The sequence below is a fragment of the Globicephala melas genome, chromosome 3 (assembly GCF_963455315.2).
Source record: "Globicephala melas chromosome 3, mGloMel1.2, whole genome shotgun sequence".
NCBI lineage: Eukaryota > Metazoa > Chordata > Mammalia > Artiodactyla > Delphinidae > Globicephala > Globicephala melas.
Genome location: NC_083316.1, coordinates 161124303 through 161257962, shown reverse-complemented (window position 1 = coordinate 161257962; position 133660 = coordinate 161124303). Strand labels below are relative to the sequence as shown.

General features: G+C 40.7%; 3 protein-coding genes and 5 pseudogenes across 3 annotated transcripts; 2 read left to right on the top strand and 6 right to left on the bottom strand.

Moving 5' to 3' along the window:
- The first annotated feature begins 2531 nt into the window (after positions 1 to 2531).
- On the top strand, positions 2532 to 2624 carry LOC115865562 (U6 spliceosomal RNA; annotated as a pseudogene).
- A 16927-nt stretch (positions 2625 to 19551) lies between these two features.
- On the bottom strand, positions 19552 to 31690 carry LOC115865313 (zinc finger protein 709-like; annotated as a pseudogene).
- A 6244-nt stretch (positions 31691 to 37934) lies between these two features.
- LOC115865314 (zinc finger protein 791-like) lies at positions 37935 to 52319 on the bottom strand. Its single transcript, XM_070045308.1, is given in 7 exon segments — positions 37935 to 38208; positions 38211 to 38273; positions 38276 to 38307; positions 38309 to 39613; positions 39998 to 40058; positions 40260 to 40386; positions 52198 to 52319. Coding segments are annotated over 7 exon segments (1803 nt in total). The 5' UTR covers positions 52273 to 52319; the 3' UTR covers positions 37935 to 38068.
- Positions 52320 to 62938: 10619 nt separating this feature from the next.
- Positions 62939 to 70198, bottom strand: LOC132597044 (interleukin-1 receptor-associated kinase 1 pseudogene; annotated as a pseudogene).
- Positions 70087 to 111121, bottom strand: LOC115865317 (zinc finger protein 709-like). The gene is made up of 5 exons (XM_030879980.2): positions 111060 to 111121; positions 86120 to 86170; positions 76032 to 76158; positions 75595 to 75655; positions 70087 to 75208 (listed from the first exon to the last, which is right to left on the bottom strand). The coding sequence occupies exons 2-5, from the start codon at positions 86120 to 86122 to the stop codon at positions 74152 to 74154; spliced, it is 1248 nt and encodes a 415-aa protein (XP_030735840.1). The 5' UTR covers positions 86123 to 86170; positions 111060 to 111121; the 3' UTR covers positions 70087 to 74151.
- Positions 91734 to 93232, top strand: LOC115865537 (ETS domain-containing protein Elk-4 pseudogene; annotated as a pseudogene).
- On the bottom strand, positions 107179 to 118947 carry LOC115865316 (zinc finger protein 709-like). Its single transcript, XM_030879979.2, has 4 exons — positions 118788 to 118947; positions 111326 to 111452; positions 111060 to 111120; positions 107179 to 110383 (listed from the first exon to the last, which is right to left on the bottom strand). The coding sequence occupies exons 1-4, from the start codon at positions 118788 to 118790 to the stop codon at positions 108907 to 108909; spliced, it is 1668 nt and encodes a 555-aa protein (XP_030735839.1). The 5' UTR covers positions 118791 to 118947; the 3' UTR covers positions 107179 to 108906.
- A 930-nt stretch (positions 118948 to 119877) lies between these two features.
- On the bottom strand, positions 119878 to 128986 carry LOC115865538 (ETS domain-containing protein Elk-4-like; annotated as a pseudogene).
- Between the last annotated feature and the right edge of the window lie 4674 nt (positions 128987 to 133660).

Genomic DNA, 133660 nt, shown 5'->3' with positions numbered 1-133660 from the left:
GATCAGCACCCACCTCCCTAAACAACTATGGTCACTGAGTCTCTAATCTGTTACTTGGAGAACTGAGCCCATCCTACGTGGTAACACCAAGAGACAACATTTGAGAGCTTGCTTCTGGTTTCCTCCACACCAAATTTAATTCAATACTAAACAAGACTAATACAAAATATTTAATGATCCTCATGTAAAAAAATTTTTTTAAATTATTGGGTAATGTTAAAGTAGACTGAAGTAAGTAAATGATGGCATGTGTTCTTAGAAAGAATTCAGCGTCGCCCAGATGTCATCTCTCCCAAATGATACATTTATTAAGTTTTGCAAATACCTAAAACAGTTTTTAGGACTCGATAAAAGCTACTCCTCCAAACCTAATACAAAGAAGGAATGTCCAAAAATGGACAAAGTCTTCTATGGAAAAACATGGCAGTCTACCTAACACACCTCTATGGTAATTCAGAGGATACAAGTATTAGCAGAAAGAAAAACAAACAGAACAAAGGAAAGGAAAAGTGTCTTCCATAGACCAGCATTTAATATGGAAAGTTGTTCAAGGACAGAATAGGAGAGTAGTGGCAAATATCATGAACACTTGACTACATAAGGGACAAACTATTATCCAGTTGGAAAAATGCAGCATATTTCCCTTCATTCCATAGACAATGGCCTCCTCATTGTAGACTTAAATGTGAAAGATAAAACTAGGCCACTTTTAGAAGTCAGAGGTAAATGTTTTATTGATAGAAGAATAGAAAGAGTATCTCATATAAGCAAAAGAATGATCTATAAAGACAAAGACAAATTCAAATGTATTAAAATTAAAGTAGTTAAAAGATACATAGGGCTTCCCTGGTGGCGCAGTGGTTTAGAGTCCGCCTGCCAATGCAGGGGACACGGGTTCGTGCCCCGGTCCGGAAATATCCCACATGCCATGGAGCGGCTGGGCCTGTGAGCCATGGCTGCTGAGCCTGTGCGTCCGGAGCCTGTGCTCCACAACGGGAGAGGCCACAACAGTGAGAGGCCCGCGTACCGCAAAAAAAAAAAAAAAAAAAATTACATGAAAAGGAAAATATCTGCAATGCACACAGATATAAAAATAGAAAAGGGCTACTTTGTAGAGTTAAAATGAACAGAGACAATTTTAAAATGGAAAAAGAAGCAAAACATATTTAACAGATATGAAAAGGACAATATATGAAAAAATGTCTATCACCTTGGCAACTGGGTAATAGGACACTAATATGTCCAGTAAATCCCATTTCACAGTGATTAGAACAAAACTTAGTCAATTTAATAATCTCAAGTGTTGGACTTCCCTGGTGGTGCAGTGGTTAAGAATCTGCCTGCCAGTGCAGGGGAACAGGTTCAATCCCTGGTCTGGGAAAATCCCACATACCACGGAGCAACTAAGCCTGTGCTCCACAACTACTGAGCCTGCATGCCACAACTACTGAAGCCTGCGTGCCCTAGAGCCCATGCTCCACAAGAGAAGCCACTGCAATGAGAAGCCTGCGCACTGCAACGAAGAGTAGCCCCCACTTGCCACAACTAGAGAAAGCCCGCGCGCAGCAACGAAGACCCAAAGCAGCCAAGAAAAAAGAAAGAAGAAGAAAAAGAAAATCCCAAGTGTTGAAGACCATTGGGGGAAAAATCATTAAATTATGCACAAATGGAGGAATGGAATGGCCAAGTGATATACTCCATTGCTATTTCCTGTGAATATGAACTTGATCACTATTTACAGCCCAGCAATTCCCAACAATGTCCACAGAATTTATTGCATAGTTGCACTTGGAGAGATATACAAGGGTGGCATACACTAATATCAACAGATCTGAAGGTTTTATCAATAAAACAGTAAAGCAAAGAGTACTGCAAAAAGTGCAGCATGTTACCTATTCTGTAACTGTTATGGTCTCCTGCAAAGACAGATGAAGCCTCGCCCGAGATTTAGTTCAGATGTCTGCACTGATGATAACACATACACATGTAAAGAGCATGAAAGGGGTTTCTTACTTCTATAATGGAAGTGTTTGGGAAAAGGAAAGGAAGCCTCTGAAGAAGGTGAAAAATGCCTTGAGACATCAAGGAAAGAAGGAAAGGAGCCTGGCCTGGGTTTTTTATTGAGCTTAGGGGATGGTATAGGGTGAGAATTCAAGTACACGAGCAAGGCCTTCTGTGGATTCAATCACTTGCCAGAATCAAAGGAAGGGAGACTGAGGTTTTCTTATCACCATGTACAGATGTGGGCACAAGTAGATGAAAGAAAGAGGAAGTAAGGTTTAAAGTTGTTAGCAGTCAAACATCAAAAAAAGGAGTCAGAGACTTCTTATCTATGGTCTGGTATCTAAGGAGCTTGGAAGTCAGCTTCTGGTACCTTCTAGTCCTCAGAAGAAAAAAAGCCAAGAAACTTAAAAGCAACAACTCTTCCACCAGAGAACTGAGGTCACAGGGTAAACTGCTGTCTCCAAATTAGAAATAGAAACAAAAAAGTACACCCAGACACCTGAAACTAAAACAACATTGTAAATCAACTGTACTCCAATAAAAATTTTTAAATAAAATTGGAACAATACAGAGAAGATCATCAGGATGACATGCAAATTAATGAAGTGTTCCATATTTTTATAAAAATACTGAATCACTATGCTGTACACCTGAAACTAATATAATACTGTAAATCAACTGTAAAAATAAACAAATAAAAATAAATAAATAAATAAAAATATACCCAGAATAGTTTCTTCTTTTTAACAAGCCTGTCCTGAAAACAACCCATTTCACAAGCGTGCAACTAACTGGGATTTTGCTAGAGCCTAACAGACCTGTGGCTGTAGGGAAATAGCCAACGTGAGTCTCTTTTAGCATTTTCTGCTCTCAAAGGTGGGGGCACCTCTGAGGATAATAGTGTTTTTTTCCCCTCCTAACAACAAATATGTGGTGTCCCAATGCCACTTCTCCAACTCTCTGTCACCAAATAGATGTCCAACAGTGCAATTCAATTCTAACACTAACTCACATATGTTACACTCTATAGATTTAAGCGCTCAGTACTAGACAATGCCTCTACTTCAGATGCCAGACACAAATGGTGTGCTTTGGTTACCAACGTTTCTATTCAGCCGTCTACAAATCATAGATTTCCTTGACACACCATCAGGTTCCATAATTTACTTAAAACAAAAGACACTCTATCACCCTTATTACTCAAGTCATTCCAAGGACTTCAAAAGTTTTTGCTAGGAATGCGGGACAAAGACCAAACATCTTTCTCATTGTATCACAGAAAGTCAAACCCAGAGATACAGGATCACTAAAAGATTGAGATCAAATCAGTGTCCTAGAGAATGCTTCCCCTCTGCCCACATCTACTTCTACATCAACTGGCCTCTTGTTTAATATAAATGGACTGTACAGAAAGACCTAGATCCTTTCCGGTAACATCAAGAAGAAGGCAAGGATGTCCCCTCTCACCATTCCTTTATCAATCTTATACTGGAATTTTTAGCTAATGCAATCAGACAGGAAAAGTAAATAAAAAGGATAAAAAATGAGAAGAAATAAAACTGCCTTGGCTGGCATATGACAAGACTGTCTTTGGAGAAAACCTCAAAGAATTCCAAGAGCAAAAAAAAAAAAAGACCTTGAACTACTAAGAGAGTAGAGGAAGGTTGAAGATTAAAACGTTAACATGCACAAATCAAGTGCTTTCCTACAGATCCACACATAATACTGAACTCAACTTTGACGAAGGACCAAAGGCAATATTTAATTTAGAAAAAATTTAGTCTTTTCAACAAATAATGCTGGAAAAATTGGATATCCACATGCAGAACGAAGAAATGAATCTAGACAGAGATTTAAAACCTTTCATAAAAATTAACCCAGGGCTTCCCTGGTGGCGCAGTGGTTGAGAGTCCGCCTGCCGATGCAGGGGACACGGGTTCGTGCCCCGGTCTGGGAAGATCCCATATGCCGCGGAGCGGCTGGGCCCGTGAGCCATGGCCGCTGAGCCTGCACGTCCGGAGCCTGTGCTCCGTAACGGGAGAGGCCACAGCAGTGAGAGGCCCGCACACCCTCCCCCAAAAAAAAAATAATAATTAACCCAAAATGGGTCAGAGTAGTTAGTGTAAAATGTAAAACTACAACATTCCAAAAAGATAACATATGAGAAAATCTAGGTGACCTTCGTTTTGGTGATTAATTTTTAGATACAAAAGCAAATGCAAGATCCAAAAGATAAAAAATAACTTTGACTTCATTAAAACGAGAAACCCCTGCTCAGTGAAACACAGTGCTAAGAGAATGAAAACACAAGCCACAGACCGGCAGAAAATCCTTGAAAATCATCTATATGATAAAGCGCTGGTATCCATAACATCCAAAGGACTCTTAAAACTGAACAAAAAGAAAACAACCTAATTAAAAATGAGCAAAAGATCTGAACACACATTTTATTGATGATATACAGATGGTAAATAAGCACATGAAAAAATTCTTAATATATTACCAGGAAACTGAAAATAAAAGAATGAGATATCACCCGACACTTCCTACAATGGCTAAAATTACAAACCTTCAGAACACCAAATAATGGCAAAGATGAAGAACTGGTGGTAATGGAAAATGGAAAGCTGGTGGAGTTTTGATGTGGGTTTTGTGAAGCCATTAGTGGAAAATTAAACCTCTCAGGAAACAGAAATTAAAGAGTTGGTGGTGCTTTTGAGGATAAGCTTGATTGGAAGATCAAAGAATGTGGAAATATTTAAAGGAGCAAAAAATCTGAAATTATTTAACATATATTGGAAAAGAACACTCTTCTCTTTTCAACACCAAAAGCCGTCCTTTGATGAGATCAATTTAATAAAAGTGATATCTAGTCAACATAACAGAGAAAGGAGGGAAGACAGAAATTACTCATATCAGAAATGAAAGAAGGGGGAAATGAACATGAAAAAGGACTTGACACCATCCAATATCCATTTAGGATGACAAACTAATAATAGAGGGGAACTCTCTCTTTTTGAGAAAGAACATTTACATGACACCTGGAGCTAACATCATACTTAGTGGTGGGAAACTAGATGCTTTACTGGTAAGACAGGAATGGAACAGAGCAAGAAGATCCCTCTTACCACTCCTATTCAACACTGTACTACAAACAACACACACACTCACACACACACACACACAAAGAAAAAAATAAAAACAAAACACACTGTACTAGAAGCCCTAGTCAATGCAGTAAGAAAAGAAAAGGAAATAAAAGATATACAGATTGGGAAGCAAGAAATAAAACTGTCTTTGTTCTATATGACATGATTGTCTATGTAAAAGATCTGAAAGAATCTACAACAGAGATTACTCTTGGAATTAATAAGAGCAGAGCAAGGTTGAAGGATACCAAAGGAAATAAGGTATCAAGCCATGAAAACACATGGAGGAACCCAAAAGGGACTTCCCTGGTGGTCCAGTGGTTAAGACTCCGTGCTCCCAATGCAGGGGGCATGGGTTCGATCCCTGGTCGGGGAAGTATGATTCCCCATGCCGTGCAGCCGAATTAAAAAAAAAAAAAAAGTATACTGCTAAGTGAAAGAAGCTAATCTCACAAAGCTACACACTGTATGATTCCAAGTATGTGACAATCTGGAAAAGACAAAACTATGAGCCAAGAAAAAAATCTCTGATTGTGAAGGATTTGAGGGTTCAAGGGAAGAATGAATGAATAGGTTGGGCATATAGGATTTTTAGGGAAATGAAACTACGCTATAGGATACAGAAATGAAATGAAGGATATATGTCATTAAACATTTGCCAGGATCTATAGATCTTTTAACACAAGGAGTCAATGCTACTGTAAACTGTACACTTTAATGTATTGACATTCACTGAACAATTTTAACAAATGTTCCACACACAAGATTTAAAAATAGTGTAAACCGTGTGGATGCAGAGTGGTTATGTGGGAACTCTCTGTACTCTCTATTTTTCTTTTTCTGTAAGCCTAAAATTGCTCCAAAAGAAAACTGAAGTGAATTAGAAAAAAAAAAAAGTTGAAGACAGACTCATTGCAATTCACCCCTGATGACTGATGACCAAAACGGGACACCTTTCATACAACTGATTTGAACTTATTTCAATAAGCCAGTATGGTGCTCCATGAGCCTGAGACCTGTTAACGGAAGTGAAACTTCAACTGAATGTCATGTTGGAGAGCAGCACTGTATTTTCTGAGAAGTGCCACGGTTACTACCAGTCATGTCTGGGACTCCAACATGGATAAGAGTGTCCTGGTGAGTCCCTATATTGTGGACCTAGTATATGTACAGATGAGAATAACCCTGAATTCTATTTTGGGTATCTCTAAATCAAGAGATCCCAACATTTCTTTTAATACAAAGGGGCAATTCTTGGACATCGTCCAAAAGGCTGTGAATACCTGTAGATGGGGCCAATTTTTGGCCAGTATCAAGATGACTCTCTGATGTTTGGTTAGCTGTGTGGTTTGGTCATTTATCAGGGATATCACAAGGGATGAAGAGCAGCAACTCTCCACTGAGCTCATCATGCACAAATGCATATTGTCATCCTTAATGTCTATGCACACCCCAGAGCTATACATTCAGTTAATACCAAGAAACTCCCGAGGGAAGTCTCCATCTGGGGGAGTAGTGACCTCTTCCAAGACCACAGCATCCTTTAATGCACTGAAGAGAGAACAGGCCACCCTCCTGCAGGAGGCATAAACCAGGACAGGTTTTGCTCCATCATTGCACACAGTGGTGCTGGTAGGCATGCCAACCCGATGGGGTGCTAGTTCTAGGGTCAAAGGCACAATGGGCAGCTCAGCAGAGGGTCACAAGCTCAGTGCTTATGAGACCCTTTCTTTTCTTTTTTTTTTCTTTTTGGCTGCGTTGGTTCTTCATTGCTGTGCGCAGGCTTTCTCTGGTTGCAGCGAGCGGGGGCTACTCTTCGTTGTGGTGCACGGGCTTCTCATTGTGCTGGCTTCTCTTGTTGGGAGCACGGGCTCTAGGCGCACGGGCTTCAGTAGTTGTGGCTCGCGGGCTCTAGAGCGCACGCTCAGTAGTTTGGCACACGGGCTTAGTTACTCTGCGGCATGTGGGATCTTCCCAGGCCAGGGCTTGAACCTGTGTCCCTTGCATTGGCAGGCAGATTCTTAACCACTGCGCCACCAGGGAAGCCCCGAGACCCTTTATTTTCAAGAGAGCTTAGTGTGTGACAGTCACTGCAGCTCTAATGGCAAACAGTGTGAGGCACAGGGCAGTTTCTTGCATCAGAAGCCTATGGACAATTTAAGGCCATTGTGGGTAACTCTAGGAGGTATGAAAGGTCACTGAAAACTCTACAGTGAAGGAGGCTAAGAGGACTCTAACACAAGTTAGTGTTATGTATGGCTGTTGTACGGCAATTTAAACACAGTCTAGAGCCTTCTGTGGTAGGGGTGACCTCAAGGTGGGCAAATTTCCAAGCAATAGCAAATATGGGCTCAAGTAAAATTAGTAAACAAGGAAAACGTTGCCTCCCAACACCAAAAGGACCCAGCAGATCTTGTGGGTACTGAAAAAGACTATATAACCATTTCTTCACAGTGTCAGAGAGGGAGCAGCCATCTGATTATCAAAGAATTTTCAGGAACTTGACCAAGGCATGAGGGTCTTATCTTATGCATGGGTCAATGGCCCATCCATCTCATATGAGCTCCCATTCCAATACTAGTTCTGAATGAGTGTGAAACGAATATCCTCAGAGGAGGACGTCATTAGTGTGATGTCATACCTGTGCTCCTGGAGCAAAGTGCACGCAGTGCAGATCCTACCTGCAGAGGCTGTGAAATGGCAAGGACGCTGAGGTTCCCTGAGGATAACCAGGTGAAGATGTATCATGTCTCTTCCTCCATGACATATAATTTAAGTAACCCAAGCTTAAATCAGTTAAAGCTAATTCCTTTGCTTTGTCACAGTGAGGTTATGGTGTCGTCCCTAATAACTCAGAGGGTCAGGATCTTTGTTGCAGTAGAGGGAGAAGCAGCTGCAGCAGAGGTGCTGCCGATGAGCCCTCTGGTATTTGGAGAGTATACTCAGTCCACCAACTACTGGCTCCCTTCCTTCTCTTCTCTTTCTTTCTCTTTGAAATAACTGCTCTTTAAGAAGTAACCCCTAGGCTCACCTCATTCACGGGGTATAATAGTATTCATAACACCCTAATGTAACAGGAGCTATTTGCTCTCTTGCCTTGTTACAAAAGTCCTTTTACACACACACACACACACACACACACACAATTTGTGTGTATGTGTGCGTGTGTATGTATATGTATATACATATATACATATATATATACATATATATATATATATATATATATATTCCCCCCTACCCTTTGCCGAGTCAGTCAGCTTGCGGTATCTTAGCTTCCCGACCAGGGGCTGAACCTGGGCCACAGCGGTCGTGAAAGCACCGAGTCCTAACCACTGGACCACCAGAGAATTCTCAGGCCTTCTATATTTTATTAACTGACCTGATTAAGCTGTACTAACTTCACAGAATGCACTAAAGTATTTTACTTTGTCCTCCTAAACTTCATCCCCTATAGCATGATAATCATTAACCAAACCCTAATTCCTAAGAATAACAGCACTTTTGACTAGCTGTTTTCCAGGGCTAGACGGTATCTACAGATAAGGGTGACTTAGGAGCTGGGACCTCCTGCCTCCTGGGAAAATGCCACAAGAAGATGAAAAACTGCCCTCTCACTTCTCCTCCTAGCATAAAAGAAACCTAAATTCTTTTCTGAATTAAGATGGTTCTTTAGGAAGTTAGTCCACCTTCTCGGTTTGCTGACTTTCAGAATAAAGTCACTACTTCTTGCCCCAACACCTCACGTCTCATTTTATTGGCCTGTCATGCAGCTGTAAGCGGGTAAGTTAGGGGAACCTCAGGGAAAAAGAACCCTGGCTTTCTTGACATAAGAGAAGCCATTTCTGGCCTAAGCCATTTTATGATCTAAGCCTGGCCACAATGCTTGCCCTTGAACAGGTCTCAGTAATCAATGAGCTTAAGGAACAAAGGAATGAAAGAACAGAGAAAAAGTAGTCAAACAATAGTGCAGTGATACAGCAGAGTCCTAGTTCCTCCTCAAGGGATATAGATATATATACAAAATAATATATCTTTGAGTTCTGCAGGAACGAAGGCCCCCAGCCGGGTGGAGGACAGAATGATGATGTTGACCCTCTTGACTTCATAAACCAAAGCTTGGACTCTGTCGACCTTTGCCCCAATTTTATGCTGAATTCTCCTCTGCTAAATCCCCTTCATGAATATGCATGTACCCTTAGCTTAAAACTTCCCCAATTTTGTTGTTCAGGGTGACAATGCTTTGGGAAATATCCCCAGTGTTCTCCTTACTTGCTGCAAGTAATAATAAATCCTTCCTTCTCCCGATCTTTGGCTTGGTTGTGTCTATTGGCTCAACACCCACCAAGAGGTGAACCCAGTTTTTGGGTAACACAGTGAGCAGTATGAGCTTGAACTTGGTAACACTAAACCCCTCCTAAAGTTGGGGAGACACCAGCCTCAGACACATCTTCACTCCAAACACATAGATGGGTTACACCCAAGACATCCACCCAGAAACACTGTAAGGAGGGCCCCATTCCCATACTCCTGCTCCCAAAGGACAAAGAATTACAGAAACTGCCAATTCAGAATCCTCTGTATAGAGAACCCAGCGTTGCTGGGATCAACAGTGCCACATAGGGCAGGAAAGCGCACAGGAGGAGACCCCAACAAATAGCAGCTCATGGAGCAGGAGCTTCCAGGCTTTCTTATCAGCCTGCCCAGGTAAGAAGCGCTAGGGGAAAAGGGAGGGGTGAGGCTTAAGTTTTCAGTAGTCAAACATCAAATATGTGGATCCCCACCACCCCACCCAAGAACAAACAGAAGAAAAATGTGCATTCACATGACTTGGTTTTATATAAAGAAACAATAGCAGGACGATGGAAGTAATCAAAACTGGTTCTTTGCACAGAAGTGGAGTGGGATATGTGGGCAGGGAGTTGCCTTAAGTTAGTTTCCTATCTTAGGGATTTTTTTAACCTTCCCATGAATTATTTATTTAAAAGAAGGAGAAAAAAATTTATACGCCATATTTTGCTATGCTTAATAATTATTTTATATTAACTTTTACATTTAAAAATTAATTTAATTTTAACTTTTCTACATAGGAAACCACTCCAAGACTTAATCTTTTAAACAGTAAGGTGTATAAGACTGCAGACTGTAAATAATTTACAAATCCCTTTCTAACGAAAAGGACTAGGGGCCTTACAGTTTGTCCTTCCACTATATTTCACACTGGTGATGTTTTCAGGAACGAATGGCATACTCTAATACACTAGGACTTGCAAAGTAAGAGCTGAAGTAAACTAAGAATTTCAAATATTTACAGAGGCTTTGAGGATTTTCCTCATATCGATGAAAATAGAAATTCAATTGTTTTTTTCCTCACATTCATTAAAATAGGAACTCATTTACCTTAGGAATAGTATAATAGCCTTTTAAATGTCAAATTTCTCTAGGAACAGGCACATACACTGATCTAAAAATGAAAAAAGCACCTGAGAACTTAAATATGCCCATCTCATATCTTGAGTTTCTCTTGCCTAAATGGAATAAAAATCCTATTTGGCTCCACAATTTTCTTGCCTTACATCGTATCTCTCGATCAACTTACATTTTAAAATCCCAAGTGCTGGTGCAAACTAGAGTTAAAGGGCTGCAATATTTTGGATAAAAGAATCCAAATACTGAAATCAAAACAGATAAGCAGGCTGCTTCCCTCAAATTCAGAAGAAAACCCCATTTTCAGAAAGTTGAACATATTCCAGACTTGGTGTCTAAACACTCCAGGTTGAGATGGAACCCCTAGAGTGGGTCAGTCCCTGGTGAAGGAGGGTAGGGACAGGTTAGCAGCCACACGAATCATCTCTGGGAGCTCTACATGTCCTCTCCTCTCCTGTAAGCATGGAAGCACTCCCTCCTCCAGGCTTCTCTTGTCACAAGTCAGGAAACTCTCAGGCTGATTCAGTTTAAGGCTCTGACCCAAAGGAACTCCCCAATTCATAAACCTTCTGTCCATGAGACAGAACACCTGATCTTCACAGACTCTCAGTGTGTACAAATTACACTAACTGCACGTACACTGTGGATGCAAAACTCAAACACTCTGTCTAAAAGTGTCTAGGCCTACGGAACTACAACTACAACCTAAAAAAGTCATCATCCCCACCCCCACGTGCAGGTGCACTGCCAGCTTTGCAAAGCTCTGCATCTTCTCTCACTATAAAGTTTCCTTCTGTGGTGGATGCGAACAGGGAGGACACCTGAAAGGGTAAGGCTTCCCAGGAAGAACCAACTAGATTTTGCAGTACTTCCCTTTCCAACCTCAAGGGGGCCTTAGTGAGGCTCACTTACCACAGGCCTCTACTCTCCCTGGACTTGCTTTGGATCCCTGAGATTTTAAATGACACAAAGCCAGTTTTTGAACAATACAGCAGAATAATTTAAATCCAGTGTTTATGTGGGAAGGAGGAAAGAAAATGGTAAGGCACTTTAGTAGTTCAAGCAGAAAACCCCAAATATCTATTCCATCCAGAATAAAAGATGTCAGTTAATTATTATTTCCATGGCAAGAAATTCATTTGTAAATAATTAACTACACTTGAACACTTTTGGTCTAAGCCCTGCAATTTCATTTGAAAATATCCAAAAGTAAACACAGACCTCAGAAACTTACTACACACGTTCAGGGAAAGAAAGAGTGGAACCAAAACTCTTAACAAATGTAATGTAATACAAGAATATTTTATCTTCTCTCAGAGTCACCTCTTTCTTGCCTGTTTGGAACTATTTTATACTGTCCTTATAGCTCTATTGATTAAATACGTTTTTCCTTTATTGAAAAATGCAGACTAAGTCAGTAAATCTCTTTAAAGTTACAAATCCAGGGAGAGGCAGTGCTGACAGTTTCCACAAAAATAAACTCCACCCAAAAGCCTTCCCATAGGATGTATGTGTCCTGTAAGGATTCTGGGGGAGAGGCACAAGGTTTTCATAAAATGAACATGGTTCCGTGTGGTTATTCGTCTTTCTTCACATGTAAAACATCCACAGATAAAAAAAATAAATCTTTAAGGGCCATCCATGGCTCTGTGGGAAAAGGATAAACAGTTAAAATATTCGGTCGCTTTGAAATGCACCACAGAGGACAAATAGTTGATAGTGATGCTGTGAATCGGAAAAGCGAAGCTGGCTTTGGGAATGGGAGGAGGTATTTATTGCCAGAGCTAGGCTGGGGAAACAAGAACTGTGAATTTGAAACCCTGCTCTAAAAACCACAACACTCGTAAAACTCAGAAGAAAACGAGTCCCGCTAACGTGAAAGGAGAGACTGTGGACTCCATAGAGCACAGCTCCTCCCACGCACGATCCCCGGAGACCCAATCACAGCTGTTCCCTGATGACCCTCCCTGTGGTCACCGCACAGTCTCGGGGAGACGACAAACTGCGGGCGCAGAGCTGCCCAGAGAGGCTCCGGGGTCAGGGCCCAAGTCGCCGCGCGCAGTGACGGGACAGGACGCCCGGGGTTCCGGCTGTCGGCCCCGCCCCCACGCTGCCAGACCGAGGGGACTGAGGTCCGAGCGGAGACACACGCGGCTCGGGTCCGCATACCCCAGAGTTGACCTCGGTCAGACCCGGGTCCTGCCAGGGCCGGTTCCGACCAGACCCTGCACCGCATCTCCACATCGCTGGGCAGCGCACTTACCATTTCTAGGTTTCCCCGAGTCCCTCCTATGACTCCCACGACCGCTGCAAAGCACAGCGTGAGGGACACTGCGGCAAAGCCACAGAGACGATTAGGGGCGAGTAGGGATGTCTGCGCCAATGCAGTGCATGTCCCCACCCACTTTCCCCAGCGGGGTTCTTGATTGGACAGTTTGAGAGGCCTCGCCCCCCACGCTTGAGTGACAGCGGGGCAGGAAGATGCATGTCTGCGGAACCAGACTCTGCGGGTGGGCGGCGACCTGATCCGGCAAAGGATGTCTGCATTTAAACGGAACTTCTTTCCGGCTTCTGGCGGCCTGTGTTGTTTTCGCCCAGTTCTTCATGAACGCGGAGGTACAGGGAAATGCTGATTAAATTCCCAAATGAATAAAGTAAGTACAGGACTGGAAGATGGCCCATATCAGGCGACACTGAAACAATAGGGTCTTACGTCCTATATGGGTCAGGGTCTTGGCTTAAGTCTGTCAGACCATTCTAGATTGTGACCCTTGTTTAGAAACAAAGACACTTAAGGTGACCCCGCCATCTGTAATAGTCTGGCTCCATTTTAATATTTGTCCTTTGACAGGATTGAGCCTTCCATCCATCCCTGCGTCTTCCCCACTCATATAAAATTATGAAACAACTTGCCAATTTCTTACAAAGATTATAGCTGGCATTATAATAGGTATTACATTGAATCTTCAGATCATTTTGTGAAGTAGTGCCAGTTCAGCAGTGTTAACTCTTCTGAACCATGAAATTGGAATGTTTCCTATTTACACTTGTCTTAATTCCTTTTCATCATGTTTTGTAGTTTGAAAAGTACTCATTTTATACTTTAGGTTTAGCTTGTTCTTTTTCTAGTTTTTGAGGTGTAAATTTAGGTTGTTAATTTGATAGCTTTCTTTCTTAATATAGGTGTTTATAAGTTTCCCTTTTACTATACCTTATGCTGTATACAAGTCTCCTTGTATTTATCTCCCCTGCTGTGTTTGGGTATCCCTAGAAACTCAATGTTAAATAGTCTGTGTCTTAAAACTCTGTTTTAATCCACTCCTTTTATACTGAGCCCTGTTGATACGGTAGGAAGGTACTGGTGTGGGAAAATGTTCTCTTATGATTGAACCTGTAATGTTTTGGCAGGACAGAATCCCTGGGCTATGAGCCTCGGAACAGGTTCTTAGTATTCATTCCTTCCCTTTTGACACAGAGAAAACCTGAAGGGTCAGGGAGCTGTCTGACTGCTCTGCCCCATTTCAGATAAGGTTTTTGGCAAGTTAATTTTCTTTGAGAGCCTGAGTTACAGGGAACAGAATGCTTTGTATGCTTATCAAAATTGTTTTCCTGATTCGTGCATGAAGCATGAGGCAGTGTTTTTCCATCGTTCATGAGGAGAACCTGGTTGGGCTCCTGTAGGAAAAATTCATAAATTTGGGGGGTTCCCTGAGACTGGACTCCCTAAATGTTTTAAATCTCAAGGTAGTCCAATCTGTGTCTCCAGCAAATTCAAGTTACCAGTTTAAATGTTCCTAGAGGTTACTAGCTCCAGTTGCTTCACCTCCAGGTAACTGACAGTTCTATTTATCTGTCTCTGATTTGGGGAGCATTGATTGCCATGTACTCAAATCTTTCATGAATCTAAGAACAGGTGTTGCCTTTCAGGTTGTTTAGTTTTTCTTTCTTGTTGTGAAGATAACAATGATCTCTCAGAGCTCTTTACATATCCGAGCAGAAACCATCCATTCAGTTGTGCTGTTCTGTATTTTTCCTTTATAAGACTGTTTATCATTTCACTTATTCATTCCTCTGCTAGTGACCATGTAGGTGGTTTCAAAGTTTTTCTTCTGTGATCATACTTGGATCTCTGTATTTGAATTTCTTTCCTCATGTTCTAAAATATCTTACCCTGAATACATGTTTGTCACCCTAAAGACATTTTCCATGCGTTACCTTCTGTTTTATCATTGCCCTTTGGGGACAGAATTAACACCTTACCCAAAATGGGATCAGATGTCAACACCGATGTTCTCAAGTGCATCAAAAGAAAGATGCTGGACTTCCCTGGTGGCGCAGTGGTTAAGAATCCACCTGCCAATGCAGAGGACATGGGTTCAAGCCCTGGTCCAGGAAGATCCCACATGTCACGGAGCAACTAAGCCCATGTGCTACAACAACTGAGACTGCGCTCTAGAGCCTGTGAGCCACAACTACAGAGCCTGTGAGCCACAACTACTGAGCCTGCATGCCACAACTACTGAAGCCCACACACCTAGAGCCCGTGCTCCGCAACAAGAGAAGCCACTGCAAGGAGCAGCCCGCTCACCTCAAAGAAGACTAGCCCCGTTTGCTGCAACTAGAGAAAGCCTGTGCGCCGCAATGAAGACCCAATGCAGCCAAAAATAAATAAATTTATTTAAAAAAATAGAAAGATGCTTATTACTCAAAGGTACTTTCTAAGGAGAGTCGGGCAAGGGTAAGCTACTTCAGGTGCCTTGTGTAAAGAATGGCTTGGCTATTTAATGTGTGTATAAGTGGAGGCTGCAGGTTTTCAAGTTTTGACCCTCCCACCTGCTGACACAAAAAGAAAAGGAGCAGGTGTCACCCTTCCTAACTTAGTTATGCACTGTAGGCCAGACAGGTGAGCAGATACCCGAAGCCCTTAAGAGTCAGATATCAAAAATGAGGTCAGTTCTTTCACTCCTTAAGTTTACAGACTGAATGCTGCCACATCTCATTGAAATGAATTTGAATATTAATTGAAAAGCCATGTGACACAAGCAACATAATTAAGATGATGAAGCTTCGAAACAACATTGGAATCCTGTCATCCCCGGGTATTTTGAGGGATCCAGGAAAGTATGTCAGTATGGTTCTGGAAATCTGTTCAAATATTTCAATAACGTTGTTGTTGTTTATTTTAATTTGCTGTCTCATTTGTGTTACTGGTGGCACTTTGCCAGTGTATTCCACCCACATGCAGCAAGCAGCCCTCCTAGGGGAACAGAACTCTCCCTCCCTGGCTCATAAATAGTGCAAAGCCAAGTGGTCATCAGCTACCACGTCCACTAGAGAGTTGTTCTTCATGGAAAACACCTGAGGCATTAGCTGACTACTACATGTATTTTGAAAGTTTTTGACATTTCTTGATTGGCATTAATGATATGTTTGTTGAATGACATTATGTGTGCCCAGGTCAGTGCCAGGGGCTCCAACGACGATGAGTCTGTGATTGTAAACTGTAGGAAAAGAGCACATTTGTGTTGGATGGGCCAGAGGGGTTTGAAGGAGGGTGCCCCAAATGAAATACTGACATGTAGGTTACCCAGTCTGTGGATGATGTTAGGAGGAAGAACTGGGAGTGGGATATACATGTGGTGGCCAGGATCTACTATGACAATAAACCAAAGACCTGTAGGAGTGACCAGAAATGTCACTGACAGAATGTCTAGTATAGAAAGGCTCTACTCATAAGATAACAGTAAGCCTGATGACCAGAACAAAGTAACTGGCCCCAAAGGCTGTGGATTAAATCTGAATAATGCCCTGAACAGCAGGAAGACCTATGTATAGAAGAAAGCAAGCTTTAAGTAAGCCATTAGAACATCCTATGAGGGTTGTAGACTGGGGTCCTGAGACTGCCAGTGAACGCCTTTTTCAACAGCCTGGTTTTTCAGAATTGAGTGGATATCAATAATTTCTACTGTGTGTCGGTGAGTGATTGCATTTTGGTTTCAGAAGGGTTATGTGTGATAGGATAAGTAATTTTTGTATATAAGTATCTACCAAGTTTAGAGCATAGCAAGTAGCCAGTAGAGGGGGTGAAGGGCCCTACAAAGTCTGTTTGCCATCAGCTGTAGGGACCCCTTCCTTGGTCAGGAAACTATGTCTATTGAGTTTATTACCAATGGTGTGTTTGTTCACATCAGATGCCTTGGTCAGTCACTAAGGCAGCCATGGCAGAGAAGGGATGTCCCATGAATATTGCCTAACATTGAGGTTAGAGGCCTCTAAGTGGTTACGGATTGCGGGGACTCACAGGACCAAGGTTAATACCATCAGATCCCAGGTGAGAGTGTGCCCAGAAGTCAATTTATCGCTCTGAACACAGCCTCTGCAGACTGAGGTTTAATATATGCACAGAGTAAGGACTGTCATTGATTTGGACTTGGATATTGTGAGGCGTTACTCTCAGACTTCTTAATGCCAAAGGGGGTAACTTTGGATAAGGAGCTGTGATTGGTGCTTGAGGCACCTAGATCATTGGCAGTGGCCAAAGGATCTGTAACAATGTACAGATGAGTTCCATTCTTGGCTGGGGAATTCTCTATTGCTAGCACGATTGCCTGGAATTTGACTAATCCATCTAATGCTTGGGTCCAATCTCTCATCTCAGATGGCCTCTTTGATTTAGGGACAGAACACAGCATCTCTGCAGTGGACCCCATCAGGTGTGGTGGCAGCACACTGTATATAAAGTATGTGGACTCCCTGGTCTCTCCTGGGATCCCAAGTGACTCCTCAGTGGCCATGTGTCCAGAAAGAAGTGACCTACTCTAGAACAAAAGACATTAACTGGGGGGGAACACAGTTCCTTCAGCAAGTGGGATGTGACAGAGGGGCCAATTTTTGCTTTATGCTGCAAGTACCAATGTCTTTTTAACGAGGAAGACTCTGGTTTGCAAAACTGAGGGGTCCTACATTCATGACCCAAGGCAAAATGGGAAATTGGCTGTGGAGGCTCAACTCTGGCCATGGGAGGGCCTCCATTTACAGAACAACTCTGTCAGCTGCCAGCAGAGCTGTTCTAATTGTGTGCAGTTAACAGCTGAGAATAGTTTCTGGTACAAGAATGCCTTGGATAACTTGTGTCCACCATGGGTGGTTTAGAGACACCTGGATGCATAAACAGAGGCTGCTAAAGCCTTTATGGTAAATGGGTGTGGGGAGGGAGACAATAATGGAGTAACTGTTACGTAGACAAATTCCAGAGTGTATGATTCCCCATTCAAACTCAGTAAAAACTGAAGTACTGTGTGAACAAGCAAGCAAACATATTTTACAAATATGAGACAGCCAGGATTACTGTGGCCGATGGAATGTGCCCATAACATAGGTTCTGCCAACTGTTTCTATTACCCTCTCAACTCACAGTCACTGGTGTTGCCTCAGGAAATTTTCCAGAGTGGGATATACATGGATTTCTAAAGATGTTTCCACATAAGCAGGCACAGAGTAGGCTTGAGAGCTGGAAATAGTCTACAGATGGTGATGGGAGGAAATGATGTGATTTATACAAACGAGGATGTCTCCAGGTAGATCCCACTTGGGATACACCATTAGGTTTCAGAACCACAGTATTCCTGATATGAGGAAGGAGCTTATTCTCACATGGAAACAATGGGTCAAGGCAGACACTACCCAGTGCAGCAGAGAAACAAACCCCCATGTTGACCTCTTTGGCTGCACCCTTCTGAATGTCATGGTGAATCAGGAAAACATACTCACTGACATTATTAATGGCATAAGGTGTTTCCTATACAAATTAGACATTATAAAGATATAAGCTACAGAAGGTGGTAATCAGACAATACTCCCAATGATGAAACATGAATTACTTTCCAAGTGGACATGAGGCCTTACAGAAAAATTCAAACTCTGATGGATTTTGATGTGGAACTAGTCAAGACATCAGGGGAAAACTAGACGTCTAATAAAATGGAAATCAAATATTTGTTGGTGGTGTTGGAGATACTCTTAACTACAGGGACACAGAATCTGGGAAATAAGCTGCAAGACATTGTCCTCAAACCTCCTATTCATCTGTCTCTTTCCCAGTGTGGTGGCTCCAAAATCTGAATAATACCCTCTTTGCATCTGCCTTTCAATCCAACTCAGGTAATGCAACTGAGGACTTCTAACACAGAGTCACAAAGGAGATGAATTCTGGTAAATCTAGCTCCTAACATTACTCACAGGCAATGTTAGCTCCAACTCTATAGATTTTTTGTCCTATCACAAGTCTCTCTTCTTTTTTTTAAATTTAATTTTAGTTTTATTTGTTTATTTTTGGCTTGGTTGGGTCTTCGTTGCTGCGCACAGGCTTTCTCTAGTTGCAGCAAGCAGGGGCTACTCTTCGTTGTGGTGCGTGGGCTTCTCATTGTGGTGGCTTCTCTTGTTGCAGAGCATGGGCTCTAGGTGTGCGGGCTTCAGTAGTTGCAGCACATGGGCCCAGTAGTTGTGACTCACGGGCTCTAGCACGCAGGCTTAGTAGCACACAGGCTTAGTTGCTACACAGCATATGGGATCTTCCCGGACCAGGGATTGAACCCATGTCCCCTGCATTGGCAGGCGGATTCTCAACCACTGTGCCACTAGGGAAGCCCCCTCCCCTTATTTTCAGTATTTATTTATTCATTTGGCTGTGCTGGGTCTTAGTTGCAGCACATGGGACCTAGTTCCCTGACCAGGGATTGAACCTGGGCCCTCTTCATTGGGAGCACAGAGTCTTAACCACTGGACCACCAGGGAAGTCTCATAAGTCTCTCTTCTTAATTCAAATTCTATTCACCAACTACCAGTCAGAAGGAAAGACGAAAAGCAAAGAGGAAAATCATAATTTACGTAAAAGTATACTCTTTGACAACCTTTCCATACATAAAAATTTATTCCAAGCCTTTAATAGAATGGGAAACTGAAAAAGGCTCCTATACCCACCACCCCCCAAAAAGGATCTTTCTCAGTAAAAAAGGTGCAATATATATAATAGATTAGGGGTATACAGGAACTGCGACCCAAGGCCAGTAGAAAAATCCCAACAAATACCAAACTGCCATTTTCAATGACCCTTTAACAGAGAATGAACAGAATATTATAAAAATTTAAGCCTACCTGCATATTAGAAATACATTTTAATTCATCCATGGATCCAACAGACTTCAAAACAGAAAGAGAAAAAAACCATCTGATTAAACTCAAAATCACTACCTTTGAACCTTATGTACTACTGTTGAAAGACAACTTACAGAACTCACATTAATATTTATTTTTGAAATTCGTAGAGATCCTATGTCCAAGGATACACTTTAAGAAAGATCCTTGCTAAACACAGCATATTTAAAAACTTTTAAAACAACTCTTTCATACTGAAGGTTTTCTGGAACATTAGGCATGGATTACTTTCCATCAAGTTATCTCATGTTACATTTATACCTCTTCATAGGAGTTTTCACGTCTAAGGATGTGGGCCAACTGAAGTGTTTCCCAAGCTGTTTACAAACAAGAGGTTTTATCTAGTGAACCTTTTCATGCCTTCGTAAATTACTGTGATAAAGGAAGGCTTTCCCACATTCTTCACATTTATATGGTTTCTCTCCAGTGTGCAGTCTCATGTGCCGTCGAATGCTTGACAGAGAAATGTAGGCTTTCCCACATTCCTGACATTGATAGGGTTTCTCTCCAGTGTGAGTTCTTTCATGCACTTGAACATAGGTGGAACTGAACGTTTTCCCACATATTTTACATTCATAGGGGTTTTCTCCAATGTGGGTTCTTGCATGATTTTGAAGAGAACTGTGAGTACTAAATGCTTTAGAACATGTTTTACACACATACCGTTTCTCTCTAGTGTGAGTCTTTTCATGTCTTTGAGAAGAACTGGTAACAAACAATGCTTTCCCATATTCCTTACATTCATAGGGTTTTTCTCCAGTGTGATTTCTTTCATGATTTTGTAAACCTTTTTGAGAACTAAAACTTAAACCACATTGTTTACATTGATAGGGTTTCTCTCCAGTGTGACTCCATTCATGGATTTTAAGAGAACTGGGATTAATGAACACTTTCTCACATTCTTTACATTTATAAGGTCCATCTCTAGTGTGTGTTATCATGTGATATTGGAAGGTTTTGTACCATGTATAGGTTTTCCCACATATTTTACACTCATAGGGTTTTTCTCCAGTATGGGTTCTTTCATGCATTTGGAAACCTTTTTGAGAACTAAAACTTTTACCACATTGTTTACATTGATAGGGTTTCTCCCCAGTGTGACTCTTCTCATGTATTTTTAGAGAACTAGGATTAAGGAATACTTTCTAACACTCTTCACATTTATAAGGTCCATCTCTAGGATGTGTTATCATGTGATATTGGAAGGTTTTGTGCCAGGTGTAGGCTTTCCCACATTCCTTACACTCATAGGGCTTTTCACCAGTGTGGGTTCTTGCATGATTTCGAAGAGAAGTGGCACTACTCAATGCTTTAGAACATGTTTTACACACATACGGTTTCTCTCCAGTGTGATGCCATTTGTGTATTCGGAAGGAACTGAAATAACTGAAGCCTTTACCACACTGCTTACATTCATAGGGTTTCTCTCCTCCGTGACTCCTTTCATGTGCTCGAAAGGTTTGTTTACATCGAAAGGCTTTTCCACACTGTTTATACTGGTAAGGTTTCTCTCCAGTGTGACTCCTTTCATGGGTTGGAAGAGAACTGTGGTATCTGTAGGCTTTCTCACAGTGTTTACATTGATACGGTTTCTCTCCTGTGTGAATTCTTTCATGTGTTTGAATGCTTTCATGACAACTAAAGGCTTTTCCACACTGTTTACATTCATAGGGTTTCTCTCCAGTGTGAGTTCTTCCATGTACTCGTAAGGAACAGTAATAACTGAAGGCTTTGCCACATTGTTTACATTGATAGGGTTTCTCCCCAGTGTGACTCCTTTCATGTATTTTAAGAGAACTGGGATTAACAAATACCTTCTCACATTCTTTACATTTATAAGGTCCATCTCCACTGTGTGTTATCATGTGTTTTTGAAAGGTTATGAGCCATGTGAAGGCTTTCCCACATGCCTTACACTTATAGGGTTTTTCTCCAGTATGAGTTCTTTCATGTTTTCGAAGACAACTGAGAGTACTCAATGCTTTAGAACATATTTTACATTCATACAGTTTCTCTCCAGTGTGACTTCTTTTGTGCATTAGGAAGGAAGTGAAATGATTAAAGGCTTTACCACAGTGCTTACATTTATATAGCTTGTCACCGTATTTTTGAAACTTTCCCGGTTCACGTTCAATGTGACATTTCATGTGTCTAGTAAGGGATGAACGATCCATGAAGACTTTTCCACATGCACTGCACTCACATGGTTTTAGTCCAGTAGTTTTCTTCTTCAGACTGAGAGATGGAATAAGGCTGAAGTGTTCTCCACAGGAACTATTGTCTTTACATTCAAAGAGTCTCTCTACCATAGGACTTCTGGGAAAAATGAAAAGCACATTTCTAATGATTTCTTTATTGATCTTATATTTCTTGTATTTATTATGATTTATAGGAATAGTATAGGTTTTCCACCTTGTGTGAATTGTTAGAAATTGAATATACTGAATGTACTGCAATGGGACTTCACCCTTCCTACTATTAAAAGTGATATTCAAATATAGGGTTTATTTATAATATTTGCAAGTGATCTATTTTGCAAACACCTAACATTTATGTCACATTTAAGAAAATGTTTTTGGTAGAAATTTTCTAAGAAGAACTAAATTTGAAGAAGGGGCTATTTGTTTTGTTTGCTTGTTTTAAAAATTTCATAATTTACCAGGATTCTCACTTGAGACAATGCTTTGTATTGCGAGTGTGACTTACCTTAGGTTTCCCCCCTGGTTTTTGTACTGATCTCCAATGTCATGATATTCCCATGTTTTTCCTAAAAGGCAGACCCAGAAAAATTATTCCAAAATATTAGAAATTAATAAGAATTATTTGATTCTATATCCATTGTTTAGGGTGACCAAGCCCAGCTGATATCCCAATATCCTCCCTTCCCCAATTCCACATCTTAGAACAATGTCAAGTAGCACAAAGCATTTGTTCTCTAACTGACTAGGTGAAAGAACGTCACCATCCTTACCTACTGAGGCCAGGTTCCAGAAGATTTCCTGCATCACATCTCTGTAGAGTTTCTTTTGTGAAGGATCCAGCAAAGCCCACTCCTCCAGGGTGAAGTGCACAACCACATCCTCAATAGCCAATGAGTCCTAAAACACCCAAAATATGTGTACAGTAAGATGCATGAGACTGACAGCACTAGGCATCTATATTCCATTTATAGTAAGGTTACTTATGAACCTGTTGTTTCCAAAGAGTTATTCTATGACTTGATCATGAGAAAAACTTATTCTCTCCATGCTTCCTCATAAATTTAATGGCATCATGAACATACGGAAATTATTTACACATTATTTCTGTGATCACATGATAACTTATACCTCATTAATGGTAGAGCCCAGAGATTGCTGGGAAACAACAGAAATGCTATACAAGTGAAACAAATATCATTTTAAAGACATTGATTTCGTGTGACAAAATTCTTTCATCTTCTCCCTTATTTTTTTTTTACATCTTTATTAGAGTATAATTGCTTTACAATGGTGTGTTAGTTTCTGCTTTATAACAAAGTGAATCAGTTATATATATATATGTTCCCATATCTCTTCCCTCTTGTGTCTCCTTCCCTCCCACCCTCCTTATCCCACCCCTCCAGGCAGTCACAAAGCACCGAGCTGATCTCCCTGTGCTATGCGGCTGCTTCCCACTAGCTATCTACCTTACATTTAGTAGTGTATATATGTCCATGCCTCTCTCTTGCTTTGTCACAGCTTACCCTTCCCCCTCCCCATATCCTCAAGTCCTTTCTCTAGTAGGTCTGTGTCTTTATTCCTGTCTTACCCCTAGGTTCTTCATGACATATTTTTTCCTTAAATTCCATATATATGTGTTAGCATACGGTATTTGTCTTTCTCTTTCTGACTTACTTCACTCTGTATGACAGACTCTAGGTCTATCCACATCATTACAAATAGCTCAATTTCGTTTCTTTTTATGGCTGAGTAATATTCCATTGTATATATATGCCACATCTTCTTTATCCATTCATCTGATGATGGACACTTAGGTTGTTTCCATCTCCAGGCTATTGTAAATAGAGCTGCAATGAGCATTTTGGTACATGACTCTTTTTGAATTATGGTTTTCTCAGGGTATATGCCCAGTAGTGGGATTGCTGGGTCGTATGGTAGCTCTATTTGTAGTTTTTTAAGGAACCTCCATACTGCTCTCCATAGTGGCTGTACCAATTCACATTCTCACCAGCAGTGCAAGAGGGTTCCCTTTTCTCCACACCCTCTCCAGCATTTATTGTTTCTAGATTTTTTGATGATGGCCATTCTGACTGGTGTGAGATGATATCTCATTGTAGTTTTGAGTTGCATTTCTCTAATGAATAATGATGTTGAGCATTCTTTCATGTGTTTGTTGGCAGTCTGTATATCTTCTTTGGAGAAATGTCTATATAGGTCTTCTGCCCATTTTTGGATTGGGTTGTTTGTTTTTTTGTTATTGAGCTGCATGAGCTGCTTATAAATTTTGGAGATTAATCCTTTGTCAGTTGCTTCATTTGCAAATATTTTCTCCCATTCTGAGGGTTGTCTTTTGTTCTTGTTTATGGTTTCCTTTGCTGTACAAAAGCTTTGAAGTTTCATTAGGTCCCATTTGTTTATTTTTGTTTTTATTTCCATTTCTCTAGGAGGTGGGTCAAAAAGGATCTTGCTGTGATTTATGTCATAGAGTGTTCTGCCTATGTTTTCCTCTAAGAGTTTGATAGTTTGTGGCCTTAAATTTAGGTCTTTAATCCATGTTGAGCTTATTTTTGTGTATGGTGTTAGGGAGTGATCTAATCTCATACTCATCTTCTCCCTTATTATCCACCATTTATAGCACTCCATGAGGTAGAGGGTCAAATCTGCATGAGTTTTCAATGAATGAGTCTCCTGAGGAGAACTGGAAGCTTTTCCTCCTAGTCCTATCACCAAACATGAGAGTCCAGGGGGCCTGTAGAAATCAAACTTTTACCAAAGCCCAGCTGGCCCCACTGTTCCAAAGTCTTCCAGCCCTTTAGAAGTAATTAGATGCACCTGACTGAATGTAAATCTTCTTGTGGGGAAGCACTGCTTTTAAGTTGTGTAATAATGATCACAGACTGTGTTCTTCCCTTCTCTCTATGTATAATTTCATGCAGCTAGAAAGTTATTCTAAACTTAGAGCTCAGACCTGAGGAAAAAGGAATAACAACTTAGACCACAAAATCCCTCCACTCATGTGCCTCAGGGATTGTTCCAGCCAAACTGTAGAATACATACGGAGATAATAGCCAGAATAGCTCCTTCTGATCAAACCCTGTTCCCTTGAGGAAAAGGTTAAGAGCTACAGATTGCGAGTGAGTTCACTTAAGTTCCTATGGGTTGATGGTGAATTTGTCCATGATTATAAAATATGTAAAGGTTTCATCGGTGGTTTCCTCCAAAACAACATAAGGTCTCCATTATGCAGTTGCAGGACCTAATGTTTCCTGAGCAGCCACGCTAGCTGCTGCCTGGCCAACTTACGTTCTGGAATTTATGAACCTAAAAGTTGTGATTTTCAATCTTACTAGAAGAGAATGAAAACATTTGAAAGTCTTCCTAGAGCCATGAGACAAATGCCTTCAAAAGACAAACTGGTGTCTCTGGAACTGGGAAAGAGAAAATAAAGACGTTTTAAAATATGCCACAAATATTCTGTTCTTAAGCGCTGTACTGAAAAAAAATGTTTCACCAGAGTGTAATGCAAAGACAAAAGGAACAAAACAGATAGAACACACTATCCATAAATCCTAGCATAACTTTTTCTAACAGAAGATTAAAAACACATATAATGAAAATAACTGAAGGAAAAGAGAGACAGAAAGAAACAGAAGATGTAAGTAACAATCACTGAGATTTTTCTAAAATTAATGATAGACAACAACTGTAGATCCATGAATCTCAGTGAACACTAAACATGAAAACACCTAAAAAGAAGACTAAAGTATATCATACTCTAACTAGAGAAAAATCAAATGCAAAAAGAACATATTTTAAGAAGCCAGAGGGGGAAACAGACCTCAGGTATAGAGAAATTAGAATTAAACTGGACACCTTTTCAGAAAACAAACAAGCAAGAACAGAGTGGATTGAAATGCTTAAAGTTCTGAAATTAAAACCACTCTAAGAATACTACATCAAGGATAATTATCCTTAAAAAACAAGGAAGAACTGAGGACTTTCTGAGACAAAAATTGAGGGAATTTGTCATTACTACATCTACTTTGAAACAAGTGTTCAAAATTCATAAGAAAGAATACAAATGATGAAGGTGGATTAGGAGGGGAATAAATAAACATCGTTAATATTATCATATATAACAGATAAGACTTTGTGTAAAATAATATTAACAACAATGACACTGGTAATGAAAGCCTTGTGGATAAGTAAGGTAAACAGGTGGGAATTGAGAATAGTGTGGTATGAGATACCTGTACAACCAATGAAGAGATAGTATTACTTGACAGAAGATGTAGGCTAATTCTAAATATATACTGAAAACTCAAGGGCAACCACCAAAAATATTTTTTTTAAATGTGTAACTGATAGGCTAAGAGAGGATTAAAATGAACAATCAGGTAAAATGCTCAGTTAAAGCCAGAGAAGGTAGAAAAAAGGGGGAAGGCAAATGAAAGAAAGAACAAAGGCAACAAATAGAAACAGGAGAATGTACAGTAGATATTAATCCAACTGTATTAATCACCATTTCAATCATCAATGGTCTCAATACAAGTGAAAGACAAATACAGTAATATCAGATTTTAAAAACTGTAATTATATGTTGTCTGCAAAAAACCCATTTTAAATATGGAGACACAGGTAGATGAAAGGTAAAGGGACGGAGAAAAATGCACTATGCCAAAACTAATTTTAAAAAAAGGCTGGCATTGGTATATGAATTTCAGATAATGGAGATTTCAGCCCAAGGAAAACTCAGCGATAAAAAGGGGCTTTACATAGGGACAAAAAGGTCCATTCTCCAAGAAGGTATAACAATCCTTCATGTGTACATACATAGCAACAAAAGGGCAAAGTACTTAAGGAAAGACGTGAAGAATGCAGGGAAGAATACATGAATCCATTATTATAATTGTACATGAACACCCCCTTATCACAAGCTATAAATTTCAGCAGGCAGAAAATCAGGAAGGACAGAGTTGAACTGAACAAGCACCATGAAACAACTCAACTTAACTGTAACCTATGGAATGCTTTATGCAACAAGGGCAGAATACACATTCTTCTCAACTTTACATGGAACATTCACTAAGACAGAACACATTCGGGGATATGTAACATACCTTAACAAATCTGAAAGAAGAAAAATCATACAAACTATGCTCTTAGACCTCAAAGGCAATTAATCTAGATATCAATAACAGCAAGAGTTGGAGAACCTCTCAATGCCTGGAGATTCAACAACACCCTTAGAAATAATACAGAAGATCAAAGAAGTCTCAAGAAATATAAAATTTATTTTGAACTAAATGAAATGAAAACATAATGTGTCAAAGGATGTGGGATGCAGCAGAAGAAGTGCCTAGAGGGAAATTTATGCCATAAAATAAATACACTGGAAAAACACCAAGATGTGTAAACAATAACGTAAAAGCATGTACCTTAGGAAACGATAAAAAGAAGAGCATATGAAATGCAAAGTAAACAGAATAAAAGAAATAATAAAAATTAGAAAAAAGGTAACTGTGGGATATCGATGGAGAAAAAAAATTTTAACTCTTGTTCTTTTTTTAAAAAAAATATTTATTTATTTATTTGGCTGCACCCAGTCTTAGTTGCGGTTCATGGGGTCTTCATTGCAGCATACAGACTCTTAGCTGCAGCATGCATGTGGGATCTAGTTCCCTGACCAGGGATGGAACCCAGGCCTCGTGCATTGGGAGCGAGAAGCCTTAACCACTGGACCACCAGGGAAGTCCCTAACTCTAGTTCTTTACCAAGATTAATGACATTAATAAATATCTAGTCAAGATAACTAAGAAAATAGGGAAGAGAAAAAGTACAAATATCAGAAAGGGACAGAGGGTGAAATGAAAATGAAAAAGAATTTGATAAAATCCAACATCCATTTATGAAAACAAACTGCTAACAGAGGGAACTTTCACTTCCTGAGAATGAACATCTTCATGAATCCTGTAGCTAAATCTATAACATTTGTTTGTATAACATGATTATCCCTGTGAAACATCTGAAAGAATAAACAATGAAAGAGATAGCTCCTGGAATCAATAAGAGACTGAGATTGAGGGTTAATCAGTTGCTTTCCTATAGACCCACACAAATGCATTCAACTGAACTTGGAGAAAGATGGCAAGGAAATTCAAATGAAAAGGGAATCTTTTAAACAAATAGCACTGGAAATAACGGATATCCACGTAAAACACATGCACACACACAGACATACAACAATGAATGTAGACACAGGCCTTACACATTTCACAAAAAATAACTCAAAACACATCATAGATCTCAATGTGAAATGCAAAAGTAATAAACTCCTAGAAAATAATACAGAAGGAAATGTAGGTGACTCTGGGCTTAGTGATGAATTTTGAAATATAACACCAAATGCAAGGTCTGTAAAAGAAAAAGGTATAATTTCACTTCACTGAAATGAAAACGTTCCTGCTCTGAGAAAGAAAAGTGTTAAGAAAATGAAAAGACAAGTCAGAGAGTAGGAGAAAATCTTTGCAAAACATTTATCTGATAAATGACTGGTATCCAACAGATGCAAAGAACTCTTAAAGCTCAACAGTAAGAAGAAAAACAACCTAATTAAAAATGGGCAAAAGATCTGAACAAACAGCTTCCCAAAGAAGATACACCAAAAAGAAATATGCTACATGAAAACATACTCCACATCAAATGTCAATGGGAAATTGAGTAAACAACAACGAGGTATCACGACACACTTATAAATGGTTATAATTCAAAATACTCAGAACGGCAAATATTGGTGAAGATGGGAAGATAATCCTCAGTCATTGCTGAGGTGGAAGGAAATTGGTACCCTAACAATGAAAGACAGGAGCTTTCTTTCAAAAAATATACTCTTATTATGTATAGTAAGATTCAGCAATTACACTCCTTGCTATTTGTCCAAATGAATTGAAATCTTATGTTCACAGAAAACCTGTATACAAAAATCTGTAGAGGTTTTATTCATAATTGGCAAGAGTTAGAGTTAAGCAAGATATACTTCAAGAGTCTAATAAATAAATGATCAGTGCAATGAAATACTCTTTGGTGATAAAAAGAAATGAGGTATCAAGCTTTGAAAATACATGGAGGAAGCTTAAAAGTATATTGCTAAGTGAAAGAAGCCAATCTAACAAGGTTATATACTGTACGGTGCCAAGTATACGAGGTTCTGGAAAAAACAAAAGCATGAGACCATAAAAATATCTTTGGCTGTGAAGATTTTTGGCTTTTGTTTTAAAGGAATTGAGGATTAGAGAAAGAGACGAATCAACAGGCTGAGCACAGAGTATTTTTACGTAAGTAAAATTACACTACATATGCATAAATGATGGACACATATTGTGTATTTGTCAAATCCATACATTACATAACACAATACAAAAGGTCCACACTAATACAACCTGTGCACTTTTAATGCATCAGTATTGGTTCAGCAATTCTAACAAATGTAGCAGTCCTACAAGATTTAAAAAACAGTGAATACTGTACGGATGGAGAAGGGTTATGTGAGAACTCTCTATAATTTCTGTTCAATTCTTCTCTAAACCTAAAACCGATCTAAAAACGCTTAAGTCTACACCAAAAGAAGAAGAAGACAATGACAGATCTGTACAGCTCACCCCTGAGGACTTTCTGATTTTTCCTTAGGTGTGGTGAACCATGGGTGTGCTTATCTACCAAGGCTGTCCCAATTGAGGGATGAAGGGCAGCAACTCTCCACCGAGTTCCAATACACCCTGACAATACCTCAGGGTGTACTGTCATCCTTAGTCTATGCACTTCCCCAGACCTGTGCATTCAGTTAATCCCAAGCAACTACCCAGGGAAACAAGGTGTTGGAGACAATGGCTCCTCCACCACCACAGCATGTTTCAAAGGACTGTAGAAAGAAATGTCATCTCTCCACCGGGAGGCATAAGCCAGAGGGCCAAGGTTTAGCTCCATTATATAACAAGTAGGTGTGAGTAGTCAGTCTGAGCTGACTGGGATGCTCTTTCCAGTACCAAAGCCATAACAGGCACCTCAGTGGAGCCCTCTATTTTTAAGAGATCCCAGTACGTGGAGACAATTACAGCTTTAATGGCATATTAAGATGGGACCTGGGCAGTGCCTTGCATCAGAAGCCTATGGACAACTTAAGGCCCTCCTCCAGAGAGCCTCCCATCACTGCCAGCGGGGTTAGAGGCCTCCTCATGACACTGATTGCTTTATAGAATTTAAGGAACTCACTTATGTTGGGTTTGAACTAATCTCTTTGCTGTGCCAAACTGAGACAGTGGGTGTTGTCCATCATAACCCAGAGGGTAAGGAGCCTTGTTGTAATAGATGAAGGGGTAACATTCTCTTAAAAGTTATTTAAAAAGTTTTGGTGAGCCTTCTGGAACCTCACCACCTACTAGCTGCTTTTCCCTGTCTCTTTTCTTTCACTTTCTTTGAAGTAATTGCTCTCTAAGTAGTGACTGTCTTTTGGGCTCACCTCATTCACAGGGTATAATCATCCTCCTACTCCCCCAGTCCTTCCCTCAACACTAATGTCTGGGCAAACCCAGCTTCAGTCACACCTTCACTCTAAACACAGATAGGTTCCAGCTCAGACATCAACCCAGGACCACTGGAAGGAGGGACCCATTCTCATATTCCTGCTCCCAAGGTACAAGGGATTAACAGAAACTGCCAACTCGGAGTTCTAAGTGAATACAACCCAGGCTTGGTGGGGTCAACAATGCAATACAGGGCAGCACAGCACACAGGAGGAGACCCCAGCAAACAGCAGCTCACAGGGCAGGAGCCTCCAGGCTTTCTTACCAGCCCGTCCAGGTAAGAAGCACTAGGGGAAAAGGGAGGGGTGAGGCTTAACTTTCAGTAGTCAAACATCAAATACGCGGATCCCAAGTAATCATTCCAAGAACAAAAACTGTAAGGAAAACAGGCATTCGCACTGGATTGTTTGTGTATAAAGAAACGCTAAAAGGATGATGAAGTAGTAATCAAAACTAGTTATCTGAGGGTGGCTGGAGTTAACAGTGGAAGAGTGTAGGAGGATATGCGGGCAGGGAGTCCTGAGATACTTCCCTCCCTTAGGAGTTTTCTACAAAGGAAACTACTGCAAGATCTGATCCTTTAAACAGTAATGGATATAAACTTGTAATCCATAAAAAATGAAAACCTCCTTTCAAACTAAAAGGACAAGGGACATTATAGTTGGTCCCTCCACTATAGTAAACAGAATGGTCCCTTAATGACCCTCCCCGTGGTCAACGCACAATCTGGAAGAGACACGGGGCTGCGGGTGCAGAGTTGCCCAGAGAGGCTCCGGGGTCGGGCTGAAGACGCCACCCGCATGGACCGGGTCCCGGCTGCCGGCTCAGCCCCCACGTTGCAAATCGGAGGGGACTGAGGTCCGCGCGGCGCTCCCGGTGGATTCGTGTCCGCAGACTCCGGAGTTGACCGCGAAGAGGCCGGTTCCGGACGCTTCCGACCACTCCCTCCGCCCCGTCTCCGCTCCCCGGGGCAGCACACTCACCATTGCGAGGTTTCCTAGGTCTTCCTGCGTCCTTCCCTCGACTGCAACCACCAGAGCAGGTCAGAGCGGAACAGAAGAGACGGAAGCTCTACCAGAGACCCTGAAGGGTAAGCCGCCAGCCCAACGCGGTGGGAAGAACCGACGTCCACGCCGGTGCGCCGCGTCGCCCCGCCCACCCGCCTCACCGGCCTCCTGATTGGACAGGTCCCAGTACCCCACCCCCTCATGCCTGAGTGACAGCCTGGGAGAGGAAGCCTGAGTCAGCGGAACCACTTTCCGCGGTTGGGATGGGACCTGTCCCGGCCTGGCACTTTTGGTTTGTGACAGAAATTTTTCCTGCCCCGGGATTGTCTCTGCTGTCTTTCGCAGCTCCTCGTGCACTGGGATTCCTGACTCAATTTTAAGACGGAGCTAGTACAGATAAGAGGATGGCTCAGGCCTGCCCTGCCTGGAACAAGGTTTTATGTCCTCCAGGGCTCAAGGGCTTGGTGTAAGGCTGGCTGTATGGCCATTCATGGAGCTGTGCTTCTTGTTAAGAAACGCAGACATTTAAATGTGAACTCATTATCTGTAGTAAAGGGCCGGCTCCATTTTCATCTTTGGTCCTTGACAGCGCTGAACCTTCCACCCATCCCTGCCCCATCCCCACTCATTAAGTACTTAAGGTACCTAATCCCAGCGCACTTGGCTCTGGTAGGAGGTCTGAATCAGTCAGCTGGGTGCCAGGACAAATCTCAGTCAAACCACAGGCTGTGAGGTGTGTGCATTAACTTCTCAGGCGTACATTTTACACTGGAAGGAAATTTATTTTAGATCAGTGTTCCCTGTGTGCCTAGAAAACCTTGAAATGTCAACAGCTATAATATATATATATAAGGCAATTGTATTCCTATTTCCACTGACAGAAGAAAAACTATAAATTGTACTTAAAATTGGAATGCACCTAGAAACTCTTCCTGCCCCCATCTTTATTGAAATATAACTGACTAATAAAATTGCATCTAAAGATTAAAACATAATGATTCTGATACTTACACTGTATTGTATAATAGATATTTGCTGCGAAAGTGGATCTTAAGCATACTCACCATGCAAACAAAAATAAAGGTGACTAACTGAGGTGATGGATGTGTTTAACCTGGAAAGTCTTATATTCCCAAGAGATTGAAATGCAAACTGCTTTACATTGCAAAATACTTCATGCATTGATTTCTTTGAACAGCTTTATGGAGACATAATGCACATACTTTAGAAGGCATCTATTAAGTGTACATTTTAATGGTTTCCGTATATTTGCAGATACACACAATTATCACAATTTTTGAGGATTTTTGTTACTTCAAAAAGAAACTCTTCTGCCCTTTAGCTATCACTGCTAATCTTCTTAGCCTCCTATTCCAATCCCCCAGCCTAGAAAACCACTACTCTACTTTCTATTTCCATATTCTGCTCTTTCATATTAAAAGAATTATATATGGCCTTTTGAAGGACTTCATTCACTCAGCATAATTTCTTCAAGAGACAACTATGTGTGAATATTGCCTTCGTTTTATGTCAGAATAATATTCTACTGATTGGATAAAACATGTTGTGTTTATCTATTCACCTGTTAATTGACATTTGGATGTTTCTCCCTTTTGGTCACTATGAATCACATTACTACAAAATTCATATATAAGTTTTGATCAAATATGTGTTTTCATTTTCTTGAGCATGTACCTAGGTGGGATTGATGGGTCATATGATAATTCTAGGTTTAATATTTAAGGATCTCCCAGACCTTTATCCAGAGCAGCTTCGCCATTTTATCTTCATTCCACCCCATATGAGAGTTCAAATTTCTCCATGTATCCTCGATAAAACTTATTGCCTCACTTTTTAATTTTAGCCATCCTAATTGTTGTCAAGTGGAATCTCACTGTGGTTTTGATTTGCATGTCCTTGATGACTAATGATATCCAGAATCTTTTCATATGCCCTTGAACATTTGTGTAGTTTACTTGGAAAAATGTGTATTCAGATCCTTTGTCATATTTAAATTGAATTATTTGATTTTTATAAATTGTTATGTCTAGATATTTTCATTACAAGTTCCTTTTCAGATATAAGATTGGCAAAATTTTCTTCCACTCTGTGGGTTGTGTTTTCACTCTCTTGCCCTAAAAATTTTACTTATATTTGTAGTAATATACACATACCATAAAATGTACATGTTCACCACTTTTAAGTGTATAGTTCAGTACTATGTAATACACTGCCATTGTGAAACCAATCTCCAGACAATTTTCATCTTCCACAAACATGTTGAGATAAACAAATAGACTGCCAGTTATTTCTCCAGCAAAATATGGGTTTATCCAGGACGAGCAAAGAATTGTAATTTGGGATCTGCAACCTTGGCATGCGAGATCCCTGGAGCAAGGAGACGACTCTTTTAAAGCAGGGAAAAGGATGTTGGGAGGGCTATCATAAACAAAGAATGATCTGAGCAACTGAGGGTTCAAAGTACAGTGGCTTTTCATTGGCTGAGTTATGACAGTTTCTCACTGGCCAAGATCTTGAGGCAAGAAGAGAAAGCCCTCCTTCTTTCTGTTGGGCTCAGCTATCCTCATAGGGTGTGATAGCTTCCCTTCTGGTCTCCTATTTAATTTAGGTTTCTGTTTATTAATTTTTTACATCCGTAAGACAACAAGTCCTCATTCTCCCATTGCCCAGCCCCTGGCAAAAACTATTCTACTTTTTGTCTCTAGGAATTCAACAACTCTAGGTACCTCATACCAATGAAACCACACAGTGCCATTTCAACAGTGTTAAACATTCTGATCCAAGAAATTAGGATGTTTTCACATTTATCTTACATTCATTTATTTATGTTGACCATGCTTTGTAGTTTTCTGAGTATTCATTTTGTATTCCTTTTGCTAAATTTATTCCTAATTATTTTATTCCTTTTCATCTTATTAGAAGTGCATGTCTTAGCTTCATTATATCATTCCAAGTGTATAGAAATACACTAAAAATAATTATTATATTTTGATCTTGTATATTATCACTCTGCTGAACTCAATAATGAGCTCTAATACTTTAAAAAAATTCTTTAGTCTTTTCTGAATAGACGATATCTCATCTGGAAATGGAAATAGTTTTTCATCTTCCTAACCAATCTTTAAGCATTTTATTGCCTTTTCTTGTATAATAGTTTTGGCTAAAATCTCTAGTACATTCTCAAATAGAAGTGACAAGACCAGATATCCTTGTTTTGTTCCATATCTTCAGATGAAAGCATCCAATCTTTCATCATTAAAAATATTAGCTTTGGGTTTTCCACAGATGTTCATTATGAGGGTAAGAAATTTCTTTCTATTCTGAGTGTTTTAATCATGGTGTATATCATAGGTGTATATCACTACAACCTTCCCTTTTACTACTCCTTATGCTGCATACAACTGTCCTTGTATATTTCTCTCCTGGTTTTTACTTAATACTAAACACCATGGAAAATATTAAATTTCTTCTGCTCTTTAATAAAAATTGAAGTTGTTACTTTTATTTTCTAGGTTTCCAGAATATGTGCTGGAAGTCTAAGCATATGGAAATGAAACCTGTGAATAGCAAAATGTGCTGTGGGCTTTGTGGATCATCGAAACGAGAGGCGTCCTGCTTAAAGGAAAAAACATTAAAAATTTCCCATATCTCCTTTTATACTCAATTATGATATTACATGAAATGACACAAATCACCAAAACTTATAGGCCTCACTTGAGTCATAAAGGAGATATTAAAAATATTACATAGTATACTAAACAGTAAATTTATATATTATAACTGAGGTACTGCTTGGTACCTCAGGAAATACATCAGTGTTTAGATAAAAAGTAGGAAATGCAAAAGCTGTTCCAAAGGACCAGGAGCTGGCCTGTATTCTTTGTAAGGCCAAGTCTTTTCCTGTTGAAAAGAAAAATGTCACACACCTCCTTCATCAAGGCACTCAGTGGCCATGAAGGACAAAGACATTTATATGGATATTTTGTAACACTATCTCTAAAAATGGTAAAAGATAAAACTCCAAATCATAAAAATGACCAGTACTTTCCTTTTCTTCCTAATGTGACTGACTGGAATGTCTTATGAAAAAACTTTCACTCTAATTCTCATTTTTACCTTCTAGAAAACAACAATTATGATCACCAATGAGAGAAAAGTTTACCTCCTCACACCATTCAATACAGAAAAACATCTTGCTTGGTTAAATAGCAATCATATCCTCTAACAAGAGTCAAAATCCTATAAGAAGTCCATTTCAGCATCCTGTTGCTATTATACTTCACAGCCCTTTGCGGTCTGTGTTCATTCTTATTAAAATTCATTATACTCCCCCCTTTTTTTTTTTTTTTGGTGGTACGTGGGCCTCTCACTGCTGTGGCCTCTCCCGTTGCAGAGCACAGGTTCCGGACACGCAGGCTTAGCGGCCATGGCTCACAGGCCCAGACGCTCCACGGCATGTGGGATCTTCCCGGACCGGGGCACGAACCCGTGTCCCCTGCATTGGCAGGCGGACTCTCAACCATTGCGCCACCAGGGAAGCCCCCTCTACTCCCCTCTTTGACTACAGGTGTGATCCTATGGGTCAGTGGCAGAGGGCACTGAAAAATTTTTACATTTTTGGTATTAAGAGTGAATGAGAAATGAATTTCAAATCAAAAATTTTAACTACAAAAAAGTAAAATTTTTCTGAGAAAAAAATACTTGAACATGATAATACTAATGCAAAAATATAATGATTAAATGAAGAAAAATGCAAATTTATCTGAATATCCATAATTATAATGGGTATTTTAAAATATATTCTGAGAAAAGATAAACCACAGTATTTGTTAGCATACGAAAGCTTAGGAAAGAGTTGATAAAATATCTATCCGAAACAACTACAGAATCATTTCTTTCACCAAAAAATGAACATACTTTTAATCATGTACAATCAAACATAACTGAAAACAAAGAGGGATTATATTCAGCTACAAGTAACAGAAAACACCCATATTTTTCTTGATATGAGGAAGGGGCTTATTCTCATATAGAAGGAGTGGGGTCAAGGCAGCCACTGCACAATGCAGCAAACTCCCATGTCATTGTTCATTGCTGCACCATTGTGAATGTCATGGTGAATCAGGAAAACATACTCACCAGCAATGTTAACAGCATAAGGTGTTTCCTACACAAGTTAGACATGATGAAGCTATAATCTACAGAAGAGGGTAATCAAACAATACTCCAAACCATGAAATTCTGAATTATTTTCCAAGTGGACACAGAAGGCTTCACAGAAAAATTCAAACTATAACAGATTTTGATGTAGAATTGTGAAGACATCAGAGGAAAACTACACTTCTGATAATAGAAATCAAACAGTTGTTGGTGGTTTTGAGGATACTCTTGAATACAAAGGCACAGAATCTGGAAAATAGGATGAAAGGTGGTGTCCTCAAACCTCCTAGGTATCTGTCTCTCTCCCAGCGTGGTGGCTCCAAAATCTGAAGTATGCCTTCTTCTCATCTGCCTTTAAATTGTACACAGGTGATGCTATTGGTTAATTCTAACATTGAACCACAAAGGGGATAGATTGTGGAAAATCTAGGTCCTAATATTACTCACAGGCAGGATATCTCCAACTCTAGATTTTTTTATCCTATCACAAGTCTCTCTTCTTCAAAGTCTATTCACCAAATACCAGTCAGAAGGAATGAAGAAGCAAATGGAAAAACATAATTTACGTGAATGTACACCCTTTGACAACCTTGCCATACAGAAAAAATTATTCCAAGTGTTTAACAGTATGGAAAATGGAAAAAGGCTCCTATACTCACCACCACCCAGAAAAGATCTTCCTGTAAGAAAGGTACAGTATATATAACAGATTAAGGATATCCAAGAACTGCCACCCAAGGCCAGTAGGAAAATCTCAACAAATACCAAGCCTAATTGTCTATTAGAACTACACCTTATGGGGTATATGTATACGTATAGCTGATTCACTTTGTTATAAAGCGGAAACTAACACACCATTGTAAAGCAATTATACTCCAATAAAGATGTTAAAAAAAAAAACAAACTACACTTTAATCACCCATAGGTCCAACAGACTTAAAAATGGAAAAAGAAAATATCATTACCTGATTAAAGGAAAAATCACTACCTTGTAACCTTATGAATTATTATTAAAAGATGACTTCCAGAATTACCTCACCTAAATATTCATTTCTGAGGGTAACTTGTACAAATCCAACATCAAGAAAGGCACGTTCATAAAGATCCTTAGTAAACACATATATTCATAAATTTTTATAACAAGTCTTTTATATTGAAAATTTTCTGAAACATTATTCTTGGATTACTTTCCAACAAGTTACCTCATGTTACTGACATTTATATTTGTTTCTCATGGGAGTTTTCACATATAAGTATGTGGGCCCACTGAAGTCTTTCCTAGGCTCTTTAAAAACTATATTTTTTATCTAGTGAACCCTTTCATGCTTTTGCAAAGTAGAGAGATCAGAAAAGGTTTTCCCATATTCTTCATATTTACATGGTTTCTCTGTAGTATGCATGCGTCTCTGAATGCCTAAGACAGAAATGTAGGCTTTCCCACATTCCTACGTTCATAAGGCTTCTCTCCAGGGTGAGTTCTTTCATGCACTTGAACATTAGTGGAAGCGAAGTTTTCCCACATATTTTACAGTCATAGGGTTTTTCTAGTATGAGTTCTTTCATGTTTTTGAAGAGAACTGGAAAAACGAAATGCTTTAGAACATATTTTACACACACACGGTTTCTCACCAGTGTGAGTCCTTTCATGTGTTTGAAGAAAACTGGGAATAATAAATGCTTTCCCACATTCTACACATTTATATGGTTTCTCTCCAGTGTGCAGGCTCATGTGTCTTTGAATGCCTGAGAGAGATATGTAGGCTTTCCCACATTCCTTACATTTATAGGGTCTCTCTCCAGTGTGAATTCTTTCATGCACTTGAACATAGGTGGAACTGAAGGTTTTCCCACATATTTTACATTCATAGGGTTTTTCTCCAGTATGGGTTTTCTCATGTTTTCGAAGATATCTGGGAATACTAAATGCTTTAGAACATGTTTTACACATATATGGTTTCTCTCCAGTGTGAGTCCTTTTGTGTATGTGAAGAGAACTGGGATTATTGAATGCTTTCCCACATTCTTCACATTTATATTTCTCGCCAGTGTGCAGTCTCATGTGCCTTCGAATGCCTGAGGGACAAACGAAGGCTTTCCCACATTCCTGACATTGATAGGGTTTCTGTCCAGTGTGAGCTCTTTCATGCACTTGAACGTAAGTGGAAGCAAAGGATTTCCCACATATTTTACATTCATAGGGTTTTTCTCCAGTATGGGTTCTTTCATGTTCTCGAAGGTATCTGGGAATACTAAATGCTTTACAACACGTTTTACACACATATGGTTTCTCTCCACTGTGACTCCTTTCATGTATTTGAAGAGAACTGGGGTTAATCAATGCTTCCTCACATGCCTTACATTCACAGGGTTTTTCTCCAGTGTGATCTCTTCCATGTTTTTGGAAACCTTTTTGAGAACGTAAACCTTTACCCCATTGCTTACATTCATAGGCCTTCTCTCCAGAGTGAATTCTTTCATGTGTTTGGAAACCTTGATGATTACTGAAACTTTTTCCACATTGCTGGAATTCATACAGTTTCTCTCCTGTGTGAGTTCTTTTGTGCCTCTGTAAGGAACTGTAATATTTGTAAACTTTCCCACATTCCTTACATTTATATGTATTATACAGTCCCTGATCATATTTTTTAAAATCTTGAGGTTTGTGTTCAATGTGACATTTCATGTGCCTATTAAGAGATGAATGATGCATGAAGACTTGTCCACATACACTGCATTCACATGGTTTTAATCCAGGAGTTTTCTTGTTCTGATCAAGAGGTGGAATAAGGCTGAAATTTCCTCCACATGGATTACGGTCTTTACGCTCAGAGAATCTCACTACCGTATGATTTCTGAAAATGTGAGAAGCACATTATTAATGATTTATTAATCATTTTATATGTATTGCATTTATTACAATTGATAGGAATAGTGTGGTTTTCTAATTTGTGTGAATTGTTAGGAATTGAATATACTGAATGCTCCGCAATGGACTGCACCCTTTCTATTGAAAAGTAATATTCAAATACAGGGTTTATTAATATTGCTTGCAAGTGAATTATTTTGCAAATACTGGACATTTATATAACATTTAAGAAAATATTTTTGAAAGAAACTTTCTAAGAATAATTAAATTAGAAGAAAGGGCTATTTGTTTCGTTTGCACATTTTTAAAATTTCGTAATATACCAGGATTCTCACGCGAGTCAAAGCTTTCTATTGTCAGTGTGACTTACCTTGGTTTTCCCCCCTGGTTTTTGTACTGCTCTTCAATGTCATCATCATCCCATTTTGTTCCTAAAATGCAGACCCAGTAAAATGATTCCAAAGATTGGAAATTAAAGAAATATTATTTGACTCTATGTACATTGTTAGCTGTGACCATGCCTGGTTTATATACCAACATCCTCCCTTCTCACATTACACAACTTAGAACATCAATGAGCAAGAAGCATTTGATCTCTACCTGAGTAATTGATGGAAAGTCCCCATCCTTACCTACTGAGGCCAGATTCCTAAAGGTTTCCTGCATCACATCTCTGTAGAGTTTCTTCTGTGTAGGATTCAGTAGAGCCCACTCCTCCAGGGTGAAGTTCACAGCCACATCCTCACAGGTCACTGAGTCCTAAAACATCCCAAGTATGTGTACAGTAGGATGAGTGACAGCACTGGACACCTATATTCCATTTATGGGAAGGTTATGTATGATTCTGTCCTTTACAAACATTTACTCACCCTCTGTCCATACCTTCTTCCTCATTAATTTATCAGTACCATAAAGACATGAAAATTATTTACACATTTTTACTGTGATCACATTACATTTTATTTCTCTCTAATGGCAGGGCTCAGAGAATACTGGGAAATGACAGAAATGCTATACAAATGAAACCAATATTATCATTTTAAGACCATCAATTCCTCATGAGAAAAATTATTTCATTTCCTTCCTTATTACCCACCAATTCCAGCACTCCAAGAGACAAGGGGTCAAATCTGTGTGAGGTTTCAATGCATAAACCACTTGAACCAGCTTGAATAACTACAAGCTTTTTCTTCTCTTCCCATTACCAGGCATGAGAGTCCAGGAGGCCTCTGGCATGTAACATTTAAAAAGGTCCAGCTAGTTACAGATCCTACAGTCCTCTAGGACATTAAAAGTGACAAGATACAACTGGCTGAATGAAAATATTCTTGGGGAGAAGCACTGCTTTTGCCCTGTGTCATATGTATTACAGATTCAGTACCTCCTTTGTCTCTCTGTCCAATTTAATGGACTAGAAAGTTATTTGGAACAGAATTCAGACATGACAAAGAAGGCATGACAACTTAAACCACAAAATCCCTACACTCCTGCACCTCAGGGCAGCTTCCTGCCAATTCTGGGAACACACAGGCATACACACTGAGATAATAATGTCAGAAGAGCCCATGTGGCACACCATGACAGTCGATCCTCATCCCTGCTGACATTAAAAAACAATTTAAGGAGAGGAGAACAAGATGGAGGAGTGGAGGGACATGGAACTCACCTCCTCCCGCCAGTACATCTACATGTGGAACAAATTTTTTAGAATACCTATTTAAAGCTTGCAGAAGATCTCATATAACCAAAGCTGCAAGAAAGATCCCCACATAACTGGGTAGGATGAAGGGAGAAGAGAGAAGAGGAACTGAGATGAGACCTGTGCCCCTGGGAGGGAGCTGTAAAAAAGGAAAGGTCCCCTAAGCCAGGGAACCTTCTTCACCAGCTGGGAGGTCCACCAGGATAGATAGGGAGCTTCAAAGGCTGAAAAGGAGAGTGTGGCAGCTGGCCTGTAGCCTGGCAGGGTAGAGAGAGATCCGAACTGAAGGTCCTGGTAACATGCCCACACTTCTCAGCCCAAGACATGTGCCTGCTGGTGTGTGCAATGACTGGGTGCAGAAACGTGGCTTCAACGGACAGACCCAGGGAGAGAACTCAGTTTGCCTGCACAGAGACAGCCCACAGGGCCTGGACTGTGGCCTGGGTCGCAACTGAGGGCATGAGCAGGACGGAGAGTAGGTCTGCCATAGGAGCCCCATTGTCAACACGGGCAGGAGGGGTACAGGTCTGCCACAGCAGCCTCATTGTCAGCATGCTCATAGGAGGGATCTAGCTGCAGTGGGTTCTTTGATCTTTGTGGGCCTGCACAAGCAGAGGCAGGGCTGAAATCTGAGCCCATTGCAGGCAGTCCTACTGCGGGTGCTGGGATGCAGCTCCAGTGGGTTCTTGTTCCAACAGATTTTGGGACCGGGACTGCTTGTGCTTGCCTGAGAGCCACCTGAGCCAACTATCTGCTGGCTCAAGGGGACATGACTCTGTGGGTTTAAACACTGGTGGCCCTGTGGGCACACATACACGCCTAAGGAATCTCTAACCTGATTACCAGAGCCCCCAAGGGAAGGTGGCCATCAAGGGCAGTGCCAGTAGCAGTGATCTTTGTGGGTACGCACACCAGGTGGCAAGTAGCATCACAGAATCACACACCCCACAGACATCTCCTGGGTCTGAAGATGAAGCAGCTCCTCTCCCAGTGGGAGGCCTCCAGTGTCACCTACCTCACACCACAGCTTAGAACCGGATCTAGGAGCTTCTATTCCAACAACTAGAGAGCTCCGGATCTAGGAGCTTCTATTCCAACAACAACAACCACAGTAGATAACTGTTTCTCCTAAACTGACAGAGTCAGAGAAATATAAGAAAAATGAAATAGCAGAGGAACTACTCCCAATTAAAAGAACAAGAGAAATCCCCTTAAAGAACAAACAATGAAACAGACCTCTCCAGTCTACCAAACCCCAAGTTCAAAAAGGAGGTAATAAAAATGCTGAAGGTATTAAGAAAGGCTACCAATAAAAATGTGGATCACTGCAACAAGGAACTGGAAACTATGAAGATGAGCCAATCAACATTAGACAACTCCATTGCCAATATGAATACTGAGTTAAACATAATAAATAGCAAACTTAATAATGCAGAACAATGAACAAGTGACCTGGAAGAAAGAATAATGGAAATCACCCAATCAGAACAGCAGACAGAAAAACAAGTGAAAAATATGAAAGTAACATATCAGATGTATGGAACAATATAAAGCATGCCAATTTACGCATAATAGAATCCAAGAAGGAGAAGAAAGAGAAAAGGGGATTGAAAAAGTATTGAATAAATTATGGCTGAAAACATCCGAAACCTAAAGAAGGAAACAGAGATCCAGGTACAGGAAGCACAGAGGGTTCCAAACAAGATGAACCCAAACAGACCTGCTCTAAGATATATCATAATTAAAATGGGAAGAAGTAAAGATAAAGAGAGGATTCTAAAGGCAACAAGAGAAAACCAAAGAGTCAATCACAAGGGAATCCACATAAGGCTATCAGCTGATTTCTCTACAGAAGCTTTGCAGGGCAGAAGGAGGGGCAAGATACACTAAAAGTCCTGAAAGGGAAAAACCTGCAACCTAGGATACTCCACCCAGCAAGATTATCATTTAAACTAGAAGGAGAGATATAGAATTTCTCAGAAAAGCAAAAACTAAAAGAATACAGCAGTACTAAGCCTATCTTACAAGAAATATAGAAAGGTCCCCTCTAAATGGAAAAGCAAGAATCTATATGAATGGGAAAATCAAAATAGTAAAGGTAAATATATAAGAAGACTGAAGATCACTTAAATAAACCAGTACATAGATTAAAAAAGAATCAAAAGAATACTGTGAAAGCAATTATAACTATAAGGAACAGCAAAAGGGTGATAAACATGAAGATGTAAAATAAGACATCAAAATCACAAAATGTGTGGGAGGGGAGTAAGAATGTAGATCTTTTACAATTTGTTTGAGCTTATATGACTACCAGTCTAAAGCAAGTACATAAAGGTTAACAAACTTGAAAATCAGGCTAACCACAAACCAAAAACATACAATAGATTCACAAAACCCAAAATGAAAGAAACTCAAGCATAATACAAAGAAAACCATCAAACTACAAAGGGAAAAACAAAAAGAAGAAAGGAACAAATAAGAAATATAAAATCAACTGGAAAACAAGGTTTTAAATGTCAATAAATACATACTTATCAATAACTACCTCATGTGTCAATGGAATAAATGCTCCGATCAAAAGACAGAGTGGTAAATTGGACAATAAAACAAGAACTTTCAATATGCTGCCTACAAGAGACCCGATTTATGGCAAAAGAAACATAAACATTGAAAGTAAGGGAATGGAAAAAGATATTTCATACAAATGGAAATTACAAGAAAGTAGGGGTAGCAATACTCAGATCAGACAAAATAGACTTTAAAACAAAGGCAATAAAGAAAGACAAAGGACACTAGATAATGATAAAAGGATCAATACAAGAAGAGGGTATTGCACTCATTAACATACATGCACCCAATATAGGAGCATCTAAATACATAAAACAAATATGAGGAGACATAAAAGGAGAAATTGATGGGAATACAGTAATAGTAGGAGAGTTTAACACCCCAGCGGCATCAATGGACAGATCTTCCAGACAGAAAATCAGTAAGGCAACAGAGATTCTGAATGACACAATAGTTAGACTTAATAGCTATATATAGGACACTACATCCAAAGAAACCAGAATACACATTCTTTTCAAGCGCACATGGAACATTCTCTAGGATAAACCACATAGTAGAACAAAAAACAAGGCTCAACAAATTTAAGAGGACAGAAATTATTTCAAGCATCTTTTCTGACCACAACAGCATGAAACCAAAAATGAAGCACAGAAAGAAAAACGAGAAAAAAATGATTACATGGAGACATGTAACAACATGTCCCTAAAAAAACCAATGGGTCAACAATGAAATCCAAGAGGAAATTAAAGAATACCTCAAGAAAAATGAAAATGAAAACACAGCCGTACATAATCTATGAGATGCAGCAAAAGCAAGTTCTGTGAGGGAATTTCATAGTGATACAGGGCTTCTTTAAATAAAAACAACAAATCCCCAATAAATAACCTAAACTACCATTACAAAGATTAGAAAAAGAACAAACAAAACTTAAAGTCACAGAAAAAGGAAAATAATAAAGATCAGAGAGGAAGTAAATAGAGATTTTTTAAAAAAATAGAAAAGATCAATAAAACTGAGACCTGGTTTTTTGAAAAGATAAAAAAAAAAAGTCAACAAACCTCTAGCCAAGCTCACCAAAAAGAAAAGAGAGAGGACCCAAAGAAACAAAATGAGAAATGAAAGGGGAAAAACAACAACCAATACCACAGCAATACAAAAAAATCATAAGAGAATACTATAAACAAGTATATGCCCACAAAATGGACAACCTAGAAGAAATGTACAAGTTCCTAGAAATATACAGCCTACCCAAATTGAGTCAAGAAGAAAGAGATAATTTGAACAGACCAAGCACTAGGAGTTAAATGGAAACTGTGCGAATCCCCTGGTGGTCCAGTGGTTAGGGCTCAACACTTTCACTGCTGTGGCCTGGGTTCAACTAAGATCCCACGAGCCATGTGGTGCGGCCAAAAATAAATAAATTAATTTAAGTTTAAAAAATTGAAGCTGCAATATAAAAACAGAAACAAAAAACTCCCTGCAAACAGAAGTCCAGGACCAAAGAGCTTCCCTGGGGAATTCTACCAAACATACAAAGAAGAACTTATACTGATCCTTATCAAACTATTCCAAAAGACTGAAGAGGCGGGTACACTCCCAAAGTCATTCTATGAAGCAACCGTCACCCTGATGCCAAAACCAAAGACACTACATAAACAAGAAAATTACTGGCCAATACCTTTGATGAATACAGATGCAAAAATTCTCAACAAAATGTGATCAAATCAAATCCAACTATACACAAAAAGGACCATACAACATGATCAAGTTGGATTCATCCCAGGCTCACAAGGATGGTTCAACACACACAAATCAATCAATGTGATACATGACATCAACAAAAGAAAAGACAAAAACCACATGATCATCTCAACAGGTGAAGACAAAGTATCTGATAAAATTTAACACACATTCATGATAAAAACTCTCACCAAAGTGGCTATAGAAAGGACATATCTCAACATAATAAAAGCCATTTTTGGCAAACCCACAGCCAACATAACACTCAATGGTGAAAAGCTGAAAGCATTCCCAGTAAATTCTGGAATGAGACAAGGATGCCCACTTCCACTACTTCTACTCAACAGAGTATTGGAAGTCCTAGCCACAGGAATCACAGAAGAAAAAGAAATGAAATCCAAATCAGAAGGGAAAAGGTAAAATTGTCATTATATGAAGATGACATGATACTCTATATAAAAACCCTAAAGACTCCACAAAAAAACTACTAGAACTGACAAATGAATTCAGCAAGGCAGCAGAATATGAGATAAACATACAGAAATCTGTTGCATTTCTTTACACCAAAAAAGAAATATAAAAAAGAGAAAGTAAAAAGACAATCCCATTTAAAATCACATCAGGGACTTCCCTGGTGGTGCAGTGGTTAAGAATCCGTCTGCCAACGCAGGGCACACATGTTCAAACTCTGGTCCAGGAAAATCCCACATGCTGCAGAGCAACTAAGCCTGTGTGCCACAGCTACTGAGTCTGCACTCTAGAGCCTGCAAGCCACAACTACTGAGCCCACATGCCACAACTACTAAAGCCCACGTGCATAGAGTCTGGGCTCCACAACAAGAGAAGCCACCGCAATGAGAAGCCCACGCATTGCAACGAAGAGTAGCCCTCACTCGCCACAACTAGAGAAATCCTGCGCAGCAATGAAGACCCAATGCAGCCAAAAATAAATAAATAATAAATAAATAAATTTATTAAAAAAAAATTACATCAGGACTTCCTTGGTGGTGCTGTGGTTAAGAATCTACCTGCCAATGCAGGGGACACGGGTTCGATCCCTGGCCTGGGAAGACCTCACATGCCACAGAGCAACTAAGTCCGTGCACCAGAACTACTAAATCTGCACTCTAGAGCCTACAAGCCACAACTACTGAAGCCCGCTTGCCACAAATACTGAAGCCCGCTTGCCTAGAGCCTGTGCTCCGCAACAAGAGAAGCCACCGCAATGAGAAGTCCATGCACTGCAACGAAGAGTAGCCCCTGCTCACCGCAACTAGAGAAAGCCCATGCACAGCAACAAAGACCCAATGCAGCCAAAAATTAATTAATTAATTAATTTAAAAAAATAAAATAAAATCACATCAAAAAATGAAATACCTAGCAATATGCCTAACCAAGGAGGTGAAAGACTTGTATGCTGAGAACTATAAAATATTGATAAAGGAAACCAAAGATGATTCAAGGAAATGGAAAGATATTCTATGTTCTAGGATTGAAAGAATTATATTGTTAAAATGGCCACACTACCCAAAGCAATCTACAGATTTAATGCAATCCCCATCAAATTACTCATGACATTTTTCAAAGAACTAGAACAAATAATCCTAAAATTTATATGGAACTGTAAAAGACCCAGAATTGTCAAAGCAATTCTGAGGAAAAAGAACAAAGTTGGAGGAATAACCCTCCCAGCCTTCGGACAATACTACAAAGCTACAGTAATTAAAACAGTGTGGTACTGAACAAAAACAGACATAGAGATCAATGCAACAGAATAGAGAGCCCAGAAATAAACCCACACACCTATGATCAATTAATCTTTGACAAAGGAGGCAAGAATAAACAATGGAGAAAAGATATTCTCCTCAGCAAGTGGTGTTGGGAAAACAGGACAGCCGCATGTAAATCAATGAAGTTAGAACATTCCCACATACTATACACAAAAATAAACTCAAAATGGCTTAAAGACTTAAATATAACACCTAATACCGTAAAACCCCTAGAAGAAAATATAGGCAAAACATTCTTTTGCATAAATTGTAGCAGTGTTTTCTCAGGTCAACCTACCGAGGCAATAGAAATAAAAGCAAAAATAAACAAATGGGACCTAATCAAACTTATGAGCTTTTGCACAGCAAAGGAAACCATACACAAAACAAGATGACAACCTATGGACTGGGAGAAAATATTTGCAAAGGATGTGAGTGACAAGGGCTTAATTTCTAAAATATACAAACAGGGCTTCCCTGGTGGTGCAATGGTTAAGAATCTGCCTGACAATGCAGGGGACACAGGTTCGAGCCCTGGTCCAGGAAGATCCCACATGCCATGGAGCAATTAAGTCTGTGGGCCACAACTACTGAGCCTGCGCTCTAGAGCCGGCAAGCCACAATTACTGAGCCCGTGTGCCACAACTACTGAAGCCCATGCACGTAGAGCCCGTGCTCTGCAACAAAGAGAAGCCACCGCAATAAGCCCGCACTCTGCAATGAAGAGTAGCCCCCACTCACCGCAACTAGAAAAAAGCCCACGCACAGCAACGAAGACCCAACGCAGCCATAAATTAATTAATTAATTAATTATTTTTTAAAAAGGGACCTAAATAGACATTCCTCCAAAGAAGACACACAGATGACCAATAGGCACATGAAAAGATGCTCAACATCACAAATTATTAGTGAAATGCAAATCAAAACTACATTGAGGTAACACCTCACACCAGTCAGAATGGGCATCATCAGTCTACAAATAATAAATGCTGGAAAAGATGTGGAGAAAAGGGAACCCTCCTACACTGTTTGTAGGAATGTAAATTGGTACACTATGCAGGTTCCTTAAAAAACTAAAAAGAGTTACCATATGATCCAGCAATCCCACTCCTGGGCTTTTATCAAGAAAAGAGGAAAGCTCTAATTTGAAAAGATACATGCATCCCAATGTTCACAGCGGCACAATTTACAATAGCCAAGACATGGAAACAACCTATGTGTCCATCAACAAATGAACGGATTCCAAAGATGTGGTTTATATATGCAATGTATTATTACTTGGCCATAAAAAAGAAGCAAATAATGCCATTTGCAGCAACATGGATGGACCTAGGGATTATTAGACTAAGTAAATCAGACATTGATAGACAAATATATGATATCTCCTATATGTGGAATCTAAAAAAGAGTACAAATGAACTTATTTACAAAACAGACAGGCTCACAGACATAGAAAACAAACTTATGGTTACCAAAAGGGAAGGGGGGAAAAGGGATAAATGGGGAGTATGGGATTAACACATGCAGTTTACTACATATTAAATAGATAAACAACAAGGATTTGCATATAGTATAAGGAATTTATAAATTGAAAAAAAAAATTTAAGAGCTGCAGATTGTAAGGGAGCTCACTGAAGTCCATGATGTTTTCATGGTGGATATTCCCATGATTATAAAATAAATAAATCTGTTCACAGTGTTTTCCTCCCAAAGAACATAAAATCACCATCCTCTAATCAGAAGGAAGTCCTCTGTGACCAGCCACTGTAGAGGTGTCCTTCCTTCCTCTGCCATTGTCAAGCTCCTCTAGGAAGAAAAGGAGCATGCAGTTTAACCCCTAAGCATAAGAATCCCTTAGCTGAAGACAGCACACACTGCCAGTAGGCTATAAAAGGGTATATTCCTCCATAATTGAGGTCTCTGGCGAGTGTAAGGCAGGCCTCTCAAGCAGGCGTGAAATAGCTTGAGAGAGCAAGGAAACGTGTGTGGACTTTTTTATTTTGGTTTTGTGGTGGGATAAAGTGAGACTTTATACACAAGGGCAGAGCATGTGTGGATTCAATCTTTTCCTAAGCCAAAGGTAGGAGCAAAGCCTTTCTCACTGCCTTGGATACATGTGGGTCACAAGGGGAAGAAGGAGGGATGAGGCTCTAAAGCTGTCCACAGCCAACTGTCAAAAAATTGGAGTCAGGGCTTCCTTGGTGGCACAGTGGTTGAGAATCTGCCTGCTAATGCAGGGGACACGGGTTCGAGCCCTGGTCTGGGAGGATCCCACATGCCGCGGAGCAACTAGGGCCGTGAGCCACAACTACTGAGCCTGCGCGTCTGGAGCCTGTGCTCCAGAGGAGAGGAGAGGTCGCGACAGTGAGAGGCCCGTGCACCGCGATGAAGAGTGGTCCCCACTTGCCACAATTAGAGAAAGCCCTCGCACAGAAACGAAGGCCCAACACAGACAAAAATAAATTAATTAATTAATAAACTCCTACCCCCAACATCTTCTTTAAAAAAAAATTGGAGTCAGAAGCTTCTACTTCCGGCTCTAGCATTTAATAACTTAGAAGCTATCATTCCCAACCTCGCAAGAAAAAAGCAAAATAACTTGAAATAAACTTCTCTTCTTAGTTTCTTCACAGCATTTAGGTCACAGGGCAACCCACGATCTTTAAAATTGGGAAAGAGAAAATAAATACAACATTATAAATATTCCCCAAATATTCTGTTCTTACCACGGCCTGTCAAAAAATTCTATTTCAGCAGAGTTTAATGGAAACACAAAAAAGACAGAACAATATCTATGAACCCTAACATAAACTGTCTTAAATAGAAGATTTATAACCATCATGGGATTACGAAAGGAAAAGAACAGAAGAAATTAGTGTAGTAACAATCATTGAGATTTTCCTAAAGTTAATGATACACGACACACTGTAGATCCAGGAAGCTCAGAGGACACTAAACACATAAACAATAAAAATGCACAACCAAGTAGCCCGTATTCAAACTACACAAAAACCAAAGACAACGTGAATATATATGGAAAGAAGCCAGAGGGGAAAACACCTTAGTTATACAGAAACAAAGATTAGAATTAAATCAGACTTCTTTTCAGAAACCACGCAAGAAACAAGAGTGGAGTGAAATATTTAACGTTTTGAAACAAAAAACAACTCTCCTAGAATTTTGTGTCAAGCGAAATTATCTTCCAAGAATAAAGGAGGAATAAAGACTTTCTCAGAAAAAAATTGAGACTTTGTCTTAATAGACCTACTTTGAAAGAAACATTCAGAAACTCATCAGAAAGAATGTAAATGATGAAGATGCAGGATTAGAAAAACAATATATGAAGGTAAAATATCTACTGTAATTCTTATAATTAATATGGCAGATAACCACTTTGTTTCAAATATGAACAAGAATGTATTTGGCAATTATAAACTTATGGATAAGTGAAATAAATGAGAGCCATGTGACAAGGGACCAGAGATGGGGGAAATGGGAATAACTTCATATGAGGTACCTGCATGCCCAATGAAGTGGTATCGTGGCACTTGACAAATGTGGCTTAGTTGTAAATGTATACTGAAAACTCAAGGGCAAGCACTAAAAAAGTGAAAAAATATGTGTAATTGATATACTAACAGAGGATTAAGAAAAACAATCAGGTAAAATGCTCAGTTAAAGCCAGAGACGGCAGAAAAAGTGGGAAGACAAAAAGAAACAAAGTACAAGGGTAACAAATAAAAACAATAAAAGGTGTGGTAGGTATTAATCCAACTGTATTAGCCACCACTTTAATCAAGGTCCCAATACAACTGAAAGACAAATACAGTAATGACAGATTTTTAAAATCACACTTAATCGTATGTTGTCCACAAGAAATCCACTTTAAACCTAAAGACACAGACAGACGAATGTTAAAAGGATGAAGAAAAATGTCCTATGACAAAGCCAGAGAGGGGCAAGGCTGACAGATCAACCAGGAAATCTTCCAAAGAGGACCACCACTGGCAGGATTTCGGATAGGATGTCTGTGCCCAGGAAAGATCCTGAGGGAGAGGCATGAGGATTCAAACAGTAGTTCCACGTAGTTATTCATGGCTGTCCTCTCATGTCAAATATCCACAACGAATATAAATCTATAAAAAGGAGTCATCCATGACTCTGTGGGGGAAAAAATTAAAACAAAAAAAAATTGGGTCTGCTTGAAATGCACCACGAAAGACAAATAGTTGATAATGATGCTGTGAATCGAAGAGGAGAAGCTGGAGTTTTAGAATTCGGGAAGGAATCTGGAAATTGAGGCATTTATTGCCACTCTAGGAAGCGCTAGGCTAGAGGGACAGGGTCGTGGATTTGAGACCCTGCTCCCCAACCATTTGGAAAACTCAGGAGAAAACGGGTCCCGCCCTGGGGAGAAAGGAGGGACCACACAGCTCCTCATACACAGGTACCCCGGGGACCGAGTCAGTATTGTTCCCTGATGATCCTCCTCGTGGTCACTGCACACCCTGGGGAAGACGCGGGCTGCGGGCGCGGAGCTGCCCAGAGAGGCTAGGAGGCGGGGCCGAAGTCGTGGCGCGCAGTGACGGGACAGGACGCCCGGGGTCCCGACTGCAGGCCCCGCCCCCACGCTGCGAGCCGGAGGGAATGAGGTCCCAGTGGCTGTCCAAGTGGACACGGGTTCGCAGACTCCGGAGTTGAACGCAGGGAGGCCCGGGTACCGCCTCGGCCTGTTCCCGCCGGTTCCTACCAATTTCTCCGCTCCGTCTCCACACGCCGGGGAGGCACACTCACCATATCCAGCTTTTCTGGGTCTCCCCGAGTCCCTCCGACGCCTCCCACGACCACCGCAGAAACGACTGGGACCATTAAGGGCGGGGAACGCCAGATATCGTCCCTGGGACATCGGAGTCCGTGGCGACTTTCTTGCGGGTGCTGTGCGTCGCCCCGCCCACCTCCACCAGCGGCCCCCCTGATTGGACAGTTCGAAAGTCCCGCCACTTCGTGCCTGAGTGACTGCAGAGCAGGAGGGCTGGGCTCCGCCCAAACATCGTCTCCTCTAGGTGGTAACCTCACCAGCCAGCTCCATTTGCATTTAAACAGAAAGTTTTCCTGGCCTGAGGCTGCCTATGGTGTTTTCACCCAGCTTTTTGTGAAAGTGTGGGCTCAGATGTGCGCCGGGAATTCCCGATTCAGTCTCAGGTTGGAGAAATACAGAGCAAGAGGATGGCCCAGGCCAGGTCTGCTTGTAACAAATGGGCCATCTGTCCTCTGCAGGTCAAGAGCTTGGCGTAAGGCTGCGGCGAACCACTCATGGAACTATGACCCTTATTTAGAATGTCAACCATAAGGACCACCAATTATAAAGAGGCAAAATGGCAGTCTATTGAGGGATCTTAGAATTGCAATTCAAGGGGTCACAGATTCTGGAGAGACCCAGAATGGCGTCCGACCCGAGGAAAATGGGTAAAAGTTTTTCTAGGAAAAAGGTGGTTGTTCATTCAGGCTTAAAAACTTCTTTACCAAGAATTTGGATTGGAGGGTAAAATTCGTCTATACATACCATTGGGTTACGGAACACATCTCATCCGTTTCTAGGGAAAGGTATGTTTTCTTTAGTCCAGAATAAGTCCAGTTATCATCATCATTATTTGGCAACTCAGCAATTATTCAGCCATTTTATTTAGAGAGCTCAGCAAAATTCCAACGCGGGAAGAAAGATGGGGGTCCTTTGGTCACATCTCACTCGTTCCTGACACAGTTCTTTTCATAAGAAACACACTTAAGTGTGACCTCACTGTCTGTAACAGAGGCTGGTCCATTTTAGTCTTTGATCTTCACGAGCACTGAGATTTCCCTCATCCCTTTTCCGCCCCCACTCTTTTGGTACTTAAGGTAAAGAATCCCAGAACACTTGGCCCTGGTGAGAAATTTGAAGCCCGCAGTCCTAGGTGGGTGCAAGGACTCTGCTCAGTCTAACCATAGGGTGTGAGATGTGTTCATTAAGTTCTCATGTCTGCATTTACACTGAAAGGAAATTTATTTTACATCAGTTTTTGCTTCAAACCCTAGTGAACTTTGAAATGTAAACGACTATGACATCCCTAAGGCAATTGATTCCTATTATTTCTGTTACAAGAAAAACAATAAATCATCCTGTAAACTTGGGATTCATCTGGAAACTCTTCCCCCACAGCTTTCTTGCAGTATCATTGACTAACAAAATTGTCTATCCTTCTGTTACTACCACATCTTGATTACCTTTGTTTAGTACAAAGTTTTGAAATCAAGAAATGTTAATCCTACAATTTTTTTTTCTTTTTCAAGAATGGTGTGGCTATTCTGGTTTCCTTACAATTCCCTATAAATTTATGAAAGAGATTGCCAATCAAATTACTGTTCAGATTATGATTATTGAATCTTAGATCATTTTGCAGAGAAGGGCCATTTCAACAATGTTAAGTCTTCTGATCCATGAAACTGGGATGTTTTCCCATTTGTTTATACATTAATTAATTTCTTTCAAACATGTTTGTAGTTTTCGGAGTATTTGTTTTATACTTCCTTTGTTATATTTATTCTGTTTTATTGCCTTTGATTCTATTGTAAATACATTTCTTTTCTGAATTTCATTATCAGAATGTTCATTGCAACTGTATAAAAATGCAGTTGTTTTTATTTTGATCTTGTATCATACAACCTTGTTAAATTCAATTACTAGTTCCTATAGTTTTTTTTAGCAGACCCTAGAGTTTATTATATATAAGATACCTGACTGGAAGTAGAGACAGTTTTACATCTTCCTAACCAATATGCACGCATTTTAATCCTTTTCTTGCCTAATGAGTTCTTGGCTAAAATCTCCAATAAACTGTCAAACAGAAGTGACAAGAGTAGACATCTTTTGTTAGTTATGGCTGGGGATAAGCATTCACTGTTTCACCATTAAATATAATATTAGCTGTGGGTTTTCCATAGATGCTCAATATGAGGTTAGGACATTTCCTTCTATTTTATTTATTTTTTTATTTTTGGCCGTGTTGGGTCTTCATTGCTGTGCGAGGGCTTTCTCCAGTTGCCGTGAGCAGGGGCTACTCTTCGTTGCAGTGCACCGGCTTCTCATTGCCGTGGCTTCTCTTGTTGTGGAGCACGGGCTCTAGGCACCCGGGCTTCAGTAGTTATGGTATGTGGGCTCAGTAGTTGTGGCTCGCAGGCTTTAGAGCACAGGCTCAGTAGTTGTGGTGCACGGGCTTAGCTGCTCTGCAGCATGTGGGATCTTCCCGGACCAGGGCTCGAACATGTGTCCCCTGCGTTGGCAGGCAGATTCTTAACCACTGCGCCACCAGGGAAGCCCTCCTATTTTTGTTGAGTGTTTTAATCATGAAGGGGTATTATTTCTTTTGTCAATTATTTCTTTGAATCTATTTAGAAGACCTTGCATCTATTGACCTCACTCATTACATTAATGATTTTGAGATGTTAATCCAAACTTTCATCCCAGGAACAAATCCCACTTGGTCATGATGTATAATTCTTTTTATCTGTGGCTGTATTGAGTTTGTTAGTATTTGTTGGGTGTTTTTCCATCCATATTCACAAAAGAAATAGGTGTGTCTTTTTTTTTTTTTTTTTTTGGTACTTCACGTGTTGGCTTTGGTATTAGAGTAGTTCTGGCCTCACAAAATGAGTGTGAAGTATTGTCTTCATTCTATTATTTACAAGACTTTGTGAAAATCAGTAATAAACCTGTCACCCAGGGGAGAAACCCGACGGTCCCTAACCCACCATGCCTAAATTGTCTCTATAAACAAGTATACCTGTCTTAGGCAAGGAGGCAAGGAAGCCAACCTCCCCACCCTCCCATTCTAATAAAAACCTCCCTCCTGGCAAACTTGCAGAAAACCAGAACTAACTGTATCTACTAGTTGTGTTTACATGACAGCAAAAAGAGGGCTTAACCATAAGAATCCAGGATAATCTGACTGAACTTCAAAAGTGGGACAAAGGTCACTCTACAGCCGATTGCCATCTCATCGTAATAATAAAATCTCCACCCCTCACCCCCCTGCCATATTGGTTCTACCTGCTTCTGACCCAGACCCAGAAGGGCCACCACACAGCAGCAGAAAAGAGAACTGAATTGCATTCCAGGAAACCTCCATCCATTTCCATGAGTCAGGATGACAAAAGACACTCGTCCCCTGTAACCTCCTTCACCATTTTCTATAAAAATCTTATCCCTGCTTGTAATCAGAGAGAAGGTGTCTTTGGAGCATTAGCTCCCCTTCTCTTTCTCTGGCCATTGAAGAAAAGCCTGTCGTCCTTGCACCAAACTCAGTTTCCTTATTGGCAGCTCAAACCTGAGCAGGAAAGAACTCCCTGACCCAGCCAGGGGGTCTTTGGTTCAGCTAGGGGCCAGGAGGGGAGTCTCCAGTCTAATTCAGTAACAAATCTTCTTTAAAATTTTTGGAGAACTTTGTGTAGAAGCCATCTATGCAAAGGTAGAGTCTAGGTTTATTTTACGGGTGGATTTTGTTTACTAACTCAACCACTTCACTTTTTATAGTTCTATTCTGATTTTCTGGGTTTTTTTTCTTTTTCCGTTGTTTTTTTCTTTTTACTAATATGTATTTTTTAAACTTATTATTGAAATATAGCTGATTTACACTGTTGTGTTGGTTTCTGCTGTACAGCAAAGTGATTCAGTTATACATATACATTCTTTTTTATATTCTTTTCCTTTATGATTTATCACACGATATTGAATCTAGTTCCCTGTGCTATACAGTAGGACCTTATTGTTTATCCATTCTATATATAATAGTTTGCATCTGCTAATTCTCTACTAATATGTTTTGTTTTCTAGTCTATTTTGCCTGGTATTTATATAATCTCTCCAGTTTTCATGTTGGTGTACCTATCATACGCTTTCACTTTCAATCTGTTGGTATCTTTGCATCTAACGTGTGCTTCCTCTCAGGTAGAAGGTAGTTGGGTCCCTGGGCTGAGCAGCTGGGAATGTGTCAAGCAGAGTAGATTGGAGCTTTGTTTTCCTTAGACACACCAAGGACAAAGTTAATGGCAGGAGCTGAGCTCTGCTGGAGTAACGAGATAAGAGGACCACATCTATCAATCCTGAGGTCAAGGAAACCTCCCTATCTGCACATGTGCAGGAAGGCTCCTTGGAGGTCAAAAAGGGAGGGGGCACCACCCCACAAAAAGTGTGGACATACTCCTGAAGTCCTCTGTGTTGGAATCCATTTTGGCAAAAAGTTGCACATGCATATTGGGGAGAGCTCTAGGACAGGTCAAGTGTGGAAAACAAATGAGATAACTGGCCAAACGTAAACAAAGATCCAGAAGAACTGCCCTGTATAAATGATGTAACCACCTCTTTACTGTGCTCCTCATTAGGGAGGACCCCACACCCTTCTCTCCAGGTGTGTATTTCTGCCTTGCTTCTGTCTTAAACAAACTGTTTCTCTGTGTGCTCTCCCACATGATATGCTGTGTCTCTGATAATAAACTCTGTACCTGTTTTTACAGTTTTTGCCTCTTTGAGAAATCCATTTTTCAAATGGGGCAAGAGCCAGGGGAACTTTGCTTCTAGCCTGGTGGTCTAGCAGCTAGGATTCCTGGTTTTTCATCCAGGCTACCCAGGTTCAATTCCTGGGCAGGGAACTAAAACCTAGCTTCAAGACCACTTGCTGTTGTCTCTCTGAGATCACCTCTACACAGAATATAAATTTAGATCATCGTTTGTTTGTTTAATCTGGGGCGACAATCTCTTCCTCCTGTTTGGATCATGTAATCCATTCACATTTAGTATTTTTGACATAGTTGCAATTATACCTGCCATTTTACTTTTTGTTTTCTACAATTCTCATGTTGTTTTTAGTTCTTAGTCCTCCTTTACAAGTTTCTTTTGCATTAAGTGAATATTTTCAAGTGTAACACTTTCATTTTCAAATGACTTCTCCATTATATATTTAAAAACATTTCAGAGGTTGCCGTTTTAACATAGATGTATTAAATTACTAAAATGAGACTCAGATTTATACTAGCTTAATTCCAGTGATACATGGAAACGTTACTCATATAAAGCTCTATTCCCTTTTGCCATTTTTGTGTTACTATTGTTATGCAGATTACGTCAACTTATGAAATAACCCCCAAAGTATTTTCTTACACTTATCTACCATCTGTAGTCATCTCCTTAGCCCAGTACAGCTTTACTCCCACCTTTGTGCTCTTTAATGGCAAATGCACTCACTACACAGATATTCTCTGTATGTTGCGCATTAGACTGTTACCATTACAGTTACTAGACTGTGTGTTACTACACACAGTCCAGTAACACATTACATACATAGGATTTATACAGTTCCTTTGACATCAGTTGAAAGAAGAAAAGAGAAAATATGTATTGATTCTGCCTTTTCTGGTTACAGAATTACCTGTATGAGTGTTTTTGTTTCTTTATGTTGATATGAATTACCTTCTGGAGTCCCTTGCTTACAGCCTGAAGAACTCCTCCAGTAATTCCTGTGGGGCAATTGACAGTCAATATATTCTTTGAGCTTTTGTTGATCTGAAAAATGAAGGGCAGCCTTCATTTTTTTCAGAAGGCAGTTTTGGTGAATATAGGATTGTTGGTTGACAGGTTTTTTTCCTAGTGCGCTTTGAATGTTTCCCCCTGCCTCTGGCCTCCCTGTTTTTTGCTGAGACATCACCTGGTTTTACTGGGGTCTCCTTGTAAGAGTTGGGTCATTTTTCAATTGCTCTTTATTCCCACCATCTGGTTCCTACCTTCCTATTTCTTTGCATGTCTCATATTTTGTTGTAAACTAGACATTTTAGGTAATATATTGCAGCAACTCTGGGTTCTGGACCCATTCCTTCTGGGGATTATTATGGTTATGTGCCTATTTATTTGTTCAGTGACTGCCTGGATTATTTTAATGCAGCCCGTTCCCACTGTACTGAGAAGCCAGAGCTGGTGTATTGAATTAAGAATATGCAGATTATGACCTGCTGAATAACGGGTACATCCTGTTCTTGACCTTAAAAATAGAAGTTATTTTACCAGTAAAAATGAGTTTATGCAGAAACAGCAAAGGATTGTGACTCTGGACAAGCAAGCTATAACAAAAGCCATAGTCAAGACCAACAAAGAAAGGAGAGGAATGTTGTTTTATTGAGATAAAGGAGGAAGGTGGGAGGAGCTTTTTTTTTTTTTTTTTTGGCTGTGCCGCACAGCATGCAGGATCCCAGTTCCCTGACCAGGGATCAAACCTGCACCCCCTGCATTGGAAGCACAGAGTCTTAACCACTGGACCACCAGGGAAGTCGGGAGAAGTTGCTTTGATGGAAAGTCCACTGGAGAAAAGTGAGAGTTCAGGGTGATGACAGTTTCTCATTGGCTGAGCTGCTGGGCAACTCAATTTTTTGTAGGAAATGCAATGTACATTCTTCTCTTTGTGACCTATAAAGGATGACTCTTTCCTGATGAAGATTCTACTGTTGAGGTGTGTAAATGACAATTCCTCCTACAACTGATGTGGAGAGGTACTGGGCTACAGGTCCCCATCATAGGCTCCCAACTCCATTTTAGTGAGGTTCTCTTTTATAAATTCTCATAACCATCCACATGGGGTGGGCAGGTATCTCCCTCAGCAAATGAGTTCCCACTTTGGGTAAGTGAAACCCATGGGGTTGTTTTGATTGAAGGTGCAGTTTCAATAAACCCAGAGAAAGCAAGTACAGCCAGGAGATCTATTACTTACACATCCCAGAAGTTGGGGGCTGAGGGGGGCGGTTACAATGACCCTGGGAAAAGGGCAGTCCTCAGTCCCAGGTCAGGAGCAAGCAGGAGAGAGAGTAGGCACCTACCAATTATAAGACGGATGGCGCTGTCAAGTAAAAAAACAGTGCACAACCTAAAAGTTGACAAATATGTTTTTTTAATTAATTAATTAATTATATTTTTGGCTGCGTTGGGTCTTCGTTGCTGCGCACAGGCTTTCTCTAGTTGTGGCGAGTGGGGGTTACTCTTCGTTGCAGTACGTGGGCTTCTCATTGTGGTGGCTTCTCTTGTTGTGGAGCATGGGCTCTAGGCGCATGGGCTTCAGTAGTTGTGGCTTGCGGGCTCTAGAGCACAGGCTCCGTAGTTGTGGCGAACGGGCTTAGTTGCTCCGTGGCATGTGGGATCTTCCCAGACCAGTGTTCGAACCTATGTCCCCTGCATTGGCAGGCGGATTCTTAACCACTGCACCACCAGGGAAGCCCGAGAAATATGTTTTATTTGGCAGAACTTCTGAGGACTCAAGCCCTGGAGACAGCCTCTCAGATAACTCTGAGGGACGGCTCTGAAGAGGTTAGGGAGGAGACAGAATACATAGGAATTTTTACAATAAAAACCAGGTAGTTGGAACATGAAAATCAGGTAGTCTGGTTAATTAAAGAAAACCAGATATCTCAGGTTAACGAATTTAGCACTTTTCCATGTACAGGAAGATGCAATAATCTGGGCTCACTGAAATCGTTCCTTTGATATGCACCTTAACTTACTATCCTTGATGGTCCTTACTATCTAGGACCAGTATCCTGCTCTTCTCCATCCTGAATCCCCTCAGGGAGCACCCTTGGGGGTGGCAGCAGCACTTGCTGGCTAGATGGCCCCAACATCCTTTGTTTACTGATACGGCAGATAACAGTCTTCATCCACAGTGCAAAGGTCACTAACTTTTCACAAGCATAACTCTTAAGTGGTTTTATTGTTTGTTTTTGTTGTCGTTTGCTTGTTTTTGGCCACGCCTGGCAGCACGTGGGATCTTACTTTCACAACCAGGAATGGAACCTGCGCCCCCTGCATTGGAAGCACGGAGTCTCAGCCACTGGACCGCCAGGGAAGTTCCCCTAAGTGGTTATTTTAATAAATGTCCTGAGAAAACCTTAGCAGGAACTAAGAGTGGAATCCCAAACTCAAGTCTTTATCTAAGTGTCCAGATTCTGGGTGTGAGCAGGGTTATCATACTGTAAAATGCCTAGGCAGTGACTAGGAAAGACAAAAGCAGTTTTTTGAAAAGTGGTTTTTCTCACCACACCCCAGACATAGTGAAACCTCTAACACAGGTCCTCAGATTGGGCGCAGCTTTGGGTAAACCCGCTATATCCTGGGATGACAGGACCATTGGTGAGGCTCTCTTGCTCTTTCACAGACCTCACCCAGTGGTGAAATTAAATCAATCTGTGGCTGATGGCTTGACTGTTTTCACCGACACGGAGCAGAGAGGGGGAGGAGAGCAGGAAAGGGCATAATTTACTCTCCAATTTATTCAATGCAATTATGGTTCCTTTGTAGAAATATCTCCCAAAATCAGTACGTGATATTTGTTTAACCCTTGGAATCCTCCTCTCAGCACTCTAAGTTCCCAACTCTACTCAGAAAACTAGGCAGTGTACAGGTAGGCTACTTTCATTAAATACAGAATCTACTCCTAACTGATTTTCACCTCATTTTCCACTTTTTTGCTAGGGTCCTTTGACTTCCACTTTTCATAATCTTTTGCCAGGCACTTTAATTCTTTGGAAAGGTAGTCAGAGCTCACTTCCCACCCACCCACCTACACCCCACCACCCCGTACTCAGGAAAAAAACCTCTGTGCCACTCCTGGAGCTGTTTGGGGGTAATAGGAAGCCTCTCTGAACGACAATCCCATCCTAAGAGCTGAGTGCTCAATGGAGGGGAGACAGCAGCCAGTGGTCCTCTTGGTTGTATCTTCAGGCACCTCAGGAATGACTTATGATACAGCCACCTCACCTGCTGGGAAAAGGGCAATCAACACCCTGTACTGTCAGTGCACACAAAGGCATCACCTCTGTTCCATGTGTAGGGAATAAAAGAATCGTGTCCCAAGTTTGTAAGAAGTCATCCAGCAAGTATTAACCCCCAGCAACAGGCAGTGGGGGCCGGTTTGAAAAGTTGAAGTCTGTTCTTTCTAGGAAAACAGTCCTCTTGAGTGGGAGCTGCGGTAACATTGTGCCATGTTTTCTAGGTCACAGTAGTCTAAAGTGGAATCTTCAGCAACCTAAGCTGAGAGGAGCTAGAGAGGGAGTGAAATAAAATGCGTGTTTTATGGCAAAAAAAAGAAAAAAAAAAAGAAAAATTTAAACAAATTCTTCTCTGCCCTTTGGCTTCCTCTCTCCTCCCACTGTGCATTGTGTATCTGCATTATGCATCAGCTGGACCTCCCCCATCAGCAGGAATGTCTGCTCAACCATAAAGAGTAACATTTTTCTAGCATCAACAAGACAACTCCTTAAAAGATAACATTTCTTCTTGATCTTGTAAGGGGTCACATGACCCACCATGATCCTGCTTAGATCTGGATTATGTAAACTGTCAGTAATATGTCATTTGATGTACAGCCCTCTACCTCAAAAACCTTATATAACTGTGCCTTGATTTCTTTTTTTTTTTTTTTTTTTTCCGAAGTGTAAGCTTTTACTACTCCAGCACAGCTTGGACTTCACCAATGCCTACCTTCGTGGGGCATGTAGTGTGACTCATGATTGCAGACACAGCCTGTGTTACAGCTCTGGGCTACTGTCAAAGACATTCAGTTACACGAACCGTGACTTGCTTCTAAAAATGTGAGTCCCATTTTCATTTTCCTTCCTCTCTGCCTTGCTCCCTACTTCCCGCCTTCTTGGGACTTCTCACTGTCTGGGTAACAAAGCTTGGGCCTAGCCAAACCTGGGGTAGTGAGACCCCTCTGTCACAAGCAGTGCCCGGGCCTGAGGCTGAGCCTGTGGCCTCTGGAGCCCAACCTAGCTTGGTGCAGCACCAAGGGGTGGCCTGTTAGGCTAGTTCCCGGCTCCCTGGGGAAGCCTGCGGACACTGGCCTGATGGGAGGCGCTACTGCACTCCCTGGGGCCTCTCAGAACTCCCACTTCTAGTTAGTGGACCGAACCATGGGACAGCCACACCTCACTTTTCCTTTTCCCAATTACAAGCAGCTGGGAGGGCCCCTGGCCTCATCAGCTCTGTCATCAGAGTGGCTGCTTTTCCCCAGGGCTTCAGCAAAGTCCGAAAAGAAGGGCTAAGGGCTGCTGCTGTAGGCCTGGGCTGCAGAGGCCCCGCCCAGCTCTCAGGGGAACTGGCACCCCGCTAGTCCCACTGGACCACTCACCTCTCCTCCTTGGCCTGTGTAGCCAGCAGCCTTCAGACCTGCCCTCCTCCCCGCCACCGGCCCCTCCAACGACATCGGCTTTCCTCTCCCGCGAATGCTGGCCTCAAGGCAGGCTGTTGAGAAGTCCTGCCCTACTGACAGCCAGCAGCAGTCAGCCCGGAGGGCTCTGAGCCCTGCCTGTGCCCACACCCCAAGAGCAGCAAGGCCACCACCTGCCCTCCTCCGTGAGGACGGAGCCCCCACCCCCCTGCCCACAGACTGCAGAGGGTTCGCGAGCTGTGAGAACTTCCAACCATGAGAATTTTGACCTCCGGGTTTAGGAATCTGACCAGATGGACAGTTCAGCTCTGAAACTCATCACTCTCTTTGGGGCCCTGCCTGTTCTGTTGTTCCAGGCCCAAGTCTGGGAAGGAGCTGGACGACAGCAGCTGCAGGCTGTCTAGGACCCCATCCTCGTGCAAGGCCAGCTTCTGCAGCATCTTCTGTTGTGCTGGCGTGATGACGTTCTGCGGGGGCTGTGACGACATCGAGCCGTCCAGGAGTGATCCTTCCATAGCTGTGGGCTGGAGCCCCGGGCCGCTCCCCCAGCTCGACTCTCGGGTGGTACCCCCTTGAGTGCAGCCAGCCTGCCTGAGGGGTGCTGGTGCACAAACGGCGGCCCCTGGGCCAGAGCTGCCTGGCTGGGCTGGGCCCAGGGGGCAGCTTGGGGTCAGCAATGCAGGGCAGCAGATAGGCCGGACATGCTCTTGTCTCTATCCACGGGCTGGCTGGCACCTTTCTGCGGCCTCTCTGGAGCCTGGGCCAGGCCTCCCGAGGGCGCTGCCAGGGGCTGCCATGGGCGGGCACCGCTCAGGGCACTGCTGGTGGTGGACACGTAGGAGTTCTCTTGCGGGAAAAGGGTTGGCGGCTGGCGGCCTCTGGCTCCAGAGACGGCCCTGCCACTGCTGCCTGCAGCTTCTCCAGGCTCTGGTACACCTGGTTCGTGGGAGGGGGGGTGGGGGCGGTCTCCTCTTGGCCCGGTGGTGCAGGCAGCAGCAAGCCAGATGGCCCAGGGCCAGGCCCAGCTCTGGTGGGCATGGCCCGGGCCTGCGTTCCAGGTGTTTCTTGTAGATTTGGGTGGAGATCGGGGCCGCTCAGGCATCTGCAGCCAGACCTGCTTGGAGTGTGGTCTGGGTGCTTTTCAGGGCCACCCCAGCCTCCTCGGCTTCCTCTTCAACCAGGTCTTTCAGATACTTGGTCTGGGCACCGTGCATCCTCACAGCCCTCCGGCCTGTGCCGTGACTTCTAACGAGCGAAACAGTTCTCAGAGCTTTCTGAGATGCTCTTCCCAGGTTACAATCCTCAAATTTGGCTCAAATAAAATTTTCCAATTCTTTCTTAGATTGACGGATTAATTTTTCATTCACAGGGAGTGCTCTTGGTTCAAATAACACAGACTCATATTTCATACAAATCTTTATGAGTTTTTCTCTTCTTCAAGTTTTATTGAGATATAATTGCATACATCACTGAAGGTGTACCACATAATAATTTGACCCACATACATCAATGCAATGCAAACTTATCACACTAAATTTAATGAGCATCCATCATCTCCTATAGATACAAAAATAAGAAATAGAAAATAAAGTTTTTCCTTGTGGTGAGAACTCTTAGAATTTATTCTCTCAGCTACTTTCATATACCACATACAGCAGTGCAAATTATATTTGCCATGTTGTACATTACATCCTTAGTACTTATTTATCTTTGAACTGGAAGTTTTGACCTTTTGACTGCATTTATTGAATTCCCCTCCCCCACCTCTGGTAACCACAAATCTGCTCTCTATTCCTATGAGTTTGTTTGCTTTTGAAATATAATTGACCTACAACACTATGTTAGTTCCTCTTACACAACACTGTGATTCAATATTTCTATACATTTCAAAATGATCACTGTGATAAATCTAGTTACAATATGCCACCTTACAAAGATACTACATGGTTATTGACTCTTCCTAGATTTACTTGAACAAATGTTCTTCATCTGCTGTTTGCCTTTAAGACTATTTCTGGCAGCTTGAAATATTTGTTATTAAAATAATTTTCACCAGTTTTATTGAGGAATGAGTCTGAAGACCTCCTCACACTGTAAGGACATCCTAATACATTTAGTATGAAGCCCATTCCAGTCAATAGAGAATGAAAGTGATAGCTCTAAAATCACTTGTCATTTTATATGTGATCAAAATTGAGAAATTTTGTTTTTTATGATTTCCAAAACGATACTGAACACTTCACAAAATTTACTGTTTAGGAGATTACACAGAAAAAATGACTCCTCAATTATAAGGCACAATTTGATTTCTAATAGATAAAAATTAAAATACAATGTTAGTCATGATCCTTCACATAAACAGAACCATCATGATGCATGTAAGTGTATGTGTTTATACACATATATTAATTTTCCTTTTCCTTTTTTTTCCTCTTTAAGAAAGTGGCTCATGTTCTTATGGAGGATTGGCTAAATAAAAAATATGCAATCGAGGGAATTCCCTGGAAGTCCAGTGATTAGGACTCTGCGCTTTCACTGTTGAGGGCCCAGGTTCAAACACTGGTCAGGAAACTAAGTTCCCACAAGCCATGTGGCGCAGCCAAAAAAAAAAAAAAACAATCTAAATGGGCACGTTGGAAACCTAAGGGAAGAATTGTAGTTGAAGTCCAAACGCAGTCTAGTGGCAGAATACTTCTGGTTCAGGGAAGATCAGTTTTTGTTCTGTTAAGAACTACAGGGGCTTCCCTGGTGGCGCAGTGGTTGAGAGTCCGCCTGCCGACGCAGGGGACATGGGTTTGTGCCCCGGTCTGGGAAGATCCCACATGCCGTGAAGCGGCTAGGCCCATGAGCCATGGCCGCTGAGCCTGCGTGTCCGGAGCCTGTGCTCTGCAACGGGAGAGGTCACAACAGTGAGAGGCCCGCGTACCACAAAAAAAAAAAAAAAAAGAGTAGCTCCTGCTTGCCACAACTATGGAAGGCCTGCTCACAGCAACGAAGACCCAATGCAGCCAAAAAAAAAAAAAAAAATCAGAGCAGAAATAAGTGAAATAGGGACTAAAAAAACAGAAAAGATCAATGAAACTAAGAGCTGGTTCTTCGATAAACCTTTAGCCAGACTCATCAAGAAAAAAAGAGGGCCAAAATCAATAAAATCAGAATGGAAAAAAGAAAAGTTACAACCAATACCACAGACATACAAAACAACACAAGATACTAGTATGAACAATTACATGCCCATAAAATGGACAACCTGGAAGAAATGAAGAAATTCTTAGAAATGTACAAACACCCAAGATTTAATCAGGAAGAAACAGAAAAAAAAATTGCTAATTATCAGGGAAATGCAAATCAAAACTGCAATAAGGTACCACCTCACAGCAGTCAGACTGTCCATCATTAAAAAGTCTACAAATAACAAATGCTGGAGAAGGTGTGGAGAAAAGGGAACCTTCCTACATTGTTGGTAGGAATGTAAATTGGTGCATCCACTTTGGAACACAGTATGGAGGTTCCTCAAAAAACTAAAAATAAAGTTGCCATATGATCCAGCAATTCCACTCCTGGGCGTATATCCAGACAAAACTATAATTCAATAGATACATGCATCTCTATATTCAGAGCAGTGCTATTTACAATAGCCAAGACATGGAAACAACCTAAATGTCCATCGACAGATGAATGGACAAAGAAAATGTGGTACATATAAACAAGGGAATACTACTCAGCCAGAAAAAAGAAGGAAATAATGCCATTTTCAGCAACATGGATGGACCTAGAGATTATCACACTAAGTGGAGTAAGTCAGAAAGAGAGAGACAAATACTATATGATATCACTTATATGTGAAATCTAAAATATGACACAAATCAACATATCTACAAAATATTATATATATAGGATGGATAAAAAAATGGTCCTACTGTATAGCACAGGAAACTATATTCAATATCCTGTGATAAACCATAATGGAAAACAATATGGAAAAGAATATATACATATATGTAACTGTGTCACTTTGCTATATGGCAGAAATTAACAAAACATTGTAAATAAACTAGTCTTCAATAAAATTTTTTAAAAATTAAAAAAAAAACAGGAATAGGGGCCAAGGTGCTATGCCTATTTATATACACTGGTTACTCTATGCACATTAAAGGAATGGAGAAGGTGTAAAAAAAATGACACAACTGAATGTATTTAGGAAACAGAAATAGACTTACAGACATAGAGAACAGACTTGTGGTTGCCAAGGGGGAGAGGGGGTGGGGGGAGGGATGGATTGGGAGATTGGGATTAGCGGAGGCCAACTATTATACATAGAATAGATAAACAACAAGGTCTTACTGTATAGCAAAGGGAACTATATTCAATATCTGTGATAAACAATAATGGAAAACAATATGAAAAAGAATGTGTATATGTATAACTGAACCACCCTGCTACACAGCATAAATTAACACAACATTGTAAATCAACTATACTTCAATAAGATAAACATAAAAAAAAAAAAAGAGTATAGTGTTTCAGAAAGGGATCACTGGCAAAGTAGTCCTATCTTTCTCCCTTGCCAGCTTTGTATTGCCTCACAATTTACCTAAATTTATAGACCTCAGTTAAGTCACTAAAATGATTTCAAAAATATTACCTAGTATACTAAGAAGTGAATTTATGTATTTTATAACCCTATCTCTAACAATGATAAAAGATAAAATGCAAAACCATAAAAATGACCAATAGTCCCCTCTTCTTACTAATATAATTGAACGAAGCTTCTTACTAATTAAGTTTATCTCCACAACACTGTTTTTGCCTTCAGGAAAATGATTATGAACACCAACGATAAAATAAACTGCCTGAAAGCATTCAATAAAGAAAAATGTCTTGCTATCTTGTATAGCAATCAAATCCTCTAACACAAGTGAAAATGCTGTAAGAAGTCCTCTCAAGCACACTGTTACTATTATACACCACAGTCGTATAGGGTTTGTAATCATTTTTTTTAATTGAAGTATAGTTGCTTTACAATTTTGTGTTAACTTCTGCTGTACAGCAAAGTGATTCAGTTATACACATAGATATTCCTTTTAGTATTTTTTCCATTATAGTTTATTAAAGGATACTGAATACAGTTCCCTGTGCTATACACTGGGACCTTGTTGTTTGTCTATAATCATTCTGAATAGAATAGTTTTAATCACATACAATAAAATAAACACATTGAGGGATTATATTGAGCTAAAAGTAATACGAAACATGCATAGCCATCCTGACAGAAGGAAGGTGCTTATTCTCACATGGAAACAATGAGTCAAGGAAGCCACTGCACAATGAAGCAGAGAAACAAACTCCCATGTCATTCTTTCTGGCGGCACCATTGTGAATGCCGTGGTGAGTCAGGAACACATACTCACTAGCACTGTTAACAGCATAAACTGTTTTCAACACAAATTAGACATTATAAAGATATAATTCAGAGAAGAGTGGAATCAGAGAATATTCCCAACCATAAAACACTGAAATACTTTCATGGTAGATATAAGAAGACTTACAGAAAAAATTCAAACTCTGATGGATCTTTTATGTGGAAGGTGTGAAGACATCAGGGGAAACTACACATCTATAAAAATGGTAATCAAACACTTGTTGGTGGTGTTGACAATACTCTTGACTATAAAGACACAGAATCTGGAAAATAAGCTGGAAGATGGTGTCATTGAAGCTCCTATGTGTCTGCCTCTCTCCCAGTCTGGGGACTCCAATAGCTAAAGAATGTCTTCTTTGCACCTGCTTTAAAATCACACAGGTGAATTATTGGTGAATGCTGATATGGAACCAAAAAAAGGATGGATTCTGGAAAGTCTAGGTCTTAATATTACTCACAGGCAAGATATCTCCAACTCCAGATTTTTTGTATTATCACAAGCCTCATAGTCTATTCAACTAATACGAGTGAGAAGAAAACACAAAAAGCAAATAGGAAAAATCATAATTTACATAACAGTATGCTCTTTGACATCCTAGCCATACATAAAATTTATTCCAAGTGTTCAATAGAATGGAATGGAAAAAGGCTCCTATACGCACCACCACAAAAAAGGATCTTTCTCAGTAAAAAGGGTGAAATAGGGATTTCCCTGGTGGTGCAGCTGGTGCAGCGGTTAAGAATCCGCCTGCCAAAGCAGGGAGCACAGGTTTGAGCCCTGGTCTGGAAAGATCCCACAAGCCACAGAGCAACTAAGCCCGTGTGCCACAACTACTGAGCCTGCGCTCTAGAGCCTGCGAGCCACAACTACTGAAGCCCACGTGCCTAGAGCCCATGCTCTGCAACAAAGAGAAGCCACTGCAACAAGAAGCCTGCGCACCTCAATGAAGAGTAGCCCCCACTCGCCACAACTAGAGAAAGCCCACGTGCAGCAACAAAGACCCAATGCAGCCAAAAATAAATAAATAAATATTTCTAAAAAGGGTGAAACATATATAATGGATTACGAATATCCAGGAACTGCCACACAATACTACTAGGAAAATTCCAACAAATACCAAACTGCCATTTTTCAATGTCCCATTAACAGAGAATGAATAGAACATTATAAAAATTTAAGCCTAATTGCATATTAGAAATACACGTAAATTCACCCATGGATCCATCAGGCTTCAAATGTAAAGAGAAAAAAATCATTGTCTGATTAAAGGAAAAATAAGTACCTTTGAAACTTATGATTATTGTTGAAAGACAACTTATGGAATTAACTCACATTAATATTCATTTCTGAAATTAGTATAAATCCATCATTCAAAGATACACATGAAGAAATACCCTTAGTAAAAACAAAATATTTATAAACTTTTAAAACAACTCTTTCATATTGAAGGTTTTCTGGAACATTAGGCACGGAGTACTTTCTATCTACTTATCTCATGTTACTACTATTTATACTTCTTTTCCATGGGAGTTTTCACATGTAATGATATGGGTCAAAGTGTTTCTCAGGTTTTTTTTTTAATTAACATATTTATTGAGGTATAATTGCTTTACATTTTGTGTTAGTTGCTGCTATATAACAATGTGAATCAGCTATACATATACATATATCTCCATATCCCCTCCCTCTTGCGTCTCCCTCCCACCCTTTGTATCCCACACCTCTAAATGGTCACAGAGCACCAAGTTGACCTCCCTGTACTATGCGGCTGCTTCTCACTAGCTATTTATTTTATATTTGGTAGTGTATATATGTCAATGTCACTCTCTCACTTCGTCTCAGCTTACCCTTCCCCCTCCCCGTGTCCTCAAGTCCATTCTCTCTGTCTGGTCAGGGAACTATGAGATGTGGCAACTACGAGTTCGCATACTGCAACCAAAGATCCAGCATGCCTCAATGAAGATTGAAGATCCTGCATGCCACAACTAAGACCCAGCACAGCAAAATAAATAAATAAATATTGGGTTGGCCAAAAACTTCCTTCGGTTTTTAAGTAAAAATGAAAGACACATTTTTCATTTTCACCAAAAACTTTATTGAACAGCATATTCACCATTTTGTTCCATTACCTTCTGCCATTTTTCTGGCAACTTCATAATTCCATCTTTCCAAAACTTTTTATCTTTTTGAGTAAAGAACTGTTCAAGGTGCCTTTTACAGTCTTCCAGGGAATTGAAATTTTTTCCAGTAAGAGAATTTTGTAAAGACCAAAATAAATGGAAATCCGAAGGTGCAATGTCTGGTGAATACGGCAGATGAATCAGAACTTCCCAGCCAAGCTGTAACAGTTTTTGCCTGGTCATCAAAGAAATATGTGGTCTTGCGTCATCCTGATGGAAGATTACGCATTTTCTGTTCACTAATTCTGGATGCTTTATGTTGAGTGCTGCTTTCAGTTGGTCTAACTGTGAGCAGTACTTGTTGGAATTGATCGTTTTGTTTTCCAGAAGGAGCTCATAATAGAGGACTCCCTTCCAATCCCCCCATATACACAACATCACCTTTTTTGGATGAGGACCAGCCTTTGGTGTGGTTTGTGGTGGCTTGTTTCACTTGCCCCACGATTTTTTCTGTTCCACATTATTGTACAGTATCCACTTTTCATCACCCGTCCCAATTTGTTTTAAAAACGGAACGTTTTCATTACATTTCAGTAGAGAATCGCACGCAGAAGTACGATCAAGAAGGTTTTTTTTTTGCTTAACTTATGTGGAACTCAAACATCAAAGCGATTGACATAACCAAGCTGGTGCAAATGATTTTCAGCACTTGATTTGGATATTTTGAGTATGTAGGCTATCTCCCACGTGGTATAATGTCGATTGCTCTCAATTGATGTCTCCATTTGATCACTATCAACTTCAACTGGTCTACCCCAATGTGGAGCATCGTCCAGCAAGAAATCTCTAGCATGAAACTTGGTAAATGAATTTTGACACGTTTGGTCAGTCACAGCACCTTCTCCATAAACTGCACAATTGTTTTTTGCTTTTCAGTTGCGTTTTTGCCTTTCTTGAAATAATAAAGCATAATATGCCGAAAATGTTACTTTTTCCCTTACATCACCAATATTAAAATGGCTACACAAAAATTCACCAATTTTGATTTTTTTTAAATGCTTACTGATATGAGAACTGCCACAATACAATCTAACAAAATTGTTTCAAATGAAGTTAAAGACAACTTAGTGCTACTAGACCATTTTTTTTAATTAAAAAAAAATTTTTTTAATTTATTTATTTTTGGCTGCATTAGGTATTTGTTGCTACATGCAGGCTTTCTCTAGTTGCAGCCAGCAGGGGTTACTCTTCGTTGTGGTGCGTGGTCTTCTCATTGCAGTGGCCTCTTTTGTTGCAGCGCACAAGCTCTAGGCATGTGGGCTCAGTAGTTGTGGCTTGCAGGCTCTAGAGCACAAGCTCAGTAGTTGTGGCACATGGGCTTAGTTGCTCCACGGCATGTGAGATCTTCCCAGACCAGGGATTGAACCCTTGTCCCCTGCATTGGCAGGCAGATTCTTACCCACTGTGCCACCAGGGAAGCTCTGCTAGACCATCTTACAGAAAAAAATGAACAAACCTTTTGGCCAACATAATATTTTTAAAAAACTTACTCACATTGCATAATGATTAAATGAAGAAAGCTACAAGGTTTTTCTGAATATTCATACATAAAAAGGATACTTTAATATATTCTTTGAGGAAATGAAAAGTAACATTGTTAGCTAATGAAAGCTTCAAAAAGAGTTGGTAAAATATTTGAAAAGACTACAAAAACTACTGTTTCACAAAAAATTCAAACAGTTTCAATCATGTAAAATAAAAGACAATAAAAAACATGTTGGGGGATTATATTCAGCTACAAGTAACAGGAAACACCCATAGCCATCTTGACAGAAGGAGGTGCTTATTCTCACATGGAAACAATGGGTCACCAATGTCCCTGTGCAATGCAGTAGAGAAACAAACTCTCATGTCATTCGTTTTGGTGGCACCTTTGTGAATGTTGTGGTGAGTCAGGAACACATACTAGTATTACTAGTATTATTAACTACATAAAGTGTTTCCTACACATATTAGACACTATAAAGATATAATCCAGAGAGGAGTGTAATCAGAGACTATTACCAATCATAAAATACTGAAATAACTTTCAAAGTGGACACAAGAGGCCTTACAGAAAAAATTCAAACTCTGATGGATCTTTGATGTGTAAGCTGTGAAGATATCAGGGGAACCTACATGTCTATAAAAATGGAAATCAAGCATTTTTTGATGGTGTTGAGGACACTCTTGACTACAAGGACACAGAATCTGGAAAATAAGCTGGGAGATGGTGTCCTTGAAGCTCCTACATATCTGCCTCTCTCCCAGTGTGGGGAATCCACTATCTGAAGAACGTCTTCTCTGCATCTGCTTTAAAATCGCACACAGGTGAGCTGTTGGTGAATGCTAACATGGAACCACAAAAGGGATAGATTCTGGAAAGTCTAGGTCCTAATATGACTCATAGGCAAGATATCTCCAACTCCAGATTTTCTGTATTATCACAAGTCTCACAGTCTATTCAACAAATACCAGTCAGAAGGAAACACAAAAAGCAAATAGGAAAAATCATAATTTACATAACAGTATACTCTTTGACATATTAGTCATACATAAAATTTATTCCAAGTGTTTAATAGAATGGAAAATGGGAAAAGGCTCCTATACACACCACCACCAGAAAGGATCTTTCTCAGTAAAAAGGATACAATATATACAATATATTATATACCTAGGAACTGCCACACAAAACTACTAGGAAATCCCAACAAATACCTAACTGTCATTTTTCAATGGCCCATTAACAGAGGATGAATAGAACATTATAAAAATTTAAGTCTCACTGCATGCTAGAAATACACTTAAATTCATCCATGAATCCAACAGGCTTCAGAAGTAAATAGAACAAAGTAACTATCCAAGTAAAGGAAAAATCACTACCTTTAAACGTTATGTACTATTGTTGAAAGACGAATTACAGAATGAATTCACATTAATATTCGTTCGTGAAATAGTAGAAATCCACCATTGAAGGATACACTTGAAGAAAGATCCTGAGTAAACACAACATATTTATAAATTTTTGTTTGTTTGTTTGTTTGGCTGCATTGGGTCTTTGCTGCTGTACATGGGCTTTCTCTAGTTGTGGCGAGCGGGGGCTGCTTTTCGTTGCAGTGCACGGGCTTCTCATTGTGGCGGCTTCCCTTGTTGTGGAGAATGGGCTCTAGGCACATAGGCTTCAGTAGTTGTGGCACGTGGGCTCAGTAGTTGTGGCTCATGGGCTCTAGAGCCCAGGCTCAGTAGTTGTGGCACATGGGCTTAGTTGCTCTGTGGCATGTGGGATCTTCCAGGACTAGGGCTCGAACCCATGTACCCTGTATTGGCAGGCAGATTCTTAACCACTGCACCACCAGGAAAGTCCTATAAACTTTTAAAACAACTCTTTCTGGACTTCACTGGCAGTCTAGTGGTTAAGACTCTGCACTTCCATTGCACGGGGCACAGGTTTGATCCCTGATTGGGGAACTAAGATGCCCCACATGCTGCACAGCCTGGCCAAAAAAAAATAATAATAAATAAAATTTTTAAAAACTCTTTCATATTGAAGGTTTTTTGGAACATTAGGCATAGATTACTTTCCATCAAGTTATCTCATGTTACTTACATTTATACTTCTTTTCCATGGGAGTTTTTACATGTAATGATATCGACCAACAACCCAGGCTGTTTACAAATAAGGTTTTATCTAGTAAACCCTTTTATGGTTTCATAAACTACAAAGATCAGAAAAGCTATTCCCACATTCGTCATATTTTATATGATTTCTGTCCAGTGTGCAGTCTCAGGTCTTTGAACGACTGAGAGGCAAATGAAGGATTGCCCACATTCCTGTCATTGATAGGGTTTCTGTCCAGTGTGAATTCTTTCATGCACTTGAACATATGCAGAAGTGAAGGTTTTCCCTTCATTTTTACATTCATAGGGTTTTTCTCAAGTATGGGTCCTTCGATGTATTTTCAAAACTGCTAGATATCTATAACTTTTACCACATTGTTCACATTGATATGGTTTCTCTCCAGTGTGACTCCTTTCATGTGTTTTAAGAGAACTGGGATTAATGAATACTCTCTCACATTCTTTACATTTATAAGGTCCATCCCCAGTGTGTGTTATCATGTGTTTCTGAAGGGTTATTTTCCATGTGAAGGCTTTCCCACATTCCTTACATTCATAGGGTTTTTCTCCAGTGTGGATTCTTTCATGATTTTGAAGAGACCGGGCAGTATTCAATACTTTAGAACATGTTTTACACACATATGGTGTCTCTCCTGTGTGATGTCTTTTGTGTAGCTGTAAGGAACTGAAATGATTGAAGCCTTTTCCACACTGCTTACATTCATAGAGTTTCTCTCCCCTGTGAATTCTTTCATGGATTTGAATAGTTTCAGGACTTTTAAAGGCTTTTCCACATTGTTTACATTGATAGGGTTTCTCTCCGTTGTGACTGCTTTCATGCATTCGAAGACAACTGGGATAAATGAATGCTTTCTCACATTTCTGACATTTGTAAGGTAAATCCCCAGCGTGAGTTACCATGTGTTTTCGAAAAGTTGTTTCCCACATGAAGGCTTTCCCACATTCCTTACATTCATAGGGTTTCTCTCCTGTGTGAGTTCTTTTGTGTAGTCGGAAGGATTTTTGATATCGAAAGACTTTTCCACATTGTTCACATTCATAGGGCTTCTCTCCAGTGTGACTCCTTTCATGTGTTCTAAGAGAACTAGGAGAAATGAATGCTTTCCCACATTCTTTACATTTATATACCTTCTCATGGTACTTTTGATACTCTCTTCGTTTGTTTTCAATGTGACATTTCATGTGTCTATTAAAGGATGAATGATGCATGAAGACCTTTGCACATGCACTGCATTCCCATGGTTTTAAACCAGGAGTTTTCTTCTTCAGATTGAGAGTTGGAATAAGGGTGAAGTTTTCTCCACAGAAACTACTGCCTTTACTTTCAGAGAGTCTCTCTACCATAGAACTTCTGTAAACAATGAGAAGATTATCAATGATTTCTTTATTAAGAAATCATTTATTTATTGTATTTATTATGATTTATAGGAACAGTGAGGTTTTCTATCTTGTGTGAATTGTTAGAAGTTGAATAAACTGAATGCTCTGCAACAGGACTTCACCTCTTCTATTAAAAAGTGATATTCAAATATAGGGTTTATTGACTGCACATGAACTATATTGGAAACACAGAACATTTATATCACATTTAAGAAAATACTTTTTCGGAGACATTTTCTGAGAATAGAATAACTAAATTTGAAGACTGGGCTATTTGTTTTTGTTGACTTCTTTAAAATTTTCAGAATATACCATGATTCTCACAAGACAATGCTTTGAATTGCGGGTGTGACTCACCTTAATTTTCTCCCCTGGTTTTTGTACTGATCTTCAATGTCATGATCTTCCTGTTTTGTTTCTGAAATGCAGAACCAGAAAAATGATCCCAAAGTACTAGAAATGACAGAAAAATTATTGGACTTTAGGCCCATGATGAGCTCTGACTATGTCTAGTTTCCTTTCTTTCTTCTTCTCTTTATTTTGGGGGGGCGGGTGCTGTGCAGTATGGCCTACAGGATCTTAGTTTCCTGACTAGAGACTGAACTGAGGCCACAGCAGTGGTGAAAGTGCCGAGTCCTAACCACTGCACCGCTGGGGATTTCCCTTTGATCCCCACCTCCCCTAGTTTCTTTACCAAAGTTTTCCCTTTCCACATTCCACAACTTTGAACAATATTGACAGGTAAGAAACACTTGTTCTCTAATTGACAAAGGGAGGGAATTTTTCATTCTTACCTACTGAGACCAGGTTCTGGAAGTTTTCCCGCATCACATCTCTGTAGAGTTTCCTCTGTGAGGAATCCAGTAAAACCCACTCCTCCAGGGTGAAATTCACAGCCACATCCTCAAAGGCCAATGAGTCCTAAAACACCCAAAATAGGAGCACACTGAGATTCATGAGACTGACAGAACTAGACACGCACACTCGATTTATAGGAAGGTTACATACAATTCTGTTGTTTACAAAGAGTTATTCTATGACTTGATCATGATAAACTTATTCTCCATACTTCCTCAATAATTTAACAGCATCATGAACAAATGGAAATTATTTACACATAACTTTTGTGGTCACAGTATCGCTTATATCACAATAATGGCAGAGCCCAGAGAATGAGAAATACTTTACAAATGAAAGAAACGTCATTTTAAGAACAATGATTTCTGCTGAAAAAATTCTTTCATCTTCTTCTTATGATCCACAAGTTACAGTACTCCATGAGGCAGAGGATCAAGATTGTATGAGGTTTTAATAAATAGGCATACAGTGAAGAACTGGAAGCTTTTTTCTAATCCTATCACCTATCATCAGAGGCCAGGTGACCTGTAGAAATCAAACTTTTAACAAAGCCCAGCTGGCCACACTGTCCCAAAGTCCTCCAGGCCTTTAGAAGAAATCACAATCACACACAGTTGCCTGAATATAAATATTCTTCTGCAGATGCACTGCTTTTAAGTTGTATAATGATTAGCATAGACTCTGTTTTTCCTTCCTCTCTACATATAATTTGATGCAGGTAGAAAGTTACTTCAAATTTAGAGTTCAGACATGGGGAAGAAGCATTAATATGTTAGATCACAAAATCCCTATACTCAGGTGCCTCAAGGCGCTTCCAGCCAAATTCTAGAACACACAGTGCAATTACATGCCCAAAAAACTCTTTCTCTTCACACCATAACAGTATACTCTGGGTCTTACTGCCCTCAAGGAACATGTTAAGAGCTACAGTTTACAAGGGAGCTCACCAAAGTCCATAACACTTTGATGGTGAATTTTCCCATGATTATAAATTATGTAAGGGTTTCATCATTGGCTTCCTCCAAAAGAACATAAAGTCTCCATCCTGCTATTTCAGGAACAGGAGTTTTCCAAGCAGCCAGTATTGCAACTGCTAAGTGAAAATCTAGTCTGGGATTTATGAAATTAGAAGTTGTGATTCTCCATCTCATGAGAAGAGAATGAAAAATCTTGAAATAAACAAGTCCTCCCAGAGCCATGAGAGCACTGACTTCAAAGGATAAACTGGTGCCCTAAAACTGGGAAAGAGAAAAGAAAGACTTTTTTTTTTTTGCAGTATGCGGGTCTCTCACTGTTGTGGCCTCTCCTGTTGCGGAGCACAGGCTCCAGACGCGCAGGCTCAGCATCCATGGCTCACAGGCCCAGCCGCTCCGCAGCATGAGGGATCCTCCCGGACCAGGGCACAAACCTGCGTCCCCTGCATCGGCAGGCGGACTCTCAACCACTGTGCCACCAGGGAAGCCCAGAAAGACATTTTTTAAATATGCCCCAAAGATTCTGTTCTTAAGGCTGGTACCCAAAAAAACTGTTTCACTGTAGTCTAACACAAAGACAAAAAGGATCAAAAAAGATAGAACACAGTATCCATGAACTCTGGCATGACCTTCTTTAACAGAAGATTTAAGATACATATAATGAAAATAATTGAAGGAAAAGAGAGACAGAAATAAGTAACGACCACTGAGATGTTCCTAATATTAATGATAGACAACACCCATAGATCCATGAGGCTCAGTGAACAATAAAAATGAAAACACCTAAAATGGAGACCAAAGTATATTATATTTAAAGTAGAGAGAAAAACAAAGGCAAAGAGAATATATATTGTAAGAAGCCAGAGGTATACTTTAGGTACAGAGAAATAAAGATTAGAATCAAACTGGACTTCTTTTCAGGAAAAAAAAACAATAATAATAATTATATACATACGTATATATAAAAGAACTAAGTGGATTGAAACATTTAAAGTTTTGAAATTAAAAAAAAAACAAACAGTGTCCTAGAATTCTGTTAGGAAGCACAATTATCCTTAAAAAATAGAAGGCCATTTTGAGACAAAAATTGATGGAACGTGTCATTAGTATGCCAACTTTGAAAGACATTAAAATTCATCAGAAAGAACGTAAATTATGTAGGAGAATTAAAAGAGGAATAAATAAAGGTAAACATCTTTTATATTTCTTTTATAATAGATGATACTTTGTCTAAAATCATATTAGCAAGAATGACATTGATAATGATAACCTTGTGGATAAGTGAAATAAATGACAGCCATATCAATAGGGACAGAGAAGGGGAAATGGGAATAGTGTGGTATGAGGTACCTGAACAACCACTGAAGAGGTACTGCGTTAAGTTGCAGACTGATGTGGGTTAGTTCTAAATGTATACTGAAAACTCAAGGGCAACCACTAAAAAAGTTCTTTACAAAGGTATAGGTTAAGAATGGAAAAAAGGAAGAATCAGACAAAATGCTCAGTTAAATCCAGAGAAGGTAGAAAAAAGAGAAAAGACAAATGAAAAAATAAGGGCAACAAATAGAAAGAGTAAAAAGTGTTAGATATTAATCCAACCATATTAGTCACCATTTCAATCAACAATGGTCTCAATACAAATGAAAGAAAATTACAGTAATATCAGATTTACTTATTCACTTTTATTGAAGTATAGATGATTTACAAAGTTGTGTTAGGTTCTGGTGTACAGAAAAGTGATTCAGATATATATATACATATATATATATATTCATATATATATATTCTTTTTCATATTCTTTTCCATTAAGGTTTTCTACAGGATTTTACAGTACCTTGTGCTATACAATAGGACCTTGTTGTTTATCTATTTTATATATAATAGCTTGTTTCTGCTAATTCCAAACTCCTAATTTATCTCCCCCCACCCCCTTTCCCCTTTGGTAACCGTAACTTTCATTTTGATGTCTGTCTGTTTTTGTTTTGAAAATAAGTTCACTTGTGACATATTTTAGATATCACATATAAGTGATATCATATGGTATTTCTCTTTCTCCATCTGATTTACTTCATGTAGTATGATAATCTGTACATCTATCCATGTTGCTGCAAATGGCATTATTTCACCTTTAATGGCTGAGCAGTATTCCACTGAATATATATACTACATCTTTATCCATTCGTCTGCCAATGGACATGTAGGTTGTTTCCATGTCTTGGTTGCTGTAAATAGTGCTGCTATGAACATTTAGGTGCCTGTATCATTTTGAATTAGAGTTTTCTCTGGATATATACCCAGGACTGGGATTTCTCGATGATATGGCAACTCTAGTGTTTTGGGGGACCTCCATACTGTTTTCCAAAGTAGATGCACCAATCTACATTGCTTCCAACAGTACAAAAGGGCTCCGTTTTCTCCACACCCTCTCTAGCATTTGTTATTTGCAGACTTTTAATGATGGCCATTCTGACCAATGTGAGGTGGGCACCTCACTGCAGTTTTGATTTGCATTTCTCTAACAATTAGCAATGCTGAACATCTTTTCATGTGCCTATTGGCCATATGTATGTCTTCTTTGGAGATATGTCTATTTAGGTCTTCTGCCCATTTTTTATTGGGTTGTCTGGTTTTTGTTATTGGATAGTATGTGCTATTTGTATATTTTAGAAATTAAGCCCCTGTTGGTGGCATCACTGACAAATATTTTCTCCTAGTACGTAGGTTGTGTTTTCATTTTGTTTATGGTTTCCTTTGTTGTACAAAAGCTTATACGTTGTTTGGGACCCATTTGTTTATTTTTACTTTTATTTCTATTGTCTTGAGAGACCAACCTGAGAAAACATTGGTATAATTTATATCAGAGAATGTTTTGTCTATGTTCTCTTTTATGAATTTTATGATGTCATGTCTTACATTTAAGTCTTTAAGCCATTTCGAGTATATTTTTGTATATGGTGTGAGGGTGTGTTCTAACTTCATTGATTTACATGAGGCAGTCCAACTTTCCCAACACCACTTGCTGAAGAGACCGTCTTTTCCCCATTGTATATTCTTGTCTATTTTGTCAAAGATTAATTGACCATTGGTGTGTGGGTCTATTTCTGGCCTCTCTATTCTGTTCCATTGAGTCTATATTTCTGGTTTTGTGGCAGTATCACACTGTTTTGACAACTTTAACTTTGTATTATTGTCTGAAATCTGGGAGGGTTATGCCTTTAGCTTTTTTCTTTTTTCCTCAGAACTGCTTTGGCAATTCTGGGTCTTTTACAGTTCCATATATCTTTTAGGATTATTTGTTCTAGTTCTGTGAAAAATGTTATGAGTAATTTGATAGGGATCACATTAAATCTGTAGATTACTTTGGGTACTATGGCCATTTTAACAAAAATAATTCCTCCAATCCAAGAGTATGGGTTAGCTTTCCATTTTTTAAAAAATAAACTTATTTATTTATTTTTGGCTGTATTGGGTCTTCACTGCTGCACGCGAGCTTTCTTTAGTTGTGTCGAGTGGGGGCTACTCTTTCTTGTGGTGTGCAGGCTTCTCAGTGCAGTTGCTTCTCTTGTTGTGGAGCACGGGCTCTAGGCGTGCAGGCTCTAGAGTGCAGGCTTAGTAGTTGTGGCACATGGACTAAGTTGCTCCACGGCATGTGGGATCTCCCGGACCAGGGCTCGAACCCATATCGGCAGACGGATTCTTAACCATTGTGCCACCAGGGAAGCCCAGCTTTCCATTTTTTGATTCAGTTCAATTTCCTTTATCAATGTTTTATGGTGCTCAACATATCTCTTTCACCTCCTTGGTCAGGTTTGTTCCAAAGTATTTTATTTTTTTCGGTGCATACTGTTTTTTTTTACTTTCCCTTTCTGATATCATAATATGTGATTTTTAAAACTACAATTAAATGTAGTCTACCAAAAACTCATTTTAAATATGAAGGCACTGGCAGATGAGAAATAAAGCAATGGAGATAAATACACCATGCCAAAACTAACCAAAAGAATGCTGGCACTCATATATGAACTTCAGAGAATGCAGATTTCAGACCAAGGAAATCTCAGGGGTAGAAAGGACTTTACATAATGACAAAAAGGTCCATTCTGCAAGAAGCCATAACAATCCTTCATGTGTACATACATAGCAACAAAGCGGCAAAATACATAAGGCAAGACATGAAGAATGCAGGGAGGAATACATAAATCCATTATTATAGTCATACATCAACACCCCCTTATCATAAGCTGTATATAACAGCAGGCAGAAAATCAGGAAGGACAGACTTGCTTTGAGGAATACTATGAAATAACTAAATGTAATTGTAATCTAAAGAACACTTCATGCAACAAGAGCTGAATACACATTCTTCTAAAATTCATATGAAACATTCAACCAGACCGAACACTTTCTGGGACATAAAGCATACCTTAACAAATCTGAAAGAAGAAAAATCATACAAACCATGCTCCTAGAACTCAAAGGCATTCATCTAGCAATCAATACAAGCAAGAGATTTGGAAAAACCCCTAACACACAGAGGTTCAACAACATATTTCTAAGTAATGCATGGGATCAAAGAAGAAGTCTCAAGAGAAATTAAGATTTGTTTTGAGCTAAATTGTGGCATGTAGCAAAAGCAGTGCCTACCGAGAAATTTATGTCATCATCAACTGGGAAAAAACAAAGGTCTGTAAACAACAACACAAGCATCTACCTTAAGAAACAATAAAGAGGGCTTCCCTGGTGGCGCAGTGGTTGAGAGTCCGCCTGCTGATGCAGGGGACATGGGTTCGTGCCCCGGTCCGGGAAGATCCCACATGCCGTGGAGTGGCTGGGCCCGTGAGCCGTGGCCACTGAGCCTGCGCGTCCAGAGCCTGTGCTCCACAATGGGAGAGGCCACAACAGTGAGAGGCCACAACAGTGAGAGGCCCGCGTACCACAAAAAAAAGAAACAATAAAGAGAAGATGATATAATCACAAAATAAAGTTATAAAAATCAGAAAGGAAATTAATGTAATTGTGGGTAATTGAAGGAGAAAAAAACTTTTAAGCTAGTTCTTTGACAAGATTAATAACACTGATAAACATCTAATCAATATGCCTATAAGGGAAGACAGAGGGTAAAAGGAAATATCAGAAAAGAACAAAGGGGGAAATGAAAATTTCAAAGGATTTGGTAAAATACAGCATCCATTTTTAATCACAAACAAGTAATAGAGGGAACTTCTACTTCCTGAAAAAGAATATATTCATGTATCCTGTAGGTAAATTCAAATATTTGGTCTCTAGGACATAATTATCTCTGTGAAACATCTTAAAGATTCTCCAACAACAGATAACTCTTGGAATTAAGAGGGCATATCCTGGGCTTCCCTGGTGGCGCAGTGGTTAAGAAGGTACCTGCCAATGCAGGGGACACGGGTTTGAGCCCAGGTCTGGGAAGATCCCACATTTCGTGGAGCAGCTAAGCCCGTGTGCCACAACTACTGAGCCTGCGCTCTAGAGCCTGTGAGCCACAACTACTGAGCCAACATGCCACAACTACTGAAACCTGCACGTCTAGAGCCCGTGCTCCACAACAAGAGAAGTCACCGCAATGAGAAGACCACGCACCGCAACGAAGAGTAGCCCCCGCTCGCCACAACTAGGGAGAAGCCCACGCGCAGCAACGAAAACCCAAAGCAGCCAAATAAATAACATAAATAAATTTATTAAAAAAATAGAAGACATATCTCAAGATTGAAAGATAATCAACTGTTTTCCTGTAGACCCACACTGAACTTGGACAAAGAAGGAAAGGCAATTCAAATGAAAGGAAAATCTTTTAAACAAATAGTGCTGTAAATAATGGATATTCACAAACAAACACACACACAAACAAAGCAAATGTAAACATAGGACTTGCACGTTTTACAAAAAAAGCCTCAAAACACATCACAGATCTAAATGTAAAATGCAAAAGTAATAAACTCCTCCAAAATATCATGGAAGGAAATCTAGGTCACTTTGGGTTTGGTGATGAATTTTCAAATATAACAACAAACACAAGGTCTGTAAAAGAAAAAAAGGATAATTTCACTTCATTAAAATAAAAAACGTCTCCTCTCAGAAAGGCAGTGTTAAGGGAATGAAAAGCTGAGTCACAGGATATGAAAAAATACTAATATTTGCAAAACACTTATGTGATAAATAACTGGTATTCAAAATATCCAGGAACTATTAAAACTCAACAGTAAGAAGATAAATAATCCAATTGAAAATGGGCAAAAGATCTGAACAAACAGCTCCCAAAAAAAGATATATAGAAGGGAAACAGGAAATATGAAAACATGCTCAATGTCAAATGTCAGTAGGAAATTACAAATAAAACGAGCTATCACTACACACCTATTTAATAACTAAAATGCAAAACACCAAATAGATGTGAAGGTAATCCTCATTCATTGCTGGGGGGAATGGAACTTGGTACCCCTACAAAGGAAGACAGGAGCTCTCTTTCAAAACAAAATATACTCTTAGTATGTATATTAAGACCCAGCAATCACACTCCTTGTTATTTGTCCAAATGAGATCAACTCTTATATTCACACAAAACTCATACACAAATACCTGTAGGAGCTTTATTCATAACTGGCATGAGTCACCAGGTAAGCAAGATATCTTGCAAGAGTCAAATAATCAGTGGTATATCCATATGATGAAACAGTGTTCACTAATAAAAAGGAATAAAGTATCAAGCTATGAAAACACATGAAGCAAAGCTCAAAAGTATATTGCTACCAGAAAGAAGCCAATCTGGCAGAGCTATATACTATATGATTCCAAGTATAGGAGGGCCTTCAAGTACTTCCCCTCGCAGGCTCAAACGGGGCCTTGGCCTGAAGACACTGACCTCAGGCTCTGCTCCCAACTACAGGTGCTCTCCACCACCACTGATACTTTAAATACACAAACCCTGTTTGAACAATTCAGCAAAATCACTCAAATCCAGTGTTTATGTGGAAATGAGAGAAGAAAATTATAAGCCACTTCTACTAGTTCACCAGGAAACCCCAAATATCTATTCCTTTTCAGAAAAAAATGTCAGTCAATTACTTCCAAGGCAATTTCATTTACTACATAATTAATCACGCTTGAATACTTCTCCTCTACAAGTCTAAATCTTGGAACTTTATTTGAAATCCACCAAAAGTAAAGGAGAGGCCACAAAAATTTAACCACACTTCCTCAGGGATTGAATAAAAGCAAAAAATTCTTAACAAATGGAATGTAATACTGGAATTTTTTTCCCCCTGAAATTCACCTCTCTTACCTCTTTGGAAATATTTTATATGGACTTTGAAGCTCTATTTTACACTATTGAAGAAAGAAACTTAAATAAGCGAGTAAATCTTTTGAAGGGGACTAACCTAGGGATGGGCAGGGTAGATCGTCCATAAAAGTTCAAAAAAAACCTCCACGAAAGGACTTCCTATAGGATATCTGTTTCCAGTAAAAAATCAGAAGAAAGGACTTCATACAACCCACTTCCAAGTGGTCATTGTCGGCTTCTGCTCTTGTAAAATATCCACAGACCACCCCCCGCCCCCAAAATAATACCATCCACGTCACTACGGAACTAGGATAAACAATTAAAATATTTGTTTGAAATGCACTGCGGAGACGAATAGATGATAGGTAATTTGAATCGGAGAGGCGAAACCGACTTTGGGAATGAGGGAAGCGATCTGGAAATTTAATGATTTATTGCCAGCCCTACAAAGAGCTCCTCTGGGGGGCTAAGGTCTTTGAAATTCTGCTTCCCAAACATTTGGAAAACTCAGAGAAAAAATGAAACCGTGTAAGTCAGATGGGACTTGAACCCACGTGCCGGGACTCGAACCCTGCCTAAACCCAGATTGGGACTTGAACCTATGGTCTTTTAATTAGAATCACTCACCTGGTGTTGGACTTACTGAGGCTCGGGTTCTTTGTGTCACAGCGCAGAAGGAATTCAGCAAGAGGCGAAGAGATAGGCAAGATGTAGATTTATTAATATAGGACGCTTGCAAGAGACGCAAGCAGGCAGGGGGGCTCTGCCCTGAGGATTAAGTGGGCTATATTTTTATAGTCAAAGGAAAGTGGGGAAGGGGAAAAAGACTGCCTTCTTCCTCATTCTTCGAGTAGATGTCAGGCTTAGGTCACTAGCTCCTCCTTCCTATGGCATAGGAGTGTGTCTGACCCTAGGAGGTCAAACTAGGACTGTCGTAGAGCTTATTCAAATCAGGAGAAAGGTGGTAACATACACTAAAGTATGTTGTTTCATCTCAAGTCTCCATATAATGAGGGTCTCCTACTTTGGAATGTCACATTTCTCTTAAAATTCCTGTCCTTGGTGTTAAGGATCATTACCTTGCTGAACTCGACCAGCAGAATGCAGGTCTCATTTTTTCTTTCACTTAATGATCTGGGGCATATCTCATGCTTTTATTTATGGCTTTATACTTAAGGAGGCCTGATTGGTTCCACAACATTTTCGATAGCTTTCTTGAGCGATCAATAAGTTACAGTGGTCTCCCAAAGTTCCCTAGGTTTCCCTCGCTATTTACAATCCCCTACTGGGACTTCTACAACTACCAGTGTAACTATCCTATTCTATCCCTATCAAAACGGGTGCCCCCTGGGGCAGAAAGGAAAGGCTGAGACCCCTCAGACCACAGCTAATCCCACGACCGAACCCTGGAGAACGAGTCCCAGTTGTCACCTGAAGGCCGTGACTGAGGTCACCACACAATCTGGGGGGAGAAGAGGGGCTGCAGAGCAGCCGGGTGAGGCTCCGGGGCCAAAGTTCCTGCAGCGAAGTGACCGAACAGGACGCCCGGGGTCCGAGGTGCCGGGCCAACCCCGCCACTGAGACCCGGAGGGGACTGAGGTCCGAGCAGCGCCCCAGACCCCCGCGTATCCGCAGACTCCGGAGTTGACCGCGAAGTGACCGGGTCAAAAAAGATGGCCGGTTTCGGCCGGTTGCGACCAGTCCCTTCGCAGCGTCCACAGTCCGGCTCAGCACACTCACCATTTCGAGGTTTCCTGGGTCTGTCTGAGTCCCTCCTAACGACTCCAAGGACTAGTGCAGAACACAGGGCAACAGAAGGTACGTGAAAGTTAACAGGTTAGTGAACCCGGAACAGACGCGCGATCCCTCCGCTGTAGAAGGTAAGGAAGTCCACGCCTGAGTGGGGGACCGCTCCGCCCACCTGCCTCAGCGGCCGCCTGGTTGGACAGATCTCAATACCCCGCCCCCTAATGCCTCCCACCTGTGGGAGGTGGGATGGGACCTGTCCCCGCCTGGCACGTTTGCTTGGTAAAACAACATTTCCTGGCCTGGGATTGTCTCAGTTGTCTTCCGCAGCTCCTCCTGCACTGGGATTCCTGATTCTGCTTCAAGATGCAGCAAGTACAGATAAGAGGATGGCCCAGGTCAGTCCTGCCTGGAACAAGAGGGTCTTATGTCCTCCAGGGGTCAAGGGCTTGGTGTAAGTCTGTGTGGCCAGGCACGGAACTGTGCTTCTTGTTAAGAAACGCAGACACTTAAATGTGAATTCACCATCTATAATAAAGGGGTTGACTCCATTTTCATCTTTCGTCCTTGACAGCGCTGAGCCTTCCACCAATCCCTGCCCCATTCCCACTTATTAGGTACTTAAGCTAAAGAATCCCAGAGCACTTGGCTCTGGTAGGAAATTTGAATCAGTCAGCCTAGCTGGGTGCCAGGACAAATCTCAGTTAAACCACAGGCTATGATGTGTGTTCATTAACTTCTCAGGTGTACGTTTTACACTGGTAGGAAATTTTATAAATAAATTAATTAATTACTAATTTTTATTGGACTATAGCTGATCCACAATGCTGTAGTAGCCTCAGGTGCACAGCAAGGTGAATCAGCCACACATATACATACACCAACTCTTTTCTTAGATTCCCCTCCTATATAGGCCATGACAGAGGACTGAGTAGAGTTCCCTGCGCTACACAGCAGGTCCCCATCAGTTATCCGTTCTACATATAGTAGTGTGTACACGTCAATCCCAACCTCTCAATTTATCCCTCCCTATTTATCCCCTGGTAACCATAAGTTTGCTTTCTACACCCTCGACTCTACCTCTGCCCTACAAACAAGTTCATTTGCACCCCCTTTCTAAACTCCATATATAAGCAACATCACATGACATCCAACCTTCTCTGTCTGACCCACAGCACTAAGCACAACAATCTCCAAGTCCATCCATGTCGCTGCAAATGGCATTATTTTGTTCTTTTGTATGGCTGAGTAATATTCCACTGTATTTATGTACCATATCTTCTTTATCCATTCCTCTGTTGATGGACATTTAGGTTTCTTCCAAGTCCTGGCTATTATAAATGTAAATAATGCTGCAATGAACATTGGGGTGCATGTATCCTTTCAAATTATGGTTTTCTCTGGATATATGCCTAGGAGTGGAATCGCTGGGTCATATGGTAGTTCTATTTTTAGATTTTTAAGGAACTTCCATACTGTTCTCCATAGTGGCTGTATCAATTTACATTCTCACCAACAGTGTAGGGGGTGTTCCCTTCTCTCCACACCCTCTCCAGCATTTACTGTTTGTAGATTTTTTGATGATGGGCATTCTGACCCATGTGAGGTGATACCTCCTTGTAGTTTTAATTTGCATTTCTCTAATAATTAGTGATGTTGAGCATCTTTTCATGTGCTTTTTGGCCAACTGTATGTCTTCTTTGGAGAAATGTCTATTTAGATCTTCCTCCCATTTTTTGATTGAGTTGTTTGTTTTTTTGATATTGAGCTGTATGTGCTGTTTGTATATTTGGGAGATTAATCCCTTGTCGGTTGCTTCATTTGCTAATCTTTTCTCCCATTCTGAGGGTTATATTTTGTGTTTGTTTATGGTTTCCTTTGCTGTGCAAAACTTTTAAGTTTAACTAGATCCCATTTGTTTATTTTTGTTTTTATTTTCATTACTCTAGGAGGTAGATCAAAAGAGATCTTGCTGGGATTTATGTCAAAAAGTGTTCTGCCTATGAGTTTTATAGTATCCGGCCTTACCTTTAGGTCTTTAATCCATTTTGAGTTTATTTTTATGTATGGTGCTAGGGAGTGTTCTAATTTCATTCTTTTAGGTAATTTGGACAATTAATAATTTTGTGCTTCAAAGGAAACTATCAAGAAAGTGGAAATATCCTTTGGAATTCTTGTGTGATATTGCTTGGAATATAAAATGTATTGATGGTATGAAAAGAAAAAGGCAATTCCTCAAAAAATTGCAAACTGAGTCACTATCTGATCTAGCAATCCGACTTCTGTCAATTGAAGTAGAATTGAAAGCAGTGACTCGAACAGATATGTCAAAACAGATATATATGTTCATTTCACATTATTCATAGTAGCCATAGGTGGAAGCAACTCAAGTGTCCATCAACAGTTGAATAGACAAAAAAAACACGGTGCATACATACATCAGAGTATTATTTAGCTTTAAAAAGAAAGCAAATTTTACTCTTGCTACAACATAGATGAACCTTAGGACATTATGCTAGCTGAAATTAGCCTGACAAAAAAGGTCAAACACTGTATGATTCCATGGGTATGAGGTACCTACAGTAGCTAAATTCCTAGAGACAAAAAGTAGAATGGTTTTCTCCATTGTATATATGTACCACATCTTCTGTATCCATTCACCTGTCGATGGGCTTTTAGGTTGCTTCCATGTCATGGCTATTGTAAACAGCACTTCAGTGACCATTGGGGTGCATGTATCCTTTCAAACCATGGTTTTCTCTGGATATATGCCCAGGAGTGTGATTGCTGGACCATATTGTAGCTATGTTTTTAGTTTTTTAAGGAACCTCCATACATACTGTTTTCCATAACGGGTACAGCAATTTACATTCCCACCAACAACCCCTTTTCTCCCCACCCTCTCCATCATTTATTGTTTTTTTGTTTGTTTTTTTCTCTAATGATGGAATACTCTCAAAAGGGAGAGCTTAAAGCACCTTGTGAATTATTTATTTATTTTTTTCAAATTCTTTTCCCATTTAGGTTGTTACATAATATTGAGCAGAGTTCCCTGTGCTATACAGTAGGTCCTTGTTGTTAATCCATTTTATTTATTTATTTGTCTATGCCCGGTCTTAGTTGTGGCATGCGGGATCTTCAGTTCTGGTGTGCAGAACTTTTAGGTGCGGCGTGTGAACTCTTAGTTGCAGCATGTGGGATCTAGTTCCCTGACCAGGGATCAAACCCAGGCTTCTTGCACTGGGAGTGTGGAGTCTTAGCCACTGGACCACCAGGGAAGTCCCTGGTTATCTATTCTAAATATAGTAGTGTACATGTAAATCCCAAACTCCCTAAGTATCCCTCCCCCTCGCCCCTCTGGTAACCATAAGTTTGTTCTCTAAGTTTGTGATTCTGTTTCTGTTTTGTAAATAAGTTTATTGTATCTTTTTTTTTTTTTAGATTCCACATATAAGTGATATCATACGATATTTGTCTTTCTCTGACTTAGTTCACTCAGTATGACATCTAGGTCCATCCATGTTGCTACAAATGGCATTATTTCATTCTTTTTAATGGCTGAGTAATATTCCATTGTACATATGTACCACTTCTTTTTATCCATTCATCTGTCATCCATCATTTATTGTCTGTAGACTTTCTGATGGTGGCCATTCTGACTGGTGTGAGGTGATATCTCACTGTAGTTTTGATTTTCATTTCTCTAATAATTAGCAATGTTAAGCATTTTTTCACATGTCTCTTGGCCATCTGTATGTCTTCTTTGGAGAATTGTCTATCTAGGTCTTCTGCCCATTTTTTGATTGGGTTGTTTGTTTTTTTAATATTGAGCTGCATGAGCTCTTTGTAGCTTTTGGAGATTAATTCCTTTTCAGTCACATCATTTGCAAATATTTCCTCCCATTCTGTGGATTGTCTTTTTGTTTTGTTTATGGTTTCTTTGCTGTGCAAAACTCTTTGCTTACTATAGACCTCCCAACTTCCTTTTCCCTTCTTTAAAAGAATACTCTCCTTGCTGCAGGGGAACTTGCATGCCAAGGTTGCTGACCCCAAATTACAATTCTTTGCTAATCCTGGATAAACACATATTTTGCTGGAAAAATAATTGACATCCTATTTGTTTATGTCAACATGGGTATAGAGTTTGGTTTTGAAAGATGAAAATAGTTCTGCAGATTGGTTTCCCAATGTCAATGTATTTTGTACTACTGAACTATACACTTAAAATGATGAAAATGTAAATTTTATGGTATGTGTATATTATAAAAATTAAACTTTTAAGGCAAGACAGTGAATACAACCCTTAGAACGGAAGAAAATTTTGCAAATCATATATTTAAAACAGAACTTATATTGAAAATATCTAGAGACTTCTTATAAGTTAGTTATAAAAAGTCAATTAACTCAATATTAAATGTGACAAGCATCTGAAGTCACATTTTTCCAAGTAAAATATACAAATGACCAAGGGCATATGAAAAGATTCTGGCCATTATTAGTCATCAAGGAGATGCAAATCAAAACCACAATGAGAATCCATGTCACAAAAACTAGGATGGCTAAAATCAAAAAGTGAGGTAATAATTTTTATCCAGGATAGATGGAGAAATTTGAACTCTCATACAGGTTGGAATGAAGACAAAATAGCGAAGCCACTCTGGAAAAAGTTCTGGGAGTTCCTCAAATATTAAACCTAGAGTTATCATATGGCCCATCAATCCCACTCCTCGGTATATGCCCAAGAATATGAAAATACTTATTTGGCCAAAACTTACACATGAATTTTGGAGTAATGTGATTCATAGTAGCCAAAAGGTAGAAACATCTAAAGTTCCATTAACAGATGAATAGGTAAACAATGTGTTTTACCCAATCAATAAAATGTTATTCTGATGTAAAATGAAGGAAATATTGATTTATAATTTTCCCTTGAAAAAAATCATGCTGAGTCAATCAAAAGACCATATACTATAGAATTCTTTTCATATGAAAGACCAGGATGGAGAAAAAGAAAGCAGATTAGTGGTTTTCTAAGGCCGGGGATTGGAGGAGGAAGATGGGAAGATTAGCGGTGACAGCTAAAGAGTAGAAGAGTTTCTTTTTGAAGTGAGAAAATCTTCAAAAATTGACTGTAGTGATAAATGCATGTATCTACAAATATACTAAAAGCATGAAAATGTATACTTAATGGGTGCCTTCCACAGTATGTGCCATACATTTCAATAAAGTTGTTCAAATAAGTCAATGCATGAAGTGTTTTGCAATGAAAGAGTTTTGCAATTAAGTCTCCTGGGAGTATAAGAATTTCCAGGTTAATTAATATCCATCACTTCACTTAGTTATCATTTTGTTTTTTTTATTTCGCTGTGCTGGGTCTTAGTTGCAGCATGCGGGATCTTCCATCTTCCTTGCAGCATGCGGGCTCTTTTAGTTCCAGCATGCAAACTCTTAGTTGCGGCATGTGGTATCTATTTCCCTGACCAGGGACGGAAGCCGGGCCCCTGCGTTGGGAGTGCGGAGTTTTACCACTGGACCACCAGGGAAGTCCTAACTATCTTTATTTTTGTTTGTGTGGTCGGAATGCTTAAGATCCACTCTCTTAGCAGGCATGGAGCGACTGGCAGGCCTGGCTGCTGCAACGAATGGCTTGGCTGCCGCCGCCTTCTCCAGCTCCGCCACAGGGGTCACAGTGGCCGCGGTGCTGTCCTCGAGTTTCCAGCGTGAGGAGGTGGCCGGTGGAGAGAGGCATCATGTTTGAGGCAGAGACCCTGAGGCAGCCTCGCAAGTGGCCTCGTTCATTGCTCTTAACAATGCCATCACCCTGTGGCAGTTCCTCCTTCAGCTCCTAAAGGAGCCTCAGAACGATCACATGATCTGCTGGACCTCTAATGACGGGGAGTTCAAGCATTTGCAGGCAGAAGAGGTGGCTCGTCTCTGAGGGATTCAAAATAACAAGCCTAACATGAATTATGACAAACACAGCTGACCCCTCAGATACTATTATATGAAGAATATCATTGAAAACGTGAGGGGTCAGAAGTTTGTGTACAAGTTTGTCTCGCACCCAGAGATTTTGAATACGGTTCCTATGCCAGCGGGCAGGCTTGAGGGAGACTGAAGCTTTACGCATCAGTGAAGTCAGCAGCGAGAGCTCCATAGATGAAGAGAATGGAGGGAAAAAGAAGCCACCGCAGCCTGGTGCCAAGACCCCTAGCTGCAGTGACTACAGACACTCTGGCTTATATTCTCCATTTACCCTCAGATCTTTGAACTCCTCCAATAGGAAGCTTTTCAAATCTATAAAGGTTGAGAATCCAGCTGAGAAATTGGCAGAGAAAAAAATCCCCTCAGGAGCCAACACCATCTGTTACCAAATTTGTAACACCTTCTAAAAAGCCACCAGTTGAACTTCTCGCTGCCACCAGTTCAACTGACCCAAGTATTTCTCTGTCTTCCAAAGAAACTGCCCAAGCGCTGGAGACTTTGTCTTCCCCCAAACTGCCTTCGCTAGAAGCACCAACTTCTGCATCCAGTGCAACTGCCACTTTTACCACCACACCTCCTATTTCGTCCATTTGCCCTTTTCAGGAACCTCCTAGAACACCTTCACTACCGCTGAGTTCCAGCCCAGAGATGGACCCAGACATGGACGCAGACATGGAGCCTCAAGATCAGGATTCAGCTTTGCCAGAAAAAGACAAAACAAGCAATTCATCAAAGTCCAAGAAACCCAAAGGGTTAGAGCTAGCACCAACCATCATGATCACAGGCAGTGATCCAAGCCCACTGATTATTATGCTAGGATTATTTTCACAGACACCCTTCTTGACTCTGAGTGCCTTGGTCTCCAGTATCCACTTTTGGAGTACTCTCAGCCCTGTTGTTCCCCTAAGTCCAGCCAGACTGCAAGGTACTAACACACTTTTCCAGTTTCCTTCTGTGCTGAACAGTCATGGGCTCTTCACTCTGTCTAGCCTGTATGGACCTTCCACCCCTGGCCCATTTTCCACAGATCTACAGAAAACAACCTATGCACTTGTGGAACGGGAGAAACAACGAATAAACAGAGAGACATTGAACATGAATATATTTAAAGTGTGCGATTAATACTTCCACAATGATGATAATAGTCTATTGTGATTTCTGCCATTCCCCATTAAAATGCATTTTTTAGGGTTCCCTTAAAAAAAAAGATCCACTCTTCATAAATTTCAATTATACAATACAGTATAAGTGTATCAGATCATCATGTTTTAATCTTTAAATGCAGTTTTATTAGTTAGTTATACTTCAATAAACCTGAGGGGAGGCAGGAAGACTTTTAAGGTATTTTCCAATTCTCAGTACAACTTACTGTTTTTCTTCTATCAGTGGAAATAGGAATACAATTGCCTTGCATGCTGACATTTCGAGGTTTTCTAGGCACACAGGGAACACTGATCTAAAATAAATTTCCTTCCAGTGTAAAATGTACAGCTGAAAAGTTAATGCACACACCTCACAGCTTGTGGTTTGACTGAGATTCGTCCTGGTACCCAGCTAGGACTGAGTGATTCAGACCTCCTACCAAAGCCAAGTGCTCTGGGATTCTTTAGCTTAAGTACCTAATGAGTGGGGATGGGGAGGGATGGGTGGAAGGCTCAGCGCTGTCAAAGCGCAAAGATGAAACTGGAGCCAGCCTCTTTATTACAAACGGTGAGTTCACATCTAAGTGTCTGCCTTTCTTAACAAGAAGCACAGTTCCATGCCAGGGAATTCCAGGCCAGGGAAAAGTTCTGTTACAAACCTTAAGTGCCAGGCGGGGACAGATTCAATCCCAGCGGCGCTAAGTGATTCTGCTGAGTCAGGCTTTCTCTCGCAGGTTGTCACTCAGGTACTTGGGGGCGGGGTATTGGGAATCTGTCCAAACGGGAGGCCGCTGGGGCAGGTGGGTGGGGCGATGCTCCGCACAGGCGTGGATGTCCTTTTTTTCTCCAATTGCACCTAGACAGAACTTTTCCCTGGCCTGGGATTGCCTGTGATAAGAGGATGGCCCAGGCCAGTCCTGCCTGGAAGAAGAGGGTCTTATGTCCTCCAGGGATCAAGGGCTTGGTGTAAGGCTGTGTGGCCAGGCATGGAACCGACCTGCAGAACAGCTCTTAGTAGGGCTGGCAAGAACTCATGAAATTTCCAGAGCGCTCCCCGCCTTCCCAAAGTCAGTTTCCCCTCTCCGATTCACATCATCTATCAACTATTCTTCTCCCGTGGTGTATTTTAAACACACCCAGTATTTTAATTGTTTATCCTATTTGCGCAGAGTCGTGGATTGCACTGGGGAGAGGGGCGGTCTGTGGATGTTTTACACGAGGGGAAAGCCGAGAATAACCACTTGGAAGTAGGTGTATGAAATCCCTTCTCCTCCCAATTTTTTTTTCTTGGAAGAGACATCCTATGGGAAATCATTTTGTGGAGGGTTTTTTTTTTCAAACTTTTCTGGACGAGCTAACCTGTGACCACTGCCCATCTCTGGGTTAGTGCCCTTCAGAAGATTTACTCACTTATTTAAATTTCTTTTTTCAATAGTGTAAAATGTACTTAATTAATAGAGCTTGAAAGACCGTATAAAATATTTTCAAAGAGGCAAGAAGGGTAAATTTCAGGGGGAAAAAAAAATCCAGTGTTACATTCCAGTATTTAAGAATTTTTATTTCACAGGCTTCCGTGGTGGCACAGTGGTTAAGAATCCATCTGCCAATGCAGGGGACATGGGTTCAAGTCCTGGTCCAGGAAAATCCCACATGCCGCGGGGCAACGAAGCCCGTGCACCATGACTACTGAGCCTGTGCTCTAGAGCCCACGAGCACAACTACTGAGCCCTCGTGCCACAACTACTGAAGCCTGCACACCTAGAGCCTGGGCTCTGCAGCAAGAGAAGCCACCAAAATAAGAAGGCTGCGCACTGCGACGAAGAGTAGCCCCCACTCGCCGCAACTAGAGAAAGCCCGCGCGCAGCCACGAAGACCCAACGCAGCCAAAATAAATAATAAATAAATAAATAAATAAATATTGAGAAATGTCCTTTTGGGGGGCTTGTGGATACAGGAGCTTTTTTCAGTTTTCCATTCTATTAAACACTTGGAATAAATTTTAATGCATGGCAAGGTTGTCAAAGACTACACTTTTATGTAAATTATGATTTTCCTGTTTGCTTTTTGTCTTTCCTTCTGACTGGTATTTGTTGAATAGAATTTGAATTAAGAAGAGAGACTTGCGATAGGACAAGAAAAATCTAGAGTTGGAGATACCTTGCCTGTGAGTAACGTTAGGGCCTAGATTTTCCAGAATCAATCCTCTTTGTGGTTCCTTGTTAGAATTTACCAACAGCTCATCTGTGTGTGATTTTAAAGCAGATGCAGAGAAGGCATTCTTCCGATTTTGGAGCCACCACACTGGGAGACAGACAGATACATAGAAGCTTCAAGGACACCATCTTCCAGCTTATTTTCCAGATTCAGTGCCCTTGTAGTCAAGAGCATCCCCCAAACCACCATCAACTTTTTGATTTTCATTTTCATAGAAGTGATTTTCCCCTGGTGTCCCACATGAAGATCCATGAGAGTCTGATTTTTTTCTGGAAGGCTTCATGTCTCCACCGAGAAAGTATTTCAGAGTTTTACGATTGGGAGTATTTTCTGATTCCACTGTTCTCTAGATTATACCTTTATAATGTCTAATTTGTGTGGGAAGCACTTGATGCTGTTCACAGTGCTAGTGAGTATGTTTTCCTGATTCACCATGATATTTACAATAGTGCAGCCAAAAAGAATTACATGGGAGTTTGATATTTGACTTTTAATTGGATTTACATACCTAGTCACCCTTCCTGGCCCACAATGGATAAACAAGTTAGGAAGGTTTACTCATGTTCCTTTTTCTGTGCCAGTGTGTAAGAGGGTCAAACCTTTAAAACCTGTAGGCTCTACTCCTATACACCTTAAAGGGGCAACACATTAACTTTTGACAAGCCAGCTTAACCCACTTAACCTTGCCCTACTCTCCTTCAAAAGTATTTTTGTGGAATAATACTACTTCTATTAACTTAATGCATGTGTCAACAACAGTCTTAACATATGATCATATTTATTTTAGGTTGGGTGTTAATCCTGTCTTCAAAGGGCAATGATAAAATGGAAGATAACCCATGGAAAATACCTTTTAGGTATTGGACAGGTATTCAGCGTAGGAAATTTTTAGAAGATGAGGATAAGAAATTCAAAGGTAGAAATCCCAGTATGATGTATTTAGGCACATTGGTCACAAAAGAAAAACTCTGAAACCAGCTCCATGGGCACTAGCAGTAGAATCAATAATTGAAAGTGGTATAGTCTTAGAAAGGAAAAATAGAAAAAAAAAACCCGAATGGATGGTTTTTCTTCCAGTATGTAAACAGCTCTGAGTGATTATTCTCATCCTCACAACTGGGAAAAAACTGAACAACGAGAAGAGCAATATCTCTTCTTAGATCCATGACAGATTGGAGATTACACGTGTTAACTGAAAGAAAAACATATGATGTGAGATCTGTGACTTTGTTTTATTTATGGACTTACTGAGGACTGTAGCAGGAGACAGCTTCTCAGGTAGCTTTGAGGAACTGCTCCAAACAGTAAGTTTGAAGTTCCATATACCAGTGATTTAGAGAAGGGGTATGTGCACTCAAGCACACATTTTTGTAATAGAAGGTTACTTTTAGTCATGAGGAAGAGATATCTTCATTGATGATTTTAGCGCTTTTCTAAGTATAGGAAAATGCAAAATTGGGGTTCATAAAGTTTTTACTGACAATATCTAACTATCTAAAGTCCTGTTTTTCCACTTTTCCCAGAGCACAGGGTGCCTCATTCCTGATCTCATCCCTGAATTCATTTCATAGTGTGTGGGAAGTCAGCAACTGTATCAACTAATGGCTTACTTTTTGTAGAACTGGATGGTGTTTGACATTATTTTTATTTATTTACTTGAAGTTTATTTTACTGAAGTATAGTTGATATATAGTATTATGTAAGTTACAGGTGTACAACATAGTGATTCACAATTTTATAGTCATAAAATACTGAATATATTCCCTATGTTGGACAATATATGCTTGTAGCTTATTTATCTTATACATAATAGTTTGTACCTCTTAATTCCCTACCCCTGTCTTGCCTCTCCCCCTTACCCTGTCCCTACAAGTATGCACTAGTTTGCTTTCTGTATCTATGAGTCTTTGTCTTTTTTGTTATATCCTCTTGGTTTTTTTTTTATTTTTTAGATTCCACATATAAGTGATATCATACAGTATTTGTCTTTCTCTGTGTGACTTATTTCACTTAGCTTAATACCCTCTAAGTCCATCTATGTTGTTTCAAATCACAAAATACATTCTTTTTTATGGCTGAGTAGTATTTCATTGCATATATATACCCCATCTTCTTTGTCCATTCTCCTGTTAATGGACACTTAGGTTGCTTCCATATCTTGGCAGTTGTAAATAATGCTGCTGTGAACATTGGGGTGCATGCATGTTTTTGAATTAGTGTTTCCAGTTTTTTCTGGATATACATACCCAGGAGTGGAATTGCTGGGTCATATGGCAGTTCTATTCTTAGTTTTCTGAGAACTCTCCATACTGTTTTTCAGAGTGCCTGCAACACTTTACATTTCCACCAACAGTGTAGGAGGGTTCACTTTCTCCACTTCCTCACCAACACTTGTTATTTGTTTTCTTTTTGGTGATAACCATCCTGACAGATGTGAGGTGACATCTAATTGTGGTTTTAATTTGCATTTCTCTGATGATTAATGACATTGAGCAACTTCTCATGTGCCTGTTCGCCATCTGAATGCCCTCTTTGGAAAAATGTCTATTCAGGTCTTTTGTCTAGTTTTAAATCGATTGTCCAGTCGTGTGAACTTTTTACGTGTTTTGGATATTATTAACGCCTTATCAGTCACACGATTTGGAAATATTTTCTCCTATTCAGTAGGTGTTCTTTGTGTTTTGTCCATGGTTTCCTTTGCTGTGTCACAGCTTTTAAGTTTAATTTGGTTCAATTTGTTTATTTTTGCTTTTATTTCCTTTGATTTCAAAGACATATCCAAAAAAATATTGCTATGATTTAGGTGCAAGTCTGCCTGTCTTTTCCTCTAGAAGATTTCTGGTTTCTTGTCTTATATTTATTTATTTTTATAATTAATTAATTAATTTTATTCTTGGCTGCTTTTGGGTCTTCGTTGCTGCATGCCAGCTTTCTCTAGTCGCGGTAAGTGGGGGCTACTCTTCGTTGTAGTGCACAGGCTTTTCATTGCAGTGGCTTCTTTTGTGGAGCATGGGCTCTAGGCACACGGGATTCAGTAGTTGTGACATACGGGCTCAGTAGTTGTGGCTGGCGGGATCTAGAGCGCAGGCTCAGTAGTGTAGTTGCTCCATGGCATGTGGGATCTTCCGGGACCAGGGCTTGATCCCGTGGCCCCTGCATTGGTGGGCAGATTCTTAACCACTGTGCAACCAGGGAAGCACTATATTTAGATCTTTAATCCAGTTTATTTTTGTACATGGTGTTAGAGAATGTTCTAATTTCATTGTTTTACATGTAGCTGTCCAGTTTTCCCGGCACCACTTATTGAAGGGAGTTTCTTTTCTCCATTGTATATTCTTGTTCCTTTTTGTAGATTAACTGACCATAATTGGGTGGATTTTTTTCTGGACTCTTATTCTCTTCCATTGATCTTTGTGGATGTTTTGGTGCCAATGCTATAATGTTTGATTACAGTACATTTGTAGTTTGGTCTGAAGTCATGAAGCATGATTCCTCCAGCTCTGCTCTTGTTTCTCAAGATTGTTTCAGCTATTCAGAGTTTCCAAACAAATTTTAGAATTATTTGTTCCTGTTCTGTGATAAATGTCATTGATATTTTGAAACGAATTGCATTGAATCTGTAGATTGCCTTGTGTGTTATGGTCATTTTAACAGTATTAATTCTTCCAGTCCATGAACACAGTATATCTCAACATCTGTTTGTGTTGTCTTCAGTTTCTTTCATCAGTGTCTTACAGTTTTCCAAGTACAGGTCTTCTTACCTACAACATAGGTTTATTCCTAGGTATTTTATTCTTTTTCATGGGATGGTAAATTGGATTGTTTCCTACATTTCTCTTTCTGATAGTTTGTTTTTACTGTATAGAAATGCAACAGATTTCTGTGTATTATTTTTTTATACTGCAACTTTACTGAATTCATTGTTGAGCTCTGGTAGTGTTTAGGTGGCATCTTTAGATTTGGTATGTATAGTATCATGTCATCTGAAAGCAGCAACATTTTTACTTCTTCCTTTTCTGTTTGGATTCTTTTTATTTCTTTTTTGTGTCTGATTGCTGTGGCTACAACTCCCAATGCTATTTTGAATAAATGTGATGAGAGTGGGCATCCTTGTATTTTTCCTGGTCTTAGAGGATATGCTTTCAGCTTTTCACCATTGAGTATATTAACTGTGAGTTTGTCATGTATGGTCTGTATTATGTTGATGTACGTTCCCTGTGCACACCCATTTTGAAAAGTTTTTATCATAGACGGATGTTGAATGTTTTCAAAATCTTTTCCTACATCTATTGAGATGATCATGTGGTTTTTATTTTTCAATCTGTTAATCAGGGGAGCTCTAACCCAGATCTTCTCCACCTCAGTTACAGGAGGAATTGTCAGTTTAATTACACACCCCAGCAATAGAATCTGCATCACAAAAGAATGACCCATTATAGGCCACATAGAAAAAGAATGCATATTATATCTCCTACAATAAATCGACCCCTTCAACTACTCACCCAGTGAGCAACTGTCATCACCCTGAACTCTTGTTTTTCTCCAATGGAGTTTCCATTAAAATAACCCTTCCCAACTTCCTTCTTTTTCTCAGTGAAATAATGTTCCTCTGCTTTGTTTGTTGGTCTTGACTATGGCTTCTGTTGTAGCTTGCTTGCAACTCAGGAGCTGCAGTCCTTTTCTATTTCCCCATAAACCCATTTTTACTGGTAAAATAAATGACCATTTTATTTTTAAGGTCAATAACGGGGTGTGCCACCTTATTCAGCAGGTCGTAATCTGCATATCCTTAATTCAGTATTGGAATCTGTCCAACCAGGAGGCCTCTCAGGCAGGTGGGTGGGGCGACCCTCAGACCAGCTTAGAAGTCCTTTCTCCCACCACACATAAGGTAGCACGCTGTGTAAGCTTCCCAGGCTCTGGAGACCCTCACATATACGCACTAGTCATTGGAGTCGTTAGAAGGGACTCTGACCCAGGAAACCTCGAAATGGTGAGTGTGGTGCCCTGGGGTGCCGAGACGCAGAGAGGGGCTGGTCGGAACTGGACATCTTTTGAACTGGCCTCTTCATGGTCACCGTTGGAATCAGTGGATACTTGTGGGTTTGGGGTACCGCTCGGACCTCAGTCCCCTCCAGCTGTGGGGAGGGGGTTGGCCCCCAAAGCCAGGACCCCGGGCGTCCTGTCCCGTTACTTCTCATAGGAATTTCCACCCTGGAGCCTCTCCCCGCAGCTCTGCACCCGTAGCCCCTCTTCTTCCCTACATTGTGCCAGGCGAGTGTAGGTTCAATCCCAGCGCCTAAGCGTGGTTTTGCCGGGTCAGGCTTCCTCTCGCAGGTTGTCACTCAGGACAAGGGGGCGGGGTATTGCGATCTGTCCAACCCGGAGTCCCCTGAGGCAGGTTGGTGGGGCGTTGCTCCGCACCCACGTGAATGTCCTTTTTTTCTCCCAAGGCCTGGCAGAGGTCGAACGCTGTGTATGGTTCACTTGCTCTGGAGACTGTCACATATCATCTGTCGCCCTGTGATCTGTGCTGGTCATGGAGTCGTTAGTAGGGACTCAGACCCAGGAAACATTAATGATGAGAATCCAGAATAATCTGACTGAACTTCAAAATTGGGACAAATATCACTTTACAGCTCTTTACCATATCATTGTAATAATAATATCACCCTCCCCCTGCACCACAGACTGTCAGAATAGAGGCACGAATTGCATCCTGGGAAATCTCCACCCATTTCCATGAATCAGGAAGACAAAAGACTCCTGCCTCATATAAGCACCTTCACCCATTTCTTTTTTTTTTTTTTGATGTGGACCATTTTTAAAGTCTTTATTGGATTTGTTACAGTATTGCTTCTGTTTTATGTTTTGGTTTTTGGCTGTGAGGCATGTGGGATCTCAGCTCCTGGATCAGGGACTGAACCCACATCCCCTATCTTGGAGGTGAAGTCTTAACCACTGGCCTGCCAGGGAAGTCACCACCCACTTCTATAAAAAGCTTGTCCTCACTTGTAATCAGAGAGAAGGTGTCTTTAGAGCATTAGCTCCCCCTTCTCTTTCTCTGGCCATTGAATAAAAGCCTGTCTTGCTTGCACCAAACTCAGTTTCCTTATTGGCAGCTCAAACCTGAGCAGGAAAGAACTCCCTGACCCAGTGAGGGTTCGGGGGCAGGGGGGTGTTGGTTCAGCTAGGGTCCCAGGAGGGGAGTCTCCAGTCTAATGCAGTAACAAATCTTCTTTAAAATTTTTGGAGAACTTAGTGTTGAAGCCACTTACACAAAAGTAGAGCCTAGATTTATTTTATGGGTGTTTTTTGTTTACCAACTCAACCACTTCACTCTATAGTTCTATTCTGATTTTGCTTTTTGTCTTGAGTTAGTCTCAGTTGCTTGTTTCTCCTGAGGAATTTATGCATTTCTTCTAAGTTATCTTATATTTTGGCATACAGTTGTTCATTGAATTCCTTTATAATCCTTTTTATTTCTGTAATGTCCATAGTCATATCCCTCATTCTTTGTGATTCTATGAATGTGAATATACCCTCTTTCTCTCTAGATCTATCTAGCTAAAGATTTGTCAATTTGTAAGAACTTGTAAGAAGACAGGGTAAGGGGGTCCCTAGAGGAAGAGAACCAGGCATGACTTTCTTGACAGACAAGAAGCCATTTCTGGCCTAAGCCATTTTGTGATCTAAGCTTGGCCGGAATGCTTGCCCTTGAATAGATCTCAGTAATTAACCAAAATAAGGGAATGTAAGAACAAAAGAAAAGGATCAAGTAACCATAGGTCAGGGATAAAACAGCGTCCTAGTTCCTCAAGGGTACACATAAAAATCTGATACATGTCTTTGAGTTCTGCAGGACCTAAGGCCCCCAAGTGAAGGATGGAATGATGGTGTTGACCCTCCTGACTTCAGTCAACTAAAGCTTGGACTCTGTGAACCTTTGCCCAAATTCCTGGCTGAATTCTCTTCTCAAGCCCCTTCAGAATATGCATGTACCCATAGCTTAGAAGTTCTCCAGTTTTGCTGTTCTGAGTGACACTGCTTTGGGAAAGATCCCTGTGTTCTCCTTACTTGCTGCAAATAAATCCTTTCCTCTCCACACCTTTGGCTTGGATGTGTCTTTTGCCTAACACCCACCAAGAGGCAAACCCAGCTTTTGGGTAACAAACTCACTTTTGGGTTCACTGGTTTTCTCTACAGTTTTACTATTCCCTGTTTCACTCATTTCTACTTTAATTTGTATTAATTCCTTTTCTCCTTGTGTTTAAGACCTCATCTTTACAGTCTCTTGAAGTACATACAGGGTACTGATTTGAGGTCTTCCTTCTCTGCTAGTAGAGATATTAATGGCTATAATAATTTTTTCAAGGTTCTGTTTTAGATACAAGCCATAAAGTTCGACCATGTTGGAATGATGTAATGTCCCTCAATATGCCTAATGATACCTTTTGTATTCAAGTCCATTTTGCCTAATATTTGTATAATCTCTCCAGTCTTCATGTTGGTGTTGTTCACAGATATATCTATCACAGGCTTTTATTTTCAATTTGTTGGTGTCTTTGAATCAAAAGTGTGCTTCCTCTACATAGCACATATTTAGATCATGGTTTCTTTGTTTAATCTGAGATGACAATCTCTTCCTCCTGTTTGGGCTATGTAAACCACTCACATTTAGTATTAATACATAGTGGCAATTATACCTGCCATTTTACTTTCTGTATCCTACAATTCTCATGTTGTTTTTAGTTCTTAAGGCCTTCTTTTACATTAAGTGAATATTTTCAAGTTTCCACTTTCTTTTTTTTTTTGCGATACGCGGGCCTCTCACTGCTGTGGCCTCTCCCGCTGTGGAGCACAGGCTCCGGACGCGCAGGCTCAGCGGCTATGGCTCACGGGCCCAGCCGCTCCGCGGCATGTGGGATCCTCCCGGACCGGGGCACGAACCCGTGTCCCTTGCATCAGCAGGCGGACTCTCAACCACTGCACCACCAGGAAAGCCCATCCACTTTCATTTTTAAATGACATCTCCATTATACATTTAAAAATTTTTTAGAGGTTGCTCATTTAACATATATGTATTAATTTTAAAAATGAGACTCAGATTTATGCTAGCATAATTCCAGTGATATATGGAAACATTACTCATATAAAGCTCTATTCCTTTTTGCCATTTTTATTACTGTTATGCAGATTATATCAACTTATGATATAACCCGGAAATATTTTCTCACACTTATGTACAATCTGTGGTCATCTCCTTAGCCTAGTACAGTTACTCCCACCTTTGTGCTTTTTAATGGCAAACATACTACATAAATATTACACTGCTATATATAATGGCCTAGTAACACATTACATACATAGGATTTTACACAGTACTTTTGACATCTGCTAAAAGAGAAAATATGTATTGATTCTGCCTTTTCTGGCTACAGAATTACCTGTACAGGTGTTTTTGTTTCTTTATGTTGATATGAATTATCTTGTGGAGTCCCCTGCTATCAGCCTGAAGAACTCCAGTAATTCCCGTGAGGCAATTGGCTATCAATATATTCTTTCACTTTTTGTTGATCTGAGAGAGTCCTTATTTTGCCATCTTTTTTCAGAAGGTAGTTTTGAATATAGGATTGTTGGTTGACAGCCTTTTTTCCTAGCGCACTTTGAATGTTTCCCTCTGCCTTCTGGCTTCCCTGTTTTCTGCTGAGACATCACCTGGCAATTTTACTGCAGTCTCCTTGTAAGAGTTGGGTCACTTTTCTATTGCTCTTTATTCTCACTGTATGGTTTACCTTCCTGTTTGTTTACATGTCTCATATTTTTGATATAAACTAGATAGTTTAGGAAATATAATGTAGCAACTTTGGGAACTGGACCCATTCCTTCTGGAGATTTTTATTGTTATGTGCTTATTTGTTCAGTGAGTGCCTGCATTATTACTTTATTTTTTCAATATTTATTTATTTGGTTGTGCTGGCTCTTAGTTGTGGCAGGCGGGCTCCTTAGTTGCAGCTCATGGGATCCTTAGTTGTGGCATGCGAACTCTTAGTTGCAGCATGCACATGGGATCTATTTCCCTGACCAGGGATTGGACTCAGGCCCCTTGAATTGGAAGTGCAGAGTCCCAACCATTGTGCCACCAGGGAAATCTCAAGTGCTTGCATTAGTTTAATAAAACCTGTTCCCCCTATAGTGAGAAGCCAGAGCTGGTGTACTGAATTAAGAATATGTAGATGAGTGACTTCCCTGGTGGCGCAGTGGATAAAGACTCCATGCTCCCAATGCAGGGGGCCCAGGTTCGATCCCTGGTCAGGGAACTATAACCCACATGCATGCCACAACTAAGGAGTCTGCGAGCCGCAACTAAGGAGCCCGCCTGCCGCAACTAAGACCTGGCACAACCAAATAAATAAATATATTTTAAAAAAAAGAACATGCAGATTATATGATCCTGCAATCCCACTCCTAGGTTAATATCTGGAGAAAACTACAATTCTAAAAGATACATCTGGGGCTTCCCTGGTGGCACAGTGGTTAAGAATCCGCCTGCCAATGCAGGGGACATGGGTTCAAGCCCTGGTCTGGGAAGATCCCACATGCTGCAGAGCAACTAAGCCCGTGAGCCACAACTACTGAGCCCACGTGCCACAACTACTGAAGCCTCTGCACCTAGAGCCCGTGCTCCGCAACAAGAGAAGTCACTGTGATGAGAAGCCTGTGCATCACCGTGAAAAGTAGCCCCCACTCGCCACAACTAGAGAAAGCCTGCACGCAGCAACAAAGACCCAATGCAGCCAAAAATAAATAAATTAAAAAGATACATCCATCCCTATGCTCACAGCAGCACTATTCACAATAGCCAAGAGATGGAATCAGCTTAAACGTCCATCGACAGGTGAATGGATAAAGAAGATGTGGTTAATATATACAATGGACTACTACTTGGCCATAAAAAAGAATGAAATAATGCCATTTGCACAACATGGATGAACCTAGAGATTATCACACTAAGTGAAGTTAAGTCAGGGAGAGAAAGACAAATACCAAATGCTATCACTTACATGTGGAATCTAAAATATGACACAAATGAACTTATCTATGGAACAGAAACAGACTCACACACATAGAGAATAGACTTGTGGTTGCCAAGGGGGAGAGGAAATGGTGGAGGGATGAACTAGGAGTTTGGAATTAGCAGATGCAAAGTATTATACATTGAACAGATAAACAACAAGGTCTTACTTTATAGCACAGGGTACTGTATTCAACATCCTATTATAAACTGTAATAAACTGAAAAAAATATAAATAAATAAATATATATGTATATATAACTGAATCACTTTGCTGTACAACAGAAGTTAATACATTGTAAATCAACTGTAGTTCAATAAAATTAATGTTTAAAGAAAAGAGTATAGTCCTTCAGAAGGGTTCACTGGCATAGCAGTCCTATCTTTCTCTCTTGCTAGCTTTTTATTGTCTCACAATTTGCCTAAATTTATAGGCCTTGGTTATGTCACAAAAGAGATTATAAAAATATTACCTAGCATACTAAGAAATGAATCTATGTATTTTATAACCTGTCTCTAATAGTGATAAAAGATAAAATTAAAAATCATAAAAATGACCAACAGCCCCCTCTTCTAACATAATTGAATAAAGTTTCTTAGCAATTAAGTTTAGCTCCACGAGAATGTTCTTGCTTTCAAGAAAATGATTTATGATCACCAATGATAAAATAAAGTTAACCGCCTAAAAGCATTCAATACTTCTTGCTACCTTGAACAACAATCAAATCCTCTAACACAAGTAAAATTCCTATAAGAAGTCCTTTTGAACACCGTTACTGTTACACACCACAGTCTTATAGGATTTGTAATCAGTCTCTTTTGTAATTTTTATTGTATAGTTTACAATATTGTGTTAATTTCTGCTGTACAGCAAAGTGATTCAGTTGTATATGTACAGATTCTTTTTTTTTAAAATTTATTTTTGGCTGTGTTGGGTCTTCCTTGCTGCGTGCAGGCTTTCTCTAGTTGCGGCAAGCAGGGCTACTCTTCATTGTGGTGTGCGGGCTTCTCTTGTTGCTGAGCAGGGCTCTAGGTGCGTGGGCTCAGTAGTTGTGGCTCATGGGCTCTAGGGCGCAGGCTCAGTAGTTGTGGTGCACAGGCTTAGGTGCTCCACGGGATGTTGGATCTTCCCAGGTCAGGGCTCGAACCCATGTCCCCTGAATTGGCAGGCGGATTCTTAACCACTGCCCCACCAGGGAAGCCTGCCTGTAATAATTCTTAATTGAATTCGTTTTGCCCCCGTATTTGACTAGAGGTATGATCTTGTGATCACTGGCAAGACAGCACCGAAAAAAACCCAAGATTAAACTTTTGCAGATGAGTAGAAATTAGATCCAGGACAAAACTGTAACTAAAAATAAGAAATGGCCTGAGGATAAAGTAGCTGACCTTCTATTCACAGGATAAAAATTCACAGACTCATATTGTATAATGATCAAATGAAGAAAACTGCAAGTTTTTCTGAATATTTATAAAATGGGTACTTCAATATATTCTTTGAGGAAATGAAAAACAACATGTGTTAACTAACGAAAGCATCAAAGAATTGGTAAAATATTTGAAACGACTACAAAAACTGTTTTACAAAAAAATTCAGTTTTAATTATATAAAATAAAAAACACATTGAGGGGTTATATTCAGCTACAATTAACAGGAAAAACCCACCATCTTCCTGACGGAAGGTGCTTATTCTCACATGTAAACAATGGGTCAAGGAAGCCACCGTACAACGCAGCAGAGAAACAAACTCCCATGTCATTCTTTTTGGTGGCACCATTGTAAATGCTATGGTGAGTCAGGAACACATACTCACTAGCACTATTAACAGCACAAAGTGTTTCCTACACAAATTAGACATTATGAAGATATAATCCAGAGAAGAGTGGAATCAGAGAATATTCCCAACCATAAAACACTGGAATACTTAGACAGTGGACACAAGAGCCCTTACAGAAAAAATTCAAACTCTGATGCATCTCTGATGTAGAAGGTATGAAGACAGCAGGGGAAACTATATATCCATAAAAATGGAAATCAAACATTTGTTGGTGGTGTTAACGACACTCTTGACTATAAGGACAGAGTCTGGAAAATAAGGTGGAAGATGGTGTCACTGAAGCTCCTATGAATCTGCCTCTCTACCAGTGTGGGGATTCCAGTATCTGAAGAGTATCTTCTTTGTACCTGCTTTTAAATCACACACAGGTGAGCTATTGGTGAATGCTGATATGGAACGAAAAAGGGGATGGATTATGGAAAGTCTAGATCTTAATATTACTCACAGGCAAGATATCTCCAACTCCATAGATTTTTTTGTATTATCACAAGTCTCATAGTTTATTCACCAAATACCAGTCAGAAGGAAATACAAAGCATAACTTACATGAAACTATATTTTTTGACATCTTTCCCATATATAAAATTTATTCCAAGTGTTTAGTATAATGGAAAATGAAAAAAGGTTCCTATACTCACCACCACCAAAAAGTATCTTTCTCAGTGAAAAGGGTACTATATATAATAGATTATGAATATCCAGGAACTGCCACACAAAGCTACTAGGCATAACCCAACAAATACCAAACTGCCATTTTACAATGGCTCATTAACTGAGAATGAATAGAACATTATAAAAATTTAAGACTAACTGCATATTAGAAATGCACTTGTGGACTTCCCTGGCAATCCAGTGGTTAAGACTCTGTGCTCCCATTGCAGGGGGTGCAGGTTTGATCACTGGTAAAGGGACTAAGATCCCACATGACGCATGGCACAGCCAAAAAAAAAAAAAAAAAAAGGAAAAAAAAGAAATACACTTAAGTTCACCCATGGATCCAACAGGGTTAAAATGGAAAGAAAAATAATCATTATCTGATTAAAGGAAAAATCACTACCTTTAAATCTTATGTACTATTGTTGAAAGACGATGTACACAATTACCTCACATTAATATTCATTTCTAAAATTAGGAGAAATCCACTGTTCAAGGATACACTTGAAGAAAGATCCTTACTAAACAACATATTTATAAAACTTAAAAAAAACCTCTTTCATATTGAAGGTTTTCTGGAACATTAGGCATGGAGTACTTTCCATTAAGTTATCTCATGTTATTTACATTTATACTTCTTCTTCATGGAAATTCTCATACATGATGTTGGCCAACTGAAGTTGTTACCCAGGCTGTTTACAAATGCAGTTTTATCTAGGGAATCCTTTCATCCTTTTAAACTACTGAGATCAGAGAAGCCTTTCCCATTCTCCACACTTTATATGTTTTCTATGCAGTGTGCAGTCTCATGTGTCTTCAAATGATTGAGAGATAAATGAAGGCCTTCCCACATTCCTGACATTGATAGGTTTTTTATCCAGTGTGAATTCTTTCATGCAGTTGAACATAAGTGGAACGGAAGGTTTTCCCACATATTTTACATTCATAGGGTTTTTCTCCAGTATGGGTTCTTTCATGAACTTTGAAACCTTTTTTTGAACTAAAACATTTACCACATTGTTTACATTGATAAGGTTTCTCTCCAGTGTGACTCCTTTCATGGGTTCGAAGAGAACTGTGGTATCTGTAGGCTTTCTCACAGTGTTTACATTGATACGGTTTCTCTCCTGTGTGAATTCTTTCATGTGTTTGAAGGCTTTCATTACAACTAAAGGCTTTTCCACATTGTTTACATACATAGGGTTTCTCTCCAGTGTGAGTTCTTCTGTGTACTCGTAAGGAACAGTAGTAACTAAAGGCTTTGCCACATTGTTTACATTGATATGGTTTCTCTCCACTGTGAATCCTTTCATGTATTTTAAGAGAACTGGGATTAATGAATACTCTCTCACATTTTTTACATTTATAAGGTCCATCTCTAGTGTGTGTTATCATATGTTTTCGAAAGGTTTTTTGCCATGTGAAGGCTTTCCCACATTCTTTACACTTATAGGGCTTTTCTCCAGTGTGGATTCTTTCATGATTTCGAAGAGAACTGGCAGTACTCAGTACTTTAGAACATGTTTTACATACATACAGTGTCTCTCCTGTGTGATTTCTTTTGTGTATTTGGAAGGAACTGAAATAATTAAAGGCTTTGCCACACTGCTTACATTCATAGGGTTTCTCTCCTCTGTGAATTCTTTCATGTATTTGAATAGTTTCAGGACTTTTAAAGGCTTTTCCACATTGTTTACATTGATAGGGTTTCTCTCCGTTGTGACTCCTTTCATGCATTCGAAGACAACTGGGATAAATGAATGCCTTCTCACATTTCTTACATTTATAAAATCCATCTCCAGTGTGTGTTACCATGTGTTGTCGAAAGCTTGTTTCCCACGTGAAGGCCTTCCCACATTCCTTACATTCATATGGTTTTTTCCCAGTGTGATTACTTTCATGTATTTGGAAACGTTTTTGAGCACTGAATCTTTTACCACATTGCTTGCATTCATAGGGTTTCTCTCCACTGTGAATTCTTTTATGTGTTCGGAAGGATTTCTGATATGGAAATGCTTTTCCACATTGCTTACATTCATAGGGTTTCTCTCCAGTGTGACTCCTTTCATGCATTCGTAGAGAACCAGGATAAATGAATGCTTTCCGACATTCTTTACATTTATATGGCTTTACACCATATTTTTGATACTCTCGTGTTTTGTGTTCAATGTGACATCTCATGTGTCTATTAAGGGATGAATGATCCATGAAGACTGTTCCACATGCACTGCATTCACATGGTTGTAATCCAGGAGTTTTCTTGTTCAGATTGATATTTGGAATAAGGTTGAAATTTTCTCCACATAAACTAATGTCTTTACTTTTACAGAATCTCTCTACCATAAAAGTTCTGTAATAAATGAGAATATTATTAATGACTTCTTCATTAATCATTTTACATTTATTATATTTATTATGAATTATAGGAACTGGTTTTCTATCATGTGTGAACTGTTAGAAATTGAATACACTGAATGTTCTCAATGGGACTTCACACCTTCTATTAAAAAGTGATATTCAAGTATAGGTTTCATTGTTAATGACTGCAAGTGAACTATTTTGCAAACACTAAATATTTATATCCCATTTAAGAAAATATTTTTGGGAAACATTTTCTAAGAATAACTCAATATGGGGCTTCCCTGGTGGTGCAGTGGTTAAGAATCCACCTCCCAATGCAGGGGACACAGGTTCAAGCGCTAGCCTGGTAAGATCCCACACGCCGTGCAGCAACTAAGCCCAGGTTCCACAACTACTGAAGCCCGTGAGCCTAGAGCCCGTGCTCTGCAACAAGAGAAGCCACCACAGTGAGAAGCCCGCACAGCGCAACCAACAGCAGCCCCTATTCGCTGCAACTAGAGAAAGCCTGCACATAGCAATGAAGACCCAACACAGCCAAAAATAAATTAAAACAAACAAACAAACCTCAATTTGAAGGCAGGGTTATTATGTTGCTTCTTTTAAATTTTTCATAATATTACTGCAATTCTCACGAGACGGTGCTTTGTATTTTAAGTGTGACTCACCTTAATTTTCTCCCCTGGTTTTTGTACTGATCTTCAATGTCATGATATTCCCGTTTTGCTCCTGAAATGCAGACCCAGAAAAATGATCCCAAAGTACTATAAATTATAGAAAAATTATTAGATTCTAGGTCCAGGATGAGCTCTGACCATTTCTAGTTTCTTTACCAATGTCTTCCCTTTCCACGTTCCACATCTTGGAACAATATTGACAGGTAAGAAATACTTCTTATCTAATTGACAAAGTTAGGGAATTTCTTCATTCTTACCGACTGCAGCCAGATTCCTTAAGGTTTCCTGCATCACATCTCTGTAGAGTTTCCTCTGTGAAGGACCCAATAAAGCCCACTCCTCCAGTGTGAAGTCCACAGCCACATCCTCTATGGTCACTGAGTCCTAAAATACCGAAAATATGTGTACACCGAGACGCATGAGATTGACAGAACTAGACATCCACACTTCATTTATAGGAAGTTTACGTACGATTCTGTTATTTACAAAGTTATTCTATGACTTGATCATGAGAAACTTACTCTCCACACTTCCTCAATAATTTAGCAGCATCATGAAAAAATGAAAATTATTTACACATTATCACTTATATCACAATGGCAGAGCCCAGAGAATGCAGGGAAATGACAGAAATACTGTACAAATAAAACAAATATCATTTTAAGAACATCAATTTCTTGTGAAAAAAATTCTTTCATCTTCTTCCTATGATGCTCCATTTACAGCATTTCATAAGGAAGAGGATCAAGACTCATGAGGCTTCAATGAATAGAAACACTGTCAAGAACTGGAAGCTTTTTCCTAGTCCCATCATCTAACATCAGAGTCCAGGTGCCTGGAGAAATCGAACTTTTAACAAATCCCAGCTGGCCACATTCTCTCAAAGTCCTCCAGGCCTTTAAAGAAATCAGACGCAGACGCCTGAATATATTCTTCTGGGGAACCATTGCCTTCTACTTGTGTAACAATTATCAAAGACTCTATTTTTCCTTTCTCTCTATATATAATTTGATGCAGCTAGAAAATTTGAAACTTAGAGCTCACTCATGAGGAAGAAGCAATATTATATTAGACCACAAAATCCCTATACTCATGTGCCTCAGGGCTGCTTCCAGCCAAATTTTAGAACACACAGTGCAATTACGTGCCAGAAAAACTCTTCTCATCACACCCTAACAGTATACCCTGGGCCTGTCCTTAAGGAACAGTTTAAGAGCTACAGTTTGCAAGGGGGTTCACTGAGGTCCATAATAGTGTGATGGTGAATTTTCCCATGATTAGAAAATATGTATAGGTTTCATCAGTGGTTTTCTCCAACACAACATAAAGTCTCCATTCTGCAATTTCAGCTACAAGTGTTGGGCATGCAGCCACACTGGCTACTGCCAGGTGAAAATCTAGTTCTGGGATTTATGAATTTAGAAGCTGTGATTCTTAATCTCACAAGAAGAGAATTTAAAAGCTTGAAATAAACAAGTCCTCCCAGAGACATAAGAGCACTGACTTCAAAGGGCAAACCAATGTCCTAAAACTGGAAAAAAGAAAAGATGTTTTTAAAATATGACCCAAATATTCAGTTCTTAACGCCTATACCCAAAAGAATCTGTTTCACCAGAGTCTAACAAAAAGACCAAAAAGAACTAAAAGATACAACACAATATTTATGAAGCCTGGCATAACCTTCTTTAACACAAAACTTAAGATACACATAATGAAATTAACTAAAGGAAAAGAAAGAAAGAAATAGAACATGTAAGTAACAACTAAGAGTTTTCTAAAATTAATGATAGACAATACCTATAGGTTCATGAAGCTCAGTGAACAGAAAACATGAAAACACAGAAATGGAGATCAAAGTATATCATATTCAAACTAGGGAAAAAACGAAGAGAATACACTGTAAGAAGCTAGAGAGAAAAATGTAAAATGCAAAAGTAATAAACTCTTGGAAAATATCACAGAACAAAATCTAGGTCACCTTGGGTTTGGTAACAAATTATCAAATATAACAACAATCACAAGATTTATAAAAGGAAAAAAAAGTATAATTTCACTTCATTAAAATGAAAAATGCCTCTTTCAAGAGAAAGTGTAAAGAGAGTGAAAATCACAGAATAGGAGAAAATCCTTATAAAATGCATACATGATAAATGACTGGTATTCAAAATATCTAAAGTATTATTGTCAAAGTAAGAAGACAAACCACCAATGAAAAACTGGCCGAATATCTAACAAACAGCTTCCCAAAGAAGACATACAGAAGGGAAACAGGAAATATGAAAATGTGCTCAACATCAAATGTCAATGGGAAATTGCAAATGAAACAATGAGATATCACTACACACTTATTTAATGGCTAAAATGCAAAACACTCAAAACAACAAATATTGGTGAAAAGGTGAAGAAAATCCTCATTCATTACTGGGGGAAATGGAATTTGGTAGCCCTACAGTGGAAAACAGGAGCTTCCTTTCAAAACACTACATACTGAGTAAGATCCAGCAATCACACTCCTTGCTATCTGTCCAAATGACTTCAACTCTTATAGCTCTTAGGTTCACATGAAACCCATACACGAACACCTGTAGGGGCTTTATTCATAACTGGCATAAGTCAGAGGTAAGCAAGATATCTTTCAAGAGTCAAATAAATAATGAGTGGTATAGCCATACGATGAAATACTGTTCACTGATGAAAAGAAATGAGGTAGAGCTATGAAAACACATGGAGGAAGCATAAAAGTATATTGCTAAGTGAAAGAACCCAATCTGACAAAGCTATATACAACATGATTCCAAGTATATGACATTCTGGAAAAGACAAAAGCATGAGACAGGAAAATGATCTTTGGTTCTGGAGGATTTCGGGATTAGAGGAAGCGATGAATCAATCTCTGAAGCAGAGAGGAAGTTTAGGAAAGTAAAATTACACTATATGTGCAGAAATGATTAATACATGTTATTATACATTTGCAAAATCCATACATTATGCAACACAAAAAGTCAACGCTAATGTCACCTGCCCACTTTAATGCATCAGTATTGGTTCAGTAATTGTAACAAATGGACCAGTCATACAAGATTTAAAGAATAATGACTACTGTGTGGATGCCGAGGCGTTATTTGGGAACTCTGTAATTTCTGATCAGCTTCCTAGTAAACCTAAAAAAAGCTGAAGTCTATTTTAAAAAAAGAGCACTGACTCATTACAACTCATCCTGATGACTGCTTGATGTTTGGTTAGGTGTGGCGACAGTTGGTTTTGGTCCTTCATCAAGGCTGTCTCAACTAAGGGATGAAGGGGAGCAACTCTCCACTGAGCTCCATCATGTTCCAGGGTGTACTGTCATCTTTAGTCTATTCACTCCCCAGAGCTGTGTATTCAGTGAATCCCAGGCAGCTACCCAGGGAACCAAGGTGTTGGAGAGGGTGGCTCCAACAGCACCACAGCATCTTTCAAAGGACTGAAGAAAGAAATGTCATCTCTCCAAGGGAGCATAAGCCCAACGGCCAAGGTTTGGCTCCATCGTATCACAAGTAGGTGTCAGTGGCCGAGCTGAGCTCCTGGGGTGCTGTTTCCAGTACCAAAGCCATAATAGGCACCTGAGTGGAGTCCTCTGTTTGTAAGAGATCCCAGTATGGGGGGATAATTGCAGCTTTAATGGCATATTAATGTGAGACCTAGGACAGTGCCTTGCATCAGAAGCCTATGGCCAACTTAAGGCCCTCCTCAGAGAGCCTCCCATCACTGCTCGCAGGGCTAGAGGTCTCCTCATGACACTGATTGCCTTATAGAGCTTAAGAAACCCGAGTTCAAGTTGGGTTTGAACAAATCCCTTTGCTGTGCCAAGCTGAGACGGTGAGTGTTGTCGACTGTAACCGAGAGGCTAAGGATCTTTGTTGCAACAGATGCAGGGGCAACAGCCTCAGAGTTACTTAAAAGTTTTGGTGAGCCTTCTGGAATCTCACCACTTACAGGCTGCCTTTCCCTGTCTCTTCTCTTTCGCTAAAATAACGGCTCTTTTGAAAGTAGTGACCGTTTTTTGGGCTCACCTCATTCACAGGGTATAATCATCCTCCTACTCCCCCAGTCCTACCCTCAGCACTAATGTCTGCGCAAACCCAGCCTCAGTCACACCTTCACTCTAAACACAGATAGGTTCCCTCTCAGACATCAACCCAGGACCACAGGAAGGAGGGCCCCATTCTCATATTCCTGCTCCCAAAGTACAAAAAACTGACAGAACCTTTCAACTCAGTATCCTCCCTGTATACAGCCCAGGCTTGGTGGGGTCAGCAGTGCAACACAGGGCAGCACAGGGCACAGGAAAATCTCCCCAGCAAACAGCAGCTCACAGGGCAGGAGCCTCCACACTTTCTTATCAGCCTGTCCAAGTAAGAGGCACGAGGGGAAAGGCAGGGGGTGAGGCTCAACTTTCAGTAGTGAAACAACAAATACGTGGGTCCCAAATAATCATTACTAGAATAAAAACTTTAAGAAAAACAGGCATTTGCACTGGATTGTTTTATATAAAAAAACACTAAAAAGATGATGAAGGCTTAATCAAAACTGGTTATCTGAGGGTGGCTGGCATTAAGAGCAGAGAAGTGGGGCAACATGTGGGCAGGGAGTCTTAATTTCTTCCCTTAGGAATTTAATTTTAACCATTCTATATAGAAAACCACTGCAAGATTTGATCCTTTAAACAGTAATGGATATAAAAGTGTAAACCACAAAAAAATGAAAACTCCCTTTCTAACTAAAGGCACACAGGATATTATAGGTTTTCTCGCCATTACAGTAAACGTTGGAGATATTTTCAGAAATAAGTGGCATATTACACTGTATTTTAGGTTTGCAATTAAGCCTTAAATGGACTAGGAATTTGAAAGATTGACGTAAACTTTGAGGTGTTTTCCTCGTATCAATTGAAATAGAATTTGTTTCTTCTTTTCTCCCACATCCATTAAAATAGAAATTCATTTGCTTTAGGAATACTAGAGGACTTTTAATTGTTAAAGTTCTCTAGGGACAGGCACTTACAAACACTGACCTAAAAATGGAAAAGCACCTGAGAACTTAAATGCACCCATTCCACGTCTTGAGGTTCTCTTGTCTAAATGAAACAAAAATTCTACTTGACCTCACAATTTTCTTGCCTTAGATGGTATTTGTTAATCAACATAGATTTTAAAAGCCCAAGTGTTAATGGAAAATAGAATCAAAGGGCTGTAATCTTGAATGGATAAAGGAATCCAAGAAAAGAAACACAAATATTGGAATCAAAACATACAAGCAGGCTGTGTCCGTACAATTCGGAAGCCCATATTCAGAAAGTTGAACATCTTTACAGACTTGAGAGTCTAGATAAGCCCGGTTGAGATAAAACTCCTGTAAACGGTCAGTCCCTCAATGAGGGCAGGGACACCTGGGCAGCCACAGGAATAAACTCTGGGAGCTCCACAAACCCTCCCCAGTCCTGTAAGCAGGGAAGCTCTCCCTACCCCAGGCTTCCATTATCACAAGTCAGGAAACTCTAAGCCTGATTCAGGTTAAGGTTCTGATCCAAATGGACTCCCATATTCATAAACCCTTTGTCCACGAGACAGAACACCTCATCCTCACAGACTTCTCAATGGGCACAAATTACACTCTGAGTGCACCTATTATCATGGAGGGACCACTCAAATATAACATTTAAAATGCCTAGGCTAGGACTTTCCTGGTGGCGCAGTGGTTGAGAGTCCGCCAGCCGATGCAGGGGACACGGGTTCATGCCCCGGTCCGGGAAGATGCCACATGCCGCAGAGCGGCTGGGCCCATGAGCCATAGCCACTGAGCCTGCGCGTCCGGAGCCTGTGCTCCGCAACGAGAGAGGCCACAGCGGTGAGAGGCCCGAGTACCGCAAAAAAAAAAAAAAAAAAAAAAAAAAAAAATGCCTAGGCTAAAGGAAATCACAAGTACCACCCTGAAAGGGCAACATCCCTATACCCTTGTGAACTTGCACCCCCCAGATTTCAGGGCTCTGTAGCTTCTCACAGTATAAGGACTACCATTGGTGGGTGTGAGCAGGTAGGATTGGGCAGGAGGAGGATGTCCAGGAAGATCCACTTCCCTGTGCAGGCTCAAAGGGGGCCTTAGTTTGAAGATACTGACTTCAGGCTCTGCTCCCCACTACAGGCGCTCTCAACCACTACTGATATTTTATGTAAGATACCCAGAAAGGCAAATATATAGAATCAGAAAATAGATTAGTGATTTCCTAGGCCTCGGGATGAGAAGGGAGAGTTACTACTAATGGACATGAGGTTCATTTTGGGAGTGATGGAAATGTCTTAAAATTAGTGTGGTGACAGTAGAACAAGTCTTTAAATACGGTAAGCACCAGTGATCATTTAAATACAGAAACCCTGTTTGGACAATTCAGCAAAATCACTCAAACCCAGTGTGTACGTGGAAATGAGAAGAAAATTCTCAGCCACTTTTATTAATTCACCCAGAAAACCCCAAGTGATCTATTACTTTCAGGAAAAATATGTCAGTCATTTATTATTTCCAAGGCAAGTTTAATTAGTACGTAAGTAATCACACTTGAATACTTTTTGTCTCCAAGTCTAAATCCTGACATTTCATTTGAAATCAACGAACAGTAAAGGAGACTCCAAAAGAACTCACCTTACTCAGGGAATTAAAAAAGTGAAACAAAAATTCTTAACAACTGGAATGTAATACTGAAAATTTTTTTCCCCCTGAAATTCAACTCTCTTACCTCTTTGTTAATATTTTACATGGTCTTTCAAGCTCTATTAATTAAATACATTTTACACTATTGAAAAGAAAAACTTAAATAAGTGAATAAATCTTTTGAAGGGGACTAACCCAGGGACGGGCAGTGGTCACAGCACAGATCGTCCAGAAAAGTTTCATAAAAAACCTCGACAAAAGGACTTCCCATAGTATGTCTTCCCAGAAAAAAAAACGGGGAGGAGAAAGAATTTCATACACCTACTTCCAAGTAGTTATTCTTGGCTTCCCGCTCCTGTAAAACATACACCGACCGCCCCCCTTCCCAATGCAATCCACGACTCTGCGCAAATAGTAAAAACAATTAAAATATTGGGTTTGTGTGAAATGGACCACGGAAGATGAACAGTTGACAGACGATGTGAATCGGAGAGGGGAAACTGACGTTGTGAAGACGGGGAATAACATGGAAATGTAATGATTTACTACAAGCCCTACAAAGAGCTACTCTGCTCGCGGGCCTTTGATTTGAGACTTTGCTTCCCAAACATTTGGAAAACTCAGAGGAAAACGGGTGCCCCCTGGGCAGCTAGGAGGGGCTGGGACCCGTCAGGGAACAGATAATCCCAGGACCGAATCCTGGAGAACGAGTCACGATTGTCACCTGAAGACGGCGCCCGAGTTCACAGCACAATCCGGGAGAGAAGAGGGGCTGCGGGCGCAGAGCCGCGCAGAGAGACGCCGGGGCGGAAGTTCCTGCACGAAGTGACAGAACAGGACGCCTGGGGTCCCGGCTGCCGGGCCAATCCCCACGCTGCGAGCCGGAGGGGACAGAGGTACGAGCGGCGCCGCAGGCCCCGCGTATCCGTAGACTCCGGCGTGGAGCGCTAGGAGGCCGTGTCAAAAAGATGGCCGGCTTCGGCCGATTTCGACCAGTCCCTCCGCGGCGGCCGCAGCCTGGGGCACCACACTCACCATTTCGAGCTTTCCTGAGTCTGAGTCCTTCCTAACGACTCCAAAGACCCGTGCAGATACGTGACATGGAGGGCTCTCCAGGGGTAGTGAACCGCACACAGCCAGCGGCTCTAGGCGCAATTGGAGAAAGAAATGACGTCCACGCCAGTGCAGAGCATCGCCCCACCCACCTGCCTCAGCAGCCTCCCGGTTGGACAGATTTCCAATACCCCGCCCCCTCGTGCCTGAGTGACAACCTGCGGGAGGCAGCCTGACTCAGTTGAATCACTTAGCGCCGCTGGGATTGAATCTGTCCTCGCCTGGCACTTAAAGTTTGTAACAGAACTTTTCCCTGGCCTGGGATTCCCTGGCATGGAACCGTGCTTCTTGTTAAGAAAGGCAGACACTTAGATGTGAACTCACCGTTTGTAATAAAGAGGCTGGCTCCAGTTTCATCTTTGCGCCTTGACAGCGCTGAGCCTTCCACCCATCCCTCCCCATCCCCACTCATTAGGTACTTAAGCTGAAGAATCCCAGAGCACTTGGCTTTGGTAGGAGGTCTGAATCACTCAGTCCTAGCTGGGTGCCAGGACGAATCTCAGTCAAACCACAAGCTGTGAGGTGTGTGCATTAACTTCTTAGCTGTACATTTTACACTAGAAGGAAATTTATTTTAGATTAGTGTTCCCTGTGTGCCTATAAAACTTTGAAATGTCAACAGCTATAATATATATAAGGCAATTGTATTCCCATTTTCACTGACAGAAGAAAAACAGTAAGTTGTACTTAACATTGGAGTGTACCTGGAAACTCTTCCTGCCCCCCACCCGCAGCTGTACTGAGGGATAACTGACTAATAAAACTGCATTTAAAGATGACAACATGATGATCTGATACACTTATACTGTATAGTATAATTGAAATGTAGGAAGAGAGTGAATCTTTTTATTTTTTTGAGGGACTCCTAAATAAGCATTTTAATGGGAAATGGCAGAAATCACAATAGACTATTATCATTGTGGAAGTATCAATTGCGCACTTTAAAAGTATTCTTGTTCGATGTCTGTCTGTTTCTTTATTCCTTGGTTCTCTCATTCCACAAGTGCATAGGTTATTTTTTCTGTAGATCTGGGGAAAATGGGCCAGGGGTGGAAGGTCCATCCAGGCTAGACAGTGAACAGACCATGACTGTTCAGCACAGAAGGAAACTTGAAAAGTGTTTTAGCACCTGGAAGTCTGGCTGGACTTAGGGGAGCAACAGGGCTGAGAATACTCCAAAAGTAGATACTGGAGAGCGAGGGACTCTAAGACAGTAAGATGGGTGTCTGTGAAAATAGTGCTGGCCTAAGAAAAGCTCTAGGGAGAGATGGGCTTAATATTATCGGTGGGCTTGGATCACTACTTGTGATCATGAGGGTTGGTGCCAGCTCTAACCCTTTGGGTTTCTTGGACCTTGATGAATTATTTTGTCCTTTTCTGGCAAAGCTGAATCCTGGTCTTTAGGCTCCGGTGACAAGTTATCTGGAATTTCCATTGGCTGAGAAGCCACTAATTCCCTGTCTGCGTCCACGTCTGCGTCCATGTCTGGGTCCATGTCTGGGTTGGAACTCAGCGGTAGTGAAGGTGTTCTAGGAGGTTCCTGAAAAGGGCAAACGGACGAAATAGGAGGTGTGGTGGTAAAAGCAGCAGTTGTGCTGGATGCAGAAGTTGGTGTTTCTAGGGAAGGCAGTTTGGGGGAATATAAACTCTCCAACGCTTGGATAGTTTCCTTGGAAGATGGAGAAATACTTGGGTCAGTTGAATTGACGGCAGCAAGAGTTTCTGCTGGTGGCTTTTTGGAAGGTGTTACAAATTTGATAACAGAGGGGATTTTTTTCTCTGCAAATTTCTCAGCTGGATTCTCAACCTTTATAGATTTGAAAGCTTCCTATTGGAGGAGTTCAAAGATTTGAGGGTAAATGAAGAATATAAGCCAGAGTGTCTGTAGTCACTGCAGCTAGGGGTCTTGGCACCAGGCTGCGGTGGCTTCTTTTTCCCTCCATTCTCCTCATCTATGGATCTCTCGCTGCTGACTTCACTGATGTGTAAAGCTTCAGTCTCCCTCAAGCCTGCCCACTGGCATAGGAACCGTATTCAAAATCTCTGGGTGCGAGACAAACTTGTACACAAACTTCTGACCCCTCACGTTTTCAATGATATTCTTCATATAATAGTATCTGAGGGGTCGGCTGTGTTTGTCATAATTCATGTTAGGCTTGTTCTTTTGAATCCCTCAGAGACGAGCCACCTCTTCTGTCTACAAATGCTTGAACTCCCCGTCATTAGAGGTCCAGCAGATCATGTGATCGTTCTGAGGCTCCTTTAGGAGCTGAAGGAGGAACTGCCACAGGGTGATGGCATTGTTAACAGCAATGAAGGAGGCCACTTGCGAGGCTGCCTCAGGGTCTCTGCCTCAAACATCATGCTTCTCTCCACCGGCCACCTCCTAACATTGAGAACTCAAGGACAGTGAGGCAGCCACTGACACCCCCGTGGTGGAGCCAGATATAAGACTTTAATTTATTTAAGAAAATGAACATCCTCTTAAATGACATTAAACACACAAAAAAGCAGCATCACAAATATTTGTAGGCCATATCAGTTGGAAGTCTCAATCTCAGTTAACAATGTCAATACTCAAGCCCACATCATATATATATATATATATATATATATATATAAAATTTGTAATGGTTACAAAACTGAAGATGAACCATATCCATATTTTATCTTTATGGTGAATCTTTACTGATAATCAAGGAAAGCAGGACTTTCTATATTGCTACCCTCTATTTACTTACACAAGAAAGCAGATCCTGAAACAGTGTTTAAGGTGTATTATGTGGTGGAAATACAAGTGATCAATAGTGACATCTTCATTTACTGAGGCAGACTTTGATATAAGAAGAGGGATGTGATAGGACCATAAAATGTAGAGTTGGAGATATCCTCCCTGAAGGTTAAATCAGGAACTAGGTATTCCAGAATTCATCCCTTTTGTGGTTCCATGGTAGAATTCACCAATAGCCTCTTTTGCATGAGATTTGGAAAGCTGATGTGAAGAAGGCGTTAGTCAGATTTCTGAGCCATCATACAGATAGAGACAGATACATCGGAGTCAAGGATACCATCTTCCAGCTTATTTTTCAGATTCTTTGCTTTCCTAATTAAGAGTATTCTCAGGGGCTTACCTGGTGGCACGTGGTTGAGAGTCCGCCTGCCGATGCAGGGGACACAGGTTCGTGCCCCGGTCTGGGAGGATCCCACATGCCGCGGAGCGGCTGGGCCCGTGAGCCATGGCCGCTGAGCCTGCGTGTCTGGAGCCCGTGCTCCGTAACAGGAGAGGCCACAGCAGTGAGAGGCCCGCGTAGCGCAAAAAAAAAAAAAAAAAAAAAAGAGTATTCTCAAACCCACCAATGATTTATTTGACTCCATTTTCATAGAGGTGTAGCTTTCCACTGATGTCTTTATAAGATCCATATGAACAATCCATTGGGATTTAGATTTTTCTGTAAGGCCTTTTGTGTCCAACAGGAAACTATTCAGACTTTACTGCTTGGGAATATTCTCCGATTCTCTTCTACTTTATATTCACATAAGTCTTAATTGCATAGGAAACACCTTATTCTGTCAATAGTGCTAATGAGCATGTTTTCTTTTTTTTAATTTATTTATTTAATTTATTTATTTTTGGCTGCATTGGGTCTTCGTTGATGTGCGCGGGCTTTCCCTAGTTGAAGCCAGTGGGGACTACTCTTGGTTGCGGGCTTCTTGTTGCTGTGGCTTCTCTTGTTGCTAGGCGTGCGGGCTTCAGTAGTTGTGGCGTGCGGGCTCTAGAGCACAGGCTCAGTAGTTGTGGCACATGGGCTTAGTTACTCTGCAGCATGTGGGATCTTCCCAGACCAGGGCTCGAACCCGTGGCTCCTGCATTGGCAGGAAGATTCTTAACCACTGCGCCACGAGGCAAGTCCCTAAAGCTAATATTTTTAATGATGGAAGGTTGGATGCTTTCACCTGAAGATAAGGAACACAACAAGGATATCTGGTCTTGCCACTTCTACTTGAGAACGTACTGGAGATTTTAGCCAAAACCGTTATACAAGAAAAGGCAATAAAACACCTAAAGATTGGTTAGGAAGATGTAAAATTATTTCTACTTCCAGATTGGCTATCTTCTATTCAGATAAATGTAAAGAATCTAGTTTAAAAAAACAAAACAGGGCCTTCCCTGGTGGCGCAGTGGTTGAGAGTCCGCCTGCTGATGCAGGGGACACGGGTTCATGCCCCAGTCCGGGAAGATCCCACATGCTGCGGAGCGACTGGGCCCGTGAGCCATGGCTGCTGAGCCTGCGCGCCTGGAGCCTGTGCTCCGCAGCGGGAGAGACCACAACAGTGAGAGGGCCGCATACCGCAAAAAAAAAAAATAATAATAAATTTAAAAAAAAATCAGTGGTGGTCAGTAGCAGTGTGCCTGGGAGCAGAGGCCTGAGGTCAGTGTCTCCAAGTACTGTGTCCTGGGTTAGAGCTTATGCATTTGGGAGCTTATTTTAGTCACAGCCTTAAACTGAGTCCTGATGAGTTTTCTCACTGTGGGAATGGAATTCTGAGAAAGGGAGTGGTTCCATTATTACCCAGAGAGAGGAGGGAGAGAGTTTATTCCTGTGGCTGCTCAGCTGGCCCCTACCCTCCTCCACCAGGGACTGACCTGGTCCAGCAGTTCTGTCTCAACCAGGAGAGCCTAGCGTGTGTTAAACTTTCTGAACGTGGCTCCTTTTGTCCTGTGGGTTGCTGGCTACTTATCTGTACTGATTCCAATATTTGTGTTTCCTTCTTTGGATTCTTTTATCCATTGAATAGTGCAGCCATTTGGCTCTAGTTTCCCTTAGTACTATATAATTAATTCCCCTGTGAGAAATAACATTTTTGGTTTGGGGGGGGCTTAAAAATCTAGGTTGATTGAGAGAAATGATGTCAGCAAGGCAAGAAAATTGTGGAACTAAATAGAATTTTTGTTCCTTTTAGGCAAGAGAACCTCAAGATGTGAGATGAATGTTTAAGTTTTCAGGTACGTTTGATTTTCAGATCAATGTTTGTATATGCATGTCCCTAGAGAACATTGAAATTTAAAAGCCTAAAGCAATTGATTTCCTTTTTTAATTGATGTGAGGAAAACTATTCAAAGCTTATGTAAATCTTTGAAAATCCTGCTACATTTAAGGAGCTAAAGCCAAGCCTCTACTGCATTATAATATTCTACTTATTCCTGAAAATAACCCCCATGAAAGATAGAGTGGAAGGATAAGCCAGGATGTACCTTGTCGTTTTAGTTAGCAGAGATTTGAAATTTTTCCTTTCCTGAAAAATTTATGGTTTATACTTCAGTAATTGTGTTTAAAGGAATTAAATCTTAGAATGGTTTTTTATATACAAAGGGTGAGAAATATTAGTAAATAGTAAATCATTGTATATATAAATTTTTCTGTTTATTTCAAAGTAACTCTGTAAGATAGGAAATTCTATTTCTAAATTGTAACTCACCACCAACATACCCTGGTTTCCTTCAGCACTGTTACTCCAGCCACCCCCAACATACACTTTTGATTATTTATTGAGCCTCCTGTGTTTTTTTATATAAGAACAGGCAATTGGGAATGCATATATTTGTTGCCCACCTTTGTCTTTGTAATGAGTAGTTGGAATCTGCAGAGTTGATGTTTGCTGACAGCTTACCACCCCAATCCCCCCCACCCCCGCCACCCGTCTCTCCCTCTTCCCCTTGTGTCCCCACCTGGACAAGCTGTTAAGAAAGTCCTGGGGCTCCCTCCTCTGGCACTGGCTTCAGATACCAACTGCACAAGCAGAACTCTTTCCCTGCCCTCGCCCCCCCTCAAAGATTTTTTCCTTGCTCAAACTATTAAAGTTTGAGCCTGATTAACAGACTCCTGAACCTCCTAGGCCTATTTGTGTAGTTCTTTGTAAATCCATTTTTAGTAAGAACCCTGCTTTGTCAGTTGAACCAGAATCCCCCTACCCCCCATATCTGATCGCATTTCCCCACTTTCATCACCCCTCAAGTGATGTGTGATCACCCTGGCCTGTCTTCGGTACAATCCTGTTAGGTCCGTTTAGTCAGAACCCCCTAACTCCTGACTATTTCTTTTAATATTCCATCCCCACCTTGACCTCTGGCCATGAATTCCCACTCGCCCATACTGTATTCAGTGTTGAGCCCAAACTCATTTTTCACCTCCTGTGAAATCCCATTGCAGTGGTCTCTATACCTGTCACAGTGGTTCTGGGTAAAATTTGCTTTACGCTCTTTGACAAGTGTCATTGAATATTTTTTCTTTAACACCCCCTAGCCATGATAAAAACCCAGGCCAGGATCCTTTCCTTGCTTGCTGAAGCCATTTCAGAGCTGCCTGAGAGGCGGTTCCTGCTCTCTTCTGAGACTCCAATTGTGTCATAAGCCTCATCCTACCCTGCGTGTGTGTGTGTGTGTGTGTGTGTGTGTGTGTGTGTATGTGTATGTGTATGATATACCAGCATCAGTCTCAACATGGGAACCACACCTCTGCAGATAACCATAACAGTTGGTGCCGTAAGCGGCATGTTCAGACATGACCACCACTCATGGGTCTGTCTCTCTTCTCTTGCTGTGACTCGCTCACCTGCTCTGCTGTCTGATGGCGGCCGGCACTGTGGGCTGCTGGGTGCTGGGGAGCTTGTGCTGTGAGCTGTGCTGCCCTGTTCCATTGTTAACCCCACCAGGACTCAGTTCTATGATCAGCTGACCAGTGTTGAAAGTTTCAAGAATTCCTAAGCCTTTGGGAGCAGGAATATGGGATTGGGGCTCCTGAAGGAATCCTGGGTTGATGTCTGTGCCAGTGTATATCTGTGTGTTAGAGAGAAACTGTGACAGAGGCTGGGTTAGTCCCAGCGTACCCTGGAGGTGGTGGGAGAGAGGGACTATACCCTGTGCAAGAGGTGAGCCCATCAGGTCCTTGTTCCCGAAGCAGCTGTCATTTAAAATGAGAAAGAGGGGCTTCCCTGGTGGTGCAGTGGTTAAGAATCTGCCTGCCAATGCAGGGGACACGGGTTCGAGCTCTGATCTGGGAAGATCCCACGTGCCGCGGAGCAACTAAGCCCATGTGCCACAACTACTGACCCTGCACTCTAGAACCTGCGAGCCACAACTACTGAGCCCGCGCGCCACAACTACTGAAGCCCGAGCGCCTAGAGCCCATGCTCCACAACAAGAGAAACCACTGCAATGAGAAGCCTGCGCACCGCAACGAAGAGTAGCCCCCGCTTGCCGCAGCTAGAGAAAGCCCGTGCACAGCAATGAAGATCCAACACAGCCAAAAATAAATAAAATAAATAAATTTAAAAAAATAATAAATGAGAAAGAGAAGGGAGGGGAACGGCAGCCATTAGATGGCAGGCCAAGTCCATACTCCTTATACAGAGACTCACCAGGACCCTTCTCACCAGGACCAAGTTCTTCTGTTGCTACTGCCCCTGCCTCTACTGCAGCTAAGATCCTGACAGTCCAAGTTATATTGGGGACAACACTCATGGCACCCCTGTGGAACAGCAAAGGGATTAGTTCAAACCTGACTTAAGCCTGGGGTCCTTAAATTCTATAAAGCAACCAGTTGTCATGGGGAAAGCTTCTAATCCCGGTGGTGTTGATATGAGGCCCTCTAGAGGAGAAAAATATATAAATACCAGGGTAGAGAGGACACCCCTCCCCCAAGGTATATCCAGTGACACAAAAAACAAACAAGAGAGAGGGAATCAAAAAAAAAAAAAAAAAAAAGGAAAGGCCTGCAATTTGACCCATTGGAAATCCAAAATATACTAAAAGAATTTATACAACAAAAGAGATAAAGGGGTACTGTTTGTTTTCTGGGGCCTCTAAAACATAGGTTCTGAATTAAGTTTGCCATCTGCTGTAATGCACTAATTCACAAACCTTCATGCAACTAATCAATACCAGTTCTCAAATTACAGTCATATTGGGATCCTACTAAATTTAAGGAAGGTACCCCCGGTAATCTTAGGGGAATTACTGAATATAAGATAGGAAACAAATAGGCATGTCTCACCTTAACTATCAGCCAGCTCTTCTCTTGCCTAAATTCCTCATGGTCATAGCAAGCATTGTCCTAAAGTACAGGAAAACTCTGAACCAATGATTCAAAAATTAAAATTAAATTAAATCTTTGCCACTTCCAAATTGGCTTCACAGAATGGGACCCCACATACCTTATCCTCCAAGTAAATTATGTAACATGGCCCAAGGTTAATTAAACAGAGCCTTGAAGGATTGGAAAACATTATACAAAAGTTATTTAGTGAAGAGGTGATTATTCCCTCTTAAAAGGAGAAGTAAAGGTACTTCTCCTTTTAACAGCCAATTTCACCTATTCTTAAACCTGGAAAAATGAATGACACCTCACAATGGATCACTGCAAACTTGAGGCTGTGGTTACATCAAATACGCACCTATTTTTTAGTTTCCAACATTATGGAAAGTACTAACTCCATCCAATCAGCAAGTGGTAAATATCCTGCTGTCATAGGATTGGATGGAGTTGGCTAAGTCTTTTCTGTTCAGTGCCTGTTTCCACAGCCTGTCAGCTGCAGATAGCCTTCACCTCTAAAAGGACATGAACACCTTTACTGGTTACCCTCCAGTAACCTCAGTACCATTGCCACTGCACACAGTCTCTGCAGGTATAGTCTGACCTGCCTCCACCAGGCTCCACGAGCAGAGGTATAACATTACATTAATGACATCTCTTTGAGGAAGTTTATTTAACATTCATTCGGGACATACAGATATTGAAAAAGGGAACTCATGAAAAGTGGATGGGCCATTAGCTCACACATACTGTGAGGCCCTGACACCATGGTTAAATTTCTAAAAATTATTTGGTAAATTCCCTCCCTGACACCATGAAGAAAGATCGTCCTTCTCAGCACCCACAGCATCTCCTAGGTTGTTATGATGTTTGAAGGCAACACATTCCTTGTTTACCAATTTTGTTTCTATTCAAGAAACTGCCCCGTCTTAGCTCACACTTTATGCCATTGAAGCTGTAATTTCCACCAGGTACTAGGCTCTCCTGGAAATATAAGCTGTCCTAGGACGTGACCATCTGACCCTTCACGCAGCTGCTCGTTGTGGCTTGGGTCCTGGAAACAGCCCCCCATGAGCTCAGCATGTCTACTGAGATTTGAGACATGACGGCAGAGTGCAACCTGAGCCCTCTGGCATAGCCTACCTGCAGGAGGGGGCACCCTCCCCCTCAGTCCCTTTCTAGATGCCACAGTTCTGGAAGAGGTCTCTTCGCCGTTCACTATGATGTTACCTAGCATCTGAGAGGCCCAGGGGCCTGGTCTAGACTGTGGGGTTCATCCTCCCACCAGAACCAAGTGCCCCTGAGGTCCCACAGGAAATGATCAAAGATCAAAATGGAGCCAGACTCATTATTACATATGGGGAGATCACTTGTAAGTGTCCGTGTTTGTGAAGAAGTGGCACAGTTCCGTGAGGGCCTCTTGGCCTCATGGTTCAATGCAGTGTCGGTGGAGGGGACAGTTCCCGCCCACGGCCAGTACCAGCTCCGCTCTGAGACCTGACCTCCTGCTTGCTGTCACTCAGGCACGGGGGGGCGGGGCCTTGCAAACTGTCCAATCAGGGGAGTCACTGGTTACAGACGTGTGGGCGACGCTCCAATGACTACGTAGGGCGAGTGGTCTGCGTGCTCTGTTGCTCTTCAGTCGGGCCTCGACCTGGGTGCGTGATTTCTGCCCTTAAAGTCCTCAAGTGGCTCAGCGGCAGCCTCTGTTGCTGTGACCTGCACTTGCCACGAGAGTCGTGAGGTGGACAGCGCAGAACCAGAGAAACTGGGAAATGGTGAGTTGGGAAGACGGGTGTTGGAAGACGGGGGCGGAAGGACCAGTTGGAACTGGCCGTGGTGGGACCCGGGCCTCCCCACGGTCAACTCCAGAGTCTGCAGACCAGAGTCCACCCGGGGCGCGGCCGGCAGTCGGGACCCAGGGCGGCCTCTCCGCTCACTGCTGCGACCGTGTCTACTCCAGATTGTGTGGTGTCCACAGGGAGGGTGATCACTGGACAACCGGGGACTCGGTGTCAGGGCTTCATGCATAGGTGGAGCTGTGATCTGTGGGGTCCTTAGTCCCTCCTTTCTCCCTGGCGGGGGTGGGGACTCTTCTTCCCCTCACTTTTCCGAATGTTTGAGGAACAGGGTCACAAATCCACGACCCTGTTCTTGCACCCCAGCTCTTCCCAGAGCAGGCAGTAAATGCCTAAATTTCCAGATCTTTCCCCACGTTCCCAAACGCCATCTTCCCCTCTTCAGTTCATAGCTTCATTACCAATATTTGTCCTCCGTGGTGCATTTTGAAGTACGCAGTATTGTTTATCATTCCTCCACAGAGCCGTGGATGGTTCTTTTTAAAGATATATTTTTTGCCTGTGGATGTTTTTACATGAGAGGAAATCAGAGATTAACCACCTGGAACTATGTTGCTTAAAAGCCTAGTGTCTATGTCCCCAGAATCTCCCTGGGCACAGACATTCTATGGGAATCCTTTGGGTCGAGTTTCCTCTTTGGTGACTTTCCTGGGTGATCTGTCCTTTCCTCACTGTTCCAGGTCAGAACTGCCCCTGCGTGAGTTTGCCCCTTATTCACTTTTTAAACTCTGTTTTGAAGTAAACATTTAAACATTTAATCATAGATCTTGATAGAAAATATAAAATATTTCCAAAGAAGCAAGAGAGTCGTGAAGATAAGAAAAAATAAATATTTTATTATTACATTCCATTTGTTTACACCTTTGTTTCTTTCTTTTCCCCCCTTTAGCAGTGTAGGAACATTCTGAATTCTGCCCATTTCTTTTGGGTGATTTCAAATTACAGTATCAGGGCTTAGACTTGCAACACCTAGAAGTGTGTTCAATGTGATTGTTTTCCGAACAATTTCTTTTTTTCACCTTTTTCTTTTTCTAATTGAAGTATAATTGACTTACAATGTTATATTGGTTTCAGGTTTACAACATAGAGATTTGATGCTTTTTTTTTTTTTTTTTTTTGCGGTACACGGGCCTCTCACTGTTGTGGCCTCTCCCGTTGCGGAGCAACAGGCTCTGGACGCGCAGGCTCAGCAGCCATGGCTCACGGGGCCTAGCCGCTCCGCGGCATGTGGGATCTTCCCGGACCGGGGCATGAACCCGTGTCCCCTGCGTCGGCAGGTGGACTCTCAACCACTGCGCCACCAGGGAAGCCCTGAGATTTGATACTTTTATACATTACAAAATGATTAGGGTAAGTCTAATTACCATCTGTCATCATATAGAGTCATTCTAGCATTATCAACTATATTCCCTCTGCTGTACATTACATTCCCGTGACTTATTTATTTTATAACTGTAAGTTTGTACCTCTTCATCTCCCTCACCCACTTCACTCATTTCCCACCCCCTTCCCCTCTGGCAACCACTAGTTTGCTCTCTGTATCCATGGATCTGTTTCTGTTTTGTTTGTTTTGTTTTTTTACATCCCACATATAAGTGAAATCATACAATGTTTCCAAACAACTTCTTAGCATAGAAATAATTATTAACTGACATTTACTTTCTGAAAGGAATAGATATTTGTGGGGTGTTTTTGAACTAGAAAATTGCCTAAAAATTTCCTTCCATGCTTTACACATAAACACTGGATTGAATGATTTTTTTGTATTGTTCAAACCCTGGGTTTCTGTATTTAAAGTATCAGTGGTGGTCCAGATCAACTATGTGCGAAGAGAAGCCCAAGGTCAGTTTCTCTAAGCTAAGGCCCCCTTGAGCCTGCAAAGGGAAGTACTTGAAGGCCCAGTTTCTTCCTGGGGAGCCCCCCTCTGCACGTGTCCTACCTGCTCACACTCAGCACAGAAGGAACTTTTCTACCGAGAGAAGCTACAGAGACCTGGAAAGCTGGGGATGAGCATGGGATAGTGGGTAGGGGGATGGGGAGGTGATGCCCTTTCTGAGGTTCTAACTGTGGCTGTAGAGGTAGGCTTGAGCTTTGCATCCACAGTGTAGGTGCACTTAGTAATCTGAGTACATTGAGAAAGTCTGTGAAGGTCAGGAGTTCTGTCTTCTAGACAAAGGGTTTATGAGGTGGGGAGTTCATTTGAATCACAACATTAAATTGAATCCGGCCAAGAGTTTTCTCACTTGTGAGAACTGAAGCCTTAGAGAGGGAGTATTTTCATTATGCCCTGAGAAGAGGGTGTGCAGAGCTCCCAGAGTTCGTTCCTGTGGTTGGTCAGGTGTCCTCCCATCCTCCATCACCAGGGATTGACTCTAGGGGTTGTATTCCAGCAGGCAGAGACTGGACTGCAAGCTTGGGAATCTGGGTTTTCTTCTGAACTATAGGGAAACACCTGATTCAAACATTTGCATTTCTTTCCTTGTTTACCTTTATATATTGAATATTGCAGCTCTTAACTTTGTTTTCCTTTGGTAATTTGTGGTATTATTTCCTGTGAATGTATGAGATTTTTCTTTGTTGGGCTTTGAAAATGTAGGCTGACTGAGAGATACAATGGAGGTAAGGCAAGAAATTCTGGAACCAAACAGAATTTTATTTTTATTTTAATTGCTATGAGAAAAACTACTTAAAACTTATATAAATCTTTGAGAGGTCTAATACATTTTATGGATTAGTCCCAAATCCTGTTACCAACCGGGGTTCTTAGCCTCCTTAACCAATAGAAATTGATAAGAGGCCAGACAGGAAATTCAGGCAAGGCTTTATTGGGGCCTCTGCTGTAGCAGGAGGGAGCAAAAACAAGTAACAGGCTCCCTTGCTCGCTTCCTGGGGGTTGGGGGAGTGGGCAGCTGGTACCTTATATGGGGTCGTTCTGGATGGGTGGCTTAGGTGGTCTGCCTTCTCCTTTGGTGGTGCTGTGTGGGTTTTGGTCTTGTTGTATCTTATTGTTCAGAATTTGCCCCAACTTCACATACATGCATTTATGTTAGTTCCTTAAGTTTCTTTGTATTTTGTTGCTTGTCCCTTACAGTTTGTATTTTGTTGCTAGAGGTTTGTCCAGATGCAAGCACTGCAGCAAAGGGTCCCAGGTCCCAGCCTGTCTCAATCCTTAGTGCATTATATTACTCATAATAATAATGCATAATAATAATCCCCCAGAGTAAGATATAAGGAGAAACTATAAAGCTTCTTATGGTTTATAATGTTTATAGAGTTTGTAGTTTATAGTGCTTCTTAGTCAGAAAGAGATTTGAAATTTTTCTCTTTTTTATGGTTAAAACGTTTATAAGAGTTAGTGTTTAAAGGATTAAATCTTAGAATGGTGTCCTTATAGAAAAGTAAAAATTAAATGAATTAAAAATTGTTTTAAAAAGCAAAAGCAAGTTAATTAAAAATAAAGTCTATTGGATAGACAAATATGGTTTATATAAATTACTCCGCTTATTTTAAATAATCGTGCAACAGTTAGCAAAATTCTATAAGATAAGAAGGTCTAAATTAGACTCAGTGTCTGAACATTTTGTTGTCCTCCAGTTTTGTTGCTTCAGCCACCCCGAAAAAACTAGTGGTGATCATTTCTTGAGTATCCTGTGTTTCTTTATCTAAAAAGAAGCATTTGCGAATGCATATTTTTCTTACCCATCTTTGTACTTGTAATGAGCCCACACTTTTTGATATTTGACTGCTCTCAGCTTAAGCCTCATTCCCCAACCCCCCCCGAACCCCACCCTGTGCTGCTTGAGAAGCCTGCCCTGCCCTCACCTGAAACTTCAATTCTGTGATTCATAAGCCTTTTCCTACCCTCTGTGTGTGTGTGTGTGTGTGTGTGTATTTATGCCACACTGGCATCACTCAACATGCGAACCACCCCTCTGCAGGTGACCATACAGTTGGTGCAGTGAGCAGCAGCATGTCCAGACATGACCACCACCCGTGGGTCTCTCTTCTCCTGCTCTGACTCTCTAACCTGCTCTGCTGCTTGATGGGGGCTGGTATTGTGGGGAGCTCGAGTTGTGAGCTGCACAACTCACTTCTTGCTGGGGAGCTGCTTCTTGCTGGGGAGCTCGAGTTGTGAGCTGCACTGCCCTGTGTTGCATTATTGACCATACCAAGCCTCAGTTCTAGGTTAAGTGGACCAGAATTGACAGTCGAGAATTCCTAGGCATCTGGGAGCAGGAGTATGGGATTTAGTCATCCTTAAGTTAATCCTAAATCAGTTTCTTTGCCCGAATTATCAGTGTGTTAGAGTGAATTTGTGACAGAGACTAGGTTGGCCCTAACCCATCATATCATTGATGAGAGAGGGAAACTATACCCTGTGCAAGAGATGAGCACATTGGATAATTGCTCTGAAAGAACAATTATTTAAAAAAAGAAAGAAAGAAAGAAAACATGGGGGAAAGGCAGCCATTTAGATGGTGGGCTGAATCCACACTCCTAATACCAGAGGACTTCCCAGGACACTTTAGTACCTCTGCTGCTGCTGCCTCTGTGGTAACAAAGATTCCCACCATCAGGCTTACGGGGGACAACAACCATGGCCTCACTGTGGCACAGCAAAGCTTAAGCAATCCTTAAGCTTTATACTGAACAAAATTCAACTGATAAATTTAAAATATCTTATTGGCTTTATTCAGTGATTCATGCATCAGTCAGCATCTCATCTAGCAGAAAGGAACTTCGAAGAGCTGCACAAAATGGAAGGCTCTGGTAGGCAGAAGGGAGTGGGGACAAAGAACTTTAATACTATGGAAAAGTGGATTAGTCTGGCAAGGTATCAATACTA

What these genes read in the sequence shown, in the direction of transcription:
- LOC115865317 (XM_030879980.2), bottom strand. An exon ending in CCAGAACCTGGTCTCAGTAG is followed by an intron (nt 75,656 to 76,031) that starts GTAAGAATGAAA and finishes TCTGCATTTCAG; the next exon opens with AAACAAAACAGGAAGATCAT. An exon ending in AACCAGGGGAGAAAATTAAG is followed by an intron (nt 75,209 to 75,594) that starts GTGAGTCACACC and finishes CATTGTTTACAG; the next exon opens with AAGTTCTATGGTAGAGAGAC.
- LOC115865316 (XM_030879979.2), bottom strand. An exon ending in AAGGAATCTGGCTGCAGTCG is followed by an intron (nt 111,121 to 111,325) that starts GTAAGAATGAAG and finishes TCTGCATTTCAG; the next exon opens with GAGCAAAACGGGAATATCAT. An exon ending in AACCAGGGGAGAAAATTAAG is followed by an intron (nt 110,384 to 111,059) that starts GTGAGTCACACT and finishes CATTTATTACAG; the next exon opens with AACTTTTATGGTAGAGAGAT.